Source organism: Punica granatum, chromosome 1 (genome assembly GCF_007655135.1).
Source record: "Punica granatum isolate Tunisia-2019 chromosome 1, ASM765513v2, whole genome shotgun sequence".
Classification (NCBI taxonomy): Eukaryota; Viridiplantae; Streptophyta; class Magnoliopsida; order Myrtales; family Lythraceae; genus Punica; species Punica granatum.
In genome coordinates, this window is record NC_045127.1 from 363,058 (window position 1) to 495,779 (window position 132,722).

Below are 132,722 nucleotides of genomic sequence, written 5' to 3' on the forward strand. Positions count from 1 at the left end.
TTCTGCTATCTCCTGAGATTGCATCAGCTGATGCATGCACTTTTATGATATGGCTTGCTACAATCTAGAACAAGAGAACTTTAAGCCTTGGACTTTTCATTTCAAATGTAAATGATCATCGAGTAAGTGGCACAGCTCGCGCTTACTCCTGTTGGTATCTGACTAAAGGAGCCGGTGTTAGTTAGAAGTCTTAGAAAGGGCCTTGACCCTACATCTCTTGGCTTGCATTTGATAATCTGTTTTACTTGGAAATCATGTGTGGAAGTCCACTGACATCAATTCTGGTGTTCTCTTCTTTTTCTATTTTTGGTTGTTGGGGGGTTGGATGGACATATACTTGTTTGTCGAGGAATATTGTCATTGCTACAAGTGATAACAGTGTCAAAATGGAACCATCTTCCGCTGAAATTTCATGAAACATTAGTGAAGAGGCATGCATGCGCGGTCATTACTACAAGTGATAGCAGTGCCTAAATGGAGCTTTGTACCTCAGAAATTTCAGGAAGGAAACATTAATGAAAAGGCATGTAAGGTCACTTAGCACTTCTCTATCAGCAGGACATTGGTGATATCTAAACAACGCAATTATCTTTCAGTGGAGATTCCTGAGAAGATTCTTAAAACTCTAAGCAGACAAACGGCTCTCAAAACTGCGGACAGAAATCTTCCTTCTGTTGCCACTCTCCTGCTCTTCAAACGCTACTTGCAGTCCTCTCTAAGCATTCATTTACATTGACAAACATTAACAAAAACAATTGACAGGACAGCACACCACAATGGAAACAATCAACAGCACACTGCAGCTGTTTCAGGGTAGTCGAGTTGCAGCTTGGATAGCTGAAGCCCGAAATCAGAAACAGGAACTGGGTTATCATAAACCCAAAAAGATCATGATGTGTTCTTCACTCTCTCTTCAATAATGTTCAATCCCATATATCTGCCACATTAAGAAAGAACAACCAGTCAAAAACTTTCGGATAAATCCTTGGAGCTAGTTGGCGAAACAGCAGGACTTAAAAACGCACCGTCCAAGCATCATAAGAGTGGCTTGAGGATTGGTCCCAGGGGACACACTAAAGGTTGATCCATCAACCACCCGGAGCCCTTTCACACCCATGACCCGGAAGGCTCGATCCACCACCTTGCCCATCACACATCCTCCATGGTAGTGCCATATTGTGCTCACAGTTCTCCTGCAGAACTCCTCAACCTCCTGCCTGTTCGATAAATCATCAGGCAGTGCAGCCCCAACGAACCGGAACTCCCTCACCCCAAACCACTCCTGATACCTGAACTCATCCATGGACGGGCTTCTGAGCATGTTCCCAATCCTGCGGGTCCCATTCACACAACGTTCCAGGTCTACGGGGTTGTTGAAATAATTGAACCGGACAATTGGGTTCGCCCTCACATCAGTTGAAGCCAGCCTCAAAGAACCACTCGATAATGGGCCTATGATCTTCTCCATGAGGGTTGCCACTGTGAGGTAAACAGGACCTAATGGTGTGAAAACGCTTCGAGCAGGGGATGCAAAAGGAATCACATTCGAGGCTGCCTCAATATAAGCTCCAGAATCTGTAATCCCCACTACTTGAATGAGTGAATGCTCCAAGGGAATTGGGGGAACAAGGGAGATCCCATTCCTCGGATTATCGTATAAGTACTGTCCAACATACCGTAGATGTCGGGCCACAGGGATCCCCCAATATGAGAGATAAGGGCGAGGCCCGATCCCGCTCAAGAGTAAGAGCTGCGGGCTCCCGATTGCACCTGCAGAGAGAATGACTTCCCCTTTTTCCCGGACCATTGCATGGTGGTACTGCCCAGCTGAGTCGCGATAAATCACTCCAATTGCAGACTGTTTGAGGCCGGAGCCCGTGGAAGTCGAAGCTAACAGGACCCTCTCAACACTAGCATGGATGGCTACTTGTATGTTCAGTGGGTTCGCATAGTTCAAGAGATCAGCGGCACTGTGCCTCCTCCCCGAGCTATCAAAGGTCGAACCACCAATCTTAGTCCCGACCACATGGTCCAAGGTGAACCCATTGTATGGGTTTACACCGGCCTCTAACAAAGCATCCCGAACAGCAGATTGCCAACTTTTCAGCTCAGGTTGAAACACAATCTCCTTTTCCACCCACTTGTAGGATCGGTTCACAACCTCGAGGTCCCATCTCATGCCTGAGTTTTTGAAGAAATCACCATCAGCCCGGCTATAAAAACCGGCATTTATGGCACTGCTCCCACCAAGAACGCGACCTCGGGCATTAGGGACACCCTCCTCAGATGTAAAGGCCTGGGCAGCGGAATCATAAGGGTCTACCTCCATAAGGGCTGTTATGAAGCCTTCTTGAGTCATCAGGTTTGGGTTCCCATAAACAGGCCCTCCTCGTTCCAGGAGGAGGACTCGATGGGATGATGAAAGAGTGGCGGCTAATGGGCAGCCTGCGGTCCCGGCCCCGACGATTATGTAGTCGTAGTAGTCCTCAGAAGGGAAGTCCGTGGCATTGAATACGAACTTGAGATAGCTTGGACCTGTGGAAAAAAAAGGGAAGGAGTTGATAACTCGGGTATAAAGGAACCCCAAATATATCAGAACTATTTATCAGATGTCGATTGCATTTGCATTCGATTCTGGTCCTACAGGCTACAGGCTGTTTCATTAACACATTCAAGGGGAAAATACTTCTCTTTGTTTTCTCAGGAACTGAATCGGGAAGGGGAAGGTCGAAATTAAGGGTCCTGTTTCAAGAAAGTTTAATCTGATAATCTTTATATAGTGAGCCGGCCCTTCTTCTTCGCTTACAAGAAAGTTGAGTCGGGAAAGAGGTTTTAGTTCCTGTTCTTCGAAATCAGAAATCCGAATGCCCTTTGATTCTAACTAGTCAAGTTCAAGAATTCAGAAGATGAAAGTGGTACCAGAAAATGAACGATTCTCGGTAAACTGGGCACACAACAAAGCTCTGCTTTTAGTACATAGCGTCATTGAACCAAAGGGGACTGACCTTGACCTTGATCTTGATCTTGATCTTGATCTTGAGGCTGTGGTCTTGCTACTGACGATGAAACTAGGAACCCCAGAAACAAGAGAAATCGTACGGAAGGCCAGAAGGGTGTCGCCATTGTTGGGACTTTCTTGAAGCTCTGCTGCAAACGATGGAGATTTCGTGGGTTTTGCTTATGGAAGGAAATGAAATTACAGAGGGGGAAGAGAACAGAGAGAGAGAGAGAGAGAGAGAGAGAGAAGAGGCGGGTCGCTGAGATTGGAAGTGGAGAAAATCTAAGGGAACACGAAATGCGCGGTCTTTATAGTTAAAATTCAGTTAAAGTTCGTTACGTGTATGCAGCTGCAGTGGCAGTTCCGTAATTTCGATGGCTGATGTGATGCGGCAGCTCGTGATTGATTTAGAAGGAGGAGTTCACACGATCCTGCGATCATCAACTTCCATGCTAATTGATGAGGGATGAGATGTAGCAATGGTGACTGGCAACTGTCCTGTCCCTGACTAAGGTTAATAAATGTAATCGCAATTCATGTCTCTGCTCTGCTTAAATGGGAAGAACCGAGAAGCATTGGCTTTGATAGTTTCAAGGATCTCTTGATCTTGATATTCAAAATTGAAAGTGGCGGCAGCTTTTAGGCGGGGTGTAGCTTTAGATGTGCTTGGACTTCGACAAGTTATCCCTCGATACAAATCTACTTGATTTTTATCATTATGAAGTTAACTTTTTGTCGATTCCTAAAGTGTCTTACATATTAGCTTGTTCCAAAATTACCTGCTTGACTGGAATTATGCCAACTGCTGAACGGATTTGTCACGTATTCGGGGTTCTCTACAGCCGAGGCTATCTCACTGTTGCAAGCAGAGGCCAAATCCTTTATGTTGGATGAGATAACATCAATTCCAATTGTGATGCTCTCTTGCTCGTTGATGCTATCAATAGGCCCTCCTAGGCACCTTGGGAAATTAGAACAATCATTTCAGATGTAGTTTCTCTCCCTAACCGTTTGTCTTAATTGGGATTGCTCATAAGTCCCCCGAACTGATAACCCCTTGCTGACAACTTTGGCCAATTCGGTCTCAAGTCAAATTTTGATTACTTCTGTATGCTTGAGGATTATCTGACACAATATGTACCTCTATTTTCGGATTGATAGTAATGCTAATAACCATTTGCCTATATAAAAAAAAAAAAAAAAAACTTTGTGTATCTGGATGAGTGGGTGATCTTCTTTCGTAAATGTTGGCTTTAAATAATCTAAATTATCGCCTCTGATTTGATAAAAATCGATGAATAAATATGTTTGGTGAAACTGGGAGGAAAAAACCAGATATTATGGTTAATGGAAGCAATGGAGGGTTACTTCAGGTGTCTCAAAGGCCTTAGACAAGGAGACCTCCTTATCTTTCTGTCGTGGTTGTGCATGCTTTATCCAATCAAACTCCTAGATTCAGCATAAAAAAGAGAGAGAGAGAGAGAGAAATATTGCCTCTGCATAAAAATTGAATTTGACACATTTCGGCGTTGCCTATGACCCATGGATGGAGCCAGAAATCATTCCCAGGGGGCAACATATAAAATTACATCAACGTAATATATACAGCCTTGCCTTTGACGTTCAACGTCCTTTCGACTTTCCCGTACAGTGCACTGAAAGTAAAAATCAGGTTTCGATTTCTCATAATGTGTTGATTTTAGATTTTAGTTGAGTTGAGTTTTTATTTTAATTAGTTTATAATGATTATGATATTGAATTATGATAAAAAAAATGTGAAAAAGTAATTAATAGTTGAAAAAAATAATGATTGTATCGTTGAATTATGAAAAAAATAATAAATAGTTGAAATAATTTATTATTAAAATTAAATTAAATGATTAAAAAAATTTAAAAAGTAATAATTGTGTTGTTGACTTTTATTATGTAGTGAGTAGAGTTAAAGTTAGAGTTAGAATCTTAAAATCAGATTGCAAAATCAAACGGGCTATAATAATATTGTGTAAACTTGATTTCCAAAACTTTACTGAAGATATATATATATATATCTCTAAGTAATCGAAATTTCCATTACTGCATTGATTTTAAGATTTAAATCTATTATATAATCTATAAAAGCCGACAAGTGCCAATGAGAAGTCATTATTTGAAAACTCTCATCTTATGGTTGATTACCTTCTCCACTTCTCGGAATATCTGATTCTTTGTCATAGATTCATTTAATTGTCCATTCTTTCTCCTTCATACTTCGTAGATAGACTATCTCTTTAAAGATTTTAAATTTTCAATAATAAATTTCAGATAAAAAGAAAATCCGTGACTCAATTTGAAGATTTTTTGATAAATTAATATTTATTTTCCTGCGAGATATGGGACCAAAGCCCAATAAATAAATCTTTTTATATACATGCACAACGCGTGGGCTTACACCTAATTATGTCTATAATCACTAAATTTAAGATGGATTGGTAATTTTCTTAGTTAACTAGTTGCTAAAAAATTTCGGGGGAGGTATACTGTTATAGAAAATGAAAAGTTATTAAGTAGGGGCGACTTAATTAATTACGGACAAGATTAAAAAATTTCACTTTACTATATAACTCGAGTTTCAAGAAAATTGCCATAGGGCAATTTATTTAGATATTAATTGAAAGCCAAGGTCCTTCTGCAGATGGAGTTTTGTTTCCATGAATGTTTGTCATTTCTAACCTTCCATACAAAATGCAGATAATTAAGGACACGATGCATTGCATGCCGGCTTCAGCAGGCATAGTACATAGATAGATCTTCCCTTTCAAAGTCTTTAAATGATGGCCTAATTTAGCTCAGCATTAATCAAGTCCCCTACTTCTCTTTGAAATGAAGACCACTGGCAAAGACACGGGCTTGCGTGCCCTTCGAATGGACTTTATAACCCCATTTGTTTTCTTTGTTCCCATGCAATATTATCCAATAAAGAGTATCACTGGTTTGACCCCCCAAACATAATATATATATATATATATATATATATATATATATTCACCACTGACAATTTATTTTATTTTTTGGTTGAAATGAAATTAAATGAGTTTATATATTAATTAAGAAGACAAGTTCATAAATATTCTTCATTTTTGTAAGCTCAAACAGGAAGGTATTGTCACGTGATACTTAACTTTGGAAAGATAAAGGCTCGGATTGAAAATTAATAATGGGACTGCATCTGAATTGCCCTATGGTCACCTGCCACCCAATCTTCTCGATCTCCCCCTTGGAATTAGACCAAACTCTGACTCGGCTATCTATCAATCCCCTACCTACGGGCTATATCCCGACCTTGGCTTATTTTACTCGGTGCAGATCATCGTAGCACATCTATACAGGCAACTCGATCGGGATATGAAGAACTCTATTTAAAAAAAAAAAAAAGTCAGCTTTGTTCATTAAAAAAGAGTTGTTTGTTTGTTCTCATTATAAAACTATTATAAATAATAATCAAGAAATCAGCTTTGCTTTTGTTTCAAACGGGCCCCCACTTAGTTAGCTGCCCGATAACCACTGAGCCCAGACCCATGATGGAGCTTCAATCCATTCCCTCGATTTAAGTGGATATTCTATTTTGCATTAAAAAAAAAAAAAAAAAACAACAACAACAACAACACAGGCTTCATCCCAGCTCATCCCTTTTTTTCATATATATATACTAGAATTTGACCGGCGCACGCCTGGAATTAATAGTACTCCTCGATCTAAAATTAAACCCTCTAAATAGGATGTTTAATAAGTTATTTTCCCGTATTCTGATTTGATAATTTACTTAAATAACTCTGTGATGTATTGCAATTTTATATATGTAAAAATAATGAGGAAAAAAAGAAGAAGAGAACATCAAAAATAAAAATAAAAAGGGAGAAAAGATAAAAAAGGACGCTGTAAGTTATTAAAGAGGAAGGTAACTGGAAAACGCAAAAGAAAGAGAAAATGGAAGGAAAAAAATGGACGTGGAAGTTATTGAAGGAGAAGTGAGAGAGAGAGAGTACACAGGAGAAGAGGGAGTGGGAGAAAAAAAGTATGATAAAAATGGGTAGTCATATAAATGAAATTACTATTATATCTTTAATTATGCGATTGTAATTAATTATTTTTATTTTGTTAAGGAGATTTTCGGAAAATAAAAATTAGAGGAAACATTTTTTCTGACTTTATAATAGTGTATATATATATTTTTTTTCCTAAATAAAAAAGGGGAAGGAAGTGCTTTACGAATAAAAGGTCTCGGGGAAATTATTGGGTGCAACAATTGAATATTCAGCCGATACCCCGTACAATACTTTATTTTGCTTGTACGAAATGTTATTCTCCAATTACGAAAATACTTCGTACAAAATATCTGTCATTCGATTCATACATGCAGTGAACTTATTGTTTTATATGAAACGTTATTTTTCTTGTATAAAATATTATTCTATAATTATGAAAATATTTCGTCTAGGGACAGTGATTAAATATTTGGACGTTGAACCTAAGATGACTAATATTTTAATTCATATAAAAAAACTAATATTTTAACTGTGATTGCATTGATAACCTGATTCTAATTCATATTCGTACCAGACAAGTGTCCTATTTATGGAAATCGTTTATATATGCGTGTGTGTGTGGATATATGTGTGTATATGCTTTCATTCATGCTCTTAAGCGGTAGATCTATTTTATGAACTACAAAATAAACAAATGGTACGATAAAAAATCAACGATTAAATAATTTCTCATTCTATGATTTTCATTTCTTACGGAGCAAATTGTAGCTCAAAAGTAATGAATGCATGGCATGAAAAGTTTGCAAAGAGTTATAGGGATGTATCGCCGTTTCTTACTATCTAATTCAATAGTTAAGGAAGAAAAGGCAAATTGCAAAGTAGTCATTCCCCCGTTTCTTTTAATTTAAAAAAGAAATAAATTATTGTTTTGGTTTATATACTTTTATTTTTTTCAGAGTAAACAAACAATTTGCCTATCGAGAGATTGATATTACATCAAACCAAACCTTAATAATTTTTTTTACATCAAATTGGACATTGACAAATTAAGTGTGCATAAGAAGACCCAATTCGTCCGCCTGCCATCCAATAGTGGACGGAAACATCCGATGTGATATTATTCCTTACTTTTTTTACATCAATTTTGACATCGACAAATTAAATGTACATCATATTGTCCATTTCGTCAGAGGGTACCGTCGAATTTTTAACGGCAGACAGACGAAATAGACAATATGATGTATATTTAATAGGTCAATATCAAAATTGATGTAAAAATTTTATTGAGGTCATATTTAATGTAACATCAATCTCTTGAGGGGCAAATTATTAGTTTACTCCTTTTTCAACCCTGTAATTGTAAAATTAGGAAAATGAAATTTAGGAGAAATTATTGATTGATATGATCTGATGATGGATTGGATGAATGATGATGGGGTTAGTCCAATTAATATTTCGTTTGGTTTTATAATAGAATTTTAAAATTTTAACTATAACTTTAATTCTATTCACTACACAACAAAAATCAACTTTTCAAAATAAAAAAGGTGGTGTGCATACATAAATCCATATACACCTCTATTATATTTAATTTAATTTTTAATATTAAATTCTCTCAATTATTCATTACTTTTTTACATAATTCAACAAAACAAATATTACAATCCAATTAAAATCAAAACTCAATTCAACTCAACTTTAAAATCAAACCCACCTTAAAAGTGACTCCAATTAAGCCGAGGAGCCACTGTTTTTTTTTTTTTTTCACTTGGCAAAAAAGTGGCTCCTCGGCTCTCCAAGTTTTGACCCGATCAAAGCCCCAGCTTTGACTTCGAGCAGTCCGCCGAACATTTTCTTCAGGACAAAAAAAAAAAAAAAAAAAAACCAAAACAAACTCGGAAATGGAAACCTGTCCGAAAACCGTTTTTGAGGGGGAAAAGAAAAAACTGTGACTGCCATAAATGAGACCCCAAATATCGGTTTCGATCTTTGGTCGCTCTGTTTCCATTTTCATTCCCCTTCTTCGTCTGGTTCGTTCAAGTTCACAATGTGACGACTGACGAGGGAGGGCAATAGAAAAATCACTCAATCTGACTGTGAACTGTGCAATAGAAGAGATGGGGGAGGCTGCTTCGAGGAAACTTCCTGTATGGTGGCTGGGCTGGCCCCTCCGGTCTGCATCGACCCCAAAAGAAGCGAAAAAGATATATATATATATATATATATATATATATATATGACCTTTCTGTTCTGCTCGTTCGATCGATCAGATTTCATTTCAGTTGGCATTATATGTATAGATAGATGGGCGATCTAGGTCCCACCTTCTCTTCTCTCTCTTCCATCTCCCGAAGGAAAAGAGCTCTGAGCTTGAGAGCAACTGGGTTGGGTTGGACTTAATTTTTTGATTCATAGTTCTCATCGGTCACTCGATTTGTGCTTAGAGGTACTGTCCCTCTCCACACCCCCTCTCTCTCTCGTACTTGTCCGCAGACTAGCACTAGTACAGGTTTGTGTGCAGGCGGATTCAAAGGTTTCTGAGATTAGACAAAGGTTAGATCGGTTAATCACGGGTTTGTCCTTTTCTCTTTTGAATGTCTTGGGCGGCTCTGGTGTTCGTATATTTTGTCTCAACTTCCACCAATAACAACGACTTGGGGGATTTGTTACTTCGTGATTTATTATGTATTGGGGATTGAAATGAGTGAACAGTGTGAAGTTGCACCGCTCTGCTTGGGATTTATGTTGTTCTGCAAATATTGCCCATGAGCTGAGCTGAGCAGAGAGAACCTGATACTTATTACATTTTCTTGGGGGGGGGGGGGGGGGGGAGAACTTGCAGAAGACGGACGGAGTTGGGTCATGGAAGACACAGATCTTGTCATTCTGTCTGAATGAATTCCAACTTATCATAGTAAGTCGTGCCTTGCCTGCAGATGGGACCAATAGATGAGAGGACGGAGCTAGATTCAGACGAGGAGATTCCTTTCAGCACATCACCAGCTGTGAGGAAGTCGCACGCGTTTGATTGTGAGGCAGTTCATTTGGGGACACGCAGAGGTGCTCTCAACTCATGGATTCGGAAGCAGATGGGTTTCAGAACTCTGAGGAGTATCTACATCGTACTACTTACAGCCAAGATTAACGTTTTATTGCCTTTTGGTCCGGCAGCAATACTGTTGCATTACCTCACTGGGAAGCATGTAAGGATGGCTCTCGACTATCTCTCTTGCTATATGTACGAGTCAGACCTTAATGCTGAGGAAGCACCGTCGATTTGGATCTTAATTTTTGTAATAGCTACTTTTTTTTTTTTTAAATATATAAAATGTAGGGTTTGGTCTTCTTCTTCAGCTTGCTAGGCATCACCCCCTTGGCAGAGCGCCTGGGTTATGCCACCGAGTAAGAAACTAGCTGCCTGGTTCAAGCTCTTTCCCATAATTTGTTGGCCTCCTCCTTTTCCATGAATTAAACTACTTTAACTGGCCATTGTTTTGCAGGCAACTTGCATTCTACACGGGACCAACAGGTGATTTGTGCTAATTTACTGGGATATCATTCGCAACGTCAAGTATTTCAAACTAATTGTGAGTCTAAATAGTTGAGCTGTGGTCTTTTGCAGTTGGTGGTCTTTTAAATGCCACGTTTGGTAACGCGACGGAAATGATTATATCAATTTATGCGTTACAGAACGGGATGATAAGGGTTGTTCAACAATCTTTGCTGGGCTCCATTCTGTCAAATATGCTTTTAGTTCTTGGATGCGCCTTCTTCACTGGTGGCATTGTTCACCACGAGAAGGTTCAACTTTTCAGTAAGGTAATGCCACCGCAACCATCATCGGCTCAGCTAATAAACAAAAATTCCTTGAAATATGCTTGAAGTTATTTATTTTGCTTGCTCATAGAAAAATTGCTTTTGCAACAGGCAGCTGCCTTGGTGAACTCGGGGTTATTGCTGATGGCTGTAATGGGATTAATGTTCCCAGCTGTTCTTCACTTCACCCACACGGAGGTCCACTTCGGAAAGTCGGAGCTTGCTCTCTCGAGATTCAGCAGCTGCATAATGCTTGTGGCATATGCAAGTTATCTTTTCTTTCAGCTAAAGAGTCAACCCAATCTCTATGGTCAAATTGGCGAGGTCAGTTGGAGCTTGTAACATCCTTCTACGTATAAACTATTTATTGAAAATTATTCTATGGGGCAGTGCAATTTCTTGATTTTTTGATATTTTTGGGGTAGGAAGGGGCCAACGAAGAAGATTCCGAGAATGAAGAGGCCCCTGAAATTACTCAATGGGAAGCCATTGGTTGGCTAGCTATTTTGACATCATGGGTCTCCATATTGTCGGGATATCTCGTCGATGCAATACAGGTAACAGCTTTAGAGAAATAATGTAGTGACCCTAAGAATTTGCATTGCTGTTACTTAGAAAGAAGAGCATTTTTTTTTTTTGGGGTCTTCTCAGGGAGCATCCGACTCATTACACATTCCGGTGGCCTTCATTAGTGTTATACTGCTACCTATCGTGGGAAATGCAGCAGAGCATGCAAGTGCAATAATGTTTGCCGTGAAGGATAAGCTTGTGAGTGTGAGAGCATATTACTGCTGAATTGCTTCTCTGACCTGGAAAATTCACTGATCAAGATTTCCTACAGGACATCACCCTGGGAGTTGCTATTGGGTCCTCTACACAAATATCAATGTTTGTGGTAATATTCTTCTTTCTGTCTTGTCTTCCAAATCCTCCTACGGGATGAAAGTTCCTCTTCCGGGGGTAGTACACTAACACTTTGCTGTTCTTGACTGTATAGATACCCTTCTGCGTTGTTGTTGGGTGGTTAATGGGAAAACCTATGGACTTAAACTTTCAACTCTTCGAGACTGCTACGCTTTTTGTTGCGGTGCTTGTAGTGGCATTTATGTTGCAGGTTCATCACGAAGTCCTCCATCTAATCTAAGATATTTTCGTTTCTGGTTTCTGGCTAAAGGGAGAGGTTGTCACTAATTATTTATTTGCCCAACGATGAGCTAAACCAAACAATGGCGTCTTTGCTTGCAGGAAGGGACATCGAACTACTTCAAAGGCTTGATGCTTATTCTTTGCTATCTCATAGTTGCAGCCAGCTTCTTTGTGCATGTAGACCCGGCAAATGGTGGGTGAAAAAGTCTAATTCAGTTTCCTAATAAAAAATGCTGAAGCTTCGGAGTCAATTATAAATTGATGCATATTTATTCATAATCACATTAATGCTCGCCTATACATCAATGGGAAAGCTTTATGAGCCTGAAATTGGTCCATGCATTTGCAGATGATGATTGATGCAGGGCAACATTTTTGCATGAAGCGAAGCGCCTCTGATTGTGTCCAAGGGATCCTACTGTCTCCAGCGACTCTCAAGTTCCCTCGACCGGTGCTTGCTATGATGGGGAAACCTCTATGGTCTCACAGCATCTCGAAGGCGGAGAAATTTTTGGGCCAAAATTTGTAAAATACAGTAAAAAAATAGTCATCCCAGTTATTCTCCCTTTTATTGGTTTTAATTCTTGCTGTCCCGTTTCAAGATTAACCTACTCTTCTGCTTCTTTTGCTTTGGCATCAAACTCATTGTAATATCATCGATGTGTTCAACTTCATTACGGAAATTCCAGATTATTTGTCGGGTTTGTCTGTCATCGGAGCCAGGGATCCTCCTGCTGCAGAACTGACCCAATGTTTGGTGGGGTGGGGTGCGGTGCGGTGTTTACGCTACCGAAGGCATATAGGTCTGGTCTAAAATTGTTGCTCATGTGCTTTTGCGCGTCTCAAAAACCCTCCCTCTATTTTCTTTTGATCATCCTTTCGGGAAAGAAGTATGAAAAAAAATAAAAACATGAAAAATTGCACCTTTATTGAGATAGATAGTCAAGCCACCATTTCAGGAATTGAAACATGGCGGAATATAAATATGTAGATAGTTAAACAGATTTTTTTTCATTTAAAGAAGTATGGTGATCGGTCGCTGCGTGCTGGCCGGAATGGAACACGAGCGGCCCCGTAAACAACTAGTATATATTCATTTCCATGGGAAAGGAGAACCAGAAAGGAGAAGAGCGTGAATGATAAATATTGGCAATTTTTCTGGTTCCAAAAAAAAAAGGGGCATCATCTGCCCTGAAAAGTCCCTCCAGAATATTTGAGAAAAATGGGGGAACGTGGACAATAGATCCGCCAACAAACTCTAAAGGGGAAGGGGATGTGAATGACGGTACAATTTTATTACAATAGCCAAAAAAAAAAAAATGATCGGGAAATTGGGATTGGGATTCGGAGGAAGGTGTCAAATTCAATCTGATATCAACCACGCGGGTCGCTATTGCAATTTTAACAAAGCCACAAAGCAATCCACCCCACCCCACCCCTGTCTCATTAGCCTTTTTTACCTTTTACAAAATATTTGCGTTACCCCGACTGATTATCCAAAAGGATTCCCCCCCACAACACCCGCCAATCTTTTCTTCCTTTTCTTTTCTTGTTTCTCATAATAAATAATAACACATTATCAATCAATCAATCAATCGATCAGATCAGAGACAAGTGTCCGTTCAAATATTTTAAATAATAAAAAGAAATCAAAAAGAACGAATAAGAAGATATTTTTCTTTCCCTTTTTTTTTTTTTTTTTGGGGAGACGAAGAGGACAATTTTTTTTTTCGGTGGGTTGCTTGCGATATGGTATGGGCACATAGCAACTACACATTTAGGCAAAGGGAGGGAGGGAGGAAGGATATTGTCTGTCTGTCTGTATGGGAAATCATTGGTTTTTAATTTTTCTATATAATTAATATTTTTATTTTTATCTACCTTCATCGCTTCACCTGTCATCATCCCATGGCGGATATTGCAAGAACTCCCTCTCCTCCTCTTCTTCTTCTTCTTCTTCTTCTTCACTTGTCTCAGCCCCCACGAATCTCATTCTTCTTCCTTCACGGAAACGCCACTGCTCACTTCTCATTTGGGATCTATCTCCATCCATCCCCTCCGTCCCTTTTCTCTAGCCGCCATTTTATTTTCAGTCTTTCGGGGGTCTCCTCTCCTCGCTTTCTTTCTCTCTCTCTCTTTCCTTGGTCAAATTCCAATGGCTGTTGCAATGGCCTCTGCTAGCTTTGCTCTTCAGCTTAAAGCAGTTGAGATGAACAGTAAAGCTTTTGAAAACTCTACATCCAGATCATTAGCTGCTTCATCTGCTGGATTTGGCTCTTTTAAGTCAGCCATTAGGCCTTCGTGGTCTTTTTGTCCCATAAGGTATGCTAAAAATTGCTGCTTGCTGTCTTGGTTCTCGGAAGCACCGATTTTTCTTCTCTCTCTCTCTCTCTCTCTCTCTCTCTCTCTTGTTTTTCTTTCTTTCTTTTTTTTTAATAGATGGAGATATTGCTCATAGTGATGTCGTGCCTGAGCTACTCTTGTCACCTCAACGAACAATTTTCTTCTATCACTGTAATTTAACGTAATGGAATGGGCTTTGACTTCTGGAGAGCTCTCCTCATTTGCTGTTTTCTTCTTTGGGATGAAGGAACAATTTTTGGAATTTTTCCTCTCTTATCACAAAAATTGTTTCATTGGGGGGGGTGGGGGTGTTTGGAAGAATGAATATGAGAGAAATAGCTCGAGCTTAGTTTCTGAATCGATCTTTACCCATTTGAAAAGCCTCGCCGCTAAATATAGCTTCGGGTTTGTAGAAAAACCAGTGAATATTATCTCGATGTTAATTTGAAATTTAGACTACAAGTTAAACGGTATTTGCATTTTTCGATTAATTGTAAAACAAGAAAATTTGAGCAGCGTTAATCTAATCTACCTCCCTGATTCATGCGTGGGATTATTGGTATGCTTTGCTCTACGTTTTCATACCGTATCTTTCTGGAATCTTAAGTTTTACCTTCTTGAGTATTTAGGCATAGCGCTTAGCTTTGTTAATTATGTCTGGTTTGTCTTAGATTGCCATCTTCACGAACAACTCTTGTTATACGCGCATCATCAGCTGCAGCTTTGGAGGTATTGACCACAGTGAGCGGCGTTATTATTCTTTGGGAGTCAAACTCCTTCTTGAAGATCTAAATTCTGTGTTGGGATTTTTACGTGATGACAAAAACAGGATGAAAGCCCGAGCGAGGCCGATGCAGTTCCAACTCCCAAAGTTATAATAGATCAGGACTCGGATCCAAATGCGACTGTTGTGGAGATAACCTTTGGGGATCGTCTTGGAGCTCTCATAGATACTGTATGGGCCCATTCAAACGTTGGGATCATTGGAGTTTTACCTTGTTATGTTAACAATCTTATTCAGGTTTCTGATTTGTACATTCCACTTTTGAGTTATAGATGAATGCGCTGAAGAACCTTGGTCTGAATGTCGTCAAGGCAAACGTTTTCTTGGATTCTTCAGGAAAGCACAACACCTTTTCAATCACTAAAGCGTAAGTTATTATGTGTTGATAGATATCCATTGGTTTGAGCTTTTTCTGGATCAAGTTAATTTCTACTTTTAGCCAGTAAGTAGGAAACTTATAGTACGGGAAAAAAAAAATTTCTACTTCAATGAACAGAAGTGCTCTTATGATGGTAAAAAAAAAGAGCCAGGAAGATGATCTCTTGAATTACGTATATTTGTCAAACTTTTCGTAAGGGACTTTGTGATCTGATTATAGGCGCTGTAATATCAAATAAAAATTGGTACTTGACCATTAGTGGCTTGGTTTTAAAAAGTCCTGCTGGCCTTTTTGTTGCTGTGGATAAATTTATTACCCTGCGTTTATATTGAGTTCATCTTGGAGGTTGTTTGCAGTGATACTGGTAGAAAAGTTGAGGAGCCAGAGCTGCTCGAAGCTATTCGATTGACAATTATAAACAATCTCCTCCAATATCACCCGGTATTTATTCCCTTTGCCTGTGTTTCCGATACCAAAACTGGAGCCGGGATTTGTTATCTGATACTGTCTACTGTTTTTCCCCCATTTTGGATCACTCCTTTGATGAGGAGATTTTTCTGCATGATTTTCATTGGTGGTCCAGGAATCAAGTGCTCAGTTGGCAATGGGAGTAGCCTTTGGAGCTGTACCCCCACCAGTGCAGGCAAGATAAGATATTTTGTCTTCTTTTTTTTTTCCCCTCCCCCCTCCCTTTCTCGAGAAGCATTTGAGATATGATCCACATACTTCTTAGCCCCTATCTCTTTAGTTAATTGCTTGTAGTTTTCAATATAAATTGGTATATTCTACCGACTCTTTTTTGTCTCTTTCAAATTGCTGTTGCTTGCAAATGACGAGTAGTCAGATATTAGTCGCTTTTTTGCACATTACACAGGTTGATATCGACATAGCAACACATATAAGTGTTTCTGATGATGGCCCTGATCGAAGGTAATCAAGGATATGGGTTTAAATAATTCTTTCTGCTTATAGACTATACCACTAATTCTGTGCTGAGAAACAAACCCTTCTTTCGTTTTGTTTCTTAACATTATCCCTTTTCATTTTTTTGCCAATTGTAGCTTGCTGTACGTGGAGACTGCCGATCGTCCTGGACTTTTGGTGGACCTTGTGAAAATCATAACTGACATAAATATTTTCGTTGAATCGGGAGAGTTTGACACTGAGGTTGTTAGCCTTGCTAATCTCTTTTAAAAATTCAGCAGAAAGAAATTTAGCTGGAAAGATAAATAAAAAAACAAACTTGTTGAAGCTTCTATCCTTGTTCTTTACATATGTAGGGTTTGCTGGCCAAGGCAAAGTTTCACGTCAGCTACAGAGGCAAAGCAATCATCAAGCCCCTCCAACAGGTATATATATCTCGCACTTTCTTGGTCAACTATACCATAAACTTATCAGAAGCTACAATCTCTCGATTCTCTCCCTCAAACATCCTTACAGCATTTCGGCGGCAGTTATTATGGTTGTCTGTGTTTGTGTTAAAAAAAAACGGAAAGAAAGAAATAATTATATTGGAGCTTGCTTGATTCATCTTCTATTATTTCCTTCAGTCGGGTAATTATTTCTCTCTTCCCTGCCTTATAGGTTCTTGCAAATAGTTTGAGGTACTTCTTGAGGCGGCCATCGACCGAGGAGGCGAGTTTTTGAGCCAATTTGTTCGATATATGGAAGCCTGTCGATTCTACAGTGTCCACAAGACATATCTCAACAATTGTAGTTGTCAGGATAAATGTCTCCTCCCCTAGGAGGAGGATATTCCAGCCGAAAATTGGACTAGACTGGTGACATGTAGGGTAATAAAACCTGTGCCGTTGGCGGCATTGTAACAATTCGAAGCCTTTTCTGCTTTATTAGTTGATACCACAGTTTCCCCGTCAGGACTCCCTCTCTTCACTTCATGTCGCGTTCCGTAATAATAGACTAGACGAATACCCCCAATACGTACGGGATTCATCAAACTTATAAATTCATCAAAGCTTTCATTCAATTCTCTTCCTCCTTACTATACCCTATTAAATTCACGGCCTTTTGCAAACCAAAAAGAAAAAAAATATATATATATATATATATATATATATATATAAATATGTAAGTAGTTAATGAAAAATCTAGAAACTTAAATTGATTACGGGAGCTGATGATGGATCCATATAATATATCATTCCTTGCTGGTCCAAGAAATGGATAAAATTGAAGAAATTGCCCAAAAACGTGCCCCAAGAGGAGAGGAGAGGAGAAAGTGATGAGATGAGGAGAGAGGGGCTAGTAGCCATAGGCACTAAGATCATACAGACAGTTGCGTGAGTGATTGCAGAAGAAAGTATGGGCAAGCATATCTATTATCTTGTCATCCCTTCAAACCATTTTTCAGCCATATTTATAAAATAAAAAAATAATCATCTTATCCAAAATTAGCATTCATCTATTCAAAACGAAATATTTCGCATCGGAAAGAGGGAAATGGATAACTCCACTAACCTCTTTTTCCCATTCCTCCCTCTTCCCTCCCAATTTCTATTTATATATATATATATATATGTATGTATGTATGTATGTATGTGTACTATACATATACACATATATGCATGCAATTGTACGTAAGCGGAAGCGTCAAAAACCCGCGTGTATATGTATAGACAAAACATTCGATTTAGTCATCGGAACATCAGTTTTTCAATAATTTGCTTCCTCGACGAATTTTGCCAACAATTTGGCCCTCAAAAGATTAGTTGCTCAACAATTTAGTCCTCAAAAGATTAATTTTGTCAACAATTTGATCCTTCAATAAATCTTGTCAACAATTTGATCCTCAAACGATTAGTTGACCAACAATCTAGTTCTCAAAATGCCAGTTGGCCAACAATTTAGTCCTCGAAAGGCCGTTCCGGCAGACAATTCCTAACGTTAACTGACCATCGACGCCATGAAGATAATTTGACATGAAAGTTGATATGACATATCCTTAACTAACAACAATTAAAAAATTATTTTTTTAATCCTCAAACCTGATATGACATTATTTTGGTCATCCTTCCCTCCTTCCCTGGAAAAAAAAAAAAACCCACAACCCTACTAAAATTGAACGATGTCGTCCCATCCCCCACCATACTAAAAGACCTACTTCACATTTCACTCCCTTAACTCTATAAATCCCGCCATTCCCCCTCTCCCATTTCAACTCTAACTTCGAAAATATCTTTGAAAGTGTAAAGACACGGTGAATGAGTTGCGAAATCAATAACTCCATCACGTCTTTCGAGGATCAAATTGTTGGCAATTCATAGAGAGACAAAATTATTGGCAAAATTAATCTTTCGAGGACCAAATTGTTGGCCAACTAATCTTTGGAGGATCAAATTGTTGGTAAAATTCATTGAGGGACCAAATTATTGGCAAACTAATATTTCGAGGACCAATTTGAATTACTTCTCTATATATATACATGTACAAGGAGTGTTTTCAATCACAATCGTTCCGCTTCCACCATTTGTGTTGTTGGGCCTGGCCGGCCGATCAGAGAGGGAAAATACCATATACCGATGGTAACCACATTTGGGAGAGGATCACATACCATGAACTCCATCTTCGTCAAGTAAGTCTTATTAGATTCCCTTTCTTCCGCACGGAGATCTTAGTCAGTTAAATATCGCTTAATTCGGTTTCTGTCTGTGACTATACTGAAGATTGGAAATGCATGCCTAAGAACTGAAAAAAAGAAAAAAGAAAAAAGCAAGGTGTAAATTATAACTCCTTTCCTGATGATCGAAATGGCAGGCCGATGATCCGGAAGGCATACCACAGGAAGAGCTCACCCCCCGAGTCGTCCATCAGGGAGACGGTGAAAATGGAGGCGGAGGAAATGAAGAGCAAGAGCCAGGGTGATCGAGGGAGCGGCCGCAGCTGGGTCCCCCATGAAAGGACAGGGATCTATTATCCAAAGGGACAGGAGAAAGTGATTGAGGATGTCCCTTCTGGTGCTGCAAAGGACATTGGCATCAATTGGTTCAGCTACCACAAGGAATGAACATATATATGAATGAACGATTGAATGAACGAGAATGCATGCATCCAGCCTGCTGCCAACATATTCATATATATATATTATTTTTTTTCCAGTCTCATTTATAAATCTCATGATATATATCTATATGCGGTCGTAAAATAAGTATTATATATGACATGTCATAATTAAAAATGAAGTGCATGCGATGTGGAATAAGGGGACAAGTTTTAAGTCGTTGTTTAGCCTAGAGATGGCGGGGAGTTAGAAATGTGCGGGGACGAATGATCATGTGCATAGAGGAAAGGTCATGAGATTGGAAGCCCATCGAGTAGTTGAGTACATGCATGCATGGAGATCATGGATTGTAGATTACCAATATGAGATCGGTTGACACACAGAGAGTTGCAGACGTGAATTCGATATATACACAATTAACGCCATCAATCCGACCGATATTAAACATCCCGAATTACATTTGCGAATTAATAATTATGGAAATTATATTGCTAAATAAATTTGCTGCGGCCTAATGTCATGAAAACTAAAGCTACGGTGAGTCGTGACGGACTGACTGGCTGACCGACCTCATTCCATTGGCATTTCCATTCGATGACCCTTTCTATTCTGTCTACTATTTTGTCTGCCGGCCCACTAAGGCCAAGAGGGCCCACCAGCGGGGAGGCCCACACTTAAAGCCCACCATGGAAATAACTTGTGGCGGGAAATCCTCCTCAAAGCTCAACCCACAATGATAAAATAATCCCACCAGACGACGACGACGAAGACGAGGAAGAAGAAGAAGAAGAAGCAGAAGCAGAAGCAGAAGCAGAACCGTTCGTCGCTGCGCTGCGCTGGTGAAGAAGAAATTAATAGGACTCTCTCTCTCTTCTCTCTCACTCTGAAATGGCTTCTCTCTGCAACCTCACCAGCAGCTCACTCCTCAGCCAGTCTCTCTTCAGTCCATCTTCTCTTTCAGTCACTCGAACTCCTCCCTCTCCCTTCTCCATTTCCAGTTCAAAGTCATCATCTCCGAAGAGCGTCGAACATGGTGACGATGGGGACTGCGAGCTGAAAATTACCTCCCCAAATAAGAGACTTTCGGAGCAATCTTCTTGGGAAGCTAAGGACGCCCTTGGCAGAGACTACCTCTTCCGCCTAGGGCAAGAGGCCGACAACATGAACATCGCTGTCGGGGCAAGAGCTGGAGTGATCGATGACCTCTTCGCCGGCAATTTTCTTGGAAAAGATTGTATTAACCTCTTCATCCTCCTCTTGAATTTCACTTGTTAATGCTTTCTCAAATTTCATACGTCACGTCACGTCACGGGATTTCCTAATTTTGCTTCTTTTTTTTTTTTTTTAAGAATTATATTCTTAATGTATTTTCAACAACAAAACAAAAGCTTTCTTTGAATAAACAATTGTAAAAAAAAAAAAAAAAAAAAAACTCTCTCTTGTGCTTAAGTGATTGTGATGGAATATTTCTCACGACTTATTATGTGGCCCATTATCGGCTTATGAGTGCTCTTCTTCTTCTTCTTCTTCTTCTTCTTCTTCTTGTGTAGCCGACATAGTCTTCGATTACCGTCAGAAGGTGACTAAGTCATTCGAGTACCTCCAAGGGGATTATTACATCGCTCCTCTCTTCATGGTACGCTGTTTCTTCAATAGTGACTTGCTGATTCTTGTGAATGCCGCGGTTCAGTGTGATTGCAAAGGTGTTCTCAAGTTGCTGATCAGATACATTATTATGATTGTAACTAAATTAATTCGAGCTTGGCAGCTTGTAGGCTGTGGAGTTCTAGCAACTTGATTTATTTATAGTTTTGTTTAATAATCATGACGTATCTGCATTATAGTGGTGTATAATGCAGATTTTCTATACATAATTTTGCTTCTTCTCTTGCTGTTACATCTCCTATGTTTAATATAGTTCTTTTGTTCCTCTGTTCACAGGATAAAGTTGGTAAGTTCCATGAGACTGTTCTGAGGTTACTCCTGTAGTGAATCCGAAATTGGAGATGTTGGGCCCCGGTCACTGCATTGGCTTGCCTTAACTTCCCTAAAAAGCACGCTTCTTGTGTTGCAAAGAAAATAATGGAGTAACTGCCTTAGGTTCCCTAAAAATCCTGTTTCTTGTATTGCAAAGAATATAATGGAGTTTCAGCCCAAGTAAAAAAAAACAGTAAAAGGAGAATCAAATGGAGTGTGTAAATTCCATATTTGCCAGTTGGAGTAATACGTACTGAAAACAATTCTTATTGGCAGGTTAATGTAATTCCTGATGTTTCTTCCTCCATCTTTCGTTGTTAGTGCAGTATGCCACATTGTCAAGAATTTCATAGCTCACCTGCTCAATGTCAAAGTTCCTCTTATACTAGGTACACATGAGATGCAATATCGCTCTCCGTTGAAACCCAAATCCCTCTTATCTGTATTATTGGTGATGAGATTAGTCCTTTTAGACTAATCATCATGTAAACGTGTATTCTTTGTGGAAGTGAAAAGAGATTCATTCTGATTGTTTTTGCCCTGGATGCATTATGAAATTATTTTGTAGGTATCTGGGGAGGAAAAGGGCAAGGGAAGTCGTTTCAGACTGAACTAATCTTCCAAGCCATGGCAGTTGAGCCCATTATCATGTCTGCTGGGGAACTCGAATCAGAAAGAGCTGGTCAGATGGGCTTCATATTTGATTACGCTTTATTTTAAAGCCAATATGTACTGCCAGTCCTCAGTCCAAGGGGGACCAAAAAAAAAAAAAAAAACGTGCAGACAGTAGTATTACAGTCAGTCTTTTCTAACTCTGACATATTTCTGGGATTCTTGTTTGTACATAATTGGAAGCTAGTGACTATGTTTGAGCTTCCAGTTCCTTACATGTAGTTATGTGGGAATATGTCAAATTTATATTGAATTTCTCTATTTTACTAAGTGGTCTTCATTTCGCAGGAGAACCAGGCAAATTGATACGGGAACGCTACAGGACAGCTTCTCAAGTGATACAGAACCAAGTTAGCAGCAATTCCACTTTTACTGTTGATAATATGCAAACGTTGGTGTTGGGAATTTATTGAGATTTTCGGGATAGTGGGAACAAGAGTCCCCTAATTTTCACCATGCACACATCTGAGTTATGCTGCTGATGCTGATGCTCTTCGTAAAAAACTAATTCAATAATTTCACTGATGCAGGGCAAGCTGAGCTGCTTAATGATCAATGATATTGATGCTGGACTCGGTCGATTTGGTAAGCTCTAGCTTGTTTTTGAGTTCAATGTGTCTAGTTCACTCAAACAATGCAATGGCAATTTTTGACTATAGTCATCCTGGTGTCCTTACCTTCAAAATACAGGGAATGCTTTGTTCTTGCTTTGGTTTCTCTGATATAAGCGTGCACTTACGCAATTGCGCAGGAAACACCCAAATGACAGTCAACAATCAAATTGTTGTTGGGACACTGATGAATTTATCGGACAATCCTACAAGAGTTAGCATTGGACAAGATTGGCGAGAATCTGATATCACAAAGAGGGTGCCCATTATTGTCACTGGAAATGACTTTTCAACTATCTATGCTCCCTTGATACGTGATGGAAGGATGGAGAAATTTTACTGGTAATGGTAACTTTTGTGGAGAGTTTTCTGCGTATGGTGTTTAAATTGCAGCGCTCATGTAATTAACTCGTGTATAGCTTTCCACGAACAGGCAGCCTAACCATGAAGATATCGTGAATATTGTTCACAGAATGTATGGGAAGGATGGCATATCGAAGGAAGAAGTTGTAAGTGTTGTCAACACCTTCCCTAGTCAAGGTATCCATTTTCTCTAAAGTATCTATCTATCTATCCATCCATCCATCCATCCGTCTTTACCTCAAACAAAACAAAGAAGGTCCAGAATGGGCACCAAAATAACTAACTCCTTTTCCCATGTTCTAAATTGGCAGCTTTGGACTTCTACGGGGCTCTTAGGTCCCGAACTTATGACAGGTCCATTTTAAAGGTATAGTATAATATTATACTGGGACGATGATGCAAACCGGCTTCTAAAACTGAAGAAGTGCGCAGAATATTAATTTTTGAGCGTCTGTTGCATCACAGTGGATTGATGATATTGGGGGAATTGAGAATCTTGGAGCGAGACTTCTGAAAGGAAGAAAAGATGAAGAGTTTCCGGTGTTCACTCCGCCACAGGTAGAATCAATTAAAATAATAGTCCAGTGCCAAGTCCTGTGGGAAAGAAAAGCAGTAGATAGTGAATGAATGATTTTCTCAAAAGGTTCAAATTTTCGTGAGCAGTATTCGATAGAGATGAAGCAATGGGCTTTCTTTCTTGCATGGAAATTTTGTGCAGCAAACGGTGGAGGCGTTACTTGAATCAGGGCATTCTCTTTTGAAAGAGCAGCAGCTGATAATGGAGAATAAGCTCTCGAAGGAGTACATGAAGAACATGGATGATTAGAAAAAAAAAAAAAAGGCTAGCAAGGCAGTTCTTCGTTGCTGCAATGTTTTTGCTGTTAATTCTCATGATTTCCTTCATGAGATAACAGCGGCACTTAGTAGTGTCTAGCGAGCATGGTTTAATTAGTTTATTCGTTGTTGGTAACATTATCCTTGAAAGCTCATTGTGGTTTAGATCCTTTAATTTAAGTTGGTCATGGCTTATATAAGATCTCAGTATAAACATTAGATGAAGATGATTCCTTGTTGGTTACTATATAAAATATCTTTTAAAATTTTTTTAAAAAAAAAGAATTCCGAGTATACTGGGGGCCATCTATATCTTTCTATGTATATATATATTGAGAGGCTGAGGGTGAGACTGATAGGTATTCGTTTTGTTAGTTTAATAAAAAATTTCTAAAAAAATTCGCCTAACTAATATGAAATAAATCGAAATATCCAAAATCTAAACCAACCAAATGGAGGACATATTATTTCCAAATAATAATAAAATCAGTCTTCAATAGTTTCCATCGGGATGAGCATGCAGTTTGACAAAATGCTCGTCTTGATGCTACCCGGGGAAAAAAAAAAAAAAAAAAAGAGTTGCCCATTTTGATAATATCTCAATTTTCAATAAAAGAATGTAGTCCAGTGCCGATTTCGGAAAACCTTCAATCTCATGAAACTTAATGACAATTAATCAATAGCCAGTCAAGTAAATAATCTTGGGGAAGATAGAAGATCCATGTAATTGGGCCGGGGAATCCGCATGATGTTGTGGAGGCATATACAGATAGCTATTTAGGACTGGACTTGCCTTGCCTGGGGATGAAGAAAGCAGGCCTGCCTTTACGCACCCATGCAATTGAAGCTCGGCGGATGGTCATGAAAATGGACATATCGATCACATGCATATTGGCCATTTTATAAATTTACTTGTTAGCTAGCTACGATCTACAGTGACTAGAGAGAGAGAGAGAGAGAGAGAGAGAGAGGCTCTCTGAGTTTGATACGATGTCTTAATTTCTGTTTTAATTACATATATACAATGTAGTCCAATCAACCAGATGGTTTTCATGAACAGGGCTAGCTAGGCTAGCTTGGCCATGAGTAACTCAAATGGTCCAAAACATATTGTAATAGGCGGTAACCATCATCAGTTTGAATCACAGATATCTGAAAATTAACGGGCAAATTACTATTGCAGGAGCGATTATACACACACATAAATATACACATTAATTAGTTATTAATATAGTAAATGATTTCTTTGGGGAGAACTCGATCGGGTGCAACGAAAACCATTAATGAATCTGCCCTCGGGATTTTCATGGGTGGATTAGGATTTAGTTTCAATTCAATATTGGGCTGGTGGAGGTGACATGCATATATATATATATATACATATACATATTAAGAGAAAGAAAACAACATGCAAAACTTAAAAAGTTGAAATATATAGATATAGTGGAAGGAAATCTGCCAGGATTAATTTCTTCCATTTCCATCACATGTATGTATGGGTGTGTGTGAATAAAGTATCCGGTTATTAAAAGCACAAAATCTATTGCTATCATGAATAGGATAAGATGGCTATTTTTTAGTAATGTTGAGTGTAGTGTGAGATAGCTTTTTTTTAATTGTTGGATTGGAGAGTAGAAATGAAAAAAAAAAGAAAAAAAAAAGGGAAAGAGAATTCACCGGAGAAAATAAAATAAAATAAAATTAGTAGAGAATACTAGACAGCAGCAAGCAAACCCTCCCTCTTCCTTTCTCTCTCCCTCCCTTGTAGGAAAGAAATGGAACAAAGATTCCGTCTGTTACTTAAAAATTACTCGCTGTCTGTCGTATGTGTCTGTCCTGCATTATAGTTGTATGCCGCCAATGCCATGGTCTTTTGGGATCCATAGACAGAAGAAGATCATGCAGTGGGTGAAGTCGATCATCAAGTGAAAGGATTAATTAATAGTCTTAATTAATTTAATAAATAATATTTAATAATAATATACACTAGGAGTTTGGAAATCGATATGTATATATATATATACATATATGTATGTATGTATAATCGATCGATCGATGATGGAGGCTGGGGAGTGGTAGCAGCAGCAGATCTTCTACCCGGCCAGAAGGCATTCTCTCTCTCTGTGATCAGTGATCATCAGATCACACCCTGTCTTCTTTGTGTGTGTGTGTGTGTGTGTGTGTGTAGAAATTATGAAGAAATAAGTGCCTTCATCTTTCATCCATATTGGAAGCAAACAGATAAAATTAACAAGCCTTTGATGTAATTAATGTATGTATACTTCATTATTATTAAATTCAGGTGACGGAATTCTGAAGCTGAAGGATGATGTGCAGAGCTGCGAATGTCAGAATGTGCAGGTGATGTGGGAGTTGCTTCTAAGGTCTTCTTCTGAGTCCGAGCAGCATTTCTCCATTGCTGCCGCTCACTTGATCTCCAACCCCGAACATCCGATGACCTTCCCTTCCCTTCCTCTCCCCTCCAATATTCCCCTCAAATAATTAATGCGAGTCATATTGTACCGTATCGTATCCAAATTAACAAATTGTTCCCAGAGCAAGCAGCTAAAGAGTTTCATCATCATCATCATCATCATCATCATCATCATTGCCATCATTGGCATCAGTACCAGCAACAATAACGACGAATTAGCGACCGCGACCTCTTGACGGATCAAATTAGGTAACAGTGCTGCAGAGGGAAAGCTACTACTGTACATAGCTACTACTGTTTTGAGTAATATAACATGCCTCCTCAATTCTGCAGATTTTTCACGCTTATTTCTGTGCAGACAATGATCCGACTTTCCTTTTGATTATATTCTGCTACTCTACTTAACAAGTAATGTGACATCACGAACCACTGAGGCTGCTTGAAACTTCGAGGCACCAAAAAAAAAAGCCTAACACAAACACGAGGAATTGATAATTAGAAACATCGTAACTACTCTTGATCTATATTTCTGTAGACTTACTGTAAATTCACAAAAGCATGAGGAAGGGCAGAACAGTTTGACACGAGCATTCTAACATCATTAAAGAAGAATCAAATAATTAAAACTTATTCAAAAAAAAAAAAAAAAACAGAGAGACAAAAACCTGGCTCCAAAGTGTATTCTGACGTTTACACGACACTTAAACAATGTCCTGTCCCGCCTCCTAATTCAGCTCAAGAATTATATCTTTTGCAAAACTTTTCGGAGAGCTGCTCCCCAGTAACTAAGGAAAGGAAAAGAAACCACCAAGCCTATGCCAGAGAGTAGTGATACAACCAGAAATCGGGTTCTGAATCGCCATATAAAAGGGTGTAAAGTAAAGCTAGTCAAGGTAAGGCTCTACAGCAGGACAAATCCTACACCAATTCCAATCAACCTTGGATGAAATTGGGGCATCGATTTATCCCCTCGGGTTAGCAGGCTATGAGCAATGCACGTAACACAGAAGATACTTAATTTGCTCGGCCACATACCCTATCCCTTCATTGCATGTACACTGATTTTCTCAAGCAGCAGAGGCCAGTCCTCCTCCCCGAGCTCTTGTGGTCTAAGCTCCATCGCAGCTTTGAAGTCCGACATAGTTATTGGGAATCTCAATGTGTCTTCTTGAAGGAAGACACCATTAACTAGCTTCTGCTGAAGTTGGTCCCTCTGGAAACTTCTATGTTGACACAACTTGCTCACACTCCTTGTTCGTGCCAATTGGATGCAGGAACCAATCAGTGTCTTCAAGTAAGAATTTAACCCGATGTTCAACAGACTCGCGCAATCCACTGTTACCCCTTCAAGGCCCTGATATGTTGCTATATGCTGCATTTGTTCTCTCAATGAGTCTGTGTTGAGCAACCCACCACTATCGTACGATCTTGAACATCGGCTCCTCGCTGTGCCTGGATGACACGGAGTCCCAACAGGAGCCTGGAGTTGACTTCTGCTGAATTCATAGACATTATTTTCCCCTTCAACAACTAGGGCCCGACTCTTCCCCCTGTTATAACCCGAAACAAATATATCCCCCATGAGCTCTTGATGATGCTGCAACGGCTTCTGCGAGTCACAGGATTTTAAGGTCCCGCTCTCCAATACCCCATAGCCGATTTTATTCCCCAAACAATCAGGACGGGACACCAAATTTCTCTCCCCATTCAGCGGCGGAGAGGTTATCGAGTTCTTCCTTAGTGGTAAGGGCTCATTCTCAGAAGCAAGACAAGCCCCTCTGATGTGACCAGGCATGGGAGGGGGAATTTTCGCACTACAGGCATTCTGCAAGACTGCACGTATAAGCTGATTATGAAGCGGCAAATTCTCCTTGCCAAGGAGCTTCAGGCAGAGCTTATCGAATTCAAACTTGCTCAATCTCAAACTCAACAATCTACTCAAGCAATCAAAATACTGATCTGACCTCTCAGGCCCAAGCCTCTTGACCAGCCGAGCTTTCAGCTCGGAGAGATTAATTCTCAGATGACGATTTGGGGGCTGCATTATGTCATGATGTATCCATAATCCACCTGCACCGACCAAAGCAAGTCTCCAAAAGTAGTAATGCTCCGCCCTTTTTTTTCAACTGCCGAGATCAAATTCAGGCAAATTAGTCTGTCTGGGGAAAAGCCAATCCGATGCGATTTTCTTACACCAAGAAGCTTCGAGACCCCCAAACTGGGAACAACTTGAGAGATGTACTGTACAGAGAGTTCCCTCCAAATTGAGTCCAATGAACTTTGAAATCCCACTTAACAATCTGAACTGGTACCACGGATTCAATTCACAACTGTTGTGGGAGCAGCACCAGTCGTACAATTTCAACAGGCAGATTGCAGTAACAGCACGAATTCTAGTCACCTCTGAGGGATAGGTCAGGCGAGCACCCACTTCAAGTACTTGTTGTATTCAGATTCAGGAAGCAAATAATTAAACGCAGCCAAAAAGGACCAAGAAAAGGCTCCTTGGAGAGCTCAAACTCAAGGTGGCCCCCTTTTTTATCCTCAAATTTTTAAAGAACACTCAAATCTCACTGAGGAGAGTGTGAATGAGCAGATAGAAATTGATGCGGCCCCAGACAGAAAGAGATTAGAAAGGGACAGACAGCGATGCTCTATTGTTAATCTGACCTGTTGGAGGATCGCCCAGAGAGAATTCGAAGTAAAAGCAGACACAAAATAGTTTCCCTCCCAAAGCTTTCTCTCCTCCTTCACAGACCACTGAGCTTTCTTCCCCACCGCCACCGCCTCCGCCTCCTCCTCCTCCTCCTCCTCCTCCTCCTCCAGAATTCACCCAGAAGTCGAAATATTTTTTTTCAGCTCATGTCCAATCTCCCTTCTTCTTCTTCTTCTTCTTCTTCTTCTTCAATTCCGTGGCTTTCAGATTCCGAATCAGAGGAGCTGATACTCCACTCCCTCCTCGCTCTCTCTCTCTATCCCCACGAACTCTCACTGTGGAGTGTGGACTGCTACTGTCTTTTGGCCTTTTTTTTTTTTTTTTTTTGTTGTGGTGTGGGGTTGGGGGGGGGGGAGGGGGGGTGATGGGGGGTTGGGTGGGGTTTAATTTCCGTCAATTAATATTACGGGATCGTATTTATTTTTAAAATTTTTCATTTATGAGCCATTGGAAACTTCTAATTCTTTACCAATGCAGCAGTTCGGACGCGCTCATGTAAGGAGAATCAAGGCGACGGAGTTATTCTATTGGTCGATCACAGTCCTACTTCGTTGACTATCGTGTCTTGCCAATACATCTCTTTTTAGGAGGAGCGCGTGGAGTGGAGGCGCGTGGCATAATTTTGCAATAGAGAGAACAATTTAGAGATAAGAGTAGAATGCGTGCTCCGCTCCGTGGTGTCTATGTGTCTCCTCTGTTCTGTTCCTTTGGTTTGGTTCGGTTCGGTTCCGTAAAATAAACAGTTAGAAAGAAAGAAAGAAAGAAAGAAAGAAAGGCCGCCCCATGGCACCAAAACAATTTTCCCTTTTTAGGAAAATAATAACTGAATTCAATTCCTAAAAGGGATGGTAAGTTTGATTCAAAACCGGATTTGGGAGCGGTTGATCGTGAAATCAGACATCGATACCATTTGTGAGTATCGATGTTACAATTACCATCGACTAACTAACTTCGACTAAGAACTCCAGCACATAATACTTAAGCGCACGGAGAGAACAAGAGGGTCTAGGTCCTCTAGGATCCAGCAGTCCCCGTAGGATTGATTAGTTTGCACTAATCACCAGATGACATGATAGAAACCACGTGCTCCAGCATCTATTAATCAGCAAGATCAGAAGACATCATGCATCTCAGACCTAATTGAGACAGAACCCTCAAAGGGGGGGAGAAAACGCAACGCAAATTTATCAAAGATATCATTCAACTTCATTTGAGTTCGGAGGACTTTCATGTAGAACCAACAAGGTAGCAGAATATAAGGAAAAAAATGCAGGACATTCCACCGCAAGAGCATATGTATAATCTCTGCGCAGGCACTGGCAGGAGAGTTCATCATCAATCACGGCTTCCAATGGAGCCAACAAGCAAAGGAAAGAGGGAAATAGTAATACTCTCTCTCCTCCTCTTCAGCCCTTCCGAATAATAATAATAATAATAACAACAATCATACAAAGGTATTAACCCGACCAGGTTATTCCCTATTGCTTTTCATGGCCTTGTTCATACTGTATGTGGAATTTGAGAGTGGTTCTTCGATAAATTCTACTTAGAAACAATTATGGACTGATCAATCCGCCATCTATTGAAAAACAGATTGGCTTTGTCAGCAAACCTCATCCCCAGATGCAAATAGTAAACCTGAAGGAACACGAGAGATCATTAGCAATTTACACTCGGAACAATTATCATAATACAAATCAATAATGAAGTTCATCAGCTTTCATTAATTCAAGAAAATTCTCGAAAATCTAAGTACTGAACTGAGGGATCAAAGACTCAGCGATCATAAAAAGCTCTAAACAAGGTTAATGAATTGCTTCTTCTCTCTCTCCCTCTCTAAATAAACAACCGTGATTCCAATGGATCAGATAAATCTTTAAAATGTATTTATAAGCTCCATACCTGTATAATTGATGGATCCATATTAACCCAGTCCTTAACCAGATTGCAGTACCGTCTCGGGGTCCAGCTGTCCGCTACAATAACTGGAAGGAACAGCAGAAAGCTCCTGCCTGCCTCTCCACTCTTCACCAGGTTTCAAAGTAATGGGCTTTTCTATGCATGCGGCCTCAACACACAACATATGTTTGTATTCTTCATCCCCGAAATCAGCCATCGCTTTCGCTTTCTTGTCCCAGGGATTCCACACCACTGCAGAGCGATGCGAGGAAGTCACAATGAAGCTCCCAAGGAACTCAGACAAAGTAAAAATTAAAAGATACGTATTCCCGTCGAAACAAAATGAGTAGCCAGATACTTAGCCAGAAAAATCATAATGCACGTGTACACAATAAATGTCCTCTGGCATAAATAGAACGAATATTTAGGCACAGCAAAACTCACCAGCATCTGGAAGTCCATCTTTTCGCAAAACAAATGTTCTCTTCCGCTCGTGATCCAAAATGGCTATCTTCGTTGGTGTACTGAGGTATACTTTGTCCACCTTCGTATTAAAAAAAAAAAAACAAAATTAAATTCAAAGGATGAGAAATGTGTTGGTGGAGAATAATAATGATAAACCAGAAATCTTTCACTGGGAAATCTAACGCTGACCTCTGATTCAAATGTTATAGCATCTCCTTGTTCAGTGAACCGCTCCCTATTCCTTAGGTTATCGAGGTAGTCATGCGTCTCTAGTCCTTCCACCCGCACTTCACTAAACATAAACAGCATAAAAGTTAAGCACAAACTTAAGATGCCACATTATCGCATATTGCAAATCATAGGGATGGGATCATCAGTTGGTTATGTTGTTAACTATAGACCTATATTGTAAATAAAACTGCAAATAGCCAGAACATCTAACTAAAGCCAACTATTCAGTCCAAACAAAAATAAAATAAAATAAAATAACTAAAGCCAACTAGAAAGAAAATGGCAAATCTGCAAGATAACACCTAATAATTACTATATCTTTGTAAATTGAAAATTACAGAGAAAAAAAATCTTAAACTCCATTATATGTGGAAAGCATGCATGCTGCTAGTTATTGGGTTTTTTTTTTTTTTTTTTTTGGGGCCCAGACGCAAATAGGCTAAAAATGCAAGGATTAGTACTTCAATATGAAAGTGATGAAACCTGATGTCAGTGACAGCAAAATAGGTATGATAGGCAAATGTGAATGTGAATGGCTTCCCATCAGTATTCATATTTCGGATGCGAGATGTCAACTTTAAGTCTCCTCCAGGTGCCAGAGTTATCCTTAGACGAAACTCATATCTGTGGAATGTCATTAGAAGTCAGTAACTAATTTTTAGAAGAATTCCATAAAAGAAAATGTCATAAGCTCAAATCAAAATCCATTTTGTACCAACAAAGCTCTAGATTCAATCACAAACTTATTTGATATCTTTAAGAATCAAAACAACAGGCAAACAAATGAAAAGATTGCATAAGGTTTCCTAAAATGTTTCTTTTTATCAAGTTCCCTTCTTGGTATTACATGTTAAAAGATATAGCTCAATTAAGCCTAAGAAATTCCAAGGAAGTACTTGTGTGGCCAGAGCTTCATATCTTCGTCAGAAGGCTTCAAAATTAGGTCGATAAAAGCCTTGTCGGTGCTATTTGTTGAAAAGGGCGGGGCATCATTATCAATGCTCCAGACTCTGTTCCTTGCAAATCCATGTTGTTCAAGAGTACCGTGTGGACCAAACTGCAATTTTGGGATAACTTATGATGAGAATGTCAAATGTAGGGAAAGCAAATAGCAGCTAGAAAAAGGCTACATACTTGAGGAAAACAGATCGGGATACCTCCCCGGATTGCTTTTGGAGGCTTAAATATAGCCTGCAATAAGCATAGTCAATAACATTAATGAAGAACTTCCGTACTTAAGAGATTGAAAAATTCAGATGCACATATCATCATCTGCACTTTCTCTTCTTGAAACATGACCAAAAGGGTAGCACATGCAATAGAGTGCTACCTACATCTTATTGGAAACAGGCTGACAGGATATGCCCAGTTTCCATAAATGATGCTTGGTTTGTAAGACGAATTTTTTGCCCGAAACATGACCAAAAGGTTGAAACATAACCAAGAGTGCTACCTACGTCCTGTCATCTGCATTTTCTCTTCTTGAAACATGACCAAAAGGGTGGCACATGCACAAGAGTGCTACCTACATCTTATTGGAAACAGGCTGACAGGATATTCCCAGTTTCCATAAATGACGCTTGGTTTGTAAGACGAATTTTTTGCCGGAATAAGCACAAGGCAAATGTTGACATATCTTAACAGTGAGCTCACCATGCAAACTTGAAAATTTGTTCAATTTAAAGTTCATTTCGATATGATCTCCTAATTGGACTCTCTGGATAAGTACAGAAGTTCCTGATCATATCAAAAGGTAGTTCTAAAATCAGCATGCACCTACTTAAGACATTAATGTCGTCCGTATTATTAACTTAGTAATTGCTAAACTTTCAACACAACCACCTTATAAATTACCCAAAATCCACTACCTCCAGATTGGGTAGACTATATTTTACAGTCAATCGTAATTCTATTAAGACTCTGATTCTACTCCCAGATTGTACAAAAATTATTGCAAGAATTATTTTTACGTTTCAGATCTCTCAAGCCTTACCCTGGAGATTGATTAGAAATATGAAAAGCGTCCCATGGATCTTCAAATTAATCTTACTGTGTATAACTGGAGTGCACACAATACATATGGACAGTCATTCTACTCTCAATACTAAGAACTTCACACTGTTTTTCCTATGTCGGTTGATCTCCCAGACAAATCCCTTGATTCTTCAATCTCAATGGAATAGAATGCTCCCTGTATTCATCTTCTTTTCTCTCTCTCTCTCTTTCTTTTCTTTTCTTTTTTTAATTTGTTTATTCTACAAGAATAGAAGAAAACCAGCTCACAGAATGCATCCATCAACAAGAAATGTGAGATCCATATATCAATAGCACAAGGTTATAAGTGCTGAAACAGAAGGCATTTTGCGGAAGAAAGCAAATACCTTGTTGCTGACGAAGAGCAGTTCTTCCCCATGTTCATTCTTCCATGATGTTACATGACCTCCATACAAGTATACCTGTTTTGAAGCAAAAATTCTTTGAAAAATATTTATACAGTTCAAATATCATTGCTGCACATATCCACTTCGACAGATTTACCACAATGGAGTGAGCAACACAAAGGAGTGATGTCCTGAAGTCAGAAACCTGGGTATCCTTGCAGTTATTGCTAAACTAGTAAAATATCATATCTAATGAGTAATTCTTCGTCCCAGACTTAATACAAGAAACAAAAGCAACTGCAGCTATAAGGATGTTAATTGGGTCAGAGAATTGTTTCCACAAACTTGAATTTGGGTTGAAGAAAGCCATCGCTATAAGGTACGGACAGATATATACAAACTCAAGGCTTGGAGTCTCAGTTAGGCATAATTTCCAGCTGGGTTGATCAACAGCTCACAAGAGCACGCTTTATGATTTCAGAGACTAAGCATGATTACAGTTTCTGCTAATGAACAACGGTAACTCAGATTTGGAGGATGGGAGCTAGAAGTTCGGAAAAAAATCTGACGAGAAAAAGGGGGAAAAAAGATAAAAATCAAACTGCGATCGACTATCGGTGAAGCTACGCCACCAAGCTCCGTAAATCAAGCGCCTCTGTCTAATCAGATATCATCAAATCGAAACATAATAGCATGGGGAAGAACGGAATCATCAAGCAAGAGGAAATGAAACGGGATCCTGAGCCAGGGAGATTCGCAAGGGAGTAATATATTTTACTAGAAGAGGAGGAGGAGGAGATGTCAAATACCTCAGCTGAAAAGTCGCGGACCTCTCGGAGAATCACCTTGTCGAGGCCATTGACGCCTTTAGTTTGCTCCACATATACGAAATCTTCCTTCTCCATTTGCTTCTCCTCCTTCTCCACTGTAGCCATCGGTTCCACCCTCTCTCTCTCTCTCTCTCTCTCTCTCTCTCTCTCTATGGGATATGGAATGGATTCCAAGTCCTGTCCCGAGCTCAGCGTACTTTTTCCCCAAAAAAATTATCTAATTTTTCGGTAAGAAAAAATTTATCTGATTTTAATTTATTGACAAAATAAATAAAGATGAAGGCCGTTAGATCTAATCACGCACTTTACAACAGTCTGGACCGTTCATCTGATCGGACCATGAACTAACTTAACGGATGATAGACAGACCCCCTTCTAATTCATTAAAAGGAATATATATATATATATAAAGAAATGACAGACCCCTCTCTCTCGTCAGTCGTCTCGTCTCGTCTCGTCTCGTCTCGTGTCGTTGGAACAGGATTCACTTTCTCCCTTCACTTACACTCGATATATATATATATATATATATAATCTCAAGAAATGTTGATAACATCTGTCGAGGACTCGATATCATATATATATAAATATATAAATTATCCATGCAAGCATTAATAAGTTTAACATTTGTGGAGGAAAAGTTTGCAGCTCGGGGAAATTGCGAAGCCTCTTCGTTGGATGTAGGATTGGTGATGGTCCAAGGACTTCCTTTTGGTATGGGCGCCGCCGTTGATCTCGTCTACTGGAATGAGTAATGATCCGCAATCTTCCAATCGGGGTTGTTCTTGCCGATAAGAAGTTTGGCCTGCGTGCCATTGGGAGTTTTAAATGGCTTATTTAGTTTGTAAATGTAATTTTAAAATCACAACTTTAATCTAATTTTACTCACAACAAACAAAATAACTAATATAAAATCAAAGAGTGTGTCCTATTTATATCACTTTTTTTCACAACAAAATAAAATAATTCATACAAAATCAAATGATGAACCCCCATTTATACCATTTTTTTTTAAATCAAAATCTGATTTTAAAATTCTATTTTGAAACAAAATACAAGATAAAATTGTGTAGTTAAGAGTTTGACCCCCGTGCTATCATCTTGGATGAGTGTTAACTTTTGTATTGCTTGTACATAAACCCGGTTGGAATGGAATAAATCAACACTTATCCCAAAAAAATGTAATAATAATAATAAGTTTAAGAAGTGATAAATCTCCCTATAGCTATGTACTGGAAAAATTCACTCGTGATTCTCAGTGTATCTCTTTTTAGATCAGTATTGTATATTAGTAAGAAAGTTTTGAGTAATTAGTTAAGTGCTGGTCGGGCATTTCTAAGCAAAGATTGTAAATAACATAAATAAAGTTTTTTTATCAATTAAAATTACAGTTATACTATACACACACAAGTAAATTAAGAAATCAACGTACATCACAGATGCGCATCTCATGTTTATATACATATATGTGTGTATATATATATATATAAATTCATGGACGGGGAAGGGAACTTCTTCTCCACCTTCTTTTTAATGCTCTACCTCTACCCTATAATCAAACTATGGCCAAGGAGGACCAAGCTATAGCTCCAAATGCTGAGCTCAGACCGAGGTAGATGTACGGTCTAGTATGGGCACCAGAAGATTTCCGGCCTCCCGGTGCATCAGCTGCCGGAGCATCTGCTGGCGGCGCTGTGGGAGAAGAAGTTGCGGGAGTACTAGCAGTTGGGGCATCGACCGTTGGAGCAGCGGCATTTGACGGTGAGTCAGCAGTGGAATTGGAGGGGCCATTGGCATTGCTTGGTGAACTGGCACCGCTAGGTGAACTGGCATCACTAGGTGATGAGGCTGAGCCGGAACTGCTATTAGACGGGGCAGAGGCAGTGGCGTTTGACTTAAGCGGCGGGGAACCAGCAGGACTGGAAGTCGGGGTGCCTGTGGGCGGAGACTTACTTGGGGCAGATGTGGGCGAGGGCGAGCCCGTCGAGTTCGAGCTCGAATTACTACCGGAGCCAATGCCGCCTCCGTTTGGGGGCACTATCGCGCTGCTCACTTGCAAGACCGATATATTATAGGGCTGAGAAGTAATAGACTTCACTAGATTTGAATTAAGGCTAGACCCGGGGACGCCAGACCCAAAGACCACCCCGTTGCTCGTCCGGGTCACATTCAAGAAGCCCTGTTTCCCATTAGCCTGCCCGCTAGTCTGGAAAAGAGTGGTCAGAGTATCGGATTTATTAGGCAGCTGCCGGAATTTCTGGACGTCATAGTAGTCGAGCACCACGTGAAGGCTCAACACTTTCTTCAATGCGTCTCCGGAGATGCCCGACATACCACCATTATCGACCGCAAGGACGGTGATTGTCTGGCGAGAGTTTATGGCACCGGCTACCCCAGTCTGGGTCAACCCATCATTAAACGTGCTGAAATCCGGGTACTGGCTCAGGATTTTCGTTATGTTGAAAGCGTCTGAGGAAGGTATGAAGAAGAAGAGGAGTAATATCAAGAACAAAGAGTACTTGAACAACATGTTTGTTTGTGATTCAAATTGGGATTTGGTGCTGATCATCAATAATCATTCAATAATTAAGATGAAAAGAGGAACTTCGTATATATACGTATATACATGTATAAAATTTGTGGGCGTGCGTCTCTCGTTGCATTTGCATTTGGATGCATCTTCACCCGAAAGGGAAGGAAGCATTTGACTGGATAAGAAATGAGTTGGAAGGAGAATATGGTGGAGGTTCATTGCTTTCCTTGGTCAATTTGCCATTTTGAGCTTATGAAACCCCCCCTCTCGTCTCGGAATGAAATAGGTCTTCTGTGGCCATAGATATCCATATAATAACAACCTTTCTATTCCGGTAAAATGTAAATCAGCCGTGAAATTCATGGTATAAATGTATATGTATATATGTATACGATGATGATCCCAAAGACAAAGGTTGAATAAGATGTACAGTCGAAGTTGATCGATAAATGAATCTGATCCATACATATAAATACAGTACGATAAATAAATTATCCACCTTATCTTAAAATTAAATTAGATCTATATATTAATATCATTGCAAGCACTTGTCAACAAATAATGTCAAGCGAGCCGCCTTAATCCCAAGAGAAATTAAAAAAGTTGAACTCACGATAAGATTAAATATCATCTCAGAGTTCGTTTAAAATGCACTTGGTTGGAAAATTAATATACGATGGCTTTAAGTAAATTACTCGCATATATTCAAGTGAATTAATTTTTTTTATGAATTTCAAGTGAATTACTTTGATTTCAAATAATTCACTTATATGTCACGTAATTTACTTGAATTATAAGTACCTTATTTGAAATTTTGATTAAATGGATATATGTCAAACCGCCCATTGGTGGATTGGTGAATATAAATAACATTCACAATCAAATACCAGACCCTCTCTACCCCCCCGCGTTCCCCAAAAACTAGCAAACCCTCATTTCCCAGCCTTACCCGTCACGTCGAACCTCCGTCAGGCGCATCAGGCGTCACCTCCTCCGCCATCGGGAAGCTAAGCCTTTTCTCTACCGTCCGGTGGTCTTAGCATTCTCGATGGCTCCCTCCCTCTACTCTTTTCCGTCTCTTTTTCTTTTTTCGGATGGGTAATGGTGATGTGGTGCACAAATTATGTCCAGCTCCGTCCCATCTGATGGTTCCCTTCTCAACGACTATAGTGTGTTCCCTTCTCCGTTCTGCGGTCTTCCTCGCCATGGTGGCTTAGATTCAGTGGCCCCCTCACAATGACGATCTCCTCAAGATGCAACAGGGCCTCCCCTACTCCAGATGGCGACTCAGACCTGTGGGGCAGATGGAGTGGGCTCTCCGGCTGTGGCAACGAGCCTCCCTTCCTCCTCTCCATTCGGCGGCGTGGTGTATCTCGATGGTGGGGTTCTCCCGCTCCCTCGCGGAGGTCGCTCTTCCTCTCCTCAGTGGTCCGTTCGGTTTCTGATGGAGCAGTGCTGCTACTGGATGTCGTTCGGTTAGGGTCGAGTCAAGTCCATGAACGACCCACACGTTTGTGCCCTCGGTTAGAGTTGGGATGATCTATACCTCCCTGCACGTTTACCGATCCAATTTTTCTCCTCTCCTATAGCGGTTTCTTGTCTTCGGTCTTCCCGCCACTTCTTTCAACGACAGTACCCCCACCAATCACAACAAAGATTGCGATTCCAGTCGATTTGATCTTCCTCCTGCCTGTTCAAATCAATTTGTTTGTGGCTTGCCTTTTGTTGTTGATTGTGAATAGGTTGACTCTCCTATTGACGGTCGCTGGTTTGACCGATCGAGAGAGCTCTTGTCACTTAGTTGCTAGCTCTTTCGATTTGATTGTCTTGGGATTGGGTTATTAGGGATATGTTGAGTAAAAGCGATTGACGGTCACTTGTTTGAAACGATCGTATGAGCTTTAATTTTTTCGATTTGACTATCTAGGAATTGCAATATGTGGTGAGAGTCTACACTCGGATATCGATTCAAGGCATCATCTCTGCTCTATCTCTTATAATGGAGATAGAAATTCACCACGGATTAATAGACTGGACCGAGAATCCCCTTCTTGATTTTCATTGGGGTCTGTGGTTGAATTGTTGTAAGAATGTGGTTGATCGGGACTCTTGGTTTATGGATAACTTACTACAATTGTAATGCTCTAACTTTTACCTTTTAGTCTATTCTCCTTTGTAGTTTACCCGACGAACCAATCAAATGTCCAACTCTTATAATTCATGTGTAGTGCTTGGGTATTTTCCTCTGTATCCGCTTTTGAAGTGGACCACTGTATTCATTTGAATATTAATGAAAAATCCTCATTGCCTTTCGAGCCAAAAAAAAAAAAGAATATAAAGAACATTCATTTAAGATGAATGTACTGTAGAAGCATCTGAAATCATTTTCTGCACCAATTCAGTAAGTAGTGTCGAACTAGTTGTTTGTTAGATTACAAGAAAATTTTTGCGAATGTAAGTCCAAGAATGTCAATTTTTTAAAATGTTATATTATGGTATATATTTGGTAAGTATATCGTACTTCTTGAAAAGTATATATGGTAATGTAATATTATGATATTTTATATGAAAATAGATGATTCGTTGAAAAAACATGTAAATTTGCGAAAATGCATTTACTAAATAATAATTTTTTTGGATTAATAAAATAATTATTAGCATAGGGAAATTTAAACCGTCATTGGAATGTTCCTAAAAGTACTATAATGAAGGGAATTATTAGCGTAGGAGGATCACATTCTTAATGCCAATTAAGGATCTAAGGATCAAATTGCATCTTCTATGTGAATTATAGGACTATGTACACACACATATACATATATAGGGCAATCGAAAGAATAAAGTAAATGATGTAGTGGCCGTTTGGTTTTGGAGCAGAGTTATAACTCTACTTAGGTTTGGTTTGTGAGTATTGTTGTTGATGGAGAAGTGTTGAAATAAGATTATTGAAAAATAAGTACTGATTTCATAATAAGTTAAAGTATTTGAAAGAAACTAATTTAAAATTGTTGAAAGTAAAAAATGCAATTATTAAAACTTGAAACGAAATAAGCAAAATCATATATCATAAATACCCATTAACTTATTTAAGAAAATCACGTTTGCAATTGCAATTTTGACCTAAATTATGATTTCAAAAACTTTCACCAAACACCAAATATGTTTAAGATTATAAGGAAAAGTGATAATGAAATTTCCTACTATACTCCCTACGCTCCAATAAAAAAAGATAAAATAGTTGAGATAATTTATTATTAAAAAATTAATTTTAATAATTGTTAATAAAAATATGTGAGGGAATTCATTATAAAATTTGAAAAAAAATTAATGAATAGTTGGGAAAAATTAATATTAAAAAATTAATTATAATAATGATTAAAAAAAGTTTTGAGAGAATTTATTATTAATTAAATTGAAGAAAAATATAAAAAATTTGAATTGAAGAAAGAATATTGTGTTTGATTTTAGAGTAGAGTTTTGGTTTTAATTGGTTTGTAATAATTGTATTGTTGAATTATGAGAAAAATATGCAATGAATAATTGAGAGAAAGTAATAATTGTGTTGTTGAATTGTGAAAAAAATAATGAATAGTCGAGAGAATTTGGTATTGAAAATTGAGTTAAATAGTTAAAAAAATTGAAGAAAATGAAAAAAGTAATAATTGTATTGTTAAGTTGAAAATAAGTAGAGTTAAGTTAAGTAGAATTATAAATTATATGCATATGATAAAATCATATAAATCGGATAAAAAAAGGGCAATGAGCAATTGGACAGTCACGTGTAGTGCACGTGCTACGTCCTGCATCTTTTCCAAGCACCAAAGCAAACGCCACTCTCTCTCTCTCTCTCTCGCTCTCTCTCTCAGTCTGTGTCCTTTGTTTCTCCCTCTTCGGTGTTTGAGAGGTTCTAGGGTTTTCTGCAGTCCCAAATCCAATTTGAGCAGTGGCCTTACGTATCATTCGTCCCCCCACTTTCTCTCTCTTTGAGCTGATTCGCCGCAATGAAGCTGACCGTGAAGACGCTCAAAGGGAGTCACTTTGAGATTAAGGTCCTTCCGACAGACACGGTGAGTACTTCATCTCACAAGTTCAGTCATCAAAAATCGTCTCGAGCAACTTTTCTGGTATTTCTAGCTGATACTATGAGCTGAATATGTCTGTAAAAAGAGAAATTTTAGATTCTTTGTGCCTATGGTTCTCCTGAATTTGCAAGTTGAGGGATTTTTGTCATGTAATATGGCTGGTTAATTGAGGGAGTCGCTAATGTGCAACATAAACAAAAATGCTCCTTTGAGAACAATTTTCCCGAAGCTTGTCGTCTTTGATGACTCTCATTTTCCTTTCGGGCACAGACTTGATATTTTCCAATGCAGCCGCCCGCAAATAGCCTTTGGATTTAAAAGAGAGTTTGAAATCACGAGTAGCTTGGAGCATTAAAAGAAGCGGGAAATCTGCTTCCTTGCATTGCTATCTTTGGACTTGCACAACCTGGAATTTGCAACCTTTCTTATGCATGGTCTTGCCTATTCTTAGTTGACAAAGATAAACTTCTTTGAAATAATATGTGTTACAAACATCCGAGTCTGATGATATTTGATGCGAATTGATTTCAAGTTCGCTGTGAAACCTCTGATGTTTTAGATTACCATTGGAGGGTTGTTCTCAATGACCTGACATTGGTTTATGTTCACCCAAGGTTATGGCTGTGAAGAAGAATATTGAAGATGTACAAGGGAAAGATAATTATCCTTGTGGGCAGCAATTACTGATTCACAATGGGAAGGTTTTGAAAGATGAGACTACTTTGGCTGACAACAAGGTTTCTGAAGATGGCTTCCTTGTGGTGATGCTCAGCAAGAGCAAAACCTCGAGCTCTTCTGGGACTTCCACCTCATCCACTCAACCCACTTCTACAACACCAGCGGTCCCTCCCCCAACTTCTAATCCTCCAGCTGCTGTTGAGGCTCCAGCTCAAGCCCCAGCTTCCATAAACAGCTCTATGCCTGCTTCAGATGGAGCAACTGCTCATCCAATTAGCGATGATGCTTATAGCCAAGCAGCTTCGCATTTAGTTGCCGGCAACAATCTTGAGGAAAGCATCAGACAAATCATGGATATTGGTGGTGGTGCGTGGGATAGAGAAACAGTTACACAAGCACTTCGGGCTGCCTACAACAACCCAGAGAGGGCCATTGATTACTTGTATTCTGTATGTCTTAAATGTCTGAAAGTGCTAACGGTATCATTCTTAACTGTCTGGAGATTGGAGCTAACAGTGTTCAATCTCCAGGGTATTCCAGAAACGGCTGAAATTGCAGTGCCCATGGCTCATCTTCCAACAGGCCAAGCTAATGAAGCAGCTGCTGTTGCTGCTCCACCCACATCTGGGGCACCCAATACATCTCCCTTGAACTTGTTTCCCCAGGTAGTATTCTATACTTGAGTGAATTCATGTCATACTTTTTTAGATTTTCTGTTTCTGAGTTGTAGGAGTTGTTGCAGGAGTCTCTTTCTGGGGCTGCTGCTGGTGGACTTGGATCGCTCGACTTCCTAAGAAACAATCAACAGGTATATATGCGTCTATTCCATTTCTCAGTCCTTTTGAAGCAACTGTGCCTCCAGTTCTGCTTATTGATTCTGATGAAGGGTACTGACTATGAGCTACTTATGATAGGGAGGAGATTTCTTTTATCTGGTGCTCTGTGTTAGAATTTGACCTGAAACTGATGTCTGTATTATAGCTTTTCTTATATTCGGCTGAGAAGGAGATCACATGAATGCCATTTTATATGAGTCCATGAAAATTAGATCTTCTCTAATTATCTACCCTAATCTTATATCAGTTTCAAGCTTTGCGTTCTATGGTGCAAGCCAACCCACAGATTCTACAGGTATGGAGATTAACTTTCTTCACTTTGAGTCTGAAGTATCATTTTGGGATTAAATATTTAATATCTTACTTGTTTTGTTTTGCAGCCAATGCTTCAGGAGCTAGGGAAGCAGAACCCTCAGCTCTTGAGACTTATCCAGGAGCACCAACCGGAGTTTCTTCAGTTGATAAATGAACCTCTAGAAGGGTCTGAAGGGTGAGTATGTTCTAAGCAATTCATTAATTTGGCGATCATTCTTGGACTTGGCTTTTTCTTCAGTTTCATTTCTATTGGATGGAGCGCCTTCTACATTTAAAAAAATTAAATAGAATGGTCCAGGAACTAGATGTTGGGTTGAAGGCCAAATACTTCCGCCTTTGGGTAATTAGTAATAATTTCTATTGGAAATAATTAAATGAGTTTCACACTTCTCCCAGTGATATGTTTGATCAGCCGGAGCAAGATATGCCCCATGCCATCAATGTAACACCAGCAGAGCAAGAAGCTATCGAAAGGGTGAGTATCCCACTCCAGTTGCAATGCGCCTGACCTGGGGGATCGATCCTGCAGATTTTGCCATACTGATTCTGAATTTTCTCCTCTGTAGCTGGAGGCGATGGGGTTCGATCGAGCCCTTGTGATTGAGGCATTTTTGGCTTGTGATCGGGACGAGGAACTGGCAGCCAACTATTTATTGGAGCATGCCGGAGATTTTGAGGATTGAGTTGGGATTCTTTTTTTTTTTTTTAACTAGGCATTATGATTTTGTTTCTTAACTAATCCAAGTCTTTTGAGATGTTATTTCGTTTTTCCTGCTCTAATGCTGGGTCGGGTCGGTTCGGTTAAATTTTTATTGATCTCGCTCCTCGTATGACTTTTTCATCTTATTAATTTCCTTGTTCTCTCTCTCTCTGTTTTTTTTTTTAATTTTCTTTTACTTTTTTTGGGGGGGGGGGGTATGCTTATGGCGGGTCCATCATGGATGAAAGGGAGGGGGGCTGGTTGGAGCGAGATGAGATGTTTTTTATTTAAATTATTATATCCTTTTGTTCTTCTTTGTGTTAAAGAATAGTATAATTCATCGATCGGAATGATTCTTTTTCCGTATTGATATGTGATGTGGTGGTGCTCTTAAGGAAAGGAAGCATGATCGCCAGTCCAATTAATCAATTAATTGAATGCCATTGGACCGGACTGGTTAGTGTAGTTGAGTTTACCTTAAATACATCTATTATAGAACGGGAGATGAGAAATGAAATGAAACATGATTTTGCTTGCTTACATGTCGAGTGATTGGTAGTCAGCGATGTATTATTAGTGGAAAACTTTCAAAAGTAAAGTTGTGGTTAACGTGACGCAGGTTCTCCAATATATTTCGTTAACAAGTATCATCGTGTCTTTCCGTGCGCCCATTTGCATGGCTGGATGCGAAAAAGCACGTGAAAATTATATTAATTAATTAGGTTCAATTATGTATCTCGGATTCGGTATATCGTCCATTCACCGATCATTTTCTCAGTCCCTTAAAACCCTTCATGTAATAATTTGATCAGGCAAGTGTCTGTTACGCATATCAAGTACTGAAATAAGGTGGATTGAAAGATGAGAACATCATCATCTTCATGTTCGATGACATAGTTGGATGACATAGCAAAGAACGAAGAAAATCCAATCCTTGGTTTCATTATCAACGAACCTTATGGCCTCGGTGGTGTACCGTTGAGTACCTAATAGGGGTGGTAATTCGTGTCGTGTTTAAACGGGTTCGTGTCATCGAAGTTATAGCTCGTACACGACACGATTATTAAACGGGTCAGGTTTCACATACACGAACAGGACACGGTTATATCCGTGTCAACCCGTACACGACACGTTTAAAACTCGTTTATTAAAACGTGTCATAACAGGTACATGTATACACGACACGATTATAACCGGTATCCGGACACGTTAACACGACCCGTTTATTCGATGGACCCGTTTACCCGGACGCGTTAACACAACTCGTTTATCCGTTCAACCAGGACACGTTAACACGACCTAAACTAATTACACTAACCAGTTGATAAAGATGCAATCCCTATCATAAGAATGTGCAAAAATATGGAACATTTCAAAAGGCTAACTGAACCAGCTACTCAGTTCTATATAGTCAACAAAAAATTAAGACGATATGAACAATTGTAGAATTGATGTCAACAATTCCACATGAAAAAATCTGTGGAGACATTCCAGGAAAAGGGGTTGTGCCTTAGGTATAAAATGTTGAACAGGATTAGGATGAAACTCGTCGTAACAGTGAACAAAGAAACAGATTAAGAACCGATGAAACAACACCGCATCCCCAATTTCAATTGGAAGGTAAACCAATAGACATTTCACCAACAGAATCTTCATTTCCACGACACACAAAGTAAATTACACAAACAGTACTCTCAGCTCCTATCAGTTCTACATGGAAAGTTCAGCTTTTGAGCTTCTCCACCCAATCTACAGTGCGACTGAAGGCTTTTTAGTATCGGTTTACGGCTGCCCAAACTTTCTTAGCTATTCCGTTCTATTTGTAATTGGAGAAAATTTGAGGTACTTCACTACTCCCCAACTAATTACACTAACCAAAACCAAAAAATAAGGAGACTCCATGCTCGACGGTAGAGGGCTCGAAGGTCGCGGGGTGGCAGTCGCGGTTGCGGTCGCGGGGTCGAGGTCGAGGTCGCGGGGCCAAGGTGGCGGGGTCGACCCGAGATCGAGGTCTCGCGGTAAGGTCGCCTTCGTTTGGGCGCTGTCGACCGAACGACGGAAGGATTCAGGTGGAGCCTTTGTCTGAGCGGACGGTCGAAGTTGTCTTCGACTCAGGTGGAGGCTAGATCTAGAAGGATTCAACTCAAGAATCCGAATTCCGAAAGAAATCGGGTGGAAGCATGAAGGAAATAAGATGAATCGGATAAATCGGGTGGAATTAGAAGTAGGAAGGAAGCAGGATTGCAATTTGCAGGAAGACCGAAGAGGCGAACTTGCGATTTTGCGAAGACTGACTCCTGTCTCCTACTGGAACAACGGAACTTGAATGGAAGGAGGAAATTTCGAAATTAGGGTTAGTATAAGGATAGTTTAGTAAATTCAGTTCGATAAACGGGTAAACGGGTTACACGATTAAATAACACGATTGAACACGTTTAAATAAACAGGTTTAACCGTGTATAATCGGATTATATGAGTTCAACCCGACAAAACACGATTATTAACCCGTTTAGACCGAATATAAAAAAATGTCAACCCATACCCGTTTAACTCCGTGTCGTATCAAATATTGTCGGCCCTAGTACTTAAGGTGCTTGCTGTTACTTTTTACCCAACAATACTACTCACTACTAGTCTCTCTGTCTCTGGGTAAATTAAAGGTTTATTATGACAATTAGTACATACATATGTATACGTACCTTTACTTATTTTTACTGCTGCCATATTTCAATATTCTTGTATCTAATTCATAATTAGATGTAGAGTTGCATGCATGCCCCCTGTAGTGTTTTGTTCTTTCTCGCTTTGAGAAAGATATCAGAAAGTTGGTAGGATGGAATCTCAAGGATTTTATTGCGAGTTAAAAGTAACTCTCCTTGTATTGCATGGGACTGTCGGTGGTATGCATTATTAGTCTCTCTTACTATTAAATTATTCTTGTTTTATTTTATTCTTCCTTTTGTGGATTCAATTTAGACTAATGGAATTAAGTTGAAGAATCATTTCTCTCAACATATAACATATATATATATATAAGAGAAGGCCAATCGCGAGCTTCGGCTTGCCCATAGATTCTTGAACATTAATTGTCGTCTACCAGTTTCTCTATATATAAGAATTAAAAGAGAAGTATCTTCTGTTAGTGTTACATAAATATCTACGCTAGCACAATCAATCAATCGATCAATGTAGATGCTCCCTCAGAAAATAAAAGAAAATCCTGTTGTGTTGACGGATGGACAGCTCCTAAGTATAATTGAATCCTCTGCAAGCCTTTGTCTCTTGAAAATTAAGACCGTTTATCTTGCCATCAGTTTGATTTACTTTTCCTTCCCTGTTGAAAAATTCTCTCTGTAGAATATATATATATATATATGTTGCCTTTAGCGAGAGGATATTTTTTGGCTGATTCAGCTCATCCATGCATGTCACTTTCTTCTGACGTGTATCATTATATTATCACCAAATTTTTTTTTCCTCGATATCATATTGAAACTTCCTTAATCTTTTTTTTTTTTGGGCAATTGATTAATTAATCGCAGACGGCTCTGCTCTAGCCTCTATCGTCCATCTTTGTCACTGCAACATAAAATGAACGAAAGGCAGTAAATGGTTTGTGTATTTTAAAATTTTAAAGATAATTTCTAGTCCGGAGTACTCACCCAGAAAATATATTTTAAATTAGATTTCTAACTTGAAATTTAATTTTCAGTCAGTCCTATCTTTCAAAGACTTTTAGAAACACCCTCAAAGAACATAGAAAACTTAGAATATAGATCCAATGAAAACAGCCCACAACAATGATCAATTTGGAATCTATTAATAATGAATTATTAATCAGCACAAGAGAGTATTTCTTGACATCGATCAATGCTAACACTCAAGCATCGGTTTTGCACAAGTTGGGAATTATATATTGTTGAAGCTATCCTCGATAAAGAAATCTTGCGACGTCTTTGACGTTCTTATGCGGGCCAAGCAACTCTAATCTTTTTTAATACTCACCATTTTATTCCATCATTTGCTTTTTTTCGAGATTCTTGACGTAATGCAACAACATAATTTTGAAGGAACTTTGTCCGATTGGGAGAGACTCGTGAATAGCTTTACAATATATAATTTTTGGCTTGTGCAACTCTAATAGCCGAGTATTAGTATCAATTTCAAGAAATAGTCTCGATTACAAATTGATAATCCATTCTTAATTGATTCCAAGTTGATGATTATTGTAAGTTGTCTTTATTGGTTCTATGTTATAAGTTTGATATGTTCTTTGAGGGTGTTTGTAAAAGCGCTCGAAAGACATGGGTTCATTTGAAATTATATTTCAAGCTAATTTTTTTTTTCGATAGAAGCCATAAATTTACTTTGGGAAATATTTTGAGTGTGAGTTTAGATTGGAAATTATTTTTAAAAATAAGGCTACATTGGCCAAAAGCTCTCTACTGCATACACCTCCAGTTTTCCATGAGATATATGAAACGCCATTCAAAATTCACATTCTCTCTCTAAAACTCTTCTTCCAAATAGTTCATTCAATCAATTGATTTTCAGCCTTGTTGCTTGAATCTTCCAAGTGTCTCCCTATGATTTCGTAATTTCAAGTAGATGAAAAGGTTTCATTATAATTCATGTGTGTGTAATCTTGAAGAGACCAGCGAGAAAATAATAGGTACTATTAGTTTTTCCCAAATATATAGCCAACTTCTTATAGTAACGCATGTATTTCCATTATTTCCTATTTTAGAACTGTACTTTGTAATTGTCTGTGATTTCTTTGTATGTGTCACACTCGATATTTTCACTTGTCTATAGATCTTAAATTTACGTATAGTTTGTAACTGAAAAAAAAATTATATATGGTTATACAAGCCCTTGACCTCCCGTATAACTGAAAAAGAAATTACGTATAATTTACATACAAAACAAGATTACCTCTATTTATTCAATACCCTAGAACCCCATCTTGATGAAAGATGAGAATAATTAGCAATTAAATGAAATTTTCTATGTCTTATTTTACTTTTTCTCCATTTTTCCTCAACAATTTTCACTTTTTTTGCTCTTAATTATCTTTATCATATTCCTACTGATCTTTGTTAGCCTTTCTTTTATTAATTAATTTATTGCACATCTTTCATAGTCATATATGGTATTTTAAGATTAATGTATATGGTTACAACATGTACATTTAAGTACTATGTGTTTTACAATGAAAAATTTTTGCGATTTACTTTTGAAAATGTTGAACATCAGAATTGAAAATCTTTTTCTCATTTGCGTTGATTGACTATTTATTCAAACATCCAACTTATAAATAATATTACGATAATGCGACTCACACACACATATATATTATAAGTGGACTTATATGCAGAATTAAAAGATTGTACCTCATCTTTTAAGTTTGATATTAATGTCAACATTTGAAATCAGAAATTTACCGTATATTTCTTTTGAACTGTAAACATTAATATTGCATATATATTGTGCGCCAGTTCTTTGTTTTTGTTAATTATATAATAGAACTTATTACATACTAGTATCATCCAAATATATAATATTTTTTAAAAACGTGCCATTTATATTTGTTCATATTCTCATGTTACGAAATTTAATCTTTTTTATAGGACTTGGTAATTTAATAAAGGGCAAAACACATGGCATGGCACAATCTTTAAAGCTTGTGTGAGCTGTGGCACATGCTTTTAAAATTACAAGATATGGTACCGACTATAAGTTTTGTATCAATCGCGACACATCTTTATATTTTCTATCAAAAACTAATATGATGCATACGTAGTGCACACGTAAAATGTTTGTGGGTCTCAATTTTTACCAAATTGATTCATGCTCGTAAACCCCACACGGCCCAACCCGAATTTTGCCAAATAGACTCTTGGCCTTTTTCCTTAAGTTTATATTGCGTAAAAAAAAACTTTAAATTATATATATAGAAACTCTATCACTGTAAAGTCATTGAAAATCTAATTTTGAAATGTAGTAATCAGAGAATAAGAGTAAAATGCAGTTTTCTCCCAAACCTTTGAATCTAATGGCAAAGTGTCCCATGATCTTTGAAAAGTTGCATTATATCACCTAACTTATTTAAAAAGAAGCAAAATACACCTCGGATTACATTTCCGGCCAAATATTAATTTACTAATTTCATATTTCAAGAAATAATTTCAAAAGTAAAAAAACGAAAATTAAAAAAGAAACAGAGAACAAGCTGAGAGAGGGGAGGGAGAGTGTCGACATAATTGGAGAAGGAGCAGGAGTGGAGAAGCAAACAAAAAAGAAAGCAAATCACACTTCTTTTCTCTCGTTTCTTCTTCTTCTCAAGCCTTGAGAGCCAATCTTGATGTCCACAGAATCGGAGAAGCAGCAAAAAATATGAAGTGAAGAGAAACCTGCACTGAAAATTTTCAAATGGAAGATCGAGGCATTCATCAGTTTGATTGCAGGGTTATGCTTATTGTAGTGAAGAGAAACCTGTAGTGAAAATTTTCAGATGAAAATTTTCTCATATGGTTGGAAACGATTTGGTCACCTTGATAAGTAAAGTGCAAATGGTTCACTTGAGCGGAGCCACACTCTCCAATATTGTTCTGTAGAGATCTGAAAAATGAGTGTGAAAACGGAGAGATATATATATATATATATATATTGTATAATTATCTCCAATGTTGCTCGAATATATTTGCTAACATCAACATCAGGTCTTTACATGCACCTAATCACGTTGCATATATTGTGCAAATCGTGTCAGCGTAAATAATAAGGGACAAAATGAACTGGAATAATAATAATAATAATATATTATTTTCTATTAGGCGAAATTGAAATCAAGTGAGCAGGTGAAAATGAAAAAAGAGTGACCCAATATTAATGTAGATTTTCCTGCTCGTTTGGTTTTAACTTTTAACGATTGAAGAATGCAATGTTATCTGAACAAATGAAATCAATCCGTTCGTTTGATTTGAAGAAGAGTGCCGAGTCTTCGCTGACTGAAAGTTATGCTGCTCGCCGCCCACTCCCAGCAGCAAATTGGCGGACGACGACGGAGGAGGATGAGGAGAAGCAGCAGCAAGCAGTTCAAGCTGGCCTCGGTGCCCATCACTTGAAGAAGAAACGCAAAAGGGGTATCATTTCGTTTCTTGTCCCGTTAAAAATCTCTGCTTTGCTTTCACCGACTTCGTTCGGAGAAATCAGAAAACCAGTTCCTCCTCCTGTTTGACGAGCAAGTTATTGGCTAGCAATGAAATCGAGCACCACCTACCTTCCGAAATTAAATTATAGGACAGCTCCCCTCTCTCGGAAATTCTTCTCCGGGACTGTTGAAATGGCATGGTTTTAGAGAGGGCGAACGAGTAGACTATTTTTCTGAAACATATATGGCTTTCTGTCGGAAGTGCTTGACCGTGATACTCGACGAGTATGTTTCTTCAGTGAACCTAAAACGTGGGAGAGTTGGGGAACGACAAGAAGTGACTGTCAGCCCACTTGTTGAGAAGTATTGGTTTCAAAGATACAAGCTTTTCTCGAGATACGACGTGGGTATCCGAATGGATGAGGAGGGGTGGTACTCTGTCACACCTGAAGAGATTGCTATTCGACACGCTGAGAAGTGCCGGGGGAGAACAGTGATCGATTGCTTCGCAGGTGTTGGTGGAAACGCCATTCAATTCGCTAGAATGTAAGTTCATTTCCACTTAGAACTGCTAGGCTAGAGAGCCGTGAGCTTGCTTATGGTTCGGCGCTGAAATTGTAGCAAGCTCAAGTACGTGAAGGGTGGTGGAGACCTACTGAATAAATTTGCAGTTCCATAAGAAAATTAATTGAGCTTAGCATCTCTTGAATGCTATATCTAGATTCCTTTTGGTAACTGAAGCTTTGTGTACTAGCTCTTGCTTGAAGTTTGCAGCAGGTGCTATGAGATGATTTTAATTGTCATTTTGGTCCGGTGTATATCTCTCTTATCTCTAGGTGCTATTATGTTGTTGCTATTGATATTGATCCTCAAAAGGTTGCCCTGGCCCTTCACAATGCCAAGATATATGGAGTTGAAGATTGTATTGACTTCATTTCTGGAGATTTTTTCCAGCTTGCACCATCCCTGAAGGTTCTCCTCAATCCCTGTTGGTTGTTTTCTCTGCAATGGGCTTCACAAATCAATGAGGAACGATACTACTGTTCAATTTCCTAACAAAGAGATGTTTATACTTGGTGGGTTAGTGTGTCGTAAAATTTCCATCATTGTTCATTTTATCAGGCGGACATTGTGTATATCTCTCCTCCCTGGGGTGGCCCGTCATACAAAAATATTCAGAATTTTACACTCGATTTACTCAAGCCGAAAGATGGGTATGTCTACGTTGCTTTCTTTGGATCTCCGAGTAAATGGAAAAGTCTCTTTCTTTTCCAATATGTTAATTTTTCTTTCTTCCATTTTTGCGGCTAGTCAACTCCACATTCCCGAGCTGGATCTTTCGTTGTTCATTAGAGTCCTTTTGTTTGCATTGCAAGCTGTTAGTGTTCGTTAATACAGAGTTGCGTCATCTAATACTGAATTCAAGTTGTCAGAGGAGAAAGGTGATATTAGATTTGTTATTGAAATGAAAATAATTTACTGTCACTACCACCAATGGATTACTCCTTCTAGGACACGTATTTGAAATGAAAAATCTCTTTCTTTTCCAATATGTTGATGTTTTTTCCCATTTGTGCGGCTAATAGGTCAAATCCGCATTCCGGGGCCATTGCTCCCGCTGTTCATTGGAGTCCATTTGTTCGCCCAAAGAGGTGCTAGCGTCCATTATAACAGAGTTGTAGCATCTAATACCGAATACAATTTGCTAGAACGGAAGGGTTGATATGAGATTGTTACTCAAAAATGCATATATTTGCTATCATTTCCACTAAGAGTTTTGCCTAGCTTCTAATTTTTAGGACACAAATTTGCCTTGAAGTTGACTTCAATTGTTACTCCTGAGGACTTATATGCTTATACATTCCAGAAAGAATGCCTTTAGGAGCTCAAGCATCCTTGAAGAAACTTCAACTTTTCCTGTTTCAAGTTGCACAATGCTTCACGCCGAATATCATCAAATTAATGCCTGCTAGCTCTTGCAACAGCTATTCGTTATTTCAAGTTGCACAAGTGATCACGCCGAATATCATCATGTTCCTGCCTCGAAATATTGACTTGAACCAAGTGGAAGAACTATCTTGGTTATCCTCTCCTCCACTGGAGATAGAGGTATATGATTTTGATTCGCGAACTATATATCCTGCCCTTCTAACATATTTGCACGAACTGTTTCACTGAATTATGGCAATTTTGTGATCTGCAGATTGAAAAGAATTATGTGGACGGAAATTTCAAAGGCATAACGGTTTACTTTGGACGTTTTGAGTCTGACGTGTCTGGTCTGCCATCATCATTGGAAGATGGCTCTGTCTCCAAAGGGTAAACCCTTTAAGTCATTTCTTCCTTACTCACAGGCCTTGCTCCAACCAAAGAGTTTAAACCTGAAGTCAGAGAGATTTGAATATGTTATTGCCATAATCTTTAAAACAAGATAAACGAAAGGATGGCTCAGTCAGCTGGAGACAACGGCGACACTGAAATACTTTCCCGGAGTTAGCCAAGCAACTTCCGAAATGAAATGCCTGTGTGATGCTTGGAAGGGTAAGATTTTGTTCTCAGCATGGCGGTTTTGTGATTATAGGAGGAAGGATGTTTACGCATTTGGAGTTAGATGAAGTGAGCAGAAGTTCTACCTTTTCGTATTCAGATCTTGAGCTGGCCGTTATCTTACAACCTGATTTGACTAATCTCTCTTGTATTCTGTCTTAGCCTGAACTATGTTTAAAACCCAGATGAGGAACATCGCATATTACATATTCGAACAGTTCATGCTTATTATGGAGGACAGGATGAATAAAATCTCTAGCACACATGCTTTCATGGAGCTGCGTTTATATAGTGGTAGGCACCCCCTGAAAACCGTACATGTAACGTTGATGGCGCAAGTATTGTTTGTTTCTTTCTTTTCTATCTGGCCTTGAACAAAGAGCTGTGATTATCAACATTCAAATAGTTGAGAATCGTCACTAATCAAATTTTGGAGTCACCGAGCATCAATTTGCATATCAAATGGAGGGAAAGGTAAGGATGAGTGACCGTCAAATTTTCCAATACCAGTGTTTCGTTCTAAACTCATGACCAGGGTGGTGAAGCTCTTGGTTTCGAGTGAATTGTGCCAATACTTCTTATGCGATTTGAGAATGGAAAAAGTTCAGAAAATCTCCGATGTCCGATCTCACGATTGTGTTAGTTGGGTAATATCCTTCAGAAATAAACGGAATATGATTATTACCGTATAAATAAAAGGAAAAATGATACTATATATTATGATTTCTAAAATAATTTCACCACACATCATATTTTCAAAAATATTCACCATACATCATGATTTTTTTTAAAAAAATTTCACTACATATCATATCGTTACTTTTTCGTCCAAAATTGGATTAAATGATAATGTTACAACATCTTCAAAAATAATTTTGCACAAAAAATTTGGGAGATTTAAAATGGAATAAAATGAATTCATAAAATTTAAAAATTTAAAATTTAAAAAGAAGAGAGAGGAAAGGGCTCAGGAGGGGAGGTCAGGAGAAGGGGGGTGGTGTTGCTAGCCACCCAACCCTCCAACTGGGGTCACCGGCAGTCTCAGAGCCAACCGGAGACCCATATTGGGGTTTGTGTGGCTGGCGAGGACGCCTCCAACCCCACCAATTTAGGGGATTTCATTGCTAGGATCCCTTAAATTGGGGAGGGGGTGGTGGGACGCTTCCACTGGCCATCGACCTCCCAACTGGGATCTCCGACCTAATCTAGAGTCGGTTGGTGACCCTAATGCTAGGATCCCTTAAATTAGGGGGGGGGGGGGGGCGCTAGCCGGCGAGGGCGTCCTTGAGCAAACCAACCACACCCCCCCTCCCCCCCAAAATACACACACACATTTTTAGGGGATTTTGTCGTTGGAATCCCAAAATGGGGGTTTGGGGGTGCCCTCATCGGCCGCCCAACCCCCGATTGGGGTCGCCAGTTAGCTCTGCGTCGGTCGGCAAACCCTTGGGGGTTGGGTGGCTGGCACCTCCCCTCCCGAGCCCTTTCCTCCCTCTTTATCTTTATTTTTATTTTTCATTTTATTTCGTTTTAAATCCGTGAAGTTTTTTTTTATTGAATAATCCGTGAAGTTTTATTTTGTGTAAAATTATCCCTGAAGAATTTGTAACATTAAACGATATGATATGAAGTGAAAATTTTAAAATATTTGTGATGCGTCAGGATAATTTTTGAAAATATGATGTCTCGTGAAATTTATTCAAAAATCATGATATATGGTGTAATTTACCCTAAATAAGAAGAAGTTTTGTGAATATTTGAAAATGAACGGTAAAAAACAACCATGGTATCTACCGTGGTATCGAGTGTGTTTGGATTGAGAGTTGAGTTGAGTTGAGTTTTGGTTTTAATTGGTTTGTAATGATTATATTGTTGAATTATGAGAAAAAGTGTGAAAAAGTAATAAATAATTGAGAGAAAATAATGATTAAGTAATGATTGTATTGTTGAATTGTGAAAAAATAATGAATAGTTGAAAAAATTTAATATTAAAAATTAAATTAAATGATTAAAAATATTTTAAAAATAAAAAAGTAATGATTGTGACGTTGAATTGAAAATAAGTTGAGTTGAGTTGAGTTTCGAAACCGGCTGCGCTCGCGTAGGAAAGAATCGAATTCCGCCATCCCGACAAAAAGACAAACTTGAAGTAGGTTGTGGAGTCCAAGCCTTCCGATCGTTTTGATAGCCAAAGCCACCCAATCAAAAGAAAAAAGCGCGACTCTTGAATTTCGGGAGAACTGGCAGCAGAGCTGTACGATATTATCAATCGGCAGCTCAGAACGATCAATGGCGGCAGCTGAAGCTCACTCGGGTGAAGAAGAGTACCTCGATGTCCTTACTAAGGCCGGCGAGAAGACCGGCGTTTCCAAACCCAGGTATACGTTCTTCAGGAAAAAAGCTTGCAACTTTCTTTATCATCATCGTTCTGTGTTTCCATGGCGGGTTCTTATCAATTTGCTTCTCAGCTGTGCCGTTTCAACAAAGGCAGCAGCTTTTTTTGCAATTTACCTTTTGGTAGGGCGAAAATTCCCAGCTTTTGATAAATTTCTCTTTGCATTTTAATCTCAAGCGAGTTGAAAACCCGGAAAAGCAGCCTGTTATGAAGTTTCATAACCCGAGCAATACTTTTGGTTCTCACAGCCACACAGGCCTCTTCATGGAAATTCTGTGCTGCTTATTTGCAGGGGAGCAGTTCATCGTGATGGAGATTATCATAGAGCAGTACATGTATGGATCTATGCCGAGAGTACCCAGGAGTTGCTGCTTCAGAAGCGTTCTGACTGCAAGGATTCATGGCCTGGGCAATGGGATATTTCGAGTGCTGGTCATATATCTGCTGGCGATTCTTCGCTTATATCGGCGCAGTAATTTCTCAGCTCCTCTCAATAAAATAAAAGATGTTTTTCCAGCATTTTTACATGGGAAAACTCATGCCAAATTTGAGTTACAATAGTTTTTACATCATTATGATAACTTGAAGAGCTGCATTAGGCTGCGCTCTTTGTGGATAAGCTTTATTCACTGAGAGAGAGAGTCCGTGCACGAGCAATTGAATAATGCCACAAGTTTGAACCTAATAAATTCTGGTTGCACTCAGGAGAGAACTTGAGGAAGAGCTGGGCATAGTGCTCCCAAAGGATGCGTTCGAGTTAATATTTGTTTTTCTCCAAGAATGGTTAGCAGTTTCTCTTTGAATGTTCTATCTCAGATCATGTGGTACAGTAAATCCTTGAAGTTCATAGCCATATAAATTTGTATGGTGGTTGCTTATTCTATTGAAGGCAATATGTGCTAACCTGGTCTTTTGTTCTTTGATTACAAATTGCAGTACGATAAATAGTGGCACATATATCAATAATGAATTCAGTGAAGTGTATCTGGTGACGACTCTTGATCCAATCCCTCTAGAGGCCTTCACACTTCAGGTGAGAGGTAAAGGATTAAATTGGCTTTACAGTGACAGCTCAAGCCCTTCTCCCTTTAAGTTTTCGAAGCATTGCCTGCATAATTCCATTCTAATTAGTATTTGGTCATTATTTTTTCCTATTTAATTAGTTCCTTTCCGGTGGATGTTCAAGAATCATTTCTCACAACATATACAGTGCCAATTGCTTGTGCACGTTTTGCCTAGGTTCTTGATTATTGGTTTCTACCACTCCTGTAGGAAAGTGAGGTATCTGCTGTTAAATATCTACACTACAACCAATATAGAAGCCTTCTCGCGAAAGAAGATCCTGAATATGTGCCATATGATGTTGATGGACAATATGGACAGCTCTTTGGAATAATTGAACAAAGGTATGTTGTCAAGCCTTCTCTCTTTAGAAGACCTGTTACCATCTGTTATTTTGCGTTTCATGTTGCAAAAAGTTACCCAGCTGAAGAATCATCTTCCTTTTCAGCGAGGATATTTGCTGTTTCTCCTTATTCAGTGTGTTTTCTTCAGACAATTATCTATCTATTATCAGAAAAGAGAGCTAAAACTTTCTTGGTAAAATTCTTTATCGAATTCCATCTTGTTAGTTGCCGGCTCTCTCATGCATCTTTTTTACTATGAATGTGCAACAGGTACAAAGAGAGCACAGTGGCACGCTGTTTGGCCCTGCAGAAACAAATTCAGCGTTATGCTTCAGTCACCCTTAATCCTGAGGTTGTGAACTCTTAGGAAAGGATATGTGAATGGCTCCTTTCTTTGCAAGAGAGCGAAAATTGGTTTTCCTCTTTAATCATCATTCCTTTTCTTAGCAGTTGACAGGGCTTTCAGAAGGAGATAGGAAAGCTCTGGTTTTAATTATTAAGGCTGCGAGAGTTATGGATGAGATCTTTCACCAGCAGGTCATATGCCACACAAATAATTGAGTCTAGGGAACATCTATAATGGTGATGGTTAAGTTAGTGATTCTTAAATCCATGCATTCTATCAATTATTTCAGGTATGGTACAGCAACCCAGCTCTAAGAGCTTGGTTGAAAGAGCATGCTGCAACTTCAGAGTTGGACCAACTAAAATGGGTATACTATTCGATTAACAAGAGTCCTTGGTAAGTGTTGCCTCTTCAGGACTCGATTCAAGGAACAACTGACAATAATTTTTGGTTCCAAGCAATAACTTTTAGGACTCGTATATTTATTTAACCAAGAAAAAAGTTCATCGAAGTGCTAATTACTTAGCATTGGTGAACATTTGTAACAGGTCCTGTCTCGATGAAAATGAGGCATTTTTAACAACTGCCGATTCTGCAGTTAAGTTCCTTTCTCAATGTTCGAAACCAGTTACTGGATGGAAGGGTCTTGAATATAAGGCTGCGTTCCCTAAGCTGAAACCACCTGGTGCAAATTTCTATCCTCCTGATATGGACAAAATGGTACATCCTGTATATGGACATTTATATTATATGTTCTGTGCACATCCTTCTGGGCAATAAAGTACTTATTCATTTTGTATAATAGGAATTTGATTTATGGAAGCGTGGGTTACCAAAGGATCAACAGGAAGAAGTGACAGGATTTTTCAATGTTATTAAGAGGCAAAGTGACCTAAGCATTGAAACTTCTATGACTAATCTTGGGGTCGAAAATCACGATAATGATAATGTGGCGGGGTCTGCCACTGACCTATATGCTGTTCCCTACTGTGAAGAATATAAGTCATCTCTCATGAAAGCAGCTGAACTGTTACATGAAGCTGGAAATCTAACCAGCTCAGCTAGGTATTTTGTTCATTCAGTTTTTTTTGTCATTGACAGCTCTTTTTTTTTTTGGGTATCTTACTAGATCTTGTTTCCTATATAGTTTGAAGAGGCTTCTTCATGGAAAGGCCAAAGCTTTCTTGTCCAATGACTATTATGAATCTGACATAGCATGGATGGAGTTGGTTAGTCATGTCTCCTTCATCCACATTCTTAATTACCATATCTCTTTCTGTGGGATTTATTAAGCTTACATCATGCTAAACTGGAAGTTCATTGTGGTTTCTTAAAACGCATTAGCATGTCCACTTAAGCATAAGAAAGGCAAGGTCATATTTCCTTACTGGTCAATTGCCACTTATTTCCTTGTCAAATTACGAGTAGCTTTTCTTTTTCCCACTTGTTTTGTTACAGGACTCCAAGTTGGATGTTACTATTGGTCCTTATGAGACATATGAAGATGCTTTATTTAGCTATAAGGTACTAGATCTGCAAAATTTTCCTCATATCTGGAATACGTTCTCCTATTTCTGGGTGAATATAAGTATTTCATGACGCTTATATGGATTTCATCTCTCTGAAATGTAGGATTTTTAAGGCATCGTCTTTTGAAACAGCTTTTATGTTTCATAATGACCAGTTTATTAGAAATTTGATGAACGATGATAAACACGAACTTGTCATGCATGCATCAGATTCCAGTGATGACAGTTGTCATGTTCAGACTTCAGATATGTTGAATATGTGCCTCCTTTTATCTGTCACCCGCGTAGCATGTGTTGCTCAGGAGTTGCTCTTGTTTTAGGCTACATTTGAAGCATTTGTTGGAATACGAGATGATAAGGCGACTGCTCAATTAAAACTCTTTGGTGATAATTTGCAGGTTCATTTCTCAAATTATTTTTTTCACCTTATGATAGCAATAACTATCTAATCCTCAACTAAGTCCAGTCCTCCTTAAATGCCTGTGTTGTAGGTATTGGAACAAAATCTCCCATTGGACAGTTGTTACAAATCAAAAGATGTCAGTGCTGCTCCAATTCGTGTCATTAACCTTGTCTTCAATGCAGGGGTAAGTTTCCTGAGTTTTGCAGGAGATATTGAATTCCACACTTTTCACTCTCTGCATCCAACTGTAGCCATTTCAATGTCTAGCAATCTGCAGCCAATTGACTAGAGTAGGTCTAATGTTGTTTCACAAAATAGCCTCTATCAGACTGTTACTTATTTAGAGGTAGTATCTCGATCCTATCTTCTCATAGCTTACAGATTTTAAATGAGGAGATTGTTCCCTTTGATTGTTGTGCAAAAGTCTTTTCCTTATATGATTATGTTGTCTTAACAACATCAAGTGGGGTTAGATGTATTCAACTGTTTACTGCAGGATGTGAAGGGTCCTCAAACTGTTGCTTTCAACTTGCCAAATGATGAGCGCATTGTAAAAGATCGAGGAACATCAATGGTCATGCTCAAGAATGTTTCAGAGGCAAAGTACACCCCTTGACTTCTCGTTATCCCTTCATAATCATCCTCTTTAAACTACTTTTAGATTTGGAAACTGCATTAATAGATTTCTTTACTTTTTATTTATTTCTTATATAATCCAGGTTTAAGCATATTCTCCAACCTATAGCCGATGCATGCATTTCAAGAGAACAACAAAAGCTTGTAGATTTCGAATCTTTCTTCACTCACACAATTTGCCACGAATGCTGCCATGGAATTGGTCCACACACTATTACACTCCCAAATGGTCACACTTCTACTGTAAGAAAGGTCAGTCCTGTTTTCACATAGACAATTGTCCTTTGTCAGTCCTGCTTTCCTAATCTTCTTTAAGTGGTCAATTAAAAAATAATATATCTGCTCTGCTTATGTCCTTGGGTCTTCGGTTTCAGGAGCTTCAAGAGCTCCACTCATCTTTGGAAGAAGCAAAAGCTGATATAGTTGGTCTTTGGGCACTGAAGTTCTTGATTACCCAGGTGATTATAGCTGGAAGTTGTCTAGCTACTTTAGTTTATATGCAAAGGAGAAAACCCAAATACTGATGAAGCAATGCAATGGTTATTTTTCATTCCCTGATAATGTCAGGGCTTGCTTCCGAACAACTTAGTGAAGTCCATTTATGTGTCTTTCCTAGCGGGATGCTTCCGCTCTGTACGTTTTGGTCTGGAGGAAGCTCACGGGTAAGCTAGATAACCTACTCCATTCTAAAACAACCATTGGTGTAAGTTAGCAACCACTAACTTGTTTATGCTGCATGTTGCCCAAACAGTAAAGGTCAAGCTCTGCAGTTCAACTGGTTGTTTGAGAAAGGAGCCGTCATTCAGCAGGGTGATGAAACATTCTTGGTTGATTTCTTGAAGGTATTGCCATCCCTGATTTCCTTGTATCTTTTTGATGAGTTCAATATGGGAATCGTAATCTGTCTCAACGTCTTCCATTGAAAAAGGTTGAAGGTGCAGTTGAGAGCTTGAGCAGGGAGATACTAACCATACAGGCGAGAGGTGACAAAGCGGCTGCAAGACGTCTGCTCGAGAAGTACGGTACAATGACGCCGCCGCTGAGAGCTGCTCTGCAGAAATTAGAAATGATTCAGGTAGAAGTCCAAACTCTGACTTTCTTAGGAGTTTTTTTATCCTTTGGAAAATTGAGGGCACTCGTCACACAATCTGCATCCAATTACAAGAGCTTGCGAATGCCAGATTGGATGAACTGTGGTTTGCTTAATGACCAAAGACATAAAGCAAGCAAGCACGCAAAGCCCTTGGACTTTGGACTTGGACTTGGACTTGGAGGATTTTATGAAAACTATGAGTTGCTGCTCGAAGCGGATGCCAGAGCGCCAGTTTTTGGCCTTTGACGCCCTGTATTACATTTCAATTTTATAGGAAGAGGCCTAAAGTAATACATGAGTTGCAGCAATTTGCAGGTTCCTCTACTTATAAATTATTATTGTTATTCTCCTGATGCTCGTGCTTTTCAGGTACCCGTGGATATTACTCCTGTATTCCCAGCAGCTGTTGACATAATAATGGAATAAAAGGAGACGGGCTTATGTTAAGGAGCATGCATGTGACTGATACATACCTTCCCCCTCCCCCCCCCCCCTTTCTTTTCCTAGAATTTACAAATGTATGGGTATATATATATATATATATATATATATCTGGTTGAGTCCATGTTTGTTCCAACTTTGTAAGTTGATTATTTGGCTGTAAGTGATGAGCCAAGAAGTCTATACGACTCTAATATTAAGTGATGAGCAACCAGATGCTCTCTCGTCTCATATATAGTGCGAAGTGTTGATGCTTTCCTCTCTGATGATAGTAAAGTGTTGACTTCGGCGCACAAGGCCGTGACATCGCGTGTCTTCTTTCGATATTTATCCGTTAAAAAAATTACTGCACCCACCCAGGGCGGGCACATGCCATGGGAAAGTAACCGTTTAATTTTAAAATTTGAACTGATATTTTCTTTTTCTTTCAATGTAAATCAATCCAGCCCAAAGTCGTAGAGGAGAGGACACAGCACAGCACGCACCGAGCCAAAAAACACGAAGGTAAAGATAGAGATAGAGAGAGAGACACTTTCGCAGCTCCCTATGTTATGCTATGCTATGCTATTGCCCGGCCAAGCCCTCCCCCCTTTCAAAAATTCAAAATGCCGATGCCATCCAGCCATCCATGCTATGGATCCCAATCCCTTCACACATAAGTGGGCCATTCACAGCTCACGCCCCCCCCTCAAATTAGCTTCACTGCGTACGTAATTTAAGTTCTGGAACAAGCACACAAAATAGTCCAAAAGACGGGAAAAATATATATAATTTCATGCTACTACTGCTCTAGAGCTTTTAAATTCGATAATTTCACGAAATACAAACAGTGCCTATTTTTGAATGGTCCATCATCCCAAGCTTTTTTATTATATTTCCCAGACAGAGGAGAGGACAATTCAAATGGGAATCCCTCCCTCACTCTCTCGCAAGTCTACTGCAGTAACTTGAAGAAGAGAACTTGAAATTTTCCGAAAACAAACAAACTCAACGCTTCCTGCTTGCAAGACCAAGCAAGCAGACAACTCTCTCCCAAGACACCACACACAACTCCAACCACTCACTCATATCCTTCTTCTTCCTCTTCTTCTCCTTACCACCGCAAAAACATTTAAAAAAAAAAAAAAAACTCTTTCTTTCTGTTTCAATCGCCATGACTGGCCCCAGCAAATCTTCCTCCATTGCAATTGCAAGGCAATTCTCTTATCACTCCGTCTATGTGAACCCCCTCAACCTCAACGATGATCCCGAGCACGACCGGAGCTCCACCCAAGACCCTGCTCTTGACAACAAAGAGAATGTCACCCCCAACAAAAAAAAGTCAGTCCCGATGCTTGGTGACAAAGAGAACTCAGCTCCCGCTCCCACCAACGGGTCGTCCGCTGCTCTGAAGAAGCCCTCCTCTCCCTCCAGTGCCTTTCTTCTGACAAGCTGGTAATACTCTCAACTCGAGTAAGATTTAAATTCTTCCACCACCGCGTTCAATAGTGCATTGCCTGCCCGGTTCTTGAAAACTTACCTCCATTGAGTTGAGTTGAGTTGAATTGAGTTGAATCGAGTTCGACAGAGTAAAGTTTAGATTTTTAACGTTGTGATGCCGTGTGATTTCTTGTTGGCTATAGAAGGTGCTCAAGCCATCCTCCCTTCAGTTCTGCATGCAAATGAACGAGCCTGATTCGGCTTTCTGGTCCAAGTTCCGGGACCCCATCGGGTCGGAGAATTCGAATTCTGCAAATATATGGGACTTTTCTGATTCGGAGGCAGCTCCAGCTTCTTCCTGGTCTACTCTGCCTAACAGGTGGGTTCTAGCAGATTCAACAACCCTTTCCTTGCCATCTGCAAAAAAAGATGCTGGATGTCTGCTGGCTAGTTTATAGAGATTTCTCTCATTTCCCGTCCTGAGCTTAAAAACCAATATCGTTTCGGACATTGGAAATGAAAAAACTGTTCTTCAGGAAATTTCAACTGGTGGACAACTTCTCCCTGGCTAAAAAAACTTTCATTTCTTAATCAGTTCTATGCGTTTATGTGATTTTTGGACTTCCATGTTTCCTATCAGGACCTTGTTGTGCAGGCCATTACCGATGGACATAGGGAGGTGTACTTGTGTTATTGTGAAGGAACCTTCGGCCGACGGAGTAAATGGGGGAACTCTATATTCACTTTACACCAATGTATGATCTCTGCCCCTTTTGAGCGTCTGGGTCTTTTTCTTTCCCGGGTTTGCGTCATATCAACAGCATGTCTATTGTCTAACTCTAAGCTGAAACCATTTGATTTAAATTCTCCTATATAGTTCCGGGCTAAGCTCAACAGTTTTCAGCTTGATAGAAAAGTCTGCTCATATTGATCTTGAAGTTTAGCATATTGTATCCTTGCATTGCAGGAAGGCAAAGGGCGGCAGGATAGAAAACTAGCTGTTGCCCTCTGCAAGCGGCGGAATGGGAAGTCTATCTTCACCATTGCTCAATCGATAAAGGGAGTATTGTCTAATGCCGATGATAGCTATATTGGAGCTGTAACAGCAAACCTCATGGGCTCAAAGTACCATATATGGGATCAGGTTCAGTTCCTATAAAATACTTTGTCCTGAAAGATATACCACACCATACCCAGAGTTGTTTCTAACTGGTTTGGCAAATTGGTTATAATTGCAGGGTATATGTTTGAATTCAGTGGCCAAACAGTCCAAAACTCTTTTGGCCGTCGTAATGTGAGTGATCTCTCTCTCTCTCTCTCTCTCTCTATATATATATATATATATTCACACACACACACACACACACACATATATATGTGCATATTTCATCTAGAGATGAAGCTGGGACGTCCTGAGAAGGACCTTTCGCATGTTGCTGCAGGTTCCTCCCCACCATAGCCACATGGACTGGAAGTTATCGGACCATGAGGGCGTACATTCCCAAGCACCAGTCTATGCAGCTTAAGAGTGCAACTCATGTAAGCAAAATAGAACCTCCCTAATATAGAGGACCAGCAGATCTTGCCGACGTGTTGTCATTTTTAGTTTTAATCTCTCAGGTCCAGCACATCAATGGGCTTCCAAAGGAATGGGAGGAACGAGTTGATAGAGTCCACCAGCTAGTTTCGAGGGTTCCCAATTACAATAAGGTGAGCGTAATTTGCATGCTCCCATCTGTAACATCAAGCCGGTTCGGTTCAGTTCTGATAGGCTTTGTTGCTCCAGGTTTCAAAGCAATATGAGTTGGATTTTAGAGACCGCGGGAGAGCTGGACTTAGAATTCAGAGATCGGTGAAGAATTTCCAGCTTAAGTTAGAGGTATGTACCATTTGTTTATAACCATTTGATGCCTTGGTTTACTGATCTTAGTAGTGAGTATTTGTTTGATTTTGCTGTTCATGAACTTAATTTTGTTTAAACCAGGAGAGTGGAAAGCAGACGATCTTGCAACTTGGAAGGGTGGAAAAATCGAGATATGTAATGGACTACAGGTATAAAGTCGAAGATTAGTTCTTTGTTTTATCTAGAGAAAATGATATGGATCAAATGATGGAGCGGAAGGAGGGAGGAGGACTAGAAATCAAGCTATTCATTTCTAATAATAGTAGTGGTTTCTATTCATGCAGGTATCCCTTGACAGGTTACCAAGCATTTTGCATATGTTTGGCCTCAATCGATTCAAAGCTATGTTGCACAGTGTAATGCACATTTGTTTGGTCGGAATAGATAAGAGCAGTTCAATCTCAGAACTCAGATATCTTAGGTTCAGCCTGTCCTCTTTTGGATCCCTAGTGATCACCTGGAAGTCAAGGGAGTGATCATTTTGCGCTGAGGCACAGACAGACTGTGGGTTGTGAAAGGATCGGTGGAAGTTAAAGCGTGAAGTGCACTTTTGATGCAGGGAGCTTGGTGATCTGGAAACTTAGCAGCAGTTGTAATCAGTACTCTTTTTTTCCCCAGTGATAGGCGTAATTGGGACCATTTAGTCATCAATTCTTGTGCTGTAAGCAAATTAGTTTGTCCACCAGTTGATTTAAAGCCATAATTGCGTCATGTTCGAACTCTATTTTCCTACTGTTCAACCTCAACGGGGCAAAATGATTTGATACTTTCGCTGCTAATTTGATGCCTATTTGTTGAGCAGAATTCATCATAGTATGTGTATTGCTATAAGTCCTTCAATTATATTTTCTTTTCAAAACAAATTAGATTTGTTCATAAAAAAAATGAAAATAAATCAAATCATATTTTATCAAGATTATGTACGACAATTATAAATAGAGATTATCATATATTAGATGCGAGCTCTCAAAAGTATGTCTATCCGTAAATGCAAGTTAGATGATTAAATTTTTTTTATCTCTCTAGAGATATTACTAGTCCTAAACATAAAGGTATTTATTTATTTTTTTTTCTTTTTGTTTCACTTATGATTCTCCAATGAGTTTTTCTTTTTGATTTTTTATTTTATATATATATATATATATATATTTTTCAAGTTGGTAGAAGTATCTACTATCTAGTGTAATGCACGGGTTCGACGATTATTATAAATATAGTAAGATAGGGAATCACCCTGGGATATGTAATCAAATATTATCCCATCTTCCACTGCTAAGGATTTAATAAACTTTGTTGCTTGCCCCCTGAGCTCTTTGATAACAAACATTACTGATAGGGCCAATTTCTCCTTATATGCAACAATCACTCTTTATCAATTGTGAAACTCACGAAACAATGTCTTACATGCAGGGAAACAGGCAAATCTCCATGAAATTATCAAGAGCATCAAGAACGGATACATGGAACATAAAAGGGGAGGACGACTCTTGGGGCAACAAAAAGAAAACATGTCCACATCACTATTGCAGCTTGAACCGTCAAAAATACCCACAGGACCTGATTGGAACATCATCAACACGGACGCAACCTGAAATAGCAACACTTAGTGTCTCTCTGGAGTTCTTCACCACCCGAATAACTTGCCATCACTTTCATGGTTCAAGATCTCTCACGAAGACCCGCCGATCCAGTCTGAGGCTTAAGTAGCACTCCTTGCCCTAACCGTGGCTGCTGAAAGAGGACTATCGAAGATATGGCTACGTTGCGATACTTTGCTACTTGTAGAGTCATTTTGCACCCATATACTTCTCCGTGAGAAATTAGGAATATAGTTTCTCACATCTTATCAACTCTTAATATTTTCTTGGATTGGTTTTGCTATTGGATTCCTAGGTCTGAGAATATCCTTGCCCATGACCTAAGCCAATTTGGAGCAAGGTCAAATTTTCATTCGTTTTGTACTTTTAAAGAGTATCTGAACCTTAACTCTCTTGTATTCATTACTTCTTATTAATATCATCTATATGCTTTATTCATAAAAAAAAGTATATATATATATATAGTAAGACCGTTTTTCGAGAAAATTGCACCATTTGTAGTGGTAGACAATCTTTTAAAAGTGTAACAGTTTGGGTGCAAAATCTTTTTTTTCCCCTAACAATTCAAGATTGTGTACGATAGATATAAATAGAGATTATCATACATTAGAAGCGAGCTCTCGAAAAGTATGTCTATCCGTAGATGCAAGTTAGTTGATTAAATTTTTCATCTCTCTAGAGATATTACTAGTCCTAAACATGAAGGTGTTTGTTTATTTTTTTTCTTTTTGTTTCAATTATGATTCTCCAAGGAGTTTTTCTTTTTGATTTTTTATTATATATATATTTTTTTTCAGGTTGGTAGAAGTATCCCGTGTAATGCACGAGTTCGACGACTAGTATATATATAGTAAGACCGTTTTCCGGGAAAATTGCACCATCTGTAGCGGTAGACGATCTTTTAAAAGTGTAACAGTTTGGGTGCAAAATCTTTTTATTTCCCTAACAATTCAAGATTTTGTACGATAGTTATAAATAAAGATTATCATACATTAGGCGCGAGCTTTCGAAAAGTATGTCTATCCGTAGATGCAAGTTAGTTGATTAAATTTTTCACATCTCTAGAAATATTATTAGTCCTAAACATGAAGGTGTTTGTTTATTTTTTTCTTTTTGTTTCACTTATGATTCTCTAAGGAGTTTTTATTTTTTATTTTTTATTATATATATATATATTTTCAGGTTGGTAGAAGTATCCCGTATAATGCACGGGTTCGACAACTAGTATATATATAGTAAAACCGTTTTCCGAGAAAATTGCACCATTTGTAGTGGTAGACAATCTTTTAAAAGTGTAACAGTTTGGGTGCAAAATCTTTTTTTTCCCCTAACAATTCAATATCCTGTACGATAGCTATAAATTGAGATTATCATACATTAGATGCGAGCTCCCGAAAAGTATGTTTACCTGTAGATGCAAATTAGTTGATTAAATTTTTCATCTCTCTAGAGATATTACTAGTCCTAAACATGAATGTGTTCGTTTATTTTTTTCTTTTTGTTTCACTTATGATTCTCCAAGGAGTTTTTCTTTTTGATATTTTATTATATATATAAATTTTTTCAGGTTGGTAGAAGTATCCCGTGTAATGCACGGGTTCGATGACTAGTATATATATAGTAAGACCGTTTTCTTGGAAAATTGCACCATTTGGAGCGGCAGACAATCTTTTAAAAGTGTAACAGTTTGGGTGCAAAATCTTTTTTTTTTCCCTAACAATTCAAGATTCTGTACGATAGTTATAAATAAAGATTATCATACATTAGACGCGAGCTCCTAAAAAGTATGTCTATCCGTAAATGCAAGTTAGTTGATTAAAATTTTCATCTCTCTAGAGATATTACTAGTTCTAAACATGAAGGTGTTTATATTTTTCTTTTTGTTTCACTTATGATTCTCCAATGAGTTTTTCTTTTTGATTTTTTATTATATATATATTTTTTTCAGGTTAGTAGAAGTATCCCGTGTAATGCACGGGTTCGACGACTAGTACATATATAGTAAGACCGTTTTCCGGGAAAATTGCACCATTTGCAGTGGTAGACAATCTTTTAAAAGTGTAACAGTTTGGGTGCAAAATCTTTTTTTTTCCCTAACAATTCAAGATTCTGTACGATAGTTATAAATAAAGATTATTATACATTAGACGCGAGCTCTCGAAAAGTATGTCTATCCGTAGATGCAAATTAGTTGATTAAATTTTTCATCTCTCTAAAGATATTACTAGTCCTAAACATGAAGGTGTTTGTTTATTTTTTTCTTTTTGTTTCACTTATGATTCTCCAATGAATTTTTTTTGATTTATTATATATATATATATATATATATTTCAGGTTGGTAGAAGTATCCCGTGTAATGCACGGGTTCAACGACTCGTATATATATAGTAAGATTGTTTTCTAGGAAAATTGCACCATTTGAAGCAATAGACAATCTTTTAAAAGTGTAATAGTTTGGGTGCAAAATCTTTTTTTTTCCCCTAACAATTCAAGATTCTGTATGATAGTTATAAATAGAGATTATCATACATTAGACGCGAGCTTTCGAAAAATATGTCTATTCGTAGATGCAAGTTAGTTGATTAAATTTTTCATCTCTCTAAAGATATTACTAGTCCTAAACATGAAGGTGTTTGTTTATTTTTTTTCTTTTTGTTTTACTTATGATTCTCCAAGGAGTTTTTCTTTTTATTTTTTATTATATATTTCTTTTTTTTCAGGTTGGTAGAAGTATCCCGTGTAATGCACGGGTTCAACGACTAGTATATATACAGTAAGACCGTTTTCCGAGAAAATTGCACCATTTGTAGTGGTAGACAATCTTTTAAAAGTGTAACAGTTTGGGTGCAAAATCTTTTTTTTCCCCTAACAATTCAATATTTTGTACGATAGTTATAAATAGAGATTATCATACATTAGACATGAACTCTCGAAAAATATGTTTATTCATAGATGCAAGTTAGTTGATTAAATTTTTCATCTCTCTAGAGATATTACTAGTCCTAAACATGAAGGTGTTTTTTTTTTTTTTTTTTTTTTTTTTTTTTTTTTTTCGTTTTGTTTCACTTATGATTCTCCAAGGAGTTTTTCTTTTTGATTATTTATTATATATATATATATATATATTTTTTTTTTTAATTTTCAGGTTGGTAGAAGTATCCCGTGTAATGCACGGGTTCGACGACTAGTATAAATATAGTAAGACCGTTTTCCAGGAAAATTGCACCATTTGTAGCGGTAGACAATCTTTTAAAAGTGTAACAGTTTGGGTGCAAAATCCTTTTTTCCCTAACAATTTAAGATCCTGTATGATAGTTATAAATAGAAATTATCATACATTAGACGCGAGCTCTCGAAAAGTATGTATATGGGTAGATGCAAGTTAGTCGATTAAATTTTTCATATCTCTAGAGATATTATTAGTCCTAAACATGAAGGTGTTTGTTTATTTTTTCTTTTTGTTTCACTTATGATTCTCCAAGGAGTTTTTCTTTTTATTTTTTATTATATATTTCTTTTTTTCAGGTTGGTAGAAGTATCGCGTGTAATGCACGGGTTCAACGACTAGTATATATACAGTAAGACCGTTTTCCAAGAAAATTGCACCATTTGTAGTGGTAGACAACCTTTTAAAGGGTAACAGTTTGGGTGCAAAATCTTTTTTTTCCTAACAATTCAATATTATGTACGATAGTTATAAATAGAGATTATCATGCATTAGACGTGAGCTCTTGAAAAGTATATTTATTCGTAGATGCAAGTTAGTTGATTAAATTTTTCATCTCTCTAGAGATATTACTAGTCCTAAACATGAAGGTGTTTGTTTATTTTTTCGTTTTGTTTCACTTATGATTCTCCAAGGAGTTTTTCTTTTTTATTTTATATTATATATATATATTTTTCAGGTTGGTAGAATATCCCGTGTAATGCACGGGTTCGATGGCTAGTATATATATAGTAAGACCGTTTTCCGGGAAAATTGCACCATTTGTAGCGGTAGGCAATCTTTTAAAAGTGTAACAGTTTGGGTACAAAATCTTTTTTTTCCCTAACAATTCAAGATTATGTACGATAGTTATAAATAGAGATTATCATACAGTAGAAGCGAGCTCTCGAAAAGTATGTCTATCCGTAGATGCAAGTTAGTTGATTAAATTTTTCATCTCTCTAGAGATATTACTAGTCCTAAATATGAATGTGTTTGTTTATTTTTTTTCTTTTTCTTTCACTTATGATTCTCCAAGGAGTTTTTCTTTTTGATTTATTATTATTATATATATATATATATATATATATTTTCAGGTTGGTAGAAATATCCGGTGTAATGCACGGGTTCGACGACTAGTATATATATAGTAAGACCGTTTTCCGAGAAAATTGCACCATTAGTAGCTGTAGACAATCTTTTGAAAGTGTAACAGTTTGTGTGCAAAATCTTTTTTTCCCTAATAATTTAATATGAAACTTTCTAATTTGTTGCAATTAATTATATTCCGTTTGCTGCTTATTGACGCTCTCAACATTTATTAACGTGGCAGATGACATTTCAAAGAAATTTTTAAGGTGGCGCAAAACTTTAATTAAATTCATTTTATTAATTTTTTATTAAGATTAAACTAATCTAAAATAAATTAAATGAAAAATAAAGTGAATTTTTTTTAAAAAGAACTCTATCCTCTACCCTCTCATCCTCCTCGAGATGCCTCTCTCTCCCTATGAGTTGTTATTGGTGTTTCCAACAGCTCATCAGTCGTTGGAAGCTTGTCGATCCCCCCACCCCCGTTTTAGTCGATAAAAAGAGTGGAAGAGGGAGAAGGGGGAGAGAGAGCTATAGAGCGAGAGGTTGCCACCTTCACGGTCGAGCTGTCGAAGAACGGACAAGCCTCGGAAAGGGAAATAGAGAGAGAAACATACCTAGGCAAGTGGGAAGGGAGGAAGAGATGATATTTTCTAGAATTCATTTTTTTTTTAATTTCAATTTATTATATTATTTATATTATTTTTTGTATTGAATTTTGCGCTACGTCAGACGCATTTGACACGTCATCTGTCATGCCACTAAATGTCGACAACAATAGGGTGTAAGTAAAAGTCCGAAAATCCGAACTTAACGAACTAAAAAACCCAAAATCGAAAAACCGGAGATAGCTTTTGGGGGCAAAAAAATCCACTCGAAAAATATCGAGGACCGACCGATGTATACAAGCGATACCCACACCCACCCGAATAAAAATATATATATATATTCAAAATGTATATTTCATTCACAGAGAAAAGTATATTTTCATATAATCTTTTTAATTTTTAATTTAAGCCTAAAATCGACAATCGCTCTTTCCTTTCCACCTTCCTTCCCCGTCCTCACTCATAGTTTCACTTTCTTTTCCCTCTCGTCTCCTCTCAAACCCTAAAAAGTAAAATCCTTATTCGGTTTTGGAGTTGTTAAGTTCTTATTAGTGTGGATTATCTTGGCTTGTATTAGACTATGTACTTATCAATGCAATATTTAGACTTGTTATTTGCTTTGCGGTTGTTTGGGACCTTTGTATTGACTTGTAATGGGTTATGTTTCTTTCGACTTAACATATATTCTCTTCATTTTCGGTCCGCGAAAAAACCACCCCGAAAAATCGAAATCATGGGTGATCGATTTTTTATACTATCAAATGGTTTTCAGGTGATTTTTTTTGTATTGAAAAAAATCGGTCCAAACTAAACAGGGATCAAATTTTTTTTAGAAAAGTCCACCTGTACCCACCCACTTACACCGCTAGACGGCATGAAGGAATAGTTGATGGAGTGGAGTTAATTGCAACACATTAAAACATTTTGTACCGAATTGTTACGGAAATAAAATTGTAAATGAAATTATTATACTTTAGAAAAGTTACGCACCTATAGTGCAATTTTCCCGACCTTTTTCCATATGGGGAAAAAAAAGGAAAAAGAGAAACCATTGTTTGCAGGTTGCGACGGCGTCGTTTGCTTAAAATTCGTATGCTCGTCGCCGGAGCTTTTGCTTTTCGAAGGAAGGCGATGGTGGTCAATGTTGGTCAAACTCTTTGCGTACTCAATGACGTACTTTGTCTCTCTTCCCATCCCATCTTGCAACCGGTCAAGTCAAGAAAGTCTTTAGTGTCATTTATTGAGCCGCAAGGAAGGGAGGGAGGGAGGGTTGACCATCAGGACTTTGGGATCCAGTCCAAAGCCTGGAAGGAAGAGAAGGGAGGGAGGAAGGGATTCTGTTTCATTTCATGAACTGGGTTAATCCCCTCAAACGATCTCAGAGAAATCGAAAATCGAAGGAGAAAACAAATGGATGAGCAAGAACGAGGACGAGTAGAGACCCTTCAACGTGAGAAACCCAGGAACTCGAGATGGGGTTCCTTGAGCTCGGTTTCAACGCCCATCCAGTGGTTCAGGAAGCTCCGGTCGGAGCTCCATTGGAGCTTTCTGGTAGCAGTGGTGATTGTTTACGGAATCAATCAAGGGCTGGGGATGGGGCTCAGTAGGGTCAGTGTGCAGTACTACATGAAGGATGAGCAGAAACTGGAGCCATCAGAGGCTCAGGTCTATTCTGGGATCATTCAGATTCCTTGGATTGTCAAGCCATTGTGGGGTCTCCTCACTGACACTCTTCCCATTTTTGGGTTTCGTAGGAGGCCTTATTTTCTTTTATCAGGTGAAAAATCGCAGCACTCTTATCTTCTCCTTGGTATCTAAAGTTTCAATTTTTCTTTTCTTTTTTAAAAGAGTAAAATTTCTGGGTTCGATACGACGCTTATCCTTGATAGATTTTCATTACACCAAAAAAAATAAAAATAAATAATAATGTTCTTCCCGCCATAATCTTTGGGGTGAAACTGGAAAGCTGATTGTTATTTTCTTGTCCATTTTTTCTCTCATCATGAATAGCTTTGAAGTTAGAAAGTGTATCGAGGCAAAGTCAAACTCTAGAATTGTACATTAATCTGATTTAAGCTCTTGTAGCTGCTTTTCTGACATTAGTGCAATGATAATAAATAAGGATGTTGTGCTTAAGATGAACTATTTTGGTCCGGACAGACGAGGCCTATAAAGTTTGCTGCTTGAAACCGGTGACTTCATAGCCTCTGGAGAAATGGTTCAGTAAACTTGGATATTGCCAATCCTGTAAGGACGATTTTCAGTTAAATCCACTTATGATGATTACTTCTTGTATGCAATGGTGTAAAAAGTTTAGATGCCTTGACGTGTAAGCCACTTTTATAGTTTTTGTTATCTAAACTCTGAAATGCACATGAAGTGAAATTTAGTGCTGTTGTTGAGCCCTCATGTTCTTGATTTCAGGTTTCCTGACTATAATTTCCATGCTTTGGCTCTCTCTTGGCGGGAATGTTCCTCTTGCCTATGCCCTGTCATCTCTCATAATTGCAAGTGTCGGAGTGGCAATAGCAGATGTAACAGTTGATGCATGCGTGACACAAAACAGCATAGCTCATCCTTCCCTTGCTGGAGATATGCAGAGCTTGTGTGGGTTCAGCTCCTCTTTTGGAGCATTGATAGGATTTTCACTTAGTGGCATTCTCATTCACCTTGTGGGGCCCAAGGTAGTCTATTCTTGTTTTGAGTTTGCTCTCGTCTCACGGAAAGCAAATTTACCCAATTGCTGAAAGGAGATATTTTTGTGCACTTAATACATACATACATACATACATACATATATATATATATATATATTCTTGTGCACTTCAGTTGATTCATTTTGACTCCTTGATGAGGATCTCTCATGGCAGGGTGTATTTGGAATGCTCTGTATTCCTGCAGCTCTCATCATTTTGGCTGGGATATTGCTGAGAGAATCCCGTGCACAACACTTTGCTTATCAGCGGGTAAGCGTAATCTCCTGCTGAACTTTACTGGAAAGTACCTTTGGCCAGTTAGAAGCTGGTAAATGTTTGGTACAATGGAATAAGAAGATTTTAGAGTGTAATCACCATTCACCAAGTCAATTGCAATATTTTTGACTGCTATATGAACCCCCCAGTGATAACCCTTTGAAGCAGGTTGATGAGAAGTTCCTTGATGCTGCTAAGTCGATGTGGACGACACTTAAACACAGGGACGTGTGGAGGCCCTGTTTATACATGTACCTATCACTTGCTTTAGGTTTGAATATCCGTGAAGGAATCTTTTATTGGTTTACTGATGCTGAGGATGGGCCAAAGTTCTCACAGGTTTGTTTGCCTTTTCCCTTTATCTATAAACCCTGACAACAAATACAAACATTTTTGAATGTTTTAGCCAATTGCAGGAGGTTGTCGGCTCCATATTCTCTTTCGGTGCGATTGGCTCTCTTCTTGGAGTCTTTGTCTACCAAAATTTCTTGAAAAGTCATCCCTACCGCAGCACACTTTTCTGGGCTCAGTTGCTCTTCGGTTTATCAGGACTAATGGATCTGGTACTAGTTCTGCGATTGAACCTGAAATTGGGTGTGCCTGATTATTTGTTCGTTGTGATGGATGACACCATTTCTATATTTATTATACGAATCAAGTGGATGCCTCTTCTCGTACTTAGCTCCAAGCTCTGCCCTGCTGGTATAGAAGGCACCTTTTTCGCTCTGCTGATGTCCATTGATCATGTGGGCCTGCTTTCTTCATCCTGGACTGGAGGAATCTTACTCCACATGTTGAATGTTACTCGGACGCAATTTGACAATCTTTGGATGGCCATTTTGATTAGGAGCTTATTGAGAGTTCTTCCAATAGGGCTTCTCTTTTTGATTCCCGAAAGCGATCCGAGTATGGCTGTTCTTCCAAGTGAACTGTTGAGGACGAAAAAGGGCGATGATGTGCTCGAACCTGAGACGCTCGAAATGGCTCCACTTGTAAATAGCGCTTGATTGGAGTGACAACTATACAAACTATGCAATCTTTTCAGCTTTCATAAGAGTTTCCTTATGGGGGATTGAAGTGACATCTTAGTTTACTTCAATGGCGGGAATAAGATTAGCAGAATCTGACGATGAGAAACTCAGCTTTATGTAAGGTTAGCATTGGGAGAAATCTACTCGAAGCGATTTTTGTGAATTGACAAACTACCATCATCTCAGTGACTGATGAGGGTCGGGAGGAGCAGGTGGACTCTACTACAGAAATTTCACAGGTAAGGCATAGTGGTCGTTCCGTGTTGTGCTCAGTTGTCATATTAAAATGTTTCTTGTGGAGTAGCATCGACTATTTTCAATCTATGCTGCAACTGAGACATGCTGGTTGAGTAGCTGCACTTCCCTCTGGGATTTATCTGGTGGTAAAAGATTTCGTAGAAGCTTTATACTTTATATCAAAGATTAAGAAAGTGCCAGCAATGTGTGAACATCACGGGAGGAATCTATTCTCTTAGTCGTGACGTCTTGATTTATTTAGTCTCTTGTGTCGAGAGTGTGCCGATAATTGTTTGTCCACCCACCATAAATTGCTGATATTTTGTCCACCCACCATAAAATTCAAGTGCCTGAAATACTGCATGCAGTTCCAAATTTTCTTCTCTCAAAAGTAGAATCCGATACTGAAAAAGTAATTAGCGAAGCCAGTAGTAGATTTTGTCTCTCGCTTCGCCAACGAGTTCCTTGGCTTTCAAGTCCTAGGAAATTATATATTCACAATATCACACTCTTAGTCGCATAAATATCTTCTAGTCGAGGTTTTTGATCTTTAAGCGAAGCTGCAAGTTTCCTTTGCAAATCCCAACTTGTACCCTTTACTGTCGTATATGATCCTCTGGTTCTTCTGCTGGTAATTGCCGATGATTCCAACATCATCCTCATATGTGAGGCTTGCAACGGCCAAGCAGACCTGAGAGGGGTCCGACTTGGCGAAATACATGACACCCATCACGTCCACCACCATCTCAGCACCTCCTCCGAAATGCATCTTTATCTCTGGAACATCCACCTCTTGGTACGAGCTCAAGTTAAAGCAAGTGTCCAGGATTGAAAATCCAGGGGCTGAAGGGAAACCTGAGAACTGCCTCAGGAACTCGCTCTTCAGAGCACTGTACATCGAGGGTGGCAATCTCGTGATTACAGTGCCCGAGTCTATCAAAATCCCGGATTTCCCAAAGCTTGGCGATTCCAATGCCACTTTGCCGATGCTTATCCCAGTGAGGTTGAGGAAGTAGAATGTGGGCAGCTGCGGTTTTGGGATGATGTTGGTGTAAGAGATGGGAGTCGAGTTCTTGTAGACCGAGGAATCTCCCCCGAAGACTAAAGACCCTGCTGATGCAGCATCTGCAGAAGGCAGGCAATAAGAGAACACTCCTCCAAACATGGTTGAGGTCTGAGAGACCAAAGAAACGGAGCTCCTTCCAAGCCCCATGAGACCTGAGGCATCCCCGAAGAGGCCCTTATTGTTCCTGCCGCAACCGAATACGAAGTCGCTCACCGAGGTTGTCCCAAGGTTCAGCGTCTCAAGCCCGAGCTCTCCTCGAGTGTAGGAACCATCGCCATAGCTAACCACATAATTGCACAACTGAGGTGCTGTCTCTGAACAAATTCCCGAGTTACCAGTCTCAAACAGGAGGGACCGGCAGGTCGAGGAGTTACATGAGATGGACTTGTAGGAAGGGGAAAGGGAAGGGTTGAACAACGGATCTTGCTGGAAGTAGCAGATCCTGCAGGGTTGGCACTGCACCCACGTGAGATCACTTCCTGTGTCGACTATTACACTCATATTTCGCCCTCCCAGTTCGACCGAGACAATATAGTTCAAAGTTTGAAGCTTTATGCCGGAAGTAAGTGGGATTTGAGCCTCAGAGGCGTCATCCTTATGGCGGGAGGTCAGAGATTTCATTCTTGACTGCAGAGAGCGGACACGGGCATTGTCTGAGATCAAGGTCTTCTTCGCCTTGTCGTTCCAGTTTATTTTCTGTCCTGAGCAGTGGTCCCTGTGTATGAGTTCTAGGATTGTTGCACCCTTTGTTTGCCCTGCAAAGTGCAAACCCAAACAAAATTTAAGGAAAAAGTTGAGAGGTAAATGAACTGTTTAGTCATTATATATATATATATGTATGTATGTATGTATTTATGTATGAATATCCGATATTTCTCCGAGTGCACGACACCACAATAACACGGGCAACCAATCCTATCCTATTAATCCTACAAAATCTGATCCTCGGAAAAAAGAAAAAAAGAGTATCACAACAATTTCACGTAGTAACTCAATAATCATGCATGTCTACGATTGTCGTTGAGGTCGGTTATAGCCTTAGTTTCAAAAATAGTTATCACTGCATTAAGATCATCAAAGTCAGCTAAAACTGAGAGCTTCGACCAAGTGGTGCAAGTGAAAGAATACGACCAAGAAACAAGGAATCTATTATGTCCACTAGTAGTAGCAGCGGCAGCAGCAGAGGTTCACGTTTTGGAGATACACAGACATCTATGTATGTATTGAGAGAGAGAGAGAGAGAGAGAGAGAATGTCTGAGCCATTTAATAGAAAACAAAACCCAATGATTGATAGGATACAAAAATCTCCAACAGGGAAAATTGATTCATCCCTTCCCTCCTTACAGCTGTTTTCCAAGTTCCCACCTCCTCACGTATGCGTATATAGTCACGAGATGAAGAGTGTGTGTGTGTATATATATATATACACAGTTGCATTTTCATAACAGACAATTGTACGATTGATGTTTATTCAGACAGATTCCTCAGATTAGCATCAGATTCTAATTTAGAGAGGAAAAAATGAATTAATTTGTGGATGTGTGTGATGATGTAGCAATCCTAATTGATGATTAGTACTTTTTATTTTTGTGTTAAGAAAGTTCATAAATTTAGTACAATAATGATAAGAATCAAACGAAATAATGGGGTATTTAAGTCCCATTAATGAGGACTGAACTCATGATTCCGAGTCAGCATTTTGTACCACTGCATTAAGACCCTTCATCAATGATTAGTTAATTTCAATTGGATGATAATTAATCAAGATCCATTCAATGATTCAAATATCTATGTAGAGCGACATGTGTTGGAACAAGCCCTATGTAGAATACGAGATAGTGAGCTAGCTTCGCTTGCGGACTCGAATATTGACTTATCAAATGTGGAAGACCAGTTAGCAAATCATACATAATTATAGGTTACATTGTTTAACTCAGCAGGGTCAAACTAATTATCACACCAATTAACTAAGCAGATCATTTATTTGGGTTAAGAATATTGTGAGCTAATTAACAGACATATATATATTTATAAATATGACCTCTTCTTTTTGTTGCTCGAATATATATGACCTTTTCTACATACCCATATATATGATGTAGAACTGAACATGAGTAAATTAAGTATAGGTCCAATTTCTTTAATGAGCATATAAATAAAATAGCGAAAAATGGGAGAAATGTGGACATAGAAGAAAATAAATATGATCATTTTTTGGAGAATAAAATAACTACGTTCATATCACATATCATAAAACTTTTTTTTTTGTATGTATTATGGTATCTGGAAGCTCATCGGATCCCGACTAATCCATTTCGAGTCGGGTCGGCCTACTAAGGGAGTAAAGTTATCTCAACATGGATTTTTTCCATTCACAAGACTCGAATCCAGGACCTTGCTTGACGAAAATATGCGTCGAGCTGCTCGAATCAACCCATGTTGGTTATATCATATAATTTCATATCATAAATATTAACCAATACATCACATATATGTAACGTTTCCATTAAAAAAAAAGGTAAATTCCACTAGCTAATTTAAGCAATAATAGTGCATTGATTCTTACAGAAATGTGTGAAAAAGAATGCAATTGGGCCTCGGCCCCCTCATTTACCAAAAAAAAATTAAGTATAAAAAAGCAGATAATAGAGATCCCAAAGTAATAAAGGATTGATATATAAGAGGGACAATGCTTGGATTTCGTGGCTGAGTTTTCAGTCACGGTCCAAGTACAAAACACTTACTCTTATTGTACAAGAGTTTTGGTTTTGCACTTGGTCCGTGACTGAAAATTCAGTCATGGGATCCAAGAATTTTTTAATAATTTAATTAAGAAAAAGTAATTAGTAAAAAGGATTGCACATATATAATACATACACACGTATACATATGAGTACAAATATATTAATTAATGCATGTGTTGATGATGCTTATATATAATTTGTGTGACGTGACGGGACATGACATGTAATGTATGCCTTTAATTTCTTTTTATGGGATGGGATGGAGAGTTGGAGAAGCTCACTCGATGATCTTTGGGAGAAGCAGCTGTTGCTGTTGCTCGAGAAGACTGCAGTTCTCTGCTCTAAGAAGGCCCTGAGGTTAAGCTTGAGCACATGATGATGAGTACTACTGATCTTTCCAGCTTCAACCCCGTTGACGACATCATCATTATTATTATTATTGTTATTAATAATATTATTGGTGGAAGTGGAGCAACCGAGGAAAAGAAGAAGGGAAAATACTAGTAGACGAACTTTTGATGTGCGTAGAAGAAGATGAGAATAAGAAAAGGAAGATGCCAATATCAGCATGACTAATCTTGCGGCCATTTGTTGATCAATGGGGACTGATCTGATCGATCGATGAAGAAGTGCAAGAAGAGGAAAAGGCTTATAATCAAGAATTTGGGTAGTATATATAATTAGCTAGCTTGCTACCTAGTGATAAAATGTGAGGAGTTATAATTAAGATGATGAGGAGTGAAGAAGAAGAAGAAGAAGAAGAAGAAGAAGAAGAAGAAGAATAATGTATGAGAGAGAGAGAGAGAGGGAGGGGGTGGTGGTGGTGGTGGTGGTGGGGGGCGAGAGATTCTTTTGAAGGGTTGGAATTTGGGGAAAGAACAAAAGAAGAATGGCTGTATAAAGGGGCCCCCTCGGGTGCATGAGGAATTATTGGGGCTTCACGTGCACATTCTCTCTCTCTCTCTCCCCCCCTACCTTGCCAAAAACCATATATTATATATAATTAAATCATCCTCATCTAAATTCTTTGAATATAATTCTTCATATATAGATCAACACAAAGGCAAAGGGTTTTATTCTTTTATGTGAATATTACTTGAAGCGGGACGTGCTCTATATATCCTCTTGCCTTAATGGGATTCAAGATATATCCATGCATGCGTCTATGTATAATTAGATAATTGCATTCAAACTTTGGTCATGTATACTTTTTCTCAAGTCGTACGTAGCTCTCAATATATACAGGAGGCCCTATGTGATTATTATATAATGGACCCTCATCAAACTCTTCTTATTTCAATTTATAGAAAGGTGGAAATGGAAATGAGTAGCGATTTAATTTAGGGGATGAGATATAGATATTAATGTGCGCTTGTAGGTGCTATTACAAATGCACGCACGCATGATATGTATATTCTCACATATATATATATATATATATGTATGTATATGTAAGAAAGAGACGTTTTTATCAGGTTTTGAGTCACTGAGCTTTCAAAAGATAAGGGCTCTTACCAGTACCAGTCACGTTAATCATTCAATCAACTGTCACAACTTCCGCCGTGGGGGAAAAAGAATTAGGGGACTGTGTCTACTATAATCATAGATTCCTTTGTCTGCAAAAAAATTAATATGGAGGAATTATGATGACAAATTTAGTACTTTTCAAGTGTTTATCATTTTAATTCAGTGTTTAGTATTTCTATTATTCTTGAACTTTGCAATGCCCCTTCATTTGGGCTTCCATTTCCACATATAATTAACAAGATCTTCCATCATCATAAACACAGATTTGATACTACATGCATGCTTATTAATTAATCAATATGGAAATTATCAATTTATATTATTTAGAGAAATAGGAAGAATAAATTAATTATGTATACTTGCTATGCTAACTCCAACGATTGGATTTATCTGCACGAATATATATTACATACATACATATAAATATATCTCCCAATTCGCTGGTTTATTGTCTTTACCTATGGCCATGGCTACGGAGCGGCCCATTGGTATAACTTTAAAATTCTTTCTGTAATTTACCCTTTTGATAGCTTTATTTATTTTATTACCTTCTGACAATGAGGGAAATTTCCTTCCTACATGGTTAAATAATTGACTAATGACTCCTACCGAATAATAATAATAACAACGACGTCTCTCCATGAAAAACGATGCTAACCACATCCTTAACTTTTTCTTTGCCAAACCATATCCGTAATTAACAGTGAAGATTATGGACCCTATATTATATTTAGTACACTAATGCAAATCAAGCAAAAAAAAGAAAAGCTTGTCTTTAAAAATTTCAATTCTTTTTTCGATTATAAGATAGGTTTGTAAGTCTAGTATAATGAAATATAAACCATAATAGTTAATAAAGTGGTACGGGTAGTCCCACAATGAATATCAAATCAGAAATCTCTTGATTATCAGATTAATGCGTGCGTCTTTACGCTACAATCTATTTGATTAAAAAAATTAGTTCTCTTTCTATAATTTCACTAACTCGTTCAACCCTAAGGATTAGCGTAAGTGGTTATGATGTGTGTATACTTTGTGAGTAGTTCACAAGGTCGTAGATTAGAATCTCCCTTGCGCTTGTAGCGCTTGATGATGCCACCCACACGGACTTACTTGGATCCGTGAGCTTGAGGGATGTTAATTAGTCCGGGGAGAATAAACTCTTCGTTATCAAAAAATATATATAATCTATTCCCTCCGATGCTTTTTTTTATTAATTATTAATTTTCTCTCAACAAATACGATGTTATCTCATGAAAAAATTGTATATAATGCTTTACGTCAAGTACAGTCTAAGATATTAATTTTGTACTTATTTCTCTTATATCTAACAGAAAAATAAAATAAAATAAAATATGTTGTCAACTTTCCATGACCCTTTCATTGTTAAAACGATGAATCGTTTCCAATAGAAAAAGGCCATGGACAGAGAAGAGACTACATGTGCAGATTGACGATGATGATGATACAGCACAAAAACAAACTGAAAATTTTAAAATTTAAAATGAAGAAGAAAAGATTTAAAATCAATAATCTGGACAATCAATTACCAGTTCACAGTGCACACTGGGAGTGGGGACATATATGACATGGGACCGTCCGCCATGGCGTCCCAGCACTAGTGGTAGCAGCCTTGAGATGAAAACATGTTCATTCATTAAAAAAAAAAAAAAGAAGAAGATTAAAACATGTTCTTGTGTTCTCTGATGGGAAATTATGGCACCCCATGAAATCTCAAACCACTGTACTATTTTCCTCAGAAGTTCTGCGCGCCGAACGATGCAATTTAATTAAAGTGTTGTTAGAAAACTCCGAATACACAATTCGTATATTGGACAACATGAGATTTTCTTTTTCGACATATTTGGCCTTATAATCACAATTATATATGTAAATATATATATATATATATATATATATATATATAGTTTCGCAGTAAATGAGGCGACTGTTTGAGGTTGGCGTACCATTTTTTATTAATTACTTATTTTTATCTTTTGAAGTGGTAGAGTTCGGTGTATTCAAATAATAATGGTCCTATTAAGCTTGATGATATTGAAGGTAAACATACATCAAATATCAAGGAATTCATATTCTCCACATATACAAGCCTGCATCTGCACCGCAGATGGGGCCAACATTACTTTTCCTTATCATAAACCAGACACACCACAGAGTAACGAAAAAGAAAGAGGTAGCCCAGTAGGAAGAAGAAGAAGAAAAAAAAAGAAGGATTAAAGAAAAGGAAGGCCATGCAATGCAGGCCCAGCCCGAGTTGAGCTTTTATCAGATCAAATTTGGCCCAAGCTCTCAGGCATGTTGATGACTTTGATGCTCCTGCAAATCCTTTTCGACTGACTGACAGCAGTTATCACTTGTTGCAGTCCAGCCTATACCTAGCGTTCCAAATGGTCAATATAATATAATCGTAATCTTCTACACATGCATGCATGCAAAAAAAATGCTGCTACATACATCGAGTTCATCAAAACCAAAAAGTTAGAATAACTGATGCACCTGGATGGATGGATGGATGGATGGATATGCTGGAAATCTCCGGACATACTTTTCTCTTCTTGAGTACGTGCATGACTGAATCCCGGCTCAAAAAGGAACCAATAATATATATTATAACCACAAAACTGAAGTCCTGGAGTGCACTAATATATGCATGGCTGAGCGGAGCGCTGGAGTCGGAAAAAAACATATATATAGGGATACGGAAGGAATAATGCATATACAAACTCTAATCTACATGTTTAACATACGTATCAATCAACAGCCCAACCCAATATGCTGGTCTTTTTTAGTTGTTCATCAACTGCCACACTCTGCTGCGCTTCAAAATATTTCCTCTTTGTCTATGATACTGTTTGTTTACACTCATTTTTCGTACCTAACGATAATTACAGAGTCCATGAGGTACGTTACTTAAGATCGAACTTAATTGGTTGAATTTGGGCTTAACTAGAGATTCATGACACGACCCATTGGACGCACAAGGGGGCCATGTAAGAGGCGACCCATGATCGAACACTTGATGACTCGACTCGAGGATCCGCAGCATTACCCGATCCGAATAGCCGTTGGCGGGTCGGTTATTTGAGAGGGAGGTTATGATAACTTCTAGCTAGGCTGATTTGTTCGAATTAGCTGAGAGCTTTAGTTGAATAGTTCTCACAAGGAAAGAATCATGGTTTTTTCCACGAAGAGATTGACGCACGAATCTGGACAAACATACGGGAACGTTGGCTTTTCTATATGCCTGCTAAGGATCATTTCCTTAGCAAATCACACCAAATATGGGAATAGTCGGATATAAGGGAAGGGAGCTTACGAAAGGAAATTGTGATGATTTCTTTCTTATGCAACTTGATATGTGCGTACGGAGCAAGAAGACATAGCTGTTGTCTTAATTTGGATGACAATGGAACATTTCCTTTGTTAGATGTCATATCTTTGGGGATTGCTTGAAGGTTGGACAGAGTATTTGTTCATGTTTTCCTCTTTCTATCTAGAAAGATATATCTTTCCTAGTTTTAGCAAGTAGTTAAGGCAATTGGTAATTAGTTGCTTGCTTTGTTTTTCATGTTCGAATAAGACTGAATCTTTCCACAGTGGAGCATCCTAGGCTCGGGTCTATAAAAGCAAGAGAAGGCCATCCATTGTAAACTCTCCCGTGACAATACAATAACACGATGCTTATGTAATCTATCTTTACATCCATATATCCTTTACTTTATCGCACCTTTCATTCCTGCAATCGCACTTTACATATTTGTCTTTACCTACATCCGCACTTCAGTAACTATTCTTTCTACACTTTACCTTTTCCGCTTTGCGCACTTACATATCTTCTTTCACGCACTTATCTTTTCCTGCACAATTTACCCAAAAATGCAATAGCTTTCTGGAGCACCTCATCGACCCCGTCAGCTTCACTACTTCTACGTATCTCGAGCCTTCCAGGCTAAGAATGATCTCCATTGAGTCAAGGGTTCCGGCCTAATACTCTTTCTTTTCCCCTATCCTATAGCCGAGACCTAGCAAACATGAATCTTTCGAGGATTGTGATCCTATCCTTTCACGATCGGCTTTAGGACCGTGACTCCACCTTTCAGCTGCCTCCAACCATATCCACTTGCAAGGAGGTGTTCCCCGAGTTACGACTTCCTAGCCAACACCCATCCTTTTCGGCTTCCCTAGCCGAGACACATCCCACGACCTCACTTAGGCCGTAGCCAAAGCTCATCAATTTCACCTACAATCAGTCGAGACACATCCTTCACGGGCCTTCCCTAGGACATGATCTTTATTCACTTAGACCAGCTTCTGGGCTGTCTCATACAAGAATTGGGCTAAACATTGCGCACACGTTAGGGAGAACTTAAACGGCTTAACCCTCAAAGCCGTGACATTGTCTGCAAATGTCTACAACCTGCTGACCGACAATGTCACACCTCATCAACGACGAAAATCCAGTCGTCGGCTAATCCTACGGACTTCAGGGGCCGTGGTGCAATGCTTTAACTCGGTGAGGATAGCTGGTGGTTTCGCCCTCACTCACATTTTGGGACTGGCCCTTGCACGCCCAGCAACCTAAAAACCACGCGACCTCCGAATAGTGGATTGCGAATTCTAGGCGAAACAACTGTATGTATAAGAAATTAATGGTGCGTTTGATTTTAGAGTTAAAGTAAGTTTAATTTTGATTTTGATTTTGATTTTAATTGTGAAAAATGACAAATGAGATGAGATTATAAATTTGACTTGGGAAACGTGTATTTTTGTCGTGTAGTGTATTGAGTTAAAATCAAAATCATGATTTTAAAATCAAACTTACAAATCAAACGAGGCCTAAGAATCAAAAAATAAAACTAATTGAGACGAAACGTCACTGGACAAGTATATTTACACACACATACACACGTTTATACACCCTCCAGGACATTTTAAGGTTCATTCATGGCAATGATGATCCTGATGATGTTCATCCCCCCATGGTCTCATTTTCTTGCGACATGCTCATAAGCATGCTGATCTGGTCTTGCGGCATCGCATTCTCTCTTTCCTCCTCAACCTGCTTGCTCTTCTCTTGTGGGAGCTGGAGCTGCAGGTGCTTTAAGCATCGAGCATCCTTTTCCAGCTGCTCATTTAGAACATCGATCTCCTGGTCCTGTTCATCATTAGGATATGTTGACACCATATTTTCAGAATTTCCAAAATGAGTAACCAAGTGTGGGCCGAAATCGGGTTTGAACTCTTTGTGAACTTGGGTTGAATGTTTGGGGGCCCAAATAAAAATTCCACTTTGAAGGCCCCGTACATGAGAGGATTTGTTGGTTTGTCGATTTGGATAAGGGAACGATGGAGAGGATAAAGGCATTATTTTCACATGTGAACTTGCAGCTCAAGGAAAATAATAACCTCTGCTGGAACTTGGGCCTCAAGAATTGGAGGCTAGCTGCCCACTAAGAGGTGACGTTGGAAGGAGGTAGTTCAGGTGCTTAGGGAGCAAGGCAGATTCCGTCTATAAATAGAGTTTGATGGAGCTGATGGAATGACTCACAGACACACATCCAACCATCGACAAACATCAGACTCAGCTTCATTCCTCAGCAGCACTTCTGTTTTCAGTCGTCCAGCTTTTCTTATATTCTGACGAGCAGTTATTTCATTCTGACAAACAGTAATTTCCATTCGACAAACATTTTGTTTATATTTTTTATGTTCCGACAAGCAGCAACCCTTGTAAATACTTTTTGTTATTGAATAAAGCTTGTTGTTTTATATTTCCTGCCAGCTTATTTTCTCGCACTCATTTAATTTACCTTGTTTTATTTAAATTTTCACAAATACTCCCAAGTCCTTTTGCAAAGCAAGGTCCGACCAATCGTTTCTGATTAGAAGTTAGAATTTTGCGCACAAGCACTTTCGAGACGTTAGTCTCTAACACGCCTACAACACGTAACATTGAGTCACGGATTTGTCGTCAACAGGATCACACCACATGTATGGTGGTCGCTAGCAACTCAGCTCTCCATTTTAGAAAACACGTAGTAGGGCGAAAGCAAACGAGTCTTATATCTTCTCAAATTTGCTGACTGAACAATGGATAAGGGAAAAGATTTTCTTAAACAAATATTCTGCATTCAAAGTTTTACAACTTGAAATAATGACATGGGCTTTTCTTCTTATTGATATTTGTTGAATTTGAGAGACACAATCTATATGCAAACAAACTTTACAGATACGGATCGATGCTAAATTTGTGCGTGATAAGTAAATGTCGATAAATCTTTTTTCTTTTTTCCTGACCGTGTGAACAATTAATCCATTGCATCAGTTTATTACCAAAAAAACAAGAATCTAATACAAATATTATATACGCTGAAAAAATTTTGGTACCGAATTATTCTCCGATTTAGTGGAAAAATTAATGGATACCACGTCTCAAATTACAACTTGTGGTCTAATCATGTAGGTATCCTCATATAATAATTTCTCAAGAAATTTGTTCGGACCACGTCTTTTTCTTTCTTTTCTTTTCCTTTTTTTTGTCTGTTATAAATACTCCTCAACCACGTCTCATCATCGTCACTATAATTACTTTCACTATATGTGTGTGTGCGTGTGTGTGTGTATTTGATGTTTCTGGCGTTGATTTTGTTGGATGTCAATTTTCCTCTCCTCGTTTCCTCTGAAAAGGTTCCAAATTTCTCGTCCCGTCAGGCAGACTGCGCAATACAGCATATTAGGCAATGGGCCTGGTCAGAAGTACTGCCAGAAAAGCCCATTGATTTCCCAAAAAGTTGGGCCGAGTGCGTGGATTGATTATCTCCTATATATATATATATGTACGTGTCTTTGGTATAACTATGTATATATTGGACACTAATTTGATACATTCATTTAGAAAGAGGGCGTAGTGCATGGCACACACTTTTGCCTATTAAAGAATAGGTTGCAGATTCGATTCTTATGGTGAGACTACAAGTACTCTTTCATGTTCACAATAATATTTTTGACATAATATATTTGTTCCTGTTAGGATCTGACAGTGATATGCATGTTCTTTGTAATGTAACCTCTGCTGAAGAGAATCATGATCCCTGTTCCATGAGCAGATATGGAGGGAGATTCTGTCTCTAAATGGCGAAAACAGAGGACTTCTTGACTAGAAAGGTGAAGTGGACTGAACAGTTAAGCATGGGCAAGTCAATTCGAGCCATCATATTCAAACTAGCTCGACATTCACATGTATATACTTCACATGGAAGGCGCGGAATAGCAAGACTTTTGCGGATGAACCTGTATCTGTTAGAAGAACATTTGTTGTATCAAGAAATTAGTGAAAAACATACTCCTCGGAGCTAAAGCCTGGAGAAGGAGTTGTTCTCTCAGCAACGTAAATGAGAGTCAAAGTTTATATATCTGTGTTAGGATAAATTTCCTAAAATGAGAATTTGCATGAGGGCAAGGTCAGAAATGAGCTTTTCTTTGGTGAATGGGTCAGAAGTGTACTTCGTTGTTTAAAGAGGTTAGGTATCAATATCCTTCCTATCACGATATGTGTATATATATATATATATATATATATCACATTTACAGCAGTGTAACTATATATACATTTATTTATATTGGTTCTTAATTAAATAGCTCTCTCATGTTGAATCAGTTTCAAAACCAAGTGCAAAACATCTTGAATATTACCAAGCATCTTGAATAATATACATCGTGATCAAGATGAAACTCAATCTGACCTAATTATATAGGTCGGAGTTTATTATTACAAGATGCACGCATGAGTACAATGGCACATGAAACGAGCAAGCAGATCAAAGCACATGCTTAATTTTCAGTGGCCGAAGACAGTTAATGTGTGTTTGTTTCAACTTAATTAAAATAAGTATTTAAAAATTAGTTACAAAATAGTTATAAGAGAAAATGAATTGAAAAAAGAGGGAAAGATGAGAAATGAGGTTCTATACTACATAATCATTAAGTCAAAAACTATTTAATGAGTTAAGTAAAAATATTTGACTTAATGAAATAAGTCATTTTTCACTTTTTGATACCATTTTTCCTTCACAAAACATATCATCATCCTCATCATCTATCCACTCTTCCTATATATTTTTTTCCTTAACTAATTAATTAAGTGCTTAATTTTTAAACACTTAATTTATCAAACTCCACCTTAGTTCTCTCCCCAGTTTATTTCGCGACTCCTTCTAATTAATTATTATAATGTATATAATTTAAATAGATGATATTGATTTACAGAATATCATGTTCTCTGGCCAGGACATAACATGCATGGGTCTACATTTTACTGTTTTTATTATTCCGAGATACATATAGAGAGAAATCGAGAGAGAGCATAACTAACCTTCCACAGTAATATTCATATCATATCTAACTTCTTTTATTATTATTTTCGCATGACAACTTAGCTATAGCTAGTTACCAGAGGCCTCTACTCATCGATATGAAGCAACATAGAAACCAGCCGCTGGCGGACCATGAGGATTGCTTGGTGGAGGCGTTGAAAGTTTTTGAGGCTTTTCGTAATCTTGGCTTCGGTCACCAAATGCAGCCAGTGCTGGTGGTGGACTTCTTTCTAGGCGGGTTAACGGACGACTCGGTGGAGAAACTCTTGGTGCAGGAGGCGGGGATCTCGCAGGCCTTTCAATATCTTGGCTTCCGTCGCCAGCAGATGACAAGCTATCCGGAACTGATGGGTTCATTGCTCGGTGACCCATCATTCCTAGGAAAACATCATCATCATCAGGACCGTGTTTGTTGTAGTTCGTTATTGGACGCGATGGAGGCGACACTTTTTGGGATAGTGGCGGGGGACTGGCCGACCGCTGGAAATCACTTGGCGTTGACATTGATGGTAGTTGAATATAACTTGACGCCCTTGGAGCAGAAAAGGAGCCACTGGGGTTTATTCTGAGCATCGGCAATGGGCCTGACGGGATTGATGGAGGCGGAGGTGGGGGGCTTGATGGCCGACTCCAATACGGATTAATTATCAACATTTGATTATCTTCTCCGATCAAGCTTAATTCTGTGAAGCATGCATGGATGAAAAAGCATAATGAAAACCTAGTGTTTGCGTATGTATATTTATACTGAATGATTAATAAGATGTTGAACTTATGCTACAATAGTGAATCTAAAACACACATAAACCCATGTATAGATGGCATGGAGATGTCGGTTTGCAGTAATATGTAACGTACCAGACAGAGGTCTAATTGTTTCTGCAACATCAAACATGGAAGCGATTAGTCCGAGGAAAGCAGCCATCAGAAACACAGAAGAGAGACTTCTTCTCATGATTGATGAAATGAATTGAAACCACCCTCTCTCTCTATGATGCTTCCTGTTGCTTTAATTTGTAGTGGGAACTAAAGAGTCTCAAAATATGCACGTATATATAGAGGGCATAAAGTGATTACTTATTCGGAGTAGGTAATTGTTGACGTCAAAGGCTCGAACCGAATATAATATTTGTTTATCTAATTTGTTTATTTACATCATATGTGTATATATACGTATATATGCATGTTAATATAAATATATAGATTTCAAGCAAATATATATCTATATAGAAGGACATGCATATACATATACAATATACAACGGAGAAGGTTGAATTTGACCACATTGTGTGAATAACGTACTCGACTAATTATTATTGTGTAAACCCTCGTAACGCACTTCTCATTAAAAAAAATTGTTATAGCTAGGTTGCATCATTTAGGAGCCACCACAGATGTATCTTTTTTTAAGACCAATTTTTCGACAAGAATTTGATCCAACTAGTTTTCTCCCATATGAAAATTCCTAACAGGTTTCCGTCCAGTATAGTTTTGTTTTTGTCCTATGCAAGCACTATCAAAGACTAGTCAACGGATTGGATCAAGCTCAACACAGATGGTGCTTCGCAGGGTAACCCGGACCTTGCGGGTGCGGGAGGCTTACTTCCTGACGGGAACGGCCAATGGATATCAGGTTTTGCTCGAAACATCGGGTTTACTTCAGCTGTTTTGGCCGAATTATGGGGAGCATTAACTGGGCTCGAACATACGTGGAGCCTTGGATTTAAGAAGACGATTCTCGAGGTGAACTCTGAAATGGTCTACAAGCTTGTCTCGAGCTCTGGTCGCAGTGCTCTCCATGTCTCACCTCTTGTTGAGTCCAGGATTTAATCAGGAGAGACTGGAGTGTTTGAGTGATTCATAAATACAGAGAAGAAAATTAATGTGCAGGTTGACTGGCACAAAATTTCTTAAAAATATCGTTAAATACACACCTCTTTTATCAATCACTGATTGATTTAGGAATGCTATTATTTAGCAATATCATTGGAGTTTCCCTGTCCCACCTTTACCTTTCTTAATTTTATTTTGTATCGGGCCTAGAGCCCCAATGTCTTACTACGGAAAAAGACTAGTCAACCCTAATTTTACGCCATTGAAATTAATATGAAATTTAATTCTTATTATTATGTTATTACATTGCTAGGCAACCTGGCGTGTTGACTCTAATACAGCCATGAGTAGCTAGACCAGAGTCTAGAATTGAAACCATATATATACATGTATAGATATAGATGTTTATTAACAAATTTAGTTAGGTATAATTATTAATCTTGTAGTTAGGAATTAGCCCTCATCTAAATTCCGTTATTTCTTTATGTTATTATCTTCAATTTAGTGAAGGTTTTGTGAATTCCAATTATTAGCTAGTAATGGGGCATGCACGTGAAACATTAGCTGCCAACTCTATGGTGATGTTTTTTTTTTTTTTTCTAATTATCATATCCCCCTTGTTTGATTAACTTTGGAGCTTCAATTAATTAATAAATACTCGAACGTAGAGTTAGTAGGAAAAGTAGTGAGATTAATTAATGGATAGTTATTCTTGTTCAGCCGATAAATTAATATAAACATATTTCCCAAATTCTTATGGGATTTTTTTTTCTTGAAGAATTCTTATGGGAATCTCGAAAAAGAAACTTATCAGCTGAAGTATTTAATAAATGTCTGATATGGTACATATAAGCAGAATATTACTGAATCTAGCTAGCTAGCTAGTTAGCTAGTTGATCTGCCCATCTATATAATATTAATTTATAACTACATTGTAATAAATATGGATAGAATAATAATTATTTATTAATTCATAAGTTAATTACTATATAAAAATTAATAAAATATAATAAAAATTAGAGAAAAAACTATTGAACATTTCAATTTTTGATAGTTATCTCAGTTTTATCTTATCCTTTAAAAATTTCCCTTAGTATTTCAACGTTTTACTTTTGTCCCAAATTTATACTGTCATCAATTCTCTGTCCAAAATTAACGAAAAATTTGATGTGGCACGTTTTCTAGGTTCTATGCTACTATACCAAAAAATGTGTCACATTAGATTTTCTATTAATTTTGGATGGAAAATTGATGGAAAGATAAATTTGGAACAAAAGTGAAATGTTGGAATGCCTGAAAAAAAATTTAAAGGATAGGGTAAATTTGAGAAAGTATCTAAACATTGGAATACATGGAAAGAAATACTGAAAAAAGGATTCATGTTTTATTAGTAAATAATTATTCATAAATTTTTAGAAGTATGGTATAATTAACTTTATTAAAGATTAATTAAATATTTCTTTCATCGAAATGATTTGACTATTTTATCTAAAATTATTCAAATTCATGAAACTCATTTATATAATGTGAAAATAATAAAGTTCAAGCAAATAATAAAATTATAAAACTTTGAAAATTCTACAATTATTTTTTTTTATCAAATAAAACTAAAGATTTGGATTCAATTTTTTAAAATTATTTCTATAGAAATTATACTTATAATAGACATGATATATATGAATTTGTTACATAAATCGCTTATGAGTTGAATATATATTCAACATAGTGCATCTAAAATTTACTATATTAAAGTTTATAGTATAAAATAATCTTTTTTGTAGATTAAGGATATCAATTAATATTTTCTTATATAACTTCTTATCATAAAATTTTCCTCACAAAATCCGTGCAATGCACAAGTGTAATAACCTAGTATATATTTCTTGTAGGATTTTAATTGATCAAATTCAGAGTAATTAAGATACTAATTATATAATAAGGATCAAATTAAATGAAAAATATTCATTGTGTATTACTCGATCACTTTATGTAAAAAATACTTCTATATTTTTTCATGTAACATCCCGGTCGACGCTCAAAGGATAAGTAAGCTCAATGTTTTGTGGTTTCGGCCCGCGCGGGGAATCGACCATCATGGTCCGATGAACCACAATGCGAGGATAGCAAGCCGAACCCTCGATGTGTGGGCCTACTCCTCTTTCGGATTCTTAGTCCGAATTGGCCGTTTCTCAACGAATCCACTGAGTCAAACCAAGCGAGATGAATGAAACATAATTCAAGCGGTAAATAAACTAAAAATGACAAACTTTAGACAAATATCAGTATCGACAGTGCGTGCAGGATATGGGCCCACACGTAACAGGACTCTTGAATTCAGAATTCTCGATTCCACAAAAAAATTGTCTTGACAAATTAGGTGTATCCTTACTCCTAGACCTAGGCAACTCCTCGGCCATCGACCTCTGAGTCGTAAATTGGTGGTGGCGACTCCTTCTCGATCTCATCAGTCACGCATCCCCTAGGAAGGTGGATACTCTTAGGCTGTGCAATCTTGCGCAGGCAGGGCCCCGACGAGACGAAATTCGGGTCCGCACAGTTTCTTTTTACAGCCCTAATTAACTAATTCAACTATATATATTGAATCTTTAGTGACGACAGTCCTCATCGTGGGAAGTAGAAATAGCAATAATTCGAAATCATTCTATTAATTTGAAATGGTTATAATCTCTACCATGGGTTGGACTTATCTAACTAATATGAGATTAATATAGGCGTAGAGTGTCCAGATTTTTAATTTGTATAATTTAATTAGCGGACTTTATGTCACCTTGATCGTCACACAAACCTTTAATTAACTGTTTTTTTAAAACAATTCTTAAATATATGTTAGGAAATTAGTAAATTAATATGAAAGTAATAAAAGTGAGGTGATATACATAGAGGTGAGGCATCCAATTTAATTTGTTGTCTTTCCGCTTGTCGACAACAGGCCATCACCTGATGTGAGCATTAGCAAACTCATTTCCATTTCAATTATTAAAAAAAAAAGAAGAGAAACCATGCAATTCCATTTAAGAAACCTTATTCAATAAGTGCACTTCAACCTAACATGAATGAAGATGAGTATAATTGAGAATCACTTACTAATTTATTTATTTATTCAAGAATGATCATAATTACAAGGCTATATTTAATATGATTAATATATTTTCCCAACTTAAGAAATTAAGATTGCATTTGATTTTCGATTTACATCATGATCCAACTTAACTTGATTTTGAGTAATGATTGCAATTATTGACAAATATATAAACGTGTGAGAATATATATATGTATATATATATAGATATGAAAGTAGATGGGTAATTTATTATTAAAAATTTGATATAAAAATAGTTAGGAAAAATATGAGCGAAATATTATTATTAAATGGATAAAAAGATAAATTGAGTAGAGTAAAATTATTTATTTGAAAACCAAACAAAAGCCTAGCCATCATTAATCAATCATAACTGCCACAACTGTCTTTTAATTGATTTTTCATTTTTAACAATATTATGTACGTATGCCTTATCATTGTGCATTATTTGTAGAGCTGACAATTCGTGTCGTGTCGTGTTTATACGTGCCGTGTCTAAACGAGTTCGTGTCATCAGAATCATAACCCGTACACGACACGATTATTAAACGGGTCAGGTTTTGGAAACACGAACACGACCTGTTTATGTTCGTGTCAACCCGTGTCGTGTGTCAACCCGGACACGACACGTTTAAACCTGTTTATCGAACCGTGTCATAATAGGTACACGTATCCGTACACGACACGATTATAACCGATTACTCGACACGTTAACCCGACCTGTTTATTCAATTAGTCCGGTTACACAGACATGTTAACACGACCCGTTTATTCGATCAACCCGATTACACGGATACGTTAACACGACCCGTTTATTCGACACGTTAACACGACCCGTTCATTTGACACATTAACACGATTACGACCTGTTTATTCCGAACAAAAATTTCTAAAAATTCATGAGAAATTCCTAAAAATTCCGACCATACTCATTTCATTCATAGAAATGGATCATAATCTAGGAAGTACAAAGATCATGAGATATAAGTCTACTCTTAAGTCTTAAAAAAAGATTACAATAACATGTAATAGCATCATATCATTGATGCTTCCAAAGTAGGCATTCACCATTAGAAGGAGCAGAAATACATATAAATATATATGTTCACAATCACCTTCAAAGCTTTTATCTAATCGTCCAGACATCTTGGAGAGCTGATCGACATGGGGCTTGCAGTATAACACTTAGTCGTAGGAGGAGTAATTATTCAGCTGCATAACCTGCCCATGGGAAGAAAACTATATAGCAACTATGTGTTCATTTTCTATTTCTTATGTTGTCGGGCAGGAAGAAATGTGTATCTAAGCAATATATGAATATATACAGATTAATGCTCAATATACATATACATGCATCTATAGTAGCTGGGGAATATAATATAAATCATACTGCAGATTAAATCTTTTTTCAAGAATGGTACGGCTACCAAGCAAATTAGTGGCGGTAGAGGCAGCAATGAGATATTAGTCAGCTAGGAAATTTCGAAAAACGTCTTGTTTAATTTCGGTTTACATGGATACCACACGACCAATGCCGTCCATCTACACACATGTTCAGATCGAAGAACTTGTATAGCCTTTCCTCTTCTCTGCCATTAAAACATATGAGGGACCTAATAGAGGTCGCATCTTTATTTAATGTCATGGGACCATATAATTGGGACAACCACTGCAACTTGTATAATCAATCTGGATAGATACATTCTTCCTTCTTTTTCAGTCCTTTTCCAGTTTTCCTTTCCTTTTTTTTTCTTTTGTTTGTATCTTAGCAGCACCTAAACAACACCTCTAATCAACAACACCTAAACACATCTAATCTTTCTTCTGCACAGAATCAACTATGCAGCAAAACAGAGTGCAAAATTGGACGAAATCAAAGATGCAACAAACTGAGTAAAGCAGCGCAGGGAAGGGGAGTGCAGCGGACGGGTCTGCAGAGCAGCCAGCAACGATACCTGAGGTCGAGGCCGTGTGGTTGAGGTCTCGGTGACGTCACAACGTCTGAACAGTTAGAGAGGGCTCAACAATCGACGACTCGAGGGTCGCGTAGGGGAGGTCGCTGCGCTGAGGTCGCGGGGTCGAGCGACTCGAGCCGGGTTCGAGGTCGACGTCGTCTCTGAGGTCGGAGAGAGGGCTTGAGTCGAGGTTCGCGAGGTCGCGGTCACGGGGGTCCGAGGTCGCAGGGTCGAGCGGCAGGAGACAGGAGCAGGACAGGAGGCAGGACCGCATGAGGCTAGGAGGAATTTCAAAATTAGGGCATGAACTCTGATTTCAGAAAAAATCATGAACTCTCCTCTCGTCCTCCTGTCCCTGTGCAGGTGGAATTTCAAAATTAGGGTTAGTGGAAGGGTATATTGGTAAATTTGATTAGATAAATGGGTTAACGGATTACACGATTAAATAACACGATTAAACACGTTTTAATAAACAGGTTTAATCGTATCTAATCGGATTATGCGGGTTCAACCCGTTAAGACACTTTTATTAATCGTGTCTAAACGGGTTGAACCCGTTTAGACCGAATATCAAAAAATCTCAACCCGAACCCGTTTAACTTCGTGTCGTATCCATGTCGTGTTATCGTGTCGTGTCAAATATTGCCGGCCCTAATTATTTGGCTTTACAAAAATCTTACATCATAAAAAAAAGATGAATTTACCTAAAATGGTCTATAGTTTAACCATTTTGTCAAATCTATCATATGTTTTCTTTATCAAATCTATCACATTGTTTACTTTTTGCATCAAATATATCCTGGCATTATCTTTTCCGTCTACATCTAACGGCCGTACTGACGTGGCAAATATGGCCCACTATCTCTCCACTTGCCAAGTCAGCACGGCCATTAGATGTTGACGGAAAAGATAACGTCGGGATATATTTGATGCAAAAGGTAAATTATGTCATAGATTTGACCAAAAAAAAACATATGATAGATTTAACAAAATGGTTAAACCATTGGCCATTTTAGATAAAAACCTCTAAAAAAAAGTCTTACGTGCGTTCGACATCCTTTTCCACAAATCTAAGTGTATGACCAGTTAAAAAGAGTGTGTGTATGTATACATATACTAGTGAATTTACCCGTACGTTACAAGTGAAATCTTCTTTGATAATGTTAAAATACAGTGACCGAATATATAAAACTCTTTTAAAAAAATAAATATATAAATTATATGTAAATCAATAATATCTCCTTCTCAGTGGACTTATAACTATTTCTGGTTAGAAATATATTATTACTTGAATTTATAAAAAAAATTAAAAAAAATAGTTAATAATATCTAAGAATGTTGGTGACCCAAAAAAATTAAAAATTTGGCATTTCCATTATTTCTAGCATGAATTTTTTTAATTGAAAAATTATGAGTTTCTTATCACTTTTAGCGTGCCATCACTTTCATGTCGATTTTAATGGATTTTTCTAACATGGTACTAACATTGTAGATATGTATATATATTAATAATAGTATTTACATATGTGTAACATAAAAAAGTATATTCAAAATTAACATACTAATGACAAATCACTACATCTAAATATATGTATCAATTTTTGTACAATTTTACGAAATTATCCTCATTATTTTTTACTCTATTGAAGAAAAGTAAAACTGAATGCAAAAATAAAACTATAAAACTACTCGAAGTTTAAACTCATATATCTTATCTCGCACCTCTATCAATTCCCATGTGATCATCTTTCACTCTACTTTTTACTTATTTCTCTTCAACCCCCACTCTATCTCTATCTCAACCTCAGTTATTTTTCTTTTCTTTCACTAAAAAAATTATTTTTTTCAATTTTCGTCACAATTTTTTTAATTTTTTAATAATAACACGACTATATAGAATTATAAATGGTATATAATTATGAAAATACAAATGCAACGTCTTAAACTATGCTTTTTTTTCACACCGCGCATAGCGCTGGTGCAAAGTTTAGTATATGAATAATAAAAATTTGATAAGTATGATTCAATATTTGAAATGATTTTAAAAAAATGAAACTAATGCAATTTAAAAATAATTTATTTCAACAAAAAATTGTCGGTTGATATATTTTTGTGACTTGATCTTTCATTCAATGGAATATCCTAAAGAAAAAAATAGAGAGATGAATTTAAATTGTTAATAAAAGTTTACAAAATAATTAATAGAAATACTATTTTCATGAATAGTCTTGCAATGACATCCATAACACGAAAATTTAGAAAAATCCAACCCAAATTGATCGAAAAATTTTGAAAATTAAAGACCTTAAGGATCGGGTTTAAGTTTTAAAGAAAGAAAATTAGAAGGAAGTTTGATTTTATGTATATATAAATTTATTTTAGTAATTCATATTATATATTATAATTTTTATACTTAACAAATAAAATAAAATAAAACATACAATACACTTTAGATCCCACCTAAGGTGGAAGAGTAAATTTAATTTAAATTGCAAGCTAATAACTTGTATTGATAATCGATATTAGATTTACATTGAAAGCAACTTATCTGTCCTTTTGAACACACGTTAGGGTTATAATAATAACGAAAATGTACTGCATAAGTTTCTTTTTAACTATTAGGCTAAACCCCTTAGGGTTGAAACCAACATGCATCTAGCATGATGCTTCTGGTACCCATAGTTGTATTATTATTTTATATAGAGAATATTATTTATAATATAATTGTATGTCAAAAAGTTGTACACACTGAATTAGATAATTTTTTTCAATTAAAGTTTATACTAATTTGTTACATAACTGAAGAGTTTAAAATAACTAATTATCAATATAAATTTAGAGCTAAAATAATTATCAGAATAAAATAAAATAAGAAGAAAGAAGAAAGGGAAAGTGACGTGGAATCGTCACACTCTATAAACTAGTTTTTCTTAAGGCGATTATGTGCGAGGGAGAAACCTAGCTTGTTCGGACGGCAGATTATATATGGAGAGTTATGGTACGGCAAATTATGAAGGATTATAATACAAGTTTGTATAATAATAGTCTAAAATCCACTTCTCCATAACTCACGATCCAAACAAGTGGTGAATGCTTTTAGGGGAGTTAAAAGAGAGAGAAGTTGTTCTTTTATGATTAGAGGCCCCCATGTCTCATACTTTCAGATTGAGAATAATTATGCATATTCTCGCTTGGTAACTAAGATTTTAGGCTTCATTCTCGTTGTAAAACTATTCGTACCCATATATTAGCCTTATTAATAGATATCTTCGAAAACTAGTCCTTAATTAAGCTCTCAAGTGGGACTATCAAAGTCTATTTATTAATTATTAAGATTTTTGTTTCAATATTTTATTTCTATGGGCATTCTTTATAACCGAGAGATTCTCTAATGTCGAATCAGTTTCAAAACATGTAAATTAAAACATTTTGAATATTACCACATGAATAATATGCGTCGTCAAGATGAAACTCGATGTGACACACACACACACACAGGAGTTTAATATATAAGATGCATGACAATTGGCCATGGCTTTCACTAATTAACGTTCTTATTCTGTTTACCAAAAAAATTAAAGATTTCTTATTCTGTATTATAAGATGATCGTGAAAAGAACGAGCAGATCAAATCACATGTTCCTCAGTGGCTGAACAGTTAGTTCTCCAGTTATTTCTAGCTGCTAAATCATCATATATAGATGCATAAATGATAATTTAATTACCATCTCAAACAAGTTCAGGACTTAATACATACTATTACACTAGAGAGAAAGAGAGAGAGCAATGAGCATAACTAACTTTCCACAGAACAATTCATATCTAACTTTTTACTCATCAGTATGAAGCAACAAAGAAACCATCTGCTGCTGCTGCTGCTGGTGCTAGCGGTGGACTCCCTTCCAGGCGGTTCATAGGACGACTCGGTGGAGAAACTCTTGGCGCAGGCGGCGGAGATCTCGCGGGCACTTCATAATCTCGTTGGCTTCGGTCACCAACTGCCCCGGATGCTGGTCGTGGACTTCTTCCAAGGTCGGTTAATGGATGACTCGGTGGAGAAACTCTTGGCGCAGGCGGCGGAGGTCTCGCAGGCCTTTGATAATTTTGGCTTCCATCGCCAGCAGACGACAAGCTATCTGTCTTCAGAATGGGTGAGCTCATTGCCTTGTCACCCATCATTAGGGAAACATCATCAGGAACGTGATTGTCGTTCGTTATTGGACGTGATGGGGGCGACACTTTTGGAGCTGGTGGCGGTGGACTAGCCGACCGTTGGAAATCATCACTTGGCATTGATGATGGCAGTTGAATATAATTCGGCGTTCTTGAAGCAGAAAAGGAGCCGCTTGGATTTTGGTTGAACATCGGTGACGGCCCTGATGGGGTCACTGGAGGCGGAGGCGAGGGGCTTGAGGGTCTCCAATTCGGAATAGTGATCAACATTTGATCATGTTCTCCATTCGAACTAATTAATTCTGTGAAGCATGCATGAAAAAAAAAAAAAGAAAAAGGAAAATGAGAACCTGCCATATAGAATATATATGTATATACTATTGAATGATTAAGATGAACTGGTGCTACAATATATAGTGAATCTCCCCACACGCACGCACGCACACACATATAGACATATATATGTCGATAAAGAGCTGGAAAAATAGGTGGCAAATGCAATGGAGACGTCGGTTTGTAGCAGTACGTACCAGACAAAGGTCTAATTGTCTCTGCAACATCAAACATGGAAGCAATTAGTCCGAAGAAAGCTGCTATCAGCAACACAGAAGGGAGACTTCTTCTCATGATTGATGAAATGAACTGAAACCACCCTCTCTCGTATATGTGATGCTGTGTTGCTGATCTGTAGTAGGAAATAAAGGGTCTCAAATGCCCGTATATATATGGAGAGCATGAAGTGATCTGGAGTAGTAGGTAAGGAAAATTCTAAGATATACAGGGTTAAAAAAACTTCAAAGTAATTTACTTTATGTACCATATATATGATGTATTTTCAATTCTATGGAGCAGACCAACCTAGTAGATACTTATTGACATCAAAGGCTCGAAGAAGTACACATATTTGTTTGTCATTATATATTATATAAATACGTATATATGATTTTTAATATAAATATACATACATACATACATCATAACGAGAAGGTTGAATAGATCAGTGTGAAATGTACTTGAAATTCTTTTCCGTACATTTGACTAATTATTAAAATTTATTATTTTGTAAAACCTTGCAATGCACTTCCATATATTTCAAGCTAATTGTGTTCGGCTGGATCGATCATGAAGCGTGAGAATCTCTGTAAAAGAATGCTCAAAATTTGATCGATTATTAGGTGCATATTTGTCATCTGTATTCCATTTCAAAATTCCAAACAGACAGGTTTCCGTACATAGTTTTGTCCTATGCACGCACTATAACGACGGACTAAATGTAAGACTAGTCAAACCTTTTATGCCATGCAAATTTTAAAATAACAGTTAATTCTTATTATGTTAATTATATTGCTAGGCGCATTGACTCTAAATCAGTCATTAGTAGAATTGGAAGCACTCTATCTATCTATCTATATATATAGAAAAAACATCTGTTGACTCTATAGTTGGGTATAATTATTAATATTAATATTGTAGTTAGGTATCAATTACCAAGATTGCCGTGTGAATTTTATTTCTTTTTGTTAATGTAGTTGAAGTATGCGGATTCTAGTTATTAGCTTGTAATGGGGATGCACGTGAAACATTAGCTAGCATGCCAACTTTTAATTCAATGGCGCGGTGAACAGTGTTCTTATAATCATTCCAGCTTCAACTAATTTCGACTGTAGAGTTGGTAAAGAAAAGATAGTGAGATACCAACATGATTTGATTCAAGCGGTTCGATACTTATTCCCTTTAATCAAGGTTTCGGATTCGAGTCTAGTGAATGGAGAAAATCTATGGTGGGAGAGTTTTACCCTTTAGTGGATCGATCAGCTCGAACTAGATTAATCGGAGCTCGTTGGGCTTTTAAATATCATGATACACACCGAAAAAAAGATAGTGAGATTAATTAATGGATATAGTTATTCTTGTTCAATCGGTAAAAAACTTAATCCCAATTAAGAGAAAAAGAAAACTTAGGTTGTGTTTGGTAATGGAGCGGAGTATGATTTAACTCAATTCCAAATATTTTGAAAATTGAATAACAGCCCCATAGTTTTTTCATTTTTTGAAACATGCCCCAACCCCCCTCTCTCTCTCCTCTCAATCACCACCTTCGTTCTTCTTGTTGCCCCCTGCACTGTTCATCTTCCTCCGTTCCCTAGAGCTTCCTTGGCTTGAATGCTTCAGATTTCTCCGGTGTAACTCTCCCAAGCATCCAATGCGGGGTGGGTACTCGAGATGCTTTCGGAGCTGAAGAAGAACCTGGGTCTCGGAAGCTTGCAGCTGTTGGGTCCTCGGGATAACAGACAAGCTCCGTGAAAGAACCACAAGAGCGACGAACCCCGACACACCCATTGAGGAAAAGATCACAACTTTGGATTAATTGTCGCAGGGGAAGAGACAGACAAACAGTGCCCATGACCCATCTTTTCTTTTTTTCCTTTTCCTTTTTTTGGTGAAAGCCCATGACCCATCTGAGAATTATCTCCGGACAAAGGACTTTCCTAGAAGACGAAGAGCCGGAGGGAGATAAAGGGAGAGGAAAGAAAGGTGTCCATGTTCGTCTCCGATCTCAATCTAACTTCGATTGAACCATCATTGAGGGTTCAATAGAGGAGGCGAAAGGAGATCTTGGCTTTTAGGGTTTCGTCAATTCGAAATATGAGGTGGAATTTGGTTTGATTTCTTGCTCGAGGTTTGTCAAATCAAAATCTGAGACTCATCGTGGCTCAAGATGTATTATCATGAGTTGTAATTGGCCTGTCTTGTGTGGGATGGCCATGGAAGTGGAGTGAGCAGTTAGAGGAGAGGAGAGAGAGGCGTGAAAATGAGAAAGAAGATTAACAGTGTTTCGAGGAAGGGACGAGGTAAAATTAAAAAATTTTAAAAAATTTGGGTCGTTTTAAAATTTTAAAAGTTTGGAGTAGAATGTAAATTAATTGAACCCCTTTAAACTTCCAAATGTCAGGTGGTGCGTACTAAAAAAAAAACCTGTAATACTCAAAATGAAAAAAATAAAAATAAAAATGTCAAGAAAAAGGGTAAGAGAAGGATTCATGGGTACCCTACTCTCTCCCTAAGAAATAGACGGAGGAGTTTTAAATTATTAATAAGATTATAAAATATATTGCTTGTAGAAAATTAATTGATCAAAGTCGGAGTAAGATGTATGTGCACTCAGTCACCTCTGTAATTCATTTTGCTTAGCGGAGGAGCTGAACATACCCTATATATTATAGGGTAAATAAAATAACCTAAAAAAACATGATAATGCGCGGTAATGGCCGGCCGGGTTGTTATTTGTATCCAATTAACTTCCATTATTATCCGTAAAAGTAACTTTAATCTCGACGTTTTGCAAGCGTGGCTTCCGTCCATGAAAGAGCGAGATAGCTCTCTATGAAAACCCCTTCAGAATATGCATTTATGTGCAATATTGACTTTAATATGTCGTGATATCACTATTTAACGGGTACTTTTATAACTAACTAATGACTAATATACTATACGGAAAATCTTAATTATTTGGGTTATGATACTAATTTCCTTCAGCAAGTTGTGGAGAGCTCACTAAAAACCAACAGCGCTTCATCATATATATTCAGCGTTAGATGGTTCCTTTTCACACGAACAATCAATTCAACTATATCAAATCTATAGCGACAACAATCCTTATCATGGGAAGTAGAAATAACAATAATTTGAAATTATTCTGTTAATTAAAATGGCTATATATAATCTATATATCAAGATTTGGACTTAATTATCTAACTAATAATATGAGATTAATATATATACGTAGTGTGTGCAGTGTTTAACTTGCAGAATTTAATTAACAAACCCTGTGTCACCTTGATCATCACAAACCTTGAATGACAGTTTTTCTTTTTCTAATAATTCTAAAATATAAATAAGGAAATTAGTGAATAAATATAAAACTAATAAAGGTATGTATAAAACTTTTTTTTTTCTTTTTTATGAATATAGCTATGTAGGCTTGGTGAGGTGAGGTTGAGGGATCCAATTAAATTTGTTGTCTACCACTCGTCGAGAGCAGGCCATCACCTAAAGAGCGTTAAGAAACCATTTCCCATTAAAAAAACATTATCCAATAATTCCACTTTAACCAAACATGTGAGTGAATTTAAATATAATTGGGACTGATACTCACTATAGTTAAAAAAGGCTAACTAATCTCTTTTTCCAGCTTTTCAAACCAAGTCCAATGGGGGTACCCGGTTGGATGCCGCTTGCCCCGTGACAGGCAAGTAGAACCAGCACTAGCACCAGCACCTCCTCCCCCATCTTGCCCTCTCCAATGAGAGTAGGCTGTGTGGTATGCTTCCGAGCCCACGTGACTTGCCCTCTAACTTTTTTAATTTTTAAATTTTTTTTAAAATATATATATATATATATATATATATATAAAAGTTGGATAAACAGTCAATTTCAACGATCCTTTTTTTAAAAAAAAATTATTTTATTTTTTATTAGTTAATTAATTCTTTTATGTTTAATTAACTTAAGTAATTATTATTATATTATATTATTTATATTATATAAATAGATATTTATTCATATACAATTTAATTTTTTGTGTTTCCTATGAAAATAAAAAGTGGGTGCCAACCGTTAAAGTGACATATTTGAGTGAATTTTTTTTTTTATTATGCGGCATCGGATGGGATCCAAGTGACACTGCAATTAAGCCTGCTCTCAAAGAAATTCCTAGGCGGGATCTTTTGTGATCATCAATCGATCTTTTTTTTCTTTTGCTGAAATCATCGATTAATCATAACCGTTCATTTTTACTAACAATTTATTATGTACGGATGTCTAGCTTATCATTGTGCAATAATAGGCCTAATTAACAAAAAATAATCGTAATCATGGAAAAAGAAGTCTTACGTACGTCCGGCATCCTTTTTCCTCAATGCGATGGCCAGCTAAAAAGTACATATGTCCGATACCTGTGCCAAAATTGGGTAAAAAATTTTAGATTAAAATATTCGTAAGAGACAAAAGGCATGTATGTCTGTTCTTATTATCAGTCATGTACTGCATGGATATAAATTATTCGCCCACAATATTCGATGAGTTTCTACCAGAAAGTCCTCGAATATAATATATAATCACGTGGTACACATTTATGTGATGGTTTTTTTTAATGTGATTCATAATTGAGTTGCGAGTTACCGAGCAAAAGAAACACACCATAATTAAGTGGCGAAGTGTAAAATATGAATATAAGGGAGTTCTAGCTAGCTATCGTAGCTTCTTGTGATAATAAGAAGAGTGTTTTTTTATTTTTAATTTTTTTTCCGTTCGACTAATTTCCAGAACTCCATGAACCGCTGGCGATACCAATAGCATTCCGATAGCTTCAAGGAATTTTAATTCCATGATGGAATAGATATATGAAATCTTTTTTAACTATTAGGCTAAACTCCTTAGGTCGTTAAAAAAAACATTTTTACCTTATAAGGAAATTTGACCTTTTAAACATGATTAATAAAAAGCAATGTTATGTATACCCTATAATATTTTTGTATGATATCTGAGGCTAGATATTCAGGGTGCGTTTGAATTCAAAGTTAAAGTAATATATATATATATATATGTGTGTGTGTGTGTGTCATTCCTTCATTTTGCCCTCCATATCCTTATTTAACAAATCTCAAGCGCTATAAACATGCATTCAAGAAAATTGATCAGCACATATAACAGCTAGCTCACGCTGGGAGTTGGAGTCACAATGTTTTTATAAGTAATAAAATAAATTGAAGCTGATGTATAAACTGTACAGTGTAGTATTATATATTCAGCTAATTAACAGCGATGATCATGACACAAGCATTAATTGGCTAGGCTTAATTAATGGGAGAAGTGCAGCATAAGCCCTATAAATTTAGACTTTTTGTATTTAAGTTCTATAAGTTTCAATTTGGACTTTTCAGTCTTATATGTTTGCTCCGTAAACTACTTTTGATTCTATCTGTTGACAATCATTGGGGATCTACTGACGCGAACTTCACACTGTCAAATATGTCCTAGGTAGCTGTTAATTGTCAACATGGTAATTTTTTATTGGCTGAAAATTAAAATGTTAAAAAATTAAAAATGAATTTCATAAATTAACATAAGAAGTCCACGTGGAAATTTTTTATTTGCTAAAAACTTTTTAAAAAATATTTAATTAATTATTATTTTTAATAAAAAAAATTATAGAAAAAAATTATTTTAAAAAAAGGAAAATCGAAAGGGGGCGGAGGCCCAGGTTGGGGCCTCCATCCTAATTACCACTCCCTGATTGGGGTCATCGGTGACCCCAGAGGTCGCTGGCGACTCTAATCGAGGGGTGGTGACTAGAGTCAAAGCCACATCTAGAGGAGTCAGAAGAATCCCCAACCCTCTGGAATCAAGAGAATTCACAATTTCCACTCTCGGCCATCGCTCCCCTTCCAAATTTTTTTTAAAAATTTTTAAAAATTTTTAGCCAAAAGAAAATTGCCATCGACCAATAGAAAGTTGCCACGTAGACTTCATATTTTAATTTTTGAAATTCTTTTATTGATTTTCTAAAAATTTAAATTTCAAGTAATCGAAAATTTCCACGTGGACAATTAACAGCCACCTAGGACTTGATAGTATGAAGTCCGCGTCAGCATATCCCTAACAGTTGTCAACAGATATGACCAAAAGTGTGTTATGGAGCAAACATATCGGACTGAAAAGTCCAAATTGAAACTTATAGGATTAAAGTCCAAAAAATCCAAACTTATAGCATTTCTGCTATACTTATCCCCTTAATTAATACATATATAAATCATTAACGACACAACCATCCATTCCCTTGGGTTATAATTGAGAAAGTTCATAAATTTTCAAAAATTAAAGTTAGTTTCTTTTTCCTTCACTTTTATTTTTTCTCCAAATGAAGAACTAATTGAGAAGGTCCACGCAAGTAACTTAAAAATAGAGTGCACTACCACTGTCACCCTCAACTTTTCAATTTGCTACCATTTTCACCCTCAACTTTTCAATTTGCTACCATTTTTACCTCTGACATATTTTTACCACCAGTTTTCCCCAAATGTTATTGTTCCGTCTATCGTTTTTGCCCCTCTGTCATCTTTTTAAACGAAACGATGACGTGGTAGCTCTTGTGGCTAAAACGACGTTACAAATATTATTATAAAATCCAATTTGTTCAAAATGATGCTATTTTACACTTTTTGAATTTTTTAAAATTTATGAAGTCATCAGGACTGCAGGAGGGACCAGAGCGGGTTGAGGACCGGCCTACTGACCATCGCTCCCTCAAGCATGATCTACAGAGTCCAGCGGTGGGAGAGAAGGGGAAGGGGGATTTGTCTGCTCCCTCCCACTCTCACTCCTTGTTTCGAAACAAGGAGGTGTAGCGGGCAAATCGAGTACCCCCCTTCCTCACCATGCTATTGCGGCCATCGCCTTTCCCGACGTGGTCGCCAGAGTTTGAAGACCACGCCTGGAGAGGCAGTGGCCGGCTAGGGGGCTACTAGCTCGGTCTGTCCCTCCGCCCCCTCCCGCGTTCCGAAACATGGAAAAAAAAAAAAGGGAAACATAGAGGGAGAGCGAGATGGGATAGACCGGCGCGGGGCCCTTCGCCACCACCCCCCTCCAGGCATGGTCGCCGGAGTCCCTCCCTATTTTGAAACAGGGAGGAAGAGTAGGGGAGGGCAGACTAGCCTGGGCCCTTCCCCCTGTGGCCATGGCTCCCTCGAGCGTGGTCTCCAGAGTAATTGTTGCCATTAGAGGCAGAGAGAGAATTGATCAATAAAGGAGGAAGGAGGTAGCGAAGGCTGGCACAAAAACCCCTTCGATCTGCCTCTTCCTCTAGCCCAGTCAGTTTCCCCATCAACAAAAAAAGAACAAACATGAAAACGACGTCATTAAGGAAAATGATATCATTTGAGGGGAAGAGGGCAAAATGGCACCATATGAAACTGTGATGTATTTGGCATTAAATTTTTTTTTTTCAATATCATTATATCCATGTAGGATGTTAGTTAACATTTTCGTTGTGAGAGCTAACGGAGGGGTAAGATTGTTAGATGGATTGCAAATATTTAGGGTAAATTTGTGGTAAAAATATCTGAAGGGCAAAAGTAATGGCATTTTAAAAAGTTTAGGGTGACAGTGGCAGTGCACTATTAAAAATAAATAGGTGTATGAACTCATGGCAGCCACAACTAACTAGCTAGCTAGCATATATTTTTTGCAAGAAAATAGAATTCAGATTGGGAATATTGGATGGACTATTAGGTGAGTAGTGCCCTCAGTATTAAGATGATTATATGATTATAACTGCATATACATATATATGTATATATAATGGCATGTGAAAACACTTTCTAGGAACAGTCTATTATTTAATCATTTTAGGCGACAGAACTTTTTGAAGAACAGAACATTGTGTTCCATTATTGTTTCTATCTTTTACATGCGATTGGGCCTTCTAAAAAGCGGTAAACCTATTCTGCATATGCTTATCCGAAGGTCCATGCATATATGTTATGACGACTTCCTGAAAATCTATGGATCGATGTGATTCACGATCCCTTTGGAAGGGAAGCAGCTCGGCTCAGCTGTACATTCCCATGTGTTTGATATATATATATATAAAAGATCCGTATTCAAATGTATAATATGTAAACCATAAAAAAAAAAAAGTAGAAAAATGACTGAAACAAAAAAAGCAACAAAATCTAGAGAACTAAATGTATAATTTTCCCTTCTCCTCTTCATCCTCCTTGGCAAAATGGATACTTCTTTTGCTCGCTGGTACTCCGGCCGCCTCGCCCTTGTGCCTCCTCTCAACTCTTCGTCTCTATCTTGTCCCTACTATGAAATTCTTGAAGAGTTATGTTAACTAGTTGGTGTTGTTACTACTGAACTCATGTGATGAAACCTTCATATTGTTGTTATTGATATATATATTAGGACTGTATGTTGTTTAAGTCATTATCGGTTTAAAAAAACGAGTTCTCTATGGGAACCGTTAGCTTAGCGATAAGGTTTTGGAAAATCTCCTCCAATTTTATTATTCATCATAATAGTTTGCGTAATAATCAATATAGTTTATAACTGAAACTAATAATAAAACTACTTATTTGTAAAAATTACGAATTCTCTATTCATATTAAACAATCTATTCTTTTAAAGATGGTATCATGTTATCATATATGATATTATTTTTCTTTTTATTTCATGAAATGTGTTTTCAATGGGTTAAACGGGTTGATTCTTGAATATAAAGCTTATAGTTTTATTCTTAAAAAGAGAGGTACGGATAAGATTTGAAAATAATATTAAGTAAATAAAAACATGATGAACTTAAAAAAAATGAAAATGCTTGCATTTTATACAAATATAAAGTTAAATTAACAATGAAATTAATTTTCATCGTTTGGTCCTTTCTTACGGATAAGGGAGAAAAACTATTACTTGTAATTCAAAAAGTATGTGTATACCTAATATAATTTCTTATGAAAAATACAATATAGAAGAAGAAAATATTTGTCTGTGAATAAATATTTAAAAATAGAGTAAAGGATATATGCATAACTCTTCAGCAAATAGATAGAGAGAATAGAGTAAAATGGATGGTGCAAATCTTATGGTGATCAAGAAAAAAATGAGAAAAACTTTTATATTACATGGGCGTAAATACATGACATTACATCTTTTAATGAATAACTAGTGAACCATATGACGGAGTCATTTGATTCGGTGACCTCGATTTTTGGGGGAAGGGGGTGGCCTTTGTCAAGGCCCCATCAACTGAACCGAAAAACCACCGACCGATCGCCGGTGACCCCAATTGGGGTGGTGGCGGCCGGAGGCGAAGGCCCCACCGTTGGCCACCTCCCCTCTTCCTCCCTTAGTTTTTTTTTCCTTAATTTTTTAAGATTATTTTTTTAATTTGGAACCTACTCAGTCAATCACCATGAGTCACGTGACATTATCAAGTACACGTTAGCAATTTCGATTAAAACTAAAGTAGATATTTACATTGTGCTGGCATTGTTATCAAATCGATAGTTTATTATTTTTGGTGCAAATGAAAAGTTCGTCCTAAAATCTTTAAAATGTGAAAAGTTTAGATTTTTTGTTATTAACCAATTTTTTAATCGCATTAAATAATAGATATTTAATTTTTTTCAATTGCGTCATATTTTTCATTTATGTTTTAATCCAGTTATTTTGTCAAGTGTGCTCCTTTGTATCGATGCATGGATTTTGATACATTTGGATGAAAATAATTCAAGAGATTAATCTTTCAGTAAATTCTATAGTGTAAAACTTGAAGTTTTAGCTTGATATAAAAAGAATCTTTTAAGTCTAGTTTCAACAAAAAAAAATCTCGGTTTGAATAGTAGGATTAAATAAATAAATATTAATCAAAAGAAAGAGTAAAATGACACAAATAAATAATACTGAAATTTTTCATGGAGAATTTTAAAAATAAGAAAAATATTTTAAAAAATCCCAATAATGAAAAAGACGCACATTCAAATGTAAAATCTAGTTTCAAGAAAAGAAATCTCAGTTTGAATAGCAGGATTTAATAAATAAATATTAATCAAAAGAAACAATAAAATGGCACAAATAAACAATATTGAAATTTTTAGTGGAGAATTTTTAAAATAAGAAAAATATAAAAAAATCCCAATAATGGAAAAGACACACATTCAAATTTTTTACATATCTTATACTATTATTATTAAAGTGAAAGTTTGATTATAATTACCACATTATTTATAGGATGTGATTAAAAAGTTGAAAGTATTATTTATTCTCAGTTTAAGTATGATACGACCTATAATAAAAGATAGGAGTCAAAGAAATAAGGCGCACTTAATATTATTATCCACTCTCTTTCCTTCCATGTTCAACATCTCCTTTTTTTTTTCAAATTCTATCTCCAATTCTAAATCTTTATATTTCTTACCCTTAAGTTTTATTTTCTCTTCCAAATTAATCCATCCATAAACATATTGAAAAAAACATTATAGTTAGAGCACAGGACGCGCGAGTTACGTTGTGCTAATGCATGAGTAAATTTATATATATGTATACATACACAAATAAGAAAATGGAAAAATGAAAATAATAAAGAATATATGTGTATATATATATATAGATACACAGGAAGAAGGCAAACTTGAAAATGAAAAAAAAATGAAAAGCTAGAAAAACATAGGCTTGACATATAATATAACAAATTAACTTCGAATAAGTATCTTTTGAAATTATTAAAAAATTAATTATAATAATTTAATATTATTCATATTTTACTAAAATTAACATATCATCTTTTTTTCCGTATTTTAGTTTTAGGATGGGTTCGCTTGTCCATGCTATATATATATATCATCATCATCATCATTTAAACTCTCGACTACCTCTTTACCGTGTATGTATACAAACATCTAAGTCTAATAGATTCTTTTCAAAATAAAAATAAGTTATTAAATTCAAGATGGTCTTGTAGTTAATACATAAATAAAGATGTATATTATATCTCCATTCAATAAGAACGCGCTACCACTATACCAATATTTATTTTTATTGTTCTCTTTGTTTCATCTTTATTTTGTTTATAAAGAAAATAAAAACACTTGTGGAAGTTTAAAAAGAGAGGCGTACTCGCCCCCTTGGTCCAAATAGGGACATGTTCTAATCAATTTAAGGAGTTTTTTGGTTTTAAGATTTTTAATATTTATATATTTCATTAATATCATGTTTACAAAAAAAAAGGTCAATGAATAGATAGATAGTTAAAAAAAAGTCAAAAACCCAAAAAAAAAGATAAAAAAAAAAAATGCGGGATCTACATGTGGCTTTGCGTGGGATGAGACTTTTTAAAATTTTTATTTTTTTGGTAATTGGGTGGGATGAGATTGAGATAGTTAAAGGTGGAACAATTGTTTCTATAAAAAAAAAAGGGGAAAGGAAAGGCCTTCACTTATCCACAAAAAAAAGGAAAAAAACATGGCACTTACACGTGGTTTAATGAGGGATGAGAACAAGACCTGCTTCCATTTCTTTAGATGGTTTCTTGTTCAGTTTAATTCGTTGGTATATATATGCAGGACTTTTTCCTGCAAGGACCTCAAAGCTCTATATATGTATACCAATAATGGTGTATCTCATGCTTATATTTTCCAAATTAGGTGTAGCTCATTGAAGTAGCCGATCTCATTATTACAGTGTGTATTGAATATATATCCCGACATATAACCAGACATACAAGTACAACAATAAGCTGTCGAAGTCCCAAGACCTGTACCCAGGGCTCAGGCGTGATAGAGGCCGCCAACAGATCGGTAGACTATATATATTTTAACGGACTATATATATATATATATATATATATATATACTTACTTTCAGATTCGTTTCTGAAAATGGTAGACAATCACTCGGAATGATCTAAGTAGATTAGAATTACACAAGAAGACCTTACCATGAAAAAGAATTACATGAGAAGAAACATTTTCTCTGACTTATTGGAAACGTGCTTCAAATGGCAGGTGGAACTCGGTAATATGCTGCTATGGTGAAAGGAAAGAACATCTGCCTGACCCCTTCAGCTCTGATTATAGGACATATGATGCTCGATGCGCCCTGAAAATAGTATCATTGCCCAGAAAATCAGAACATAGCAACAATAGACAAGAAAAGAATGTTGATATCTATCTCCAATTCAAGCCGGTGATGGAAGTTATAGGATAGGTGCTTACCGAGATCAATCTAGCTCCAGTATATGCACGTTTTAGGGACGGTAATGGAAATACTAGGCACCAAACACCATAAATAGCCACGGCAAAGAAGTGGAGAACCAAACTCAAGGGACGAGGATTCAGACCCGAGAGAAGAGCCACGGGGCCGGTTGAGAATATCCCTCCCAGGCTTAAGTAGTCAAAGCATGCTTGCCGCATTTCCTTTCTCGCAGGATCAGGAGATGCGCAGAAAACCTTGTAAAGTGCTCCTGCTAATGTATTTATAGTCGACGCCACAGGCTACAACAGAGAGAAACAGGACTTACCATGCAAGTTTCCATCTACTTAAACATTGAGATAGGCCAGCAGGAGATTGAACAGTTAGTCTTACTTTTCGGAGAGTATAGAAGGATTCTAGATATGCACAGAGGGCAGACGAGTCCTTGAAATCTCTCAGAGGCTTCAACAGGTCACGGAGCACCACAACATCAGATAATGCCACAGTCATTCCTCCACCAGTCAAAGGGTGGCGCATATTGAACGCGTCACCCATCAGAAGGGCTCCAGGGGTCGGACGAGGATCGGCAGGCATACTTCTATTGGCCATTGGTCTGATACTTCCTTTCTCAATAGCCGATAGGAAGGAAGCATAAAGTTCGGCAGGTATCTGAAGCACGATAAAATGTCCAGTCAAGTGAAGTGTTCGTTTCTTCTATCCTAAAATGAACCCATCCTGGTCCAGCAATTCCTAGTTATCTACTGCAATTCCTAAAAGGTTATTCATCCACGGAAAGAATCCTATGTTATGTCATAGTCATCGACTTCCCTGGAAGCATAAAGGTGTCTGATAAGGCATGTCATGCATATCGTTCAACAGAATGAAAGATTGTTTTTTCAGTACCTGCGGAGCAACTACAGTCTTCAAGTAACTTGCCATTTCCCCGTTAGAGACAGAAGGCACTGTCTTGCCTGGAACATCAACTAGGCATCGAATCTCACTGCTGCTGATGGGGTAGAACAGGATCGGTGAAGGGTCCGCGAGGATAACGTGGCCATGGTTAGGAAATGGAAGCTGACAGTTCTCTAGTACTAACCCAACAAAACACGAAGGCACCTCGACCTGTTATCAGTCAGCATCATTAGCAAATGTATGTTCTGTAATAACAATGACGGAAATGAATAGACCCTACCTTGGGATTGCAGAGAGACCGTCTGAGATTTGAGAAACAACCATCGCAGACTACTGTCAAGGCTGCATGTGCGGTGAGCTCCGCATCAATTTGGGTCTTGTAACGCACGCCTTTGATCATCCCATTTTCTTCGAGCAGAGAAGTTACCGTACCTTGTTCCATTTTTACACTGCAAATCAACCCATGAGATGGTAATTCTGGAGGGGGAGGATGACACGATTGGACCGAATGTAAAACGTTTGTCATAGGATAAGTACTTGGGAAGAGAGGAAGCCTTTTCTCTCAATCTACAGATAAATCTCCCGTGATGGAAGCTTCTTCCGGCAACATCTGATGGGAAATTCTCTAGCGGGTACGGGATCCTCGTCTTCTTGCCATCCTTGAACAGGGCATACCCAAAGACTTGCTGCGCATCGATTTCCTTAACACAATCTGAAACATTGTCTTTAACATATCAAACCAAAACAATCCTGCGCAGCAGCAGGGATAAACCGCAGCACAAACAAAAGTGCATTAGAACAATTAATTAAAATGCCAAAAGTTCTTGCTGCTCGATTACCTTCAAGACCCAACTCGACTAATTTGAGATACCCTCCAGGTTGCAGAAGCTCGCCAACTATTCTGTCGGGCTCGGACAGGTCTCTTTCGAGCAGATGCACTCTTTGCCCATCCTAAACAAGTATATATAAAAGCAAAATGTGTGACTTATTAGGATTCTTCCGCATATTACTAACATAAAAGACACACATCGTCGATTCCAATGAGACCAGCACGTACTAATACTAATCCTCGAGTATGGAAAGGAGTGGTTTACCTTCCCAAGAGCATAAGCTAGAGAAGACCCGACAACTCCCGCTCCAACAATGATAACGTCGGCCCCCCCTTCACCCGCGACAAGCCCATCTCTCTGAATCTTCGTGGAATCTCTGCGACTTTTCCCTCTTCTCGAACTATGCAGAAAAACATATCCAAGAAACAAAGAGGCCACGACAGTAGCTCCTCCAACTAAGTACTGGAAGACCATTTTTGCATGTTCCTCAACGTGTCTTGGTTAGTGAACGACTCCGTAATTTTGAATGAGATCACTTTGGAGTTGTTGGCTTTATATAGGCTCATGCACAACAGGAAAAGGCTTGAATTTGGGACATTGTTATCTCGACCAATTGGGCCATATCAGATGTAAAAGTAATATTATTGTGTGGCAGTTTGCTCTGGAAAACCAGAGTTAGCATATCATGACATTATCTGCCAAACACGCTTCAGGACTCGACAACCTTTGATTTCACTCAAATTGGGCCCACACATAGTCCTCATAGATGGCGTAATGTTGTATTTAAAAGGGAAATAAACACCAATAGGTTCGTTATGCTCGTGCCTCACCAAAATCGGATTTAAGTAATTACAAATTAAGAGCTAGGAACTACTGCACTATCATATGTAAGAGATTTGCAGAGATTTTCGATCTAATTGGTCAGTAGATACTTAGATTATAACCAGAAATTGTATTGCGCCAAAGGATGAAATTTGCTTGTGCAGATGAACTTTATCAGTTTGGGAAAAAGAGTAGGTCAAAAGAATATTGCTGGAGGGAGCCCTCCAAGATAGACCATTATGGAGTTAATTAATTAATGTTGTGGAGGTCAAGTGAGGCTGGTGTTAGTTCCAAGTTTTCAAAAAACCATGGGTACTAAACTGGGGTGACAGTGCATTAGTCAGTTATTTCGGCATATATCCTTAATACAAAAAACATGTATACAAACAAAGCCCTGATCCAAAATCTTGTTAGGATCAGTAAACAAATTATCAGAATCCGTGCATCACTGTTTCAGTATTTGTTTCCCTTAATTAACATCTCGAATTCGAGTATTGTGAATGAAGAAAATCGACGTTGTGAGGGTTTTACCTCTTAGTGGATCAAACCCAGCTTGACTAGCCGAATACCAAAGCGCATACCCTGGGAAAAAAAGAAAGAAAAAAGCAAAAAAACCTCAAAGGTAATGTTCATTCCATTATTTCAAGTAACTATCATTGAAGTATGATATACTTTCTCAATAAATAAGTTCAACACTTTTTTTTGGATAAGTGGTGTATTTCATTAATCAAAAGGATTGTACAACTTACACTTCTCCGGAGAAAACTTTTAAGAATTATTAAGATTATATATATCAAAATTCAAAACTTCTAGCAGCTAACAAATACCTGAGCTGAGCATGTACATTAGGAATAGATCGCACTCAAAACTTTACAGGTCTTATTATCTGCTGCAAGATGGAAGAGATGGTGCTACTCTTTTGTTGAAAAACACAATCATTCATTTCCCATCAAATTTGATAGATGTAGCATGTCCAAAGTAAATGTAGAGCCACAGAATCTAGTTTCTTGCCTTTCATCAAACAAACCCTGCCTTTCATCAACAAACCCATTGTAATTCCTCACAATTTTCTGGATGCCAAATCTACTTAGCATACTCCTCTATAAAGCCTGAGTAACAGGGCACGTGAAAAACAAGTGGTCCCTGAACTCTATCTCCAAGCCACAAAATTCACATTCAGAGGCTGCCATGGCGAGTCCCCATCCTAACAGTCTTTCCTTTACAACAAGCTTATCTTTGAAAGCAAGCCAACAAATGAAAGAAGCTCGAGGAATGTTCCATGGGAACCTTAAGCCTTCCTCCAACGAACATGTTCTTCTTTTGCTCGGGATTGTTCCCAAGTTGGTAATGCCATCTTGTTGCTTCAACTTAAGTGCTCAGATCATTGTCTTCAACTCCTCAACTCGTTCTAGGTCGATCCCAATCCCCAAGCGTAAGAATGGGGCTGTGTTTTGCATTCCTGCCAAGAGTTGGGAAACATGGGAATCCCCTAGCATGGTAATCGGAGAGTGGAATATCCAAAACCATTGATCGTACCATAAAAATATGCTCTCTCCAGTACTAACACTATACCTGACAAAAGGCTTGATTAAAGGCCTCAGTTGCAGCACTTTCTTCCAGCTCCATGTACAGTATGCAAGGGCTTTGAGGGCCCAAAAGCTTGTACCGTTTAGAACTTGTATACCCAAGCGACTCAGAGAGAGCAAGAATTGAGCAAAAGGGCCCAAACAGTTCTTAAGACGCAAAGTTTGTTCCAAACATTAAGGTCTCTAATGTCCAATCCATCTTCATCTTGGGGAGACAGACCTCCACCCATTTTATTATATTCATCCACATTTTAAAATTCAACTAGGAAAAATATCTTTTTTTCTTTCAATAAAACTTTATTTCACATTATAAAACGCATTCCAATTCTTTTGATTTCATTCAAGCATACCAAACACAGCCTACCCCTCCCTTTTTTTTTCTTTTTTTCTTTTTTAATGGGAGCGTTCATGAATTATAACAGTGGCGAGCGAACGACCGGGCGGTGGCAACTGCTGCGGTGGTCCGGGTCAACAAATGTTCAAACATGTCCACTGTTCCAAGGCCCAATTACTCCAGGCCCAGCTTATGAGAAAAAAGGATCGTGCTTTTCCCTTCACTTCCTCCAGAACTCTCTGGTAAAGTGGTACCCGCTGCGCTGTCCGTTCTTCTCGACCCATCTCCATAGCTCTCTACCTTTCTCATGACGAGAGGAGACGAGATGAGATGATCAACCGACTTGACCAGTAACCTCCATTGCCCTTTTCTCAAGCTCTCCATAAACATCACCTCTACCCCATTTTGTTTATTTATATAGTTTCATCCCGGAGCCCGTTCTTCCTCGTCGCAAAGGCAAGGCAGCTCTATAATTAATCTTAGTTCTCAAAAGCAAAGCGATACCTTTCCTGTGCTCTGTTTCTCCCGTGCTCTGTTCTTTCTTCCTCCGTTCTCTTTAGCTCAGACTCCCGCTACTCCCGCTTCCTTCATTAATGGCGTCCAAAACCGAAGGAAAGGCCATAGGGATCGACCTGGGCACGACCTACAGCTGCGTCGGTGTGTGGCAGAATGACCGAGTGGAGATCATCGCCAACGACCAGGGAAACAGGACAACTCCATCCTATGTCGCCTTCACCGACACTGAGAGGCTGATCGGTGATGCTGCCAAGAACCAGGTGGCGATGAACCCCCAGAACACAGTCTTCGACGCTAAACGTCTTATCGGGCGACGGTTCTCTGACCCCTCGGTCCAGGACGACATGAGGCACTGGCCTTTCAGGGTGGTCGCTGGCCCTGGGGACAAGCCCATGATCGTCGTCACTTACAAAGGTAAAATAAACAAACAAATATGATACTACCGTCCTTTTTCTTGATATATATATATATATATATGCGCGGCGTATCATGATAAACATATAAAATAACAGAATGCTGATGTCGTTTCATATATCAATCAATGCTGAACAGGCGAACAGAAACATTTTTCTCCCGAGGAGATCTCATCCATGGTGCTTACCAAGATGAAGGAGATTGCCGAGGCCTACCTGGGCCAAACAATCAAGAATGCGGTCGTCACTGTCCCAGCCTACTTTAACGACTCGCAGAGACAGGCCACCAAGGATGCTGGGGCCATCGCCGGCCTCAATGTGCTCCGCATCATCAATGAGCCCACTGCTGCAGCAATAGCCTATGGCCTCGACAAGAAGGCATCCAGGACGGGCGAGAAGAACGTCCTCATCTTCGACCTTGGTGGCGGGACCTTTGATGTCTCCCTTTTAACCATTGAGGAGGGGATCTTCGAGGTCAAGGCTACCGCCGGAGACACTCATTTGGGAGGTGAGGATTTCGACAACAGGTTGGTGAATCACTTCGTGCAAGAATTCAAGAGGAAGCACAAGAAAGATATCAGCGGGAATGCCCGGGCCCTGAGGAGGCTGAGGACCGCCTGTGAGAGGGCCAAGAGGACTCTCTCCTCTACCACCCAGACCACAATTGAGATCGACTCCCTCTACGAAGGGGTTGACTTCTATGCTACAATCACGAGGGCGAGGTTTGAGGAGTTGAACATGGACCTGTTCAGGAAATGCATGGAGCCGGTTGAGAAGTGCCTGAGGGACGCAAAGATCGACAAGAGCCAGGTTCATGATGTGGTTCTCGTGGGCGGATCAACTCGTATCCCGAAGGTGCAGCAGCTGCTGCTGGACTTCTTCAACGGGAAGGAGCTCTGCAAGAGTATCAACCCCGACGAAGCGGTGGCTTATGGAGCAGCTGTTCAGGCCGCAATATTGAGCGGGGAAGGTGATCAGAAAGTCCAAGATTTGCTCCTCCTTGATGTGACCCCACTGAGCCTCGGGATCGAGACGGCTGGTGGTGTCATGACTGTCCTCATCCCGAGGAACACGACCATCCCGACCAAGAAGGAGCAGGTGTTCTCTACTTACTTGGACAATCAGACGAGCGTGTTGATCCAAGTATACGAAGGTGAAAGGGCAAGGACCAAGGATAATAATCTTCTCGGGACCTTCGAGTTGAAGGGCATTCCGCCTGCTCCTCGAGGTGTCCCGCAGATCAATGTGTGCTTCGACATTGATGCAAACGGTATCCTGAATGTGTCGGCAGAGGATAAGACCGCAGGGGTGAAGAACCAGATCACGATCACGAACGATAAGGGCAGGCTAAGCAAGGAAGATATTGAGAGGATGGTGCAGGAGGCGGAGAGGTACAAGGCTGAGGATGAGCAAGTGAAGAAGAAGGTGGAAGCGAAGAATGCCTTGGAGAATTACGCGTATAACATGAGGAACACCGTGAAGGACGAGAAGATTGGAGGGAAGCTGAGCCCCAGCGATAAGGAGAGCATCGAGAAGGCGGTCAATGAGACCATTGAGTGGCTTGATAGGAACCAGTTGGCTGAGGTGGACGAGTTCGAGGACAAGCAGAAGGAGCTGGAAGGAATCTGTAATCCAATTATTGCCAAGATTTATCAGGGTGGTGCCGGAGATATGCCAATGGGCAGTGGTTCCGGTGCTCAGGCTGGTGGTGGTGCCAGTGCTGGTGCGGGACCTAAGATTGAAGAGGTTGACTGAGGCACCTGAGACTCAAAGGGGAGGCGGACTTGGCTTCTTTTCCCTTTTTGAGTCCTAATGGGAAACTATATATTATGCGGTAATAAAGTAATCTTAGGAATGCTTTGATGTATTTTTGCATATTCGAGCTTTGCTTTCTTGAAAGTGAATTGGACGGTTTCGTTTTCCTTGTGATGATATTTTAATTAAATAAAATAGAATAGTTGTTACATTACATCTTCTTCCCATGAATATGTAGCCGACTGTAAGATCAAGAACAAAGGATATTTTTCTTTTGCTTACTCGATGAGTCTCACCTGACACAATAGCTTTGATTACCCGATTGTTGTGAGAAGTAGTGACTTGCAGTGCAACCTCCTCCTATAAATACCACCAGAACTTGTTGAGATCATCTGCGCTGCTTAGCTCCAAACTAGAAGATAATTGAAATCAAAAAAGCAGCTTTACGATCCATGTCTTCACCGTGGAAGCCTGCCATGAGCAGGAAGAGAGGAACGGTAATTTTTGGGGCAGTGCTCCGCAATACTTCACTCGAGCAGCTGCACCTCTTGCAATTTGGACTACAACATAGCACGCACCGTCCCTTCTGGCACTCATATGCCTATGCGTGGTAAGCGTGCTCTAGATTGAATAGGCAAACAAGTCAGTCCATCGATCTCTCATCTTGAATGGCTTGATTCTCCAGTGGGTAACGAAACAAGCTGAACGTCAATTGCTTGCTCATTTTCCATCTCAGCCCAACCCGGAAGGTATTTGATGCTGTCACTGACCCTATTTTATTTTGGGCCAGAATTGAACCTGCAGGAAGATAAAAACATTTCGATGGAAGGGATGCTTCTCGGTTGATCGGATGGATATGGCTCTGGTCCGGCTTATTATTATTATTGGGCGCTCAGCTCTGCAACCTCTTAAGTGTACTCTAGAAAAGTCGGTTTTCCTATCCGCTCCCGGTGATAACTGGAAGGAAGACCTCCTTCTGCGAACAGAAATATGATGAATTAAGTTGATATATTTCGAAAAATGCTTATTTTGGTGAATACGAATTGGTTCCAGTGTACGTCTTATATATATGTGTGTGTGTGTATTTATGTATATATGTAAGCGTGCACTGCCAACACCTGCTCAGGAATTCACAAATGTCAACTTACATTAATCTGTTCCATTGTCGAGGTCCTTTCCGAGTATAAAAAATAAAACCAGGGGGAAGATTTAAAAGAAAGAAAGATGGGATGCAGAGCCATGGAACTGATAGGCGGCCATGATCTTTGAGCCTGGCACTTCAAATCTCATATAACAGCTTCTCGAAAACTTTCATGTGCTCCGTCTGCAGAGAGATTGCCACCGACAAGCTCCTGTCGTTGTCTGGACTCGGCAGCACAAAAGCAAGCCCCTCGTAGGCAATACCTCCAGGCCCCATGAATATGGGCCTTCCCCACCCGAAATCTGCATCATGGATGGGCAGTCTCACCCAGCTGGTGATCCCAAGGTTTGGGCACCTGAAGGTGTGGGCCCCGCGGACAAGGGCCGACAGGTCGGGCTGAAGCTCGAGGTAGTCTAGGGCTGACCTCAAGTAGTCATTGTCCATCCGGACCAGAGCATCGTGGATCCTACTGGCAGCATACCAGGTGGGCTTCGACTGCAGATCGCCCGCTACGGCAAGCGGAGTGGCAGTAAATATCACGTTTCCAAAGTAGCCGGGCGGCAGTGGGGGATGCAATCGTGCTCGTCCATCTGTTGCTATGTAGAGCTTGGTCTCCTGATCATCAGGGAGCCCACGTGCCTTGCACGCGCATCTCCACACGTGGCCTGCTAGCATCTCGTACGAGCTATATTGCACGGTGTTCCCATCCTGTGACTTCCCCTTGAGGGTCCCCAGCTGCTCCTTGGTCATTCTGAAGATGGACACCGTTGTGGGCTCAGTCCCAGGCTTGTGAGCAGCCTGAGATGGAGGAGCTTTCAGGGCAGGCGGGGGCTGGTACTCGATGTGCTCAAACTGTGGCTGCGGTGGGTCCCTTGCCCGCAAGAGCGTGCGGTCTATGAAGGGCGGAACTGAGACGTCAAGGCCTCGGGCAATGTCTGACCATGAGTTCACAAAGTGGAGGCCCGAGAATCCATCCGCAACGTGATGCTGCATCCCAACACCAAGTGAGGCTCCGCCACACTTGAAGTATGTCACCTGGATTAGATCAAAATGCTTAGTAAAAGTATCTCTACCACGAGGAATCACTGGTGTACAAGTTCTAGCAGTAAATGAAACACATTGATTCACGGGCCCATTGATTGCTATTCAAGGATTGAATAAGCTGCTCATTAGGTTTTGCAAGGAGAATTAGGACCGATGATCAACCACTCATATGTTGTCTCTATCACTTCCTTTATAAGTTGATGAATTGATTGCCAGCGAAAGCTATCGACAGACACTGGAATGAACAAGGAAGATATATTTCGCCTGACATGAACCAACAACAACAATCATTATCCTAGGAGCGGTTTCTTCCATTTCTGGTGTCTGAATGTGATCCACAGTCTTCGTGGTTATCTCACTGTCACCACTCAAAAAATGCTAGCATTCACTTAACCATCTCATAGAGTAACTTCTATTTCATGGCAATCGAAACTCGTTATCTTGAGAGAATTATCCAAAATGCCATAAAAAGCTTTGAAATATTAGCTGTTAAACCAATGATAGACCCAATTCCTGGACTGGAAAACTCAACTACCTGTCACATGTAATGGTCTTCAAAATTCAGGACCACTGACTCTAATCGGCAACTGTCATATTTATGAAGATCAATCATTCAGTGCACAGCCCGCAATAAGAGATGCAATCCTAAGCTACATTTTTTTGTCTCAATTAATTGATCGACATAATGCCTCAAAAGGAGAAAACCCAAGAATGAGGAGACCCAACTGTTAGCAAGTCATGCCCGCACGGTAATCTCAAAGCCAGCGAGGGATAGGTCATAGCATTATGCAAAAGTTGTTTCATCAAAACTTATTAGATCTTTGCTCCCTTAAAATTTTGCCTTCTACTGCCAAATGGAACCTTCCCTATATCTCAGATATTACATGCCGCTTCATGCTAGCTACATATAATTGCAAGCAACATTATAAAAACAATAATTGGTACAACCGTTGGGCTCGCGACACGTCTAGTAAAATGCCGCAACATTTCTCCCCATTATCAATATCTAAAAGATGTCACGTCTAAAACTCATCTTTTGCTTTCACCCGAAGAACAAAAAGAATCTTGTCCAGGGTCGTAAGAATATCAATTCGAGCAGTTATCTGTACATATCATCCAATCATTTGCCAAAACGCCTACAATCCAAATGCAGTCAAGCAAGCTTCTTTAGATCTAAAGGTACTAGAATAGAAAGCCAGGGCACGAATGATGTGATAGCGCTATACTTTTCAACTGAGATGTGGGATCGCACACTGCTATCGAAGCTACGGGGAAAGCTATTATCTAAGAAATAGACCAGGTAAGCCTACAGACCGATTGCACTGAACTGCAGATTCATTCCAGTCGGGAATTGGAACCGGCCGAGAAAAAACTAAGCCGTCAGAGCAAATCGATTCGATACGATGGGGTTTATGTATGTATATTTCTCATGGAGACACAGTTCTAATGCCATCTAGTCAATCATTTAGTTTGGGTTGAAGAAACTTACCGAGTCGTCTCTCCTTTCATAGGCGAAACAGCCACTATTGGCAGTTCCGTCAAGAATGCAATGCACATATATGATAATTTCAAGCCATAAATATAAAGGAGTGCCGAATCAGAAGAGAACATATAATATATGGTACCTGAAGCACTAGCACGGGATAGGACGTGATCCCGGCGGAGTAATCAACGGCAGGGATGAGCTTCCTGAGCTCAAGGGTGGGCGCGAAGTCCCCGAAATCGTCCACCTTCGAAGTCGTCTCAGCCACCACGAAGAGCACGCCCTCGCCATTACAGTCGATCTCGATGCGGCCGTCCTCGTCCCGCTTCAAGCGACCGGCCATTGGGTAGAAGGGGACGAGGGCCCTGCTGAGGGCGGACTTGAGGACGGTGGGGTCGAAGAAGTCAGAGGCGCCAGTGGGGCGGTAGAAGTAGACGCTGGGGGTGTGCATGCTGGGGACCACAAGGTCAACGTTGGAGTTCCAGAGGGCGTAGGACGGCGTCTCGGACGCCGGGCGCACCATCGTGGACTCCTTGACGGCGATAATCATCTTGCCGCCGGTGTGCTTGCGCCGGTTGCGTTCCCGGGCTAGGGTGCCCCTCTTCCTCTTAGGCCTTCCCCGATGGTGGGTCGAACGCGGAGCTGTGGGTTCCACTGCAAATGTTCTTCTTGAAGGTTAGATTAAAAACAGAACAAGACAAATGTAATACATACCATCACAGAGAAGGTTGGAACCCACTCATGAGTTCAGTCGTTTAAGAAAAGAAAACGTATTGTTGGCTTGTTGGTTGGTTGGTTGGTTCGTTGGTTGGTTGGTGAGATGGATGCGCCTGTCCTGTTGTAGGACCCACATAACCACACATCAACACTTCTTTTTCTTTCTTCTTTTTCCTTTTTTTTTCCCCTTAGGGTCAGAAAAAGAAAAAATTATGGTGCAGTCACTACAAGTAACAGTATAGAATATTCAAATAATTTCCTAAAAAGTTTTAAATAAAATCTTTTCAAAATTTATGTAATCTTTCGATAATATAAGTTACAATTTTCCGAAATCAATATAAACATTTTTTCGAAATCCGTGCAATTTACGTCTACCGAGTAACTTACCTAAGTGGCTTTTCAAAATAAGTATGAATTATTCAAAAATACATATAACTTATTTAAGATTAAACTACTTTATTATTAATTAAATAATATATTTATGTGCATGATACAGTCATTTTAACGTAACTGTATAATTACTTAGACTTCGCAAGGGCAAATTAAATATCACTTGAACTAATAATAAACCTCACAAAAAGATGAGCAATAATTTAATATATCTGGTAATGTAACCGAAAAAAGAAAATAACTGGTAAAAATATTTGTCTGAAGATTGACCGAGCAAGCAGTTGAACTCGCAACGTCAGAAGTTGGTCAGTCAATCAAATCCCTTTCGATCCAATAAAAAAGAAAAAGAAATAGAGAAAACATACCAAGGAAAAAGAAAAGAAACGGAGTCGCCATAACCAACTCGAATAGTCCGGTCAAACCACCTTGCCTCTCGTTATCTTATTGATAATATCTTTCTTGTTCCTTTTTTTTTTTTTTTTGTTAAAAAACTTCTGTCCTAATCTTACCTACTACATGTGTTTACGCGATACACGTATATATAATTTTATTATTGGTGAAAGAAAACAAACTAAGAATTATTTTCAGTCTCAGAAGGAAGAAGGTTGTTAAATAACTACGTTAATCTAATATGAATGATCCAAGAGAGGTCATGTCGATGCAAGTATTGAGAATGAAGGTGCTGGAGGAATAGAAGATTTGGATTCCCCTTAATATTCTTTTGTATATTACGTCTTGCACTTTCCATTCTCAATAGCAAGCGAAGCGAGGACCTTCTAATGCAACGAAGATGGCCATTTTCCTGGCTGAAAGATCGCCAAAAAAAAAAAAAAAAAAAAAAACGGGAACTTTGCTTTGTTGCTTCCAAAATTAGAATCAGAATATATAGTATATTACATATGAATGCAATAACCTTCTAGCTGAGCATAAATGACCATACTATATGTATATGAACTCTCTCCCAGCTACTAGGCAGCTATCTCTCGCTAAATCCCGTATGTAAAGAAAGTACCAAAAGCCGAGAAGAAGATTAAGAAGAAGAGCTACACATACCTGTTAACAGAGATGTATCAATGGAGAATATGTATGCATGTATTGGATATGTATGTGTATCGTTTGAATTGGAGGATCAGGCTTATTAGCTTAGAAATGGCAGACGGAACGAGAGAGAGAGAGAGAGAGAGAGAGAGAGAGAGAGAGTAGGAAGAGAATGAGAGGAGTTGGGGATGGATTTGGTGGAGAGAAGTTCGAGAGTCAGGAGGAGTCCTTTACATACAAAAGTTCGGGTCAATAAATAAATAAATTAAAGAACAAAAGGAAGAAAGAGATGGATGAGCTGACGCGATCAAGAAAATAGAAAAATGACAATAATTTTATTACGGGCAGGGCATCAAATTTAAAATTTTTAATTAATTAGGGTGAGAGTGCGCGCTATAGTATCATTTTTCTTTTTTCTTTTTTTTTTTATTGGGGAGAGCGGTACTTTCAATTCACCAACCCCCGCCTACTAAGGTTGACCACTCCCCTGCTGCCACCTAATCTGGAATGGATCACCCTCCATCCATTGATTCCTCGCTAGTCCCTCCCTCTCCATTTGGTTGGTTTGTCTTCACTTCGCCCACTCCAAGTTGAGTTTTTTTTTAAAAAAAATTTCTAGAATCTAATATAATAGAATTTTAATAAACTAATAAAATGAATTCTCAAATATTAAATTTTAAACACCTTAATTATCAGATAAGAACGTGCGCCATCACAGTACATTATCTTTAATAGTTGAGAATTTATTTACGTGAAATATTAATCAAATCAAGCTTGCCATGTATTTATCTTTCTTCTAGATTCCTAATTGTTCAAAAAAGATTTTCTTCCACGTATCAAATCCATATTTTCCGCAAGACTTGACTAGCATTACCATAACATAACAAGCTCCTCCAATTGTTGTTAGCTAACGTGGCATGTTATTACAATCAATTACGCGACTCTAAGACAATTTGAGGAAAATATTTATTCAAGAAAAGAGAATATATATAAATATATATATATATTATATGTATATATATAATGCGTAAAGTTTGGTGAAAAGGAGTAGAAAAAGTCATAAATGCTACATTTTGCTTGGGTTCATGAGCGAGGACTCGGGACTTGGGTTTGCCTAATATTTGTGGATCATCTCAACCCAACATACCATTTTCAAATAAATAAATTTCTATACGATTACATGGATGGGAATCGCTGGTCGAACAATTTAAAATCTCTCCACGCTGGCCAATAACTATATATTATTTTCAAATTCTTCAACTTCAAAAGTTTTAGCATGCCAAATTATGTCATGGACTAAATCCTAGGATGCACATATTTTACATGTATCAGTGCTTGTCTCGATTCAATCCAATAATAATAGTATATATATGTGTGTGTGTGAATCCCACATTCAGCCAATAAGTATTTGTGGCTGCAATGAGTGGAGCCCAGCCCGGGGAAGTTGGTGAGATGGTGACCTGACAAAATATATTGGAACAGAATACTACGACTCGTTCTTTTCTTATCCTAATATAGATATAGATCAACAAAGTCGCACCCACCAACTCTCCTTTATTTATTTAATTAACTGCTTTTAATTTTTCTTCTTTTCAATTATAAAGAAACTTGAACATATCACAATAAAATAAAAATCTTAAGAATTAATAAATTAGTGTATAGATAATCTCATAACAAATATTAAATTTGAGACCTTTTGATATCAATAAATCCCATTTATCAACCAGGATCTCGATTTAGAAAACCAATCCTTCATTTTTTTTTCCTTCTTGAATGGGCAATAAAGTTGTTAATTTCTCCTCACGAGAGAGAAAAATGTTCTCTTGTTCATAAAAATTATGGAAAGAAAACAAAAAAAAAAGAAAAACTAAAGAGAAATTAGTAGTCCGTTTGATTTCGCAATCGGATTTTAAGATTTTAACTCTAATTGTAACCATTGTTATCAAAACCTGACCGGCCCGGCCGGTTCGACCGGTCGGACCGGAAACCGGACCTACGACCGGTCCGATTCTCTTAAAAACCGAAAATGCACAAAAAAATCGGTGAACCCAAAAAACCGGCCGAGTTTTTAATAAACCCATCGAACCCATTCGAACCAACCGGTTGGATGGGTTCTGGATTTTTAAAGGAAACCCGACCCGAATCTCTTGACCCGAATCGGAAATCAACCTAATTGGATTTGGAAACCCTAGTTCAGCGGCTTCGGCATTCAAAAGGGGTGCTCTGAGGTGAGTTTCATCTTCCAATCTCCCTGCAATCCGTATCTCTTCAGCTTCTTCATCGTTTCACTGAGCTCTCTTGATCGTCTTTTCCTCGATCGCTGCCGTGATTTTGCTAATTGATGAGCTCTGATGCGATTGATTATGCCATCGCGTGTGGTGTTCATGCCGTCTACTCATCCGAGCTTAATCGACCTTGCGTAGGTCTCTTCAGCTCTGCTTCACCTTATTAGACTGCTTCGATCAGCGATGAGATTGTATCCGTGGACTGAGGATTTCTTCGTTGTTTTGAACGCTTTGCTTGATCAGTCCTTGATATAGTTTTCTCATTTACGCACGTCCAGATCACAGAGACAGGATGGTGAAGGCTGTTTCTATTCTTGGCAGTAGCAAGGGCGTCAGCGGAACTGTCTTCTTCACACAGGAAGGAAATGGTACTAATTTGGACATTGTTTTGAGAAATCATCTGCCCTGTTTTTGTTTCGGCTAAGATTGATCCATTATGAGTTTGTCTTGATTCTCAATTGCCTTGCAAGACCTACCACGGTGACTGGAAGTGTTTCTGGGCTCAAGCCGAGGCTTCACGGTTTCCATGTCCATGCTCTTGGTGACACGACGAACGGTTTGCATGTCAAATGGTAATGTTTCCAAGCACAGACTGATATTTTTTGCACGAGTTAATTTTGAATCGGTGCAACCTCTTTTGCTTTACCTGCATTTGAAGCTTGTTGTGCTCTTCCTGTTCTTCTTCTTCATCAGCTCATCTTCTCCGCCTCCTCTGATTCTTCTTCTTCTCCTTCGAAACCCCCTCGACTCGAGCAGAAATTGCAGAGTGCATCTTCGAGATTCTTTCGGTTGTTCTTCATCGGTTCGTCGCTCCTCTCCCTCTTCTCCTTTGCTTGTGGTTGCGGTGACAAATTGAGGCATTGGACTGGATTTCCCAATTCCCTAAACATTGATAAAAAGGTTGAACTGATCTTGAGTGATGTCAATACCCAGTATGATATATCTGATGTTCTTGACAGTGATGAGAGATTGGGATTTCATGTGTTGGGAATTGGTGTATGCCCTAGAGGCAATCTATAATCAGTTTTGTAATATGATATCTATTTCATTATAAAACGAGGCATATCTGTTATTGTGTAGATTGCGCTAAATATGATTTTACACAATAATGTCCTTGGAATAGTAGGTTCAATAGGCATCAAGTGTGACTTGATTGTGAGATCCTATAATTACTGAACATTATTCCTAAATGTCCATAGTCAAAGTATTATCGTTAATTAGGACAACGGTAATACGGTTAGACTAGTGTGAGTGTTGATTGATGACCAAATCTCATAGGTCATGGATATGGAGATATCAAATCACACCACATGTATACATTAAGAGTAATGTGTATTGGACTGACCCGCCATGAGATTGCTACATGGGTTGTTACGTGACTGTCATTAGCATATCTCAAAGTAACTATAGTGTAATGGTCCTTTGACTTGAGGTCACCATGGATTCCTACGTGTAATGTCGTATATTTTGATACTGTCAAACGCCACCGTAACTGGTTGGTTATAAAGATAGTTATTGGGTATGCCACAAAGCATGGAAAAGAATGTGAGTGACCAAGATAGGATTTGTCCCTCCTACGAAACGGGAGCGATATCTCACGGCCACTTGGTGGTTAAGTCTAAAAGTGTATGCATACCCAAATGAGTCGATATAATGATATCGAGCTCATTTGCTCTGATAGACTTACCCGGTAAATCAAGAAAGAGAGATATTAAGCCATACAAGGATGTCATCGACCATGCCTTGGGCTCAATAGAGATATAGAGGACAATGGATTATATTACACGGTAATATAGGTCACGAGGTTCGTCGAGAAATTGACTTTCCGATTACTTGAGTAACAGTGATGCATTGCTAGATGCCGCTCACTGTTTGTAATATTAAAATAGAGATTTCGATATTACTATCAACGTAATTGGGAACCTACAGGGTCACACACTACGACTAACTTGACGAGATATTTTGAAACAACAAAATTGTCTAATAAAGATTAGATGATTTATGGTGCGACCGATTAATCGGATATTTAATGAGATTAAATTTGCCGATTAATTAGACCCGATTTATTAGATTTAATGGTGTGCTAAGTGGTTATTTTTATGGAACCACTTGGAGCCAATTATAGAAAGAAACATGGGCCAATTGTATGATAACACTTAGCTATACACATGGACTAATTAAATGATGTCACCTAGACTTACACATGTCACTTGGAGCCTTGATTCTCCTTAATCCCACATCGGTGGGGCTTTGAATTTGTCTTCCCCATATTGCTTATAAAAGGGGCAGCATGCATGTTTAGATATAAGAGATATATATACATGTATATGGGTGTACGTGTATAAGTGTAAGGAAATTCAAGTTGAATTGTTCAATTTGAATTAATCCTACTAGTCTAATAAATTTCGGGTGTCGCATCGGGGTGTTTCTTTCGAGTGTTGGTCGCTAGCACCGCCGATCTCGAAAACTCGTCGACAAAGTCGGTGTGGATACCAGTAGAGGCGTCACGCGTGGGACGCTCGGTCGACAACTTTAAATATTCCAGGTACGCTTTTATTTACTCTTACTCTTCTAGTAGGTCTTGGAATTAGTTTCACGGGTAAGAAATTTTGAATTTCTGTTCCTTTTTACGCTTCCGTTAGCCCCGTGGAACTAGCACATGTGTGATGTGCGGTAGCTGTAGAAGCAGTAGTTGAGGTGTCTTGTGGAGTAATTTGGTGTTTTGATTCTGACAAGTTCTACTTCTCTTCCTGATGGTAGTCTATCTTGGAAAATTGGATGGAAAAAAAAAATCTTCGTTTTGTTGCTTTTCAAATTATGTAATGAATGGGCAGCTGCCCAATTGAACACTTGTATTGGACTGAAAGCTTTTACTATCTTAATCATCTTTGCTGGAAATTAGAGGCTGTTTGATCGTGGTAATGGTGGATGGAACCTGCACGATGTTATTGATTATTGTCATGTGCGGTCATTGCTTTTGCTTTCTGACTATAAAGCCTAAATTCTCTTCTTTTCCAGTAATCATCTTTACAGGCGCATTGCAATGTGAATTTGTCTAAACCAAAAATTCCTAATTTCCAGTAATCAGTTCTTTTCTACGAGTCATTTACAATCAGATGCAAATAATTTTTTCTTATATTTTTTTGGACACATATTAATTATTATCTAATATATATTACCATTTTTATTTTTATTTTTTGTATTTTATATTATTTTCTTAAAATAATATATATTTATTTATTTTAAAAATAAATAAGCGGTCCGACCCATCGAACCCCCAGTTGAACCCATGAACCCATGACCCCATGCCTCGGCTGGTTCGATGTCCGGTCCGGTTCTGATAACATTGACTGTAACTCTATTCATTACATAATAAAAATCAACTCTTCAAAGTCAAAAATATGGACCCCATACATAAATCTACATACAACTCCATTATACTCGATTCAATTTTTAATATTAAATTCTCTCAATTATTCATTATTTTTTACACATTTTCTCATAATTCAACAATACAATTATTACAATCCAATTAAAATCAAAACTCAATTCTACTCAACTTTAAAACCAAACACACTATAAGAAAACACTCAACACAACACAACGATAGTAGGCCCCGCACACTAACCCCTAACCCTCGATTCTGGCCACCGACTGCCTCTTGCCGCATCCCAATTTCGATGCTTACCCGCATGCGCAGCAGTGGACCTGGGCCCCACTTGCGGGTTTGGTGAAGGCAAAGCCAACTGCGCTAAATTCAATTTTACTTTACAACCCTCGAAAGATCTAGTCATTAATCTAATCGCACGCTAACTGATCCGATCCATTAGCTACGGAC

The 132,722-nt window shown here is 38.2% G+C and overlaps 19 protein-coding genes across 25 annotated transcripts; 10 read left to right on the forward strand and 9 right to left on the reverse strand.

Annotated features, from left to right (window-relative positions):
- Positions 1-452: 452 nt before the first annotated feature.
- LOC116192984 ((R)-mandelonitrile lyase-like) lies at positions 453-3,123 on the reverse strand. The gene is made up of 3 exons (XM_031521699.1): positions 3,006-3,123; positions 1,026-2,535; positions 453-937 (listed from the first exon to the last, which is right to left on the reverse strand). Exons 1-3 carry the CDS (start codon positions 3,121-3,123, stop codon positions 889-891), a joined length of 1,677 nt encoding a protein of 558 aa, XP_031377559.1. The 3' UTR covers positions 453-888.
- A 5,868-nt stretch (positions 3,124-8,991) lies between these two features.
- On the forward strand, positions 8,992-12,690 carry LOC116199219 (vacuolar cation/proton exchanger 3-like). 3 transcript variants are annotated; one of them, XM_031529516.1, is made up of 12 exons: positions 8,992-9,573; positions 9,957-10,258; positions 10,375-10,422; positions 10,521-10,549; positions 10,643-10,839; positions 10,948-11,160; positions 11,262-11,393; positions 11,488-11,604; positions 11,678-11,731; positions 11,834-11,950; positions 12,082-12,175; positions 12,332-12,690. In XM_031529516.1, the coding sequence occupies exons 2-12, from the start codon at positions 9,957-9,959 to the stop codon at positions 12,340-12,342; spliced, it is 1,314 nt and encodes a 437-aa protein (XP_031385376.1). In that variant the 5' UTR covers positions 8,992-9,573; the 3' UTR covers positions 12,343-12,690. The 3 variants fall into 3 exon arrangements, with proteins under 3 accessions (XP_031385376.1, XP_031385367.1, XP_031385386.1); XM_031529507.1 differs by having other exon boundaries at positions 8,996-9,466; XM_031529526.1 differs by having other exon boundaries at positions 9,001-9,466; positions 9,957-10,223; positions 10,355-10,422.
- Positions 12,691-13,825: 1,135 nt separating this feature from the next.
- LOC116199251 (ACT domain-containing protein ACR11-like) lies at positions 13,826-17,454 on the forward strand. Its single transcript, XM_031529553.1, has 10 exons — positions 13,826-14,304; positions 14,997-15,054; positions 15,155-15,280; positions 15,382-15,476; positions 15,845-15,929; positions 16,072-16,131; positions 16,363-16,418; positions 16,550-16,655; positions 16,769-16,837; positions 17,073-17,454. The coding sequence occupies exons 1-10, from the start codon at positions 14,138-14,140 to the stop codon at positions 17,133-17,135; spliced, it is 885 nt and encodes a 294-aa protein (XP_031385413.1). The 5' UTR covers positions 13,826-14,137; the 3' UTR covers positions 17,136-17,454.
- Positions 17,455-18,967: 1,513 nt separating this feature from the next.
- Positions 18,968-19,888, forward strand: LOC116199262. Its single transcript, XM_031529562.1, has 2 exons — positions 18,968-19,080; positions 19,263-19,888. The coding sequence occupies exons 1-2, from the start codon at positions 19,028-19,030 to the stop codon at positions 19,510-19,512; spliced, it is 303 nt and encodes a 100-aa protein (XP_031385422.1). The 5' UTR covers positions 18,968-19,027; the 3' UTR covers positions 19,513-19,888.
- Positions 19,889-20,232: 344 nt separating this feature from the next.
- Positions 20,233-24,245, forward strand: LOC116199237 (ribulose bisphosphate carboxylase/oxygenase activase, chloroplastic). 2 transcript variants are annotated; one of them, XM_031529543.1, is made up of 12 exons: positions 20,233-20,740; positions 21,057-21,142; positions 21,448-21,457; positions 21,810-21,872; positions 22,052-22,165; positions 22,444-22,505; positions 22,686-22,740; positions 22,907-23,108; positions 23,200-23,306; positions 23,441-23,496; positions 23,595-23,687; positions 23,793-24,245. In XM_031529543.1, exons 1-12 carry the CDS (start codon positions 20,395-20,397, stop codon positions 23,868-23,870), a joined length of 1,272 nt encoding a protein of 423 aa, XP_031385403.1. In that variant the 5' UTR covers positions 20,233-20,394; the 3' UTR covers positions 23,871-24,245. The 2 variants fall into 2 exon arrangements, with proteins under 2 accessions (XP_031385403.1, XP_031385395.1); XM_031529535.1 differs by having other exon boundaries at positions 20,235-20,740; positions 23,848-24,245.
- Positions 24,246-26,203: 1,958 nt separating this feature from the next.
- Positions 26,204-29,453, reverse strand: LOC116208673. Its single transcript, XM_031542217.1, has 2 exons — positions 27,433-29,453; positions 26,204-26,866 (listed from the first exon to the last, which is right to left on the reverse strand). Exon 1 carries the CDS (start codon positions 28,439-28,441, stop codon positions 27,434-27,436), a length of 1,008 nt encoding a protein of 335 aa, XP_031398077.1. The 5' UTR covers positions 28,442-29,453; the 3' UTR covers positions 26,204-26,866; position 27,433.
- Positions 29,454-30,281: 828 nt separating this feature from the next.
- LOC116208683 (putative glucose-6-phosphate 1-epimerase) lies at positions 30,282-35,085 on the reverse strand. The gene is made up of 9 exons (XM_031542229.1): positions 34,899-35,085; positions 34,090-34,164; positions 32,843-32,899; positions 32,605-32,765; positions 32,192-32,332; positions 31,667-31,769; positions 31,457-31,556; positions 31,016-31,264; positions 30,282-30,751 (listed from the first exon to the last, which is right to left on the reverse strand). The coding sequence occupies exons 1-8, from the start codon at positions 35,022-35,024 to the stop codon at positions 31,050-31,052; spliced, it is 978 nt and encodes a 325-aa protein (XP_031398089.1). The 5' UTR covers positions 35,025-35,085; the 3' UTR covers positions 30,282-30,751; positions 31,016-31,049.
- A 1,187-nt stretch (positions 35,086-36,272) lies between these two features.
- On the reverse strand, positions 36,273-37,528 carry LOC116208664 (fasciclin-like arabinogalactan protein 14). Its single transcript, XM_031542207.1, has one exon. The coding sequence runs from the start codon at positions 37,486-37,488 to the stop codon at positions 36,475-36,477; it is 1,014 nt and encodes a 337-aa protein (XP_031398067.1). The 5' UTR covers positions 37,489-37,528; the 3' UTR covers positions 36,273-36,474.
- A 3,759-nt stretch (positions 37,529-41,287) lies between these two features.
- LOC116193194 (ubiquitin receptor RAD23b-like) lies at positions 41,288-44,228 on the forward strand. Its single transcript, XM_031521991.1, has 8 exons — positions 41,288-41,519; positions 42,149-42,661; positions 42,743-42,877; positions 42,955-43,020; positions 43,296-43,343; positions 43,429-43,538; positions 43,760-43,838; positions 43,930-44,228. Exons 1-8 carry the CDS (start codon positions 41,454-41,456, stop codon positions 44,044-44,046), a joined length of 1,134 nt encoding a protein of 377 aa, XP_031377851.1. The 5' UTR covers positions 41,288-41,453; the 3' UTR covers positions 44,047-44,228.
- A 6,681-nt stretch (positions 44,229-50,909) lies between these two features.
- LOC116192830 (trimethylguanosine synthase-like) lies at positions 50,910-54,119 on the forward strand. Its single transcript, XM_031521497.1, has 6 exons — positions 50,910-51,208; positions 51,516-51,762; positions 52,053-52,188; positions 52,339-52,430; positions 53,202-53,325; positions 53,420-54,119. Exons 1-6 carry the CDS (start codon positions 51,007-51,009, stop codon positions 53,537-53,539), a joined length of 921 nt encoding a protein of 306 aa, XP_031377357.1. The 5' UTR covers positions 50,910-51,006; the 3' UTR covers positions 53,540-54,119.
- A 1,775-nt stretch (positions 54,120-55,894) lies between these two features.
- Positions 55,895-62,316, forward strand: LOC116214140 (nudix hydrolase 3). 2 transcript variants are annotated; one of them, XR_004158240.1, is made up of 21 exons: positions 55,895-56,141; positions 56,451-56,630; positions 56,864-56,941; positions 57,095-57,191; positions 57,431-57,564; positions 57,835-57,916; positions 58,015-58,101; positions 58,200-58,306; positions 58,459-58,630; positions 58,716-58,975; positions 59,058-59,139; positions 59,369-59,434; positions 59,760-59,837; positions 59,931-60,026; positions 60,339-60,445; positions 60,562-60,730; positions 60,853-60,936; positions 61,095-61,140; positions 61,230-61,320; positions 61,407-61,553; positions 61,941-62,316. XR_004158240.1 is itself a non-coding variant. In XM_031549461.1 (21 exons), exons 1-21 carry the CDS (start codon positions 56,053-56,055, stop codon positions 61,995-61,997), a joined length of 2,358 nt encoding a protein of 785 aa, XP_031405321.1. In that variant the 5' UTR covers positions 55,898-56,052; the 3' UTR covers positions 61,998-62,316. The 2 variants fall into 2 exon arrangements, 1 of the variants encoding a protein (XP_031405321.1); XM_031549461.1 differs by having other exon boundaries at positions 55,898-56,141; positions 61,046-61,140.
- Positions 62,317-62,868: 552 nt separating this feature from the next.
- On the forward strand, positions 62,869-66,138 carry LOC116192988 (tubby-like protein 8). The gene is made up of 10 exons (XM_031521703.1): positions 62,869-63,426; positions 63,635-63,810; positions 64,072-64,186; positions 64,399-64,575; positions 64,670-64,725; positions 64,874-64,970; positions 65,052-65,141; positions 65,218-65,310; positions 65,416-65,483; positions 65,619-66,138. The coding sequence occupies exons 1-10, from the start codon at positions 63,166-63,168 to the stop codon at positions 65,692-65,694; spliced, it is 1,209 nt and encodes a 402-aa protein (XP_031377563.1). The 5' UTR covers positions 62,869-63,165; the 3' UTR covers positions 65,695-66,138.
- Positions 66,139-73,088: 6,950 nt separating this feature from the next.
- Positions 73,089-76,254, forward strand: LOC116201464 (probable folate-biopterin transporter 3). Its single transcript, XM_031532714.1, has 5 exons — positions 73,089-73,614; positions 74,262-74,521; positions 74,708-74,803; positions 74,978-75,148; positions 75,226-76,254. Exons 1-5 carry the CDS (start codon positions 73,248-73,250, stop codon positions 75,814-75,816), a joined length of 1,485 nt encoding a protein of 494 aa, XP_031388574.1. The 5' UTR covers positions 73,089-73,247; the 3' UTR covers positions 75,817-76,254.
- A 179-nt stretch (positions 76,255-76,433) lies between these two features.
- LOC116201455 (aspartyl protease family protein At5g10770) lies at positions 76,434-80,716 on the reverse strand. The gene is made up of 2 exons (XM_031532705.1): positions 80,170-80,716; positions 76,434-77,898 (listed from the first exon to the last, which is right to left on the reverse strand). Exons 1-2 carry the CDS (start codon positions 80,474-80,476, stop codon positions 76,628-76,630), a joined length of 1,578 nt encoding a protein of 525 aa, XP_031388565.1. The 5' UTR covers positions 80,477-80,716; the 3' UTR covers positions 76,434-76,627.
- An 8,956-nt stretch (positions 80,717-89,672) lies between these two features.
- LOC116192386 (proline-rich receptor-like protein kinase PERK9) lies at positions 89,673-90,826 on the reverse strand. The gene is made up of 2 exons (XM_031520925.1): positions 90,667-90,826; positions 89,673-90,491 (listed from the first exon to the last, which is right to left on the reverse strand). The coding sequence occupies exons 1-2, from the start codon at positions 90,761-90,763 to the stop codon at positions 89,899-89,901; spliced, it is 690 nt and encodes a 229-aa protein (XP_031376785.1). The 5' UTR covers positions 90,764-90,826; the 3' UTR covers positions 89,673-89,898.
- A 9,517-nt stretch (positions 90,827-100,343) lies between these two features.
- LOC116197163 (proline-rich receptor-like protein kinase PERK9) lies at positions 100,344-101,577 on the reverse strand. Its single transcript, XM_031527217.1, has 2 exons — positions 101,400-101,577; positions 100,344-101,171 (listed from the first exon to the last, which is right to left on the reverse strand). The coding sequence occupies exons 1-2, from the start codon at positions 101,494-101,496 to the stop codon at positions 100,534-100,536; spliced, it is 735 nt and encodes a 244-aa protein (XP_031383077.1). The 5' UTR covers positions 101,497-101,577; the 3' UTR covers positions 100,344-100,533.
- Positions 101,578-113,113: 11,536 nt separating this feature from the next.
- Positions 113,114-116,296, reverse strand: LOC116196818 (squalene monooxygenase SE1-like). The gene is made up of 8 exons (XM_031526727.1): positions 115,625-116,296; positions 115,370-115,481; positions 115,068-115,242; positions 114,811-114,979; positions 114,522-114,740; positions 114,012-114,287; positions 113,642-113,920; positions 113,114-113,525 (listed from the first exon to the last, which is right to left on the reverse strand). Exons 1-8 carry the CDS (start codon positions 115,832-115,834, stop codon positions 113,421-113,423), a joined length of 1,545 nt encoding a protein of 514 aa, XP_031382587.1. The 5' UTR covers positions 115,835-116,296; the 3' UTR covers positions 113,114-113,420.
- Positions 116,297-118,342: 2,046 nt separating this feature from the next.
- LOC116200006 (heat shock 70 kDa protein-like) lies at positions 118,343-121,000 on the forward strand. Its single transcript, XM_031530652.1, has 2 exons — positions 118,343-119,032; positions 119,171-121,000. Exons 1-2 carry the CDS (start codon positions 118,696-118,698, stop codon positions 120,784-120,786), a joined length of 1,953 nt encoding a protein of 650 aa, XP_031386512.1. The 5' UTR covers positions 118,343-118,695; the 3' UTR covers positions 120,787-121,000.
- An 890-nt stretch (positions 121,001-121,890) lies between these two features.
- LOC116200013 (shikimate O-hydroxycinnamoyltransferase-like) lies at positions 121,891-126,806 on the reverse strand. 3 transcript variants are annotated; one of them, XM_031530664.1, is made up of 4 exons: positions 126,615-126,806; positions 125,194-125,289; positions 124,597-125,108; positions 121,891-122,962 (listed from the first exon to the last, which is right to left on the reverse strand). In XM_031530664.1, exons 2-4 carry the CDS (start codon positions 125,195-125,197, stop codon positions 122,066-122,068), a joined length of 1,413 nt encoding a protein of 470 aa, XP_031386524.1. In that variant the 5' UTR covers positions 125,198-125,289; positions 126,615-126,806; the 3' UTR covers positions 121,891-122,065. The 3 variants fall into 3 exon arrangements, with proteins under 3 accessions (XP_031386524.1, XP_031386533.1, XP_031386542.1); XM_031530673.1 differs by lacking the exon at positions 125,194-125,289; XM_031530682.1 differs by lacking the exon at positions 125,194-125,289 and having other exon boundaries at positions 124,597-125,119.
- Positions 126,807-132,722: the final 5,916 nt, after the last annotated feature.

Bases quoted from the DNA above. Each gene is read 5' to 3' on its own strand.
- LOC116199262 (XM_031529562.1), top strand. From the start codon at position 19,028: ATGGTAACCACATTTGGGAGAGGATCACATACCATGAACTCCATCTTC. The intron at 19,081-19,262 runs GTAAGTCTTATT...TCGAAATGGCAG, and splicing joins ATGAACTCCATCTTCGTCAA to GCCGATGATCCGGAAGGCAT.
- LOC116200013 (XM_031530664.1), bottom strand. The intron at 122,963-124,596 runs GTACCATATATT...GATCTAATCCAG, and splicing joins ATCCCGTGCTAGTGCTTCAG to GTGACATACTTCAAGTGTGG.
- LOC116208673 (XM_031542217.1), bottom strand. From the start codon at position 28,441: ATGCAGCCCCCAAATCGTCATCTGAGAATTAATCTCTCCGAGCTGAAA.
- LOC116192984 (XM_031521699.1), bottom strand. From the start codon at position 3,123: ATGGCGACACCCTTCTGGCCTTCCGTACGATTTCTCTTGTTTCTGGGG. The intron at 2,536-3,005 runs GTCAGTCCCCTT...TTTTTTCCACAG, and splicing joins AGATCAAGATCAAGGTCAAG to GTCCAAGCTATCTCAAGTTC. The intron at 938-1,025 runs GTGCGTTTTTAA...TTAATGTGGCAG, and splicing joins ACTCTTATGATGCTTGGACG to ATATATGGGATTGAACATTA.
- LOC116196818 (XM_031526727.1), bottom strand. From the start codon at position 115,834: ATGGTCTTCCAGTACTTAGTTGGAGGAGCTACTGTCGTGGCCTCTTTG. The intron at 115,482-115,624 runs GTAAACCACTCC...ATACTTGTTTAG, and splicing joins TAGCTTATGCTCTTGGGAAG to GATGGGCAAAGAGTGCATCT. The intron at 114,980-115,067 runs GTACTTATCCTA...GTTGATTTGCAG, and splicing joins AAGGCTTCCTCTCTTCCCAA to TGTAAAAATGGAACAAGGTA.
- LOC116201455 (XM_031532705.1), bottom strand. From the start codon at position 80,476: ATGGCCGCAAGATTAGTCATGCTGATATTGGCATCTTCCTTTTCTTAT. The intron at 77,899-80,169 runs GTGAGCTTCTCC...TGCACTTTGCAG, and splicing joins CTTCTCCCAAAGATCATCGA to GGCAAACAAAGGGTGCAACA.
- LOC116200006 (XM_031530652.1), top strand. From the start codon at position 118,696: ATGGCGTCCAAAACCGAAGGAAAGGCCATAGGGATCGACCTGGGCACG. The intron at 119,033-119,170 runs GTAAAATAAACA...AATGCTGAACAG, and splicing joins GATCGTCGTCACTTACAAAG to GCGAACAGAAACATTTTTCT.
- LOC116192988 (XM_031521703.1), top strand. From the start codon at position 63,166: ATGACTGGCCCCAGCAAATCTTCCTCCATTGCAATTGCAAGGCAATTC. The intron at 63,811-64,071 runs GTGGGTTCTAGC...GTTTCCTATCAG, and splicing joins TGGTCTACTCTGCCTAACAG to GACCTTGTTGTGCAGGCCAT. The intron at 64,576-64,669 runs GTTCAGTTCCTA...TTATAATTGCAG, and splicing joins AGTACCATATATGGGATCAG to GGTATATGTTTGAATTCAGT.
- LOC116192830 (XM_031521497.1), top strand. From the start codon at position 51,007: ATGTTATCTGAACAAATGAAATCAATCCGTTCGTTTGATTTGAAGAAG. The intron at 51,209-51,515 runs GTATCATTTCGT...ATGTTTCTTCAG, and splicing joins GAAGAAGAAACGCAAAAGGG to TGAACCTAAAACGTGGGAGA. The intron at 52,189-52,338 runs GTTCTCCTCAAT...TCATTTTATCAG, and splicing joins AGCTTGCACCATCCCTGAAG to GCGGACATTGTGTATATCTC.
- LOC116208664 (XM_031542207.1), bottom strand. From the start codon at position 37,488: ATGATCAGCACCAAATCCCAATTTGAATCACAAACAAACATGTTGTTC.
- LOC116199237 (XM_031529535.1), top strand. From the start codon at position 20,395: ATGGCTTCTCTCTGCAACCTCACCAGCAGCTCACTCCTCAGCCAGTCT. The intron at 20,741-21,056 runs GTATTAACCTCT...CTTCTTGTGTAG, and splicing joins CAATTTTCTTGGAAAAGATT to CCGACATAGTCTTCGATTAC. The intron at 23,109-23,199 runs GTAATGGTAACT...TTCCACGAACAG, and splicing joins AGGATGGAGAAATTTTACTG to GCAGCCTAACCATGAAGATA.
- LOC116192386 (XM_031520925.1), bottom strand. From the start codon at position 90,763: ATGAGAAGAAGTCTCTCTTCTGTGTTTCTGATGGCTGCTTTCCTCGGA. The intron at 90,492-90,666 runs GTACGTTACATA...CATGCTTCACAG, and splicing joins AACAATTAGACCTCTGTCTG to AATTAAGCTTGATCGGAGAA.
- LOC116193194 (XM_031521991.1), top strand. From the start codon at position 41,454: ATGAAGCTGACCGTGAAGACGCTCAAAGGGAGTCACTTTGAGATTAAG. The intron at 43,021-43,295 runs GTATATATGCGT...ATCTTATATCAG, and splicing joins TCCTAAGAAACAATCAACAG to TTTCAAGCTTTGCGTTCTAT. The intron at 43,344-43,428 runs GTATGGAGATTA...TTTGTTTTGCAG, and splicing joins CCAACCCACAGATTCTACAG to CCAATGCTTCAGGAGCTAGG.
- LOC116199219 (XM_031529516.1), top strand. From the start codon at position 9,957: ATGGGACCAATAGATGAGAGGACGGAGCTAGATTCAGACGAGGAGATT. The intron at 10,259-10,374 runs GTACGAGTCAGA...CTTCTTCTTCAG, and splicing joins GACTATCTCTCTTGCTATAT to CTTGCTAGGCATCACCCCCT. The intron at 11,732-11,833 runs GTAATATTCTTC...TTGACTGTATAG, and splicing joins CACAAATATCAATGTTTGTG to ATACCCTTCTGCGTTGTTGT.
- LOC116197163 (XM_031527217.1), bottom strand. From the start codon at position 101,496: ATGAGAAGAAGTCTCCCTTCTGTGTTGCTGATAGCAGCTTTCTTCGGA. The intron at 101,172-101,399 runs GTACGTACTGCT...CATGCTTCACAG, and splicing joins GACAATTAGACCTTTGTCTG to AATTAATTAGTTCGAATGGA.
- LOC116201464 (XM_031532714.1), top strand. From the start codon at position 73,248: ATGGATGAGCAAGAACGAGGACGAGTAGAGACCCTTCAACGTGAGAAA. The intron at 73,615-74,261 runs GTGAAAAATCGC...TCTTGATTTCAG, and splicing joins GCCTTATTTTCTTTTATCAG to GTTTCCTGACTATAATTTCC. The intron at 74,522-74,707 runs GTAGTCTATTCT...CTCTCATGGCAG, and splicing joins TTCACCTTGTGGGGCCCAAG to GGTGTATTTGGAATGCTCTG.
- LOC116199251 (XM_031529553.1), top strand. From the start codon at position 14,138: ATGGCTGTTGCAATGGCCTCTGCTAGCTTTGCTCTTCAGCTTAAAGCA. The intron at 15,055-15,154 runs GTATTGACCACA...TGACAAAAACAG, and splicing joins CATCAGCTGCAGCTTTGGAG to GATGAAAGCCCGAGCGAGGC. The intron at 16,419-16,549 runs GTAATCAAGGAT...TGCCAATTGTAG, and splicing joins GATGATGGCCCTGATCGAAG to CTTGCTGTACGTGGAGACTG.
- LOC116214140 (XM_031549461.1), top strand. From the start codon at position 56,053: ATGGCGGCAGCTGAAGCTCACTCGGGTGAAGAAGAGTACCTCGATGTC. The intron at 56,631-56,863 runs GTAATTTCTCAG...GGTTGCACTCAG, and splicing joins TCTTCGCTTATATCGGCGCA to GAGAGAACTTGAGGAAGAGC. The intron at 57,192-57,430 runs GTGAGAGGTAAA...CCACTCCTGTAG, and splicing joins TAGAGGCCTTCACACTTCAG to GAAAGTGAGGTATCTGCTGT.
- LOC116208683 (XM_031542229.1), bottom strand. From the start codon at position 35,024: ATGGCTACAGTGGAGAAGGAGGAGAAGCAAATGGAGAAGGAAGATTTC. The intron at 32,900-34,089 runs GTATTTGCTTTC...TGCTTATTGCAG, and splicing joins TGCTCTTCGTCAGCAACAAG to GCTATATTTAAGCCTCCAAA. The intron at 31,265-31,456 runs GTGAGTTTTGCT...ATCGCTCTGCAG, and splicing joins AGATGGACTTCCAGATGCTG to TGGTGTGGAATCCCTGGGAC.